The 114,216-nt window shown below is 40.2% G+C and overlaps 5 protein-coding genes and 1 non-coding gene across 7 annotated transcripts; 2 read left to right on the top strand and 4 right to left on the bottom strand.

Moving 5' to 3' along the window:
* Positions 1–2,811: 2,811 nt before the first annotated feature.
* LOC133956931 (protein-glutamine gamma-glutamyltransferase 5-like) lies at positions 2,812–12,475 on the bottom strand. The gene is made up of 13 exons (XM_062392301.1): positions 12,439–12,475; positions 11,888–12,082; positions 10,472–10,708; positions 9,849–9,967; positions 9,619–9,747; positions 9,307–9,484; positions 8,071–8,206; positions 7,703–7,806; positions 7,265–7,504; positions 5,460–5,684; positions 5,156–5,316; positions 4,750–4,889; positions 2,812–3,445 (listed from the first exon to the last, which is right to left on the bottom strand). The coding sequence occupies exons 1-13, from the start codon at positions 12,473–12,475 to the stop codon at positions 3,289–3,291; spliced, it is 2,058 nt and encodes a 685-aa protein (XP_062248285.1). The 3' UTR covers positions 2,812–3,288.
* Positions 12,476–15,329: 2,854 nt separating this feature from the next.
* e2f1 (E2F transcription factor 1) lies at positions 15,330–23,684 on the bottom strand. Its single transcript, XM_062392955.1, has 7 exons — positions 22,324–23,684; positions 21,958–22,057; positions 20,988–21,207; positions 20,681–20,833; positions 20,305–20,419; positions 19,154–19,427; positions 15,330–18,120 (listed from the first exon to the last, which is right to left on the bottom strand). Exons 1-7 carry the CDS (start codon positions 22,573–22,575, stop codon positions 17,879–17,881), a joined length of 1,356 nt encoding a protein of 451 aa, XP_062248939.1. The 5' UTR covers positions 22,576–23,684; the 3' UTR covers positions 15,330–17,878.
* Positions 23,685–24,231: 547 nt separating this feature from the next.
* Positions 24,232–33,147, top strand: znf341 (zinc finger protein 341). Of its 2 annotated transcripts, none has more exons than XM_062392954.1 (16): positions 24,232–24,297; positions 25,371–25,481; positions 26,128–26,318; positions 26,590–26,736; positions 27,371–27,664; positions 27,805–27,988; positions 28,423–28,513; positions 28,614–28,704; positions 28,930–29,110; positions 29,323–29,567; positions 30,035–30,243; positions 30,488–30,584; positions 30,667–30,799; positions 31,430–31,541; positions 31,755–31,825; positions 32,244–33,147. In XM_062392954.1, the coding sequence occupies exons 1-16, from the start codon at positions 24,267–24,269 to the stop codon at positions 32,867–32,869; spliced, it is 2,814 nt and encodes a 937-aa protein (XP_062248938.1). In that variant the 5' UTR covers positions 24,232–24,266; the 3' UTR covers positions 32,870–33,147. The 2 variants fall into 2 exon arrangements, with proteins under 2 accessions (XP_062248938.1, XP_062248937.1); XM_062392953.1 differs by having other exon boundaries at positions 28,420–28,513.
* A 2,342-nt stretch (positions 33,148–35,489) lies between these two features.
* On the bottom strand, positions 35,490–58,677 carry itchb (itchy E3 ubiquitin protein ligase b). The gene is made up of 24 exons (XM_062392952.1): positions 58,520–58,677; positions 54,621–54,712; positions 53,825–53,966; positions 51,474–51,598; positions 50,488–50,622; positions 49,460–49,505; positions 49,178–49,359; positions 48,449–48,689; positions 47,549–47,644; positions 47,087–47,261; positions 46,804–46,873; positions 45,673–45,757; positions 45,403–45,531; positions 43,916–43,988; positions 43,261–43,332; positions 42,559–42,647; positions 41,764–41,923; positions 41,514–41,647; positions 40,685–40,825; positions 40,151–40,271; positions 39,879–39,983; positions 39,254–39,350; positions 38,977–39,049; positions 35,490–38,221 (listed from the first exon to the last, which is right to left on the bottom strand). Exons 2-24 carry the CDS (start codon positions 54,688–54,690, stop codon positions 38,122–38,124), a joined length of 2,661 nt encoding a protein of 886 aa, XP_062248936.1. The 5' UTR covers positions 54,691–54,712; positions 58,520–58,677; the 3' UTR covers positions 35,490–38,121.
* Positions 58,678–62,599: 3,922 nt separating this feature from the next.
* On the top strand, positions 62,600–91,558 carry calcrl2 (calcitonin receptor-like 2). Its single transcript, XM_062391359.1, has 13 exons — positions 62,600–62,710; positions 77,496–77,553; positions 78,721–78,895; positions 81,883–81,990; positions 82,303–82,415; positions 83,071–83,162; positions 83,579–83,708; positions 83,894–84,047; positions 85,133–85,193; positions 85,541–85,607; positions 86,728–86,946; positions 87,423–87,464; positions 87,939–91,558. The coding sequence occupies exons 1-13, from the start codon at positions 62,661–62,663 to the stop codon at positions 88,236–88,238; spliced, it is 1,569 nt and encodes a 522-aa protein (XP_062247343.1). The 5' UTR covers positions 62,600–62,660; the 3' UTR covers positions 88,239–91,558.
* Positions 91,559–91,633: 75 nt separating this feature from the next.
* Positions 91,634–91,705, bottom strand: trnaq-uug (transfer RNA glutamine (anticodon UUG)). Its single transcript has one exon. It is a non-coding gene; the product is annotated as a tRNA-Gln (tRNA).
* Between the last annotated feature and the right edge of the window lie 22,511 nt (positions 91,706–114,216).

Genomic DNA, 114,216 nt, shown 5'->3' with positions numbered 1-114,216 from the left:
CACACACAGTATATACAGGACGTGTCTGTCGTTATGCATCTCTGAACCACTCCGAACAGCCTGAAACTGAATATCCTCACTCTGACCCGAAAAATTCTTTATGTATGAGGCGGCTATATTGGCTCTGAAAAGGGAACAGCGTTTCTCTTACAATGAACCAGCTTCTCTTTCAGTGATTCACTCTATTTCCACAAAAGTCTGTCCGTCTGTCTGTATGTGAAACACATATCTTGTGAACCACTCATCTTCTCAGCCTCACACTTGCCATGTGTAATGTTTATGGTCCGGGGAAATTAAGTGTCAAATTTGATGCCTTTAGCAGTAAGTGGAGACAGGGCAGGGGACTCACAGTCCACGGACAGGACTGAACGTGTCTGCTTCTACAGATGTGGTCGGCAGTACTCTGATTCTTTTTATTTCAACATATCAGACTGACACACACATTACTGTACCATTACTAGCTAATGCAAAACAATGCCAATACAAATCTTCATTGCAGATAAACCAGGTGGGGATGAACACAAAGTTTTCTAACCTCACTCTGCACCACAGACTGTTTATAAAAACCTCTGCACAGAACATCCAGCACACAAACAATTCAAAAGTTAATTAAATTAATGGAGTTAATTAATGGAGCTCAGGAGCTTTAACACAGGACAAGAGAGCAGAACATTACAACCAGGCAAGTTTAGAACTGGCTGACCAACATTATTTAAACAGTTTTAGAAAAGCCAACGATCAGCACACTTTAGCTTTAGTGCTTCAGTGATTCTTTTTTTAGACGTCTTTATCCGACAAATATCCAAATTCTTTCTGTTCACGTCTAATGTCATCTATTTCACATTTGTACTTCAAATAGGCTCCACAGAAAATACACTGAATCTTCTTCAATGAAATCAGGACAACAAAAAATAAAAATGAGTTATGTTAAGCTTGCTAGTATTCCACTGTCAACATGTCACAGTGGTAAGTTCAATGGAAGTTTCTAATATTGAATATAAAATGATTCAGGCCGTCACCAGTGGGGCTTAATAGTTCAAACTCTCAACCTCGCATTTGCAGCCTTGTATCTCTGACTCCAGACAAGTTGTAAAGAATTGGCCTGAGCACTGCTCCCAGTCGACCATGTGCATCTTTAGTATCTCACTTATTTCATCTGATTTAACTGTGGAATAATCCTTTTCTATCAATGCAATTCAATACTAAACATATTTGTATTTTGTTAACATTGTGCATATTTTTCATAGTGACTTGTGTTTAAATTGTATTATATTCAACTATTTCCCGGTGTGACTAAAGAAGGAATATCTTAATTTATCTTCTATTATCTTATCTTATCTTGTTATGAAAACAAAAAGACTCAAACAAGTTGGTCCTTGCATTTTTATTATTGTACACCCTTTAATTACCTGGGTAAGATCACATGACCCGGCTGGGTTGACTGAAATAAAATGTAATTAAAAAGATGAAAAAAACAAATTTTCGTGAAATGCAGTTAAAAAACATCAGATATGCATTTATTGGATGTTCCCATGCTGCCACCTGGTGGTGTTTTTGTGGTTTAGCAATAAACCACAAAAGTTAGGGAAAATTTGTCAGATGACTCCACTTGAGAATTTTCATTCTGGTAGGTCAAAAAATTAATTTGAAAGAACAGCCATGTACAATGAAATGTGGGTCTATCAAAAGATGCCATTGAGTTGCATTATGGGAAGTTGGTGTTTCCTCTCTACCGTTTTCATTTCACCTTTTTCAAATCTCCCAAGGTAAAGAGAAAACTTGGGATCAAATTAGAGCTTGAATTTTACAACAAATATGTTGTGTCCTTTTCTCAAAGAAATTCCCTTCTTTATGAGTGCAGAGACATGAATGTGTCCCTTAAATGGAAATTCACAATGACAAAAAAGGCCATCACAATTATTAGTATCTATATATATATAAAGCACTTTGAGTTAGATTTCCTATAAAAGTTTCTATACAAATAAAGTTCATCATTATTAATATTGTTATTATTTGTATTATTATTATCAACAACAATAAATCACAAAACACAAGGGCAGATTAGAAGATGTGTCGTTGGATTTTGTGTTTTGCCATAGTGTTTTCTTATTTGGCCTTCAGGGTCACCGTAGATATGTGACTTTTACTTGCATGGTAAGTTTTAGGTTATTTACCATAGGGTGTTGTCTCAGTAACCAGACAAGCAGGAAGTCAGATGTAACGTATATGGGTCAATGGAAGCTGAGAATCTTAACTTACAAGACTTAAATGACAAGACAACAATGGCCATTGTGATAATTAGCCCAGATAGAAAGAATTTGACCTTACCATCAGGTGTGGCTACAGCCAACAAGATAACATGAGTGTGAAACCTTCCTTAGCAAATACTAGTTTGAGAAAATAGCTGTATATGCAAAGTCCTCTTGTTATAGAAATGTCAACCTAATCTCACAGTCTTCATCAGGGGATAGAGTTGAATGTTTGTATTTCCATGAAAAATGGATGATATTTTCCCACTAGTGGTTGATTCTTATATATCTTTTTTTGCTTTATTCCTTGTGATATGGTAGAAAATGTATGGTTCATGCATTTCTTTTGTATGTTCTTCTCATTTCCTGTGCACATGGTTTGTGACTCTGGGGGAAAAAAATAGAAATTGTTGTATGTTTATTGAACATCGACGAAACAAAATGAGGACATGAAAGAGATACTGTACAACGCTCACATTTTTTCCAAATTTTACAATTTACAGTGACTCCCCCACCACCAGCCCCCCTCACACACACCCACCCACACCTCCTTCCCCTGTAGAGGTCCCAACCCTACCTGTCTCTAGGTGAAGGGAAAAGAAAAAAAGAGAAAAGAGAAAACAAAACTAATCTAAAAAAAAAAAAAAAACTAGAAGCAAAACAAAAAACACATAGAGAGTAAACTAGTGATAAAGTAACATTTTGGGAATGTACGTTTTAGTGGTACGTCAGCAGAACTCTGATAGACTGATTTGTTTTATGACAAACACACACGCTTTGGATTGTAGTGTCACCGAGAACCAAATATGACATCAACATGGTTTGTTCAAATGTTCAAATCGGGCTCCATGCTTCTAGCTCATTTTAGCTGATGGAAATTTAAGCCACAACATAAGACTAATACTAATCATTATAAGGAGGTGTTATATAAAAAAAATACCATCCGTCAATCTAAGTGCGATCGAACGTGTGTGTGCTATCTGACTGTACACATGGGGTTCAGGAAGTTGCTGAAGCTTGTAGGAGGATGCACCGTTCCCTATGCTTCAATGATGGAGACTTTGTGGAAGATCCTTGACACGACACAGGGGCTGCTGCTGTGCGAGAACGTGGCCATCAGCACTTTGGTGCCCGGTGAAGAGGCCATGATGGAGACAGTGGTCTCCATCTTCTCGCCTTGCTTTAGATGAGCCAGCCTGGCAGAGAAAGCAAATGTTGTCAAATGTTAACTCAAACAGAGACACACACACTCAAAAAAAGAAAGAATATATTTGACAGCGAGTAAAAGAGGTGATGAGAGGTTTGTGGTCCCACAGCACAAATCAATTATAATGTAAGTACATGGGTGATGTGAGGGTTGATTAATCCCACCAGATATACATCCAGTCGTTTGCCAGCTACCGACTACCAGAATTGACTTCTTGCCACTTTTCATGAAACAAATGCCAGAGCAGTTTTATTGTTCCACTATTTAGCTTGATGATTTATCACCACTTAATATCTCCACTGAAGCTCTTCTCGCTTATTATTCCTCTCTGGGTTGAAACTTTGGCTTTATCGTCTGGGCCAATAAAAAGCCACCATGGCTGCAGGGGACTGGAATAATAGAGGAATGGGACCAAGCCAGGAAAAGTTGGACTCAAAAGTTACTTTTATTAACAAAGTTTGTTGAAGCCATAAAAGAGCTGGAGGATGAGGAAAAGTAGAGGAAGAGGAGGTTGAGGTGGAACCAAAAACAACCCTAACCTTAACAATGATGATATATATGATCTTTTCCCCTTCACACTTGGCATGTGCATTGCAAAGGGCCCGAAAAAGTGCAGTGTCACATTAGGTATGGCGGCACATTCAATATCAATAAAACGTACTTGATCAGGCAGGGTGGGACTCATCAATCTAAGAGTCGACTACTGACTCAGCAGTTCTGAGTTCTGTGTACTGGTCGAGCTTCAATGAACTTTGACTCAACAGGTGAACGGCTCTTTGTGAAGTGGTGGGGTCGCAGCTTCGTGGTTCTGTGGACTGAGTCCAGCAGTCGGCCTTTACTTTCTATGGCTCAATCACTGCAGGTCACTTTTACAGTTTCAGAAAGAAAACTGCAACCAGCAACACCATAGGCCAAAGAAACAGCCCATTCCAAACAGGCAGATTTACAACAGGGTCTGCACTGGTGTAAATCACAACTATTGCGCTGACAATGAGATAAATTAATCCCTGATAGTGATGGTGCATTGTTCTCTCCACAGAACTACACACATACACACACACTTGGATGCAGCATCACGTTTCGGCTGTTACATAAACACACCTGACCACATTCCCCACAGCACCTTCCTCGAAACGAACATTGTGTTTTTTGACCCCCTCAGACGTAATGGTTAAATATGTGGGACATCCCTAGAATGTAGCCACAGGACAAAGGTGTTGTTGTTTTTATGACACAGCTCCACAGAATGAAGATTTATTGTTTGTTTTTAAAAGAACATTCAAACACACATACCTGGCCTCTTGCTTTCCTTTCAACAAGCCAGATCCCTCCACTGTCAGCACAGCTCCAGTCAGAGTCTTTGTTAACTCGTTGGTGAAGGACACCTGGACCGTGTGCTCCTTGTTTATCTGGATGCTGTCCCCTCCTTCGATCTGCAGAGCAGCAGGTTACAGGATCAGACGATCAGCCCCAAACCACTCAACATTGACATTCCCAGAGACTTGTGATCACTCCATTATCCCCGGAGGAGGTTGATGAACATAAAGACTATTTATATGAGTCACTTTGCATTAACGTTGATTTGGTCCACTTCTATTTTGGTCCACTTCTATTTAGCTTTTTTAGTTGTTCAGAGTGAACATAATTTCTTCCTTAATCATAAGTGAACTGAAGAGTGGGGAGACTGGCTGCTGTTTACCTCAATGCTTATCTGTGGTGAGCTTATGTTGAATTCCTGTGAATCCAGGACTCTTTCTTTGGTCCGCACGTCCTTTATCACCACTGCAATATTCACAATTCCATCAGCCGCCAGCACCGACTCGTACTCAGACGCAGGGATGGTGTGCTGCAGAGTCAAAGCTGCAAAGAAAGTAAAGGAGTGAACGTTTTCTAGAGGTTTGATTAAGCAAGCAAATAAAATAAAAAATTTCAAATGAAAAAGTAAGGTTATCCAACAACATTGCCAGGGGGTACCCCCCAGTATTTGCTACAGGATTCTTTACCTTCATGCGCTAGTATGTGCACCTCTTTGTGCATTTTCCAGAAGCTCCCCTGTGGGCTGCTGTTGTACTCTTTAACCTGAGCGTCGACGTGTTCCACCAGGACCCTGGATTCACTTGAGTTATTAGTGACCTTTATGCTCATGCCAATGCTCTCACCAAATGATGGCTTCCCTTTTATGTTTAGGGACACCTCCAACCCAGATGACGTCTGTCCTAGAGATGAAGCTGGGAGACATGTACGTTGTGTTAAATAGATAAACCGTTGAAGAGAAGAATGCATTTGTAATTCAAAAGATGTGCTGTTACTATTGGTGACACAATCAGCCCCAGAACAAACCGGTTTTGGAGTTTGATGAAACACAGCGCTGTCAATTGTTTGTGGAAACCTCTTCTAACAAATTGGGTCATCTACCTCATTCACCGAAATGTTAAAAACTTTTAATGACACCATGCAACCACCTTTGACAAATATTTTCCGTAGAATGGCCCCAAATTGAAATGATATGTTGTGGAAGTTATTAAGAGCATCAACTGCAGATATGTAAAACAGGATGACACACATAGAAGAATAGTTTAAACACTTTCTTATAGAAAATTAAGAGAAAATCTAAATGCTCAACTGTGAATCGAGGTGATAAATGCTTACTTTTCAGTGACTGAACACAAATCGGGCACAATGACATGATGCAAAGCTGCTGGAAGGTTCTGTAACAGTTTCATGTCAAACAGTAATAGGATAACGACTAAACTAATTAACGCAACATGATAAATGTAGTTCAGGTCAGGGTCAAAGTCAAATACTTCATCATCACAACAAGTGTGAATCATGTAACATTTGACCTCTAACTTACCGATAGAGACACCTGCAAAATACAGCACTTATATACAACCGAATCGACAGTTACTTACATGTTTAAACTAATATTACAAATAAGCATGGATATCGAACCCCTGACACTGACATTGTTAAAACTTTGAAAAACATAAACAATGTCAAAAAAAGATTATGTGTTTTTATAGAGCTTTTGTAGCCTTGATGACCACTCAAAGCCCTTTAAACCAGTTTCACCCGGTCACAAACACATTCATACAGTGCAGCACTTTCTCTATTGTACACCACAGACACCGTACTGCCCGCAAAGTGGACATTTGGGGCCACAGCCTGAGTTACAGTCGCCTAGAAGCCAGAGGAGTGTTTGATTTTGACACTGAGATGAATAAAAGCTTACCTGCTTCTTCTCCCAGTCCATTCTGCATCACAGTAGAACGCATTAAGCAGAGAGAGCCTGCTGTAAAAGGGAGATTTTGTTACTCCTGAGATTATTGTTCCCCAAGGGAAATAGCTGGACTGCATGCCGTGAACTCACTCTTCAAATTAGACTTCAAATTGTCACAACATTAACTTTTGTTTTTGTCTTTTACGATCTGCTCCATTTCTCAATCTTTGAACCTTAAACTAAACATTACATTTGCAAAACAAAGTCATGCTGAGGTATTTGTTTGCACATATTGATTCTTGCATGGGGAGATGAGGGTGAAGATGCTTTGGCAACAAAGCCACTGACCTTGTGTTGTCATTCTTCCAAATCCAAGTTGCGCCCCTGAAAAGGGTGAGAAAATACGAGGATAATCTTTATTGAACATATAGAAAACCAAGACAGAGCCTATCTTACTTCAGCTGTCTCCACATATTGCATTTGCATCATGCAAACTCTTCTCAGAACACAAAATTGTACTCTATCTGTTCATTGTATCTCAATAAATCCCTCTCTAGAAAGCCTCAAAGCCACAGGACCCTCTCTTACATTTCTTCCTCTTATAAGCAGGTGTCAGATTCTCTGGGGTGTCTGAACCAATTCTCTTGGTGCAGATCACCTGCCCCACCAACTCAGAGTCCACCATCCTCCCCACCACCACTCCATTGCGAACAATAAACCGTATGACGTCAGCGTCAACAGAGGCAAAGATGAACGAGGTGTCGTATGGGGCACTGAGGCAGCGCTGCTGAACAGCAGCTACAGGGCATGGGCCACAGCAGAATATCCCTGCAGAGACAAGATCAAAAGTTAAGGTCAATTCCAGTAAAATAGCAGCGGATGTAGAAAAATAGCAGAATTAATCGTAAAATAACAGTTTATTGTCATATCTCAGCTCATTAACACTCAGGTGTCACACTGAAACTTTTATTCTAATCCCACAAATTACCAATAATGTATTGAGGACAATATGGAGCAGGGACCTACCAGCACTTTTCTCTTGGGGTGTGGGGTCCACTACCTGCCAGCCATCAAACCCTGCACTGAGATCTGGTCTTCTCATCCAGCACTCAACCCACACATGGAAGTTCCTGCAGGACTAACAGGGATTAACACACACACACACACACACACACACACACACACACACACACAGAAAACCAATATGATGTGTGAGATGAATAAAATAGATGATCAAAGCACATAAGTAGCTAGTATTCTCCTGGTTCATATGTTCACTAAGTTAAGGGCACAACAGTCAATGCTGCTTTTACTTTGAGTGTAAATTGTGAGATCACACTGATGACTAACCAATTAAAATACCGAATATCATCGTTAGAGTTGATGACACCAACCAGAGACTGTCCTTGGAAAGGTTGAGCTTCTCCCCAGTGCTCGAGTAAAACTCTTCAATTGTCCTGCTGGCATTAGTGTCATGACCTGCGTTAAAGACCGTCACCACCCTGGAGGGAATCCCCAGAACTCTCATAACTGGAACAAAAATAAACATAAATCAGTCATCACTCGTAAAACCAAAGTCCTGAAGTATTATAACCCATCTTATAATAGTATCCAGTCATGCAAGTGGTTACTAAATTTAGTTAATTAATTATTGACGAATAATTTGTTTATCTATTGTAATGTGAACAATTTGCCCCTTCTGTGAAAGACCGAATATGATCCATTTCACATTTAGAATAAACTGACACCAGTGCTGGGATGTAACATTTACTCTGTTACTGTACTCAACTGCAGTTATCATGTATCTATACTTTACTTTAGTAGATTTATTTTCAGGTACTTTTCACTTTCACACCACATATATCAGCAATACCTCTAAAAAAATGTCAAAGCATTGCGTTAAATGTGTACAGGTTTTTTTTTTAGCCCAAAGCTCTGCCGTAATAAAGTTGTGTGGCATGAGGGAATAGTAATAATTATACATTTATACTTAAAGTATATGTAAAAATGAGTTTTAACTTTTTCCATCACCGACTAACACAATATCCAAAGGTAGCAAACATAAAAAGACAAATATTGCATAATTAATACGATTGTACATCCGGACTATCAAGAAATTGAATTAAAAAATGGAATTGTCACTGTATCCCAAAATTCTCACAATGCAACCCTCTCTATCTGGTACACAAGCTCCTAACAAAGGCGTTCTGTTGAAAACGTACTTTGGGGGTTTCAAATTTCCATTGCCTGATGCCACATTCATTTTACATATTATTTGAGTTATTGTAATTATCAATTTCTGAAAGTATAAATTAAATAAATGAATAAAGAAATATTCTAGCTATTAATTATAGCTAGAAAACTAGTTTATTTCTTACAGCCCAAGATCAGATTTGGAATTTACTAACCCAAATAACACAAATACAGATGCCAGTTCATTCAGTGTCATTAAATTAGGTAAAGAGTATTTTAAAGCTCCACTTGAACTATTCATGTAATCATCCTAAGCGTTAATCCTCTGGATGGATGAGTGGCTAATAACTGTAATAAAACCGTATTATAATATAAAGTAGATATGAGTATCACTAAAAATCATAGTCCTATAACTTAAATGACTTAGTTGTTTGTACCTGTGCAGAGGACAGATGCAAAGACCCAGCACTGTCCGTAGCGCACGGGGCTGAAGTTGGATGAGACCCAGCGACGCAGGATGTCAGCACTGCCGCTCCACTCTGTGGGATTAACACCACCTTCGTAGTCCCCCTGCCACTTCCCGTGCAGGATACCCAGGTCATCATTACAGTTCACCTGGAACACGAGGACACATGCTACTCCTCTCTCCACTGAAGTCATGTTCTTAATAACATTAGTCACAGATTTGGCAGTAGAGGGAGAGTTTGTGTACTTTTATCGCCCATGTTTTTGTGAGTGCTGTCACTCACCATGGCACAGACCACCCTGCTGAGGTAGACGGGGTCCGCTCGCTGTGTGTTGTCCTTGTTTTCGTCGCTGAGGTGCTGAGGGCTGACATCCAGGAGAGTCAGACATGCCTCTAGGACCCCAGGCTCATACTGCACATGATGAAGCACAAACTGAAGCCTGCTGCATTTTAACTTGCTGTGATTATACACAAGCCATTCATGATGGTTGCATCTTGCCGATTGTTACATACCTGACCGAACGACCACGGACGCTGACAAACATTTAGATTGGTGCCCATGAACACCAAGCCATAATCGCTCTTGATATACTCTTGTAGTTGGGCCTCATGTGGCATGTAAACTGGATCATCTGAAAAGCAATAGAAGTTGTGTGGGATGGTCCACTGGAATGAAACAATGACAACTACAAATACCACACTGCTGTTGTATGTCACGTCTACGAGTGCAGTTTCTTTCTTTTCCCAGAATCCTACAAGGTCACCATGACCTCTGAATTCAAATCTTTGACTCGAATTGACAACTGATTAAAAGTTGAACATGCTGAGATATTGCATCAGCGAGGCAAAAAATTGCTTTCGACTGATAGAACGGCACTCAGTAGCCAAGGCACAACAGCCACCTTAAATTCAATCAAGCTGCACCAGATTTTCCAATCTCAAAGATATTTAATTATATCAAATATTTCCTTGGAAAACGGTGGAAGCACCTTATCCCACATTGTTAAAGAAAGTGATTAAATATTCCTGGATCTGCCCCCTCATCCAGATCTGTAGCAAAATTGAAACAAATAAAACAAACAAAGAGACAGGAGCATAAAACAGGTACAAGATGGAGTTTTCTTTCATGGACCCACCTTGCAGCCAGGGGTTGCAAAGCAACACAAATGATCCCACTGTGAAGCTCCTAATGGTCTGCCTTGTCTCGATGTGCAACAGGAGGTTATACAGGGCCACGGAGGATTGAACAGGGGAGCAGATGTGGATGGTGACTGACTCTGAGTGCACGCTGCCTGGGTGGATCCTGGCTGACCAGTGCTGCGTGTTGGGCCACGTGTCAGAGAACTGGACTGGGATTCTCTCTGACAGACTCCCTGCACAATGAAGGAGAAGTTACTTAAAGCTGGGCGATGCAACATTTGAATGATAAACACATATTCCCTTATAACAATAAAACACACTTTCTAAATTCATTGCTCTCAGGATTGATTTAGCTGTGTAATGGACTTTAGGGGGACAACTTTGAAATGTAACAGGAGAAGAAGCACAGGTATCACGGATGAAGTAAGAGTCATCGTTAATATCTTCAGGAACCCCTGGGCCCTGTGACCAATCAAAATGCCTGCTGTGAGAAAGACCTATCAGGTGACTTGATGACTTTGGGTGTAATGGAATAGTTAATTTAGCTGAGGAACTTGTTACTCTCCTCACTGAGTGATTCACCCTGAAGGCTTTCAGTCGCCGCTATTGTTAGAGCTTTTTGAATTCTCTAATGGATGAAGGAAGGAGCGTCAAAGACTCCAAATGTATCTCCTTCAGCAGAGGAAATACTGGACCACCTTTTGTGAAAGGAAAGGAAAAAATGCCGTCCCATAATGCATTGCACCAGCACAATAAAATGACGCAGCCTCGTAGAAGCACTTTTGGCAGAGGCACATTAAAATAAAAAAATTGGAGCAGCTGTTTTATTCCCATGACAAGATCCAGAATAGTTTTCTCCACTTACATTCCTCATGTTATCATATTATTTCCACATTTTACTCTTGTTCGTTTGTTTGATTTTAATTTTTAGCTGATGGTTAAATGTTCCATCTGTACAAACTGAAAACCTCTTTTCTCAGAACGTGTCATTCTGTTTCGGACAGAAATCGTTACTATAACTGTTGGTTATAACTTTTCCTTCTGTGTTCCAGCCTCTCATCCACATCAAAAATTTCTTTTGCAAACACTTACCAAAGTGCAGATTTTCAAAAACTCTACCGTGCACCTGTGTGAACATGTACAATGGACTGGGGCTCCACATGTGAAACATGGCAGCATTTGTATACAGAACATTTTGGCTTCATTTCTGGATAGTGGGATGAAGTGGACAAGCATCAGCCATCTTTAAACCCAGACTAAAGAGGCTGGGAAAAAAACAGTCCTCAGTGCACCAAGCGAGGATGGTTATTAACCTGAATGAATATAAGTTATTATAAGAGTAAGTCTATGTTGTGTTTTTTCTCTCACAGTCTTGTATTAAACATGAGCTGAGGTTTTCCTGTCTGTGTTACCTAGCCACACCTCCAGGACCAGGCCCTCGCTGTGAGGATTCCATGACCGACCACGGAACCGCAGAGTCAGCTTGAACGGCTTCCCTCGCCGCAACACCAGGTGCTTTTTGCTCAGACCCTGAGTCTCATGGGAAATGTTGTTTTCATGAACCTCAAAGTCAACTAACCTCAGATGGCAATGGCCACTGTCAGTGCCTGAAAAAAAAAATAACAGATCAGGTATTATGGAAGTAGCAGGGCTGGAAAGACTGTAAAAGGAAACAAGGAGAGAGGGCAGTTTGGGAAATAAAGGTAAAGGTAAAACAATGTCAAATACAAAACAATGCGACATTCAGTGCCAGAAAAATACTGAAGTAAATAAGTTGAGAGGCTGTCATGTTTGATTTCTCTCTAGGCTTCTTGCCAAACCACAAATTAAATAACAGAGTCGCACGTTTGTGTAAAATTATGATAAATTACATTAATGCCAATTTTTTTTTAGAAAGCTTGCCCGTGTCTTTGTCTGGAGCAGAAGAAGTTAAAAAAGAGCCAGAGTTAGAGCGTGAACTCACCAGCGATGTTGTGTGCTGTCTGCTGCATGCAGTCCATGGTGTGACAGAAGTGAGTTGCAAGTGATTGAAGGAATGAGAAGCATGCTCCACCTCCCCACTGATAACCATCTTAGTCATCTTTACATATCCTGCTCTCTGCATTGCAACATCGGCAGAGTATTCACCATTTCTTTTAAACAATAGCTAAACCAATCGAGCCAAGCTTGTTGAGCAGCAGCAGGTTACTTTCTGTTGAACGATTCTTATAATTGATTTTTCTAGTGTTCATTTATGATATATTGTAAAATGTCCATAGGTGCCGTGAAATAAATAGTTTTGACACAGCCTTTATTGAATTACATTTTAAATATAACAAACATCATGATGGCCTCATACGATGATGATTTGAGCCGCGGGTTGCCGGTCCCTGTGTGGAACCGAATTTGTATGATGTATTGGATTATTGTGTCTCCTGTGGCAGCAGTCTCCATGTCTTTTAGCTGTCCTATGGAAACACTTTCCATGTCGTTTTCTATATTTGTTGCGCGTTTCTGTATTTGCTGTGTTTTGTTATGTCTTGTGTTGTGAAATTGATGAAGATGTTTTCTTACTTTGCTTGTGTTCGGTCCACTTGCATGTGTTTTCTTAAGTTGCTTTGTGTTGAGCTCGCAGGGCTACCGTACCTGTCTCTAGAAAGAAAGCCATGAACTCACCACAGCTCACCAGTTAATGATTGACAACATTGAAATTTGAAAACAGGAATCGTCACAGATCCTTCCTTTAGATTCATTCACACGCCCTAGGACCACAATTCCCTGGAAAACTGAAGTGACTACGATAATGACTTCTATGAATCATCCACACATAGAAACCAGGCTGTCTTATTGTTGGCTTTGATCCAGAAAATGACATTTTTCTTATGTGAACCACAGCTGCAAGTCAAGGCTGTGCAATAATGGTTGCAACAATAATTAAACCATAAATGTGCAACAGGGTTTGTCTCAAATGGAAAGTGTCCCTTACAAAAAGCTCCTTAAACCAACTTTATCACACATTTAGTCATTATAAAATTACAATGTTGGCCATGTCATTTTATTCTTTGGAATATTATTCCTTTTTTGCAAATAAATCAGATATTTTATATTCTTAAGTGATTGTCCACTGCCGCCAATTAGGATCCATCATCAGCTGCCACCTCGGTCCTGGTCCACCACCATTATCTGATGCCAACACGATAAAGGATCCGCCATTATTATTTTGATCTCCCTGCACGATATAGAATCCACCATCCTAGATCCACCATGCGACCTCTAATACGGGATCCACAAATCGTAATCAATGATGAAGTGGTTATAAAAATGTAATATTTAAAATTTTAATATTAAATCATTACTTTAGTTGGTTAAAGTTACCTCAGGGTACCACCCTTCAAAGGAAGGGAAAAGATAGCCAATTTATTGATTAAGATCAGTCTCATTTATATCTAGTTCAATTAGAAATCTCAATATTTACTATTAAAGATTATATAATGAACAGTGAGGTTATGGAGTTCTTGACAGTGTAGAGGTTTCCTTAGTGAGATGAGCTGGAAGCTGCAACTTTGACCTAATCTCTTTGGATGGGAAAAGAAGATTTGAGTTGGACAAATCAGGTTTCTCCTCTCGCCGATGCAGGAGAAGAAGCCGGCAGCCTTCCTCCTTGGAAGGGTTGTGGAAAAGAGAGAGAGGAGGAGGAGAAGTGGCCTTATATTGGCCCGGCGACCTCACAGGTCATGGGGCCAGAGTGACCAATTGGAGTTAACCCCGTGGCTTATCTCAACTCTGGGTTAACAAAAGGACCTGCGGCATCCTGGGGGATTGAGTTCCTTGCCTTTTTAGTAGTTCTCCGGAACAAAGAGAACATGTGGTTGTTTTGCCTTGTAATCATTGATACATTGATACAGGCCGAACTTGAGGGTAAACTGAGGCTCAAGGTTAATCTGACCGGCTACTGTTTTTTTATGGCAGTACTATGAGAGCCATGTGGCCCACTCATTGAGCGTATACGACTTGTAAGACGACCCTGATGCGTTATACTATATTAGCTCTTACCCTCAACACTCAATTAATTGACCAAGAATTAGAATCCAATTGAAAATAATGACACAAACATGCTCTATGATAGGCAGTGTGTGATGGATGTGATATAGATGCACGGAATGAATATGAACAGGTGAATGGCAATTGGCATTTTGAATATTCATCAAGACTAAGAAAGTGCTAAATAAAACCGATCATTATTATTGGATTAATGAAAGGTTGGGTTTCTCAAATGGTTTTCAGTCTTAAGTAAAAAGCTCCCTCTAGCTGCATAGGTGAGATACTTTTCACTTCTCTATGACAAACACTGCTGCAAAAAGAGCAAAAACCTCTAAGTGCATTTTGTCCAGTTATTCCTAGCTTTGATAATAGTTTAGTCCTTCATTTCGCAAAATTGCTGGATTTGCGGTGACACATAGGTGTTTCTTTTTGCTCTACAGAAAGACAAGCAAATAGTTGAATCAATATAGTTAACTTTTTATTTTGTCGAAGAAAGAGTGATACAAAAGGGCATACTGGAGGCTATTAATAATTGACAAGTACAAACCTGTATTTTATCTAAACCCAGAATGTATCAACAATGTTTCCCTTAAAAGCACTTTGACTATATCAGGGTTGGAGTCAATTCACTTTCATTTTGACATTTCTGTGTCGAACCAATGGACATACACTTTAAAAAATGAACACCCTTTATAGGTGTTGAAAATGTTATACAGTCTGGATCAAATGTTGTATTTCATGATGAATTCCTTAAAACTCTGACACATTGTTACCTCAAATCCAGCTGGCCTTTTGGTCATTTGGACTGAACGTGATTTGATTTCAACCCAGGTGCAATGTTGACTTGATTTTATTTCCCCAAACGCAAACACACACAAAAAAATTCAACACCGAAACACTGCATTTTTTTTTACAAGATCGCACAGAAAATAAACCCTGATTCAACAGTTAATGAATAATTGAAATTTAACCCTAACAAGGCACTGCATTTGTCCTGCAGAGAAGCAGAACATGGCACGACTTCCACACAGGACGAACTAAACTGCTCACTTTTGGTGAACAATGTCGAACAGCTCAGCCGCTAATGGAGGCCAGACAGAAAAAATTGAAATTATTTGCTGGATTTTAAAAAGGTGCTATATGTAAGTGTTATTTGCCTCCAGACTGTTGGCGGACCCGGCTGGGGCTAGCCTGTTAGCATGATCAATTTCAATAACAGAATGGAAATAAAAGCAAAACAAGATTCTGGACTGATGCTGTTTTCCAACACAATGGAAAGGGATGTGGTTTGAAGATGAACTTGCAGCGATGTCAGCAGATTGGTAAAAAAAAACGGCTACTAATGCTAATGTTAGCCATGAAGCGATGGCAAAAACTTTCATATAGCACCTTTACCTTTCCGCAGATCTGAAGATTAAAACGAAAGAAATTAAAAAAGGTTGACTGGTTACAAGTTTTTCACACATTCACACGACAGTCTGAGGCACACACAGGCTACATGATAATCCCTGTACAACCTTAGAATAGCTACGTAGCCCGAACCTGCAATATTTATGATTTGAACTGGTCTGACTGAGAAGGCCGTAAATGAAGAGGACATTGATTTTCTTGGCTTCATCATCCAAATCAAAGGTTGCAAATGAACATCAGGTAAGAGTCATTTTCTTTCCCCACAAGCAGGAAAAATAAATGCGCGACAAAACATTACAAAAAAAATACTTCTTCTCACCACTATGGACACATTTACAAGGGCACAACTTGTTTGGATTTAACAAGTTTAAGTGTGGGGATTGATTCCCTTCCTGCCAGAAAATGTATGGAAAACTTTTTGTACCATTTTTTTCTATTAATTCTTTTTTTTTTTTTTAAATAAATATAAAATTAAACAAAACAATTAGTTTTTCCCACTCACAAACCAGCACACATCAAATCCCTTTACATAAGGAACGCAAAAAACAAAAACATGTTAGCTTACATAACTTAGAACAAAAGACGTTTGATGCTGACATTTCTAACAATAACACACAACATGTAGGGGGGCAGTTTTCAATCTGACAGTGATGTGAAAACATCGGTTATTGCGGCTAAAATTGTAATGTGGTTCTAACAGAAACACAACCAGGGTGTGTTGTGGCTTGTGGAGATGACACCTGATTCCATTGAAGCAGGAAAACAAGGAGGAATTGATTGTTTTGGGGCCAAGACAAGATGTGCATCCCTTTACTTGGTATATGGGATGCTGACTTAAGGCATGAATATTAACTTCCTGAACTGATCACCCGCGTCATACATTCTCTAAATCTGTGAAAATCTATTGTCAACCTACGCATCACCCATGAAACAGCTAAAATCATCACTCTCATGTTGCATGACAAACATTTGATTTAAGACTTTGCTCTGCTCTGAACACCTGAGACTATGGCTAAACGCCTAGCTAACTAATAGAGAACAATATATTCAGTATTAGCTTTTACCCGCTAGCATAACTGCAGCAGTCTATCATCACCTGGTTTCCTACACATGAATATTAATTTCTTATTTATCCTACAGGACCTTATTATTTGTCAGACATTGTTGTTTTGATTCTCTAAAATGGCTTTCCATTGAGGCAACGTGAAAGGTTTCTTATGAAGTAAAATTACCACTGTTGAAAATGTAAGAGTGGGAGGTCCAGTTCTCGAAAAGCATCTTAGCTCTATGTGAGCGTTTGTCTCACTGTAAATGAGTTCAAATCCACCGAGGACTGTGGAAATCTTGGGCCTTGGATCTAATTGTCAGTTACAGAGACATTAGTGGATCCAGTTTTTCAGGATTGCACTGTTTTACACCCAAAATATTTTGTTTGTATATTAAAAACAGACTAAAGCTGTGGGATGCAAACCTTTCCTTATGAAAACACACCAGGCGCAGCCGTGTAAGAAACCAGCCTTATGAGTGGCAGTTAATTCGTGTTAAGGAAACCAGCCGTTTGAATCAATACTCAATCACACTCAAACACCTGCACAATCCACTTTGACAAAACACTATCAATAACAACAAAAACCTCACTTGGTACAAAGTATCAAAAAAACATTCATAAATAATTTAAATAGCTATTCTAAAGCTGAAGTCTTGGTCTAAAATGTTTAAATGGCCAAAGAGAACTGCTAATAATGTGCTGCATAATTTGGGGGACTTCAAGATTGTAAAATTTTCAGGATTCACAGGCAATGGCTGTGCAAATTATTTTCGGTCCCCCCACATTAAATCATTAACATTCAATTTATACAAATATTTATCAGTAAAATGTTGGTGTCCATCCTTCCTTTAGAAGCCGCCGGGGACAGAGGATAATCTCCTAAATTTAGAATTATTTTGCCACGTTTCTCCTCCTCCTTTTTCATCTAACTGTCCCCCAAAACCTGTGACAGGTCCCCGAAGTCACAGTCAAAGAGTTCACTGATGCCTTCGTGGTCCTCCAGTCCAAAATGGTAATCATGACTGTGAGGGGGGGACAGGTTTATGAAACCGTCCAATGGGAGAGGGAGGCCTTCTCCGTTCAGGAAGTCCGAGGAAGAGAGGGGTGAGAGGTCGAAGTCGGGCATGTCTCCGAGGCTGGGGAACGGATCACCACCCAGCAGCGATTCTGTAAAATATGCACACATGTCTGTATACATATATTTATATTGTGCCTTACAAAGAGACAACTATACCACTGACTCCACAGCTGGGACTGGTCGTGTGCAGTGCCAAAGTTAATATTTCATCAAACCAAAATGATATAAGATAATAAATTGGCCAATGATCTTTTAAGGTTTAATCAACTTTTCATTCAGTCCAAACCAATCATTAAGTTAGTTATTTATTTCAGTAAATTAAGTTCATAGTCTTCATAGGGCAAAAGAGGAAATGTTTTCAACTAAGTTTGTTAGTTAGCAGAACTGTGCACACACTGCAGGTGGGGCATGACCTACCCTTCCACAAAATGTCATGGGAATCTGTGGAGTAGTGGTGCATGCCCCGAGGATTTTTGAGTGATCGGAATTTTCTTTTCACTTCCTTTAAAAGCTCTGTGATCGCCCTTCTGGTTTTGTGTTTGAAAAAGTACACATCGCACATGAGAGATTATTTTCATTAAGGCCTTTTTCACAGCAGACATTTTGACATGTCATGCCAGTGAGAGCAGAGATGTTACTGCATTCAAGTCAGGTGTGTCACCTTCATTGCTTCAACACTTACACAATGACAAAACAAAAACCTTCTTAGGAATATTAGTAATACCCATATTGCCACACTACTCTCATTGCATTTTGGCCTGTTACATTAAGGACACAGATGATTTACTGCTGCTCATCCTCAGTGGCGCTAGTGACACGGTCCATCAAAACATCCACCTGAATAGATTTAATCATTGTGTTGGTATATCACGAGCTGACCTTAAATCGTTGAAGTCACATAGAGAATGTTGTGTTTCTATTGGTAATCATAATTCATCGTCAGCTCCCCTGACGTGTGAGGTAACAAAGGGTTCTATTTTTGTTTTCACATGCTTCCATGCATCAGGCCTCTGCACCACCCCTCACCTGAATCCCGCAGATAATTGGTTACTGCTATGGACGTGTCGGAGCAGAGAATCCCCCACTTCCTTGTGCATGTCACGGGAAAATGTAAATACTCACCCGTGTCTCCACCTAACACCAGAGATGAGGGGTCCTGCTGGGAGGCTGCTGTCACTGTGGAAGACGTTGACGCCGGGGACGATAAACCCACCTCCAGAGAGTTTGTGGATAGGGGTTGGTCTGTGGGTTGTGTGTGAGGCGGGACCAGGGAGGGGTCAGCGTTGGGTTTTGTGGGACTACTTCCTGTCACGGGGCTACACACGCCAGAGCTGTCGTCTGGACAGAGGAAGACGTCGATAGGGCCGTGCGTGCTCTTCAGTGACACCTGGTAACCCTGAGTGACGTTGACAAACACACACACACTGCAAAGTCAAAACCTCATAACCTTGAAACAAATACACTTGAATAAATAGGAGTGTGATTAAACCCATTTAGACCTGATGCTCTATAAGAGTGTATACACCTTTATGATAGAGAGCGATGTTTGAGTTCTTCTCTGTTTGGAGCCAGATGAGGTGTGTTTGGATTTTATATGGTATCATCATTTGAAAGAAATGTGACTGATAAAATGCATCGAGATTCACTGCAATACTTTAAGAAAGTTGAGATGCATCATGGGAAATGTATTTTTTTTAGCACTTTTAGTATGCACAAAAGTTTTCAAATCTCACCTTGTGGGAAAGGTGAGATGCATTATGGGAAATGTAAAAAAAAAATTAGCGCTTTTAGTATGCTCAAAAGTTTTCACAGTAGCGTTAAAGACATAATTTGGCAAATTTATCAAGGGGAGCAGTATTTCAGAAGAGTACAGCAGAACACTGAAAATGAAGATAACAATGAATGAGATTGAGACCCAGATGATGTTCCTGCAGATCCACTGACTAGGACTCAGTCGGAACGAGACATTGAAAGGAGAGGGGGATCTCGCTGAATGTGCTGGGTTTGTTGGTTTATTAAAATGCGATTTACAAAGCTTAGGGAGATTGCAATGACTTTCTATTAAAGCCAAATGTTTACAGTATCAAATTTGTAAACATTGGCAGTACTGTCTGCTGTTCATAAAACCCTCAGGTTTTAGGTGTGGTTTTCAAACAGCACTTAGGTTTTTTGGGTGTGTTTCTATTCAGCATTAAAGAGGATGTTCACACTGCAAGCCCTGGCTAGATTCTCGCCATAGGTCTCAATGGGTTCAACTTTAATTAGACCCGTACCTCGCTGGGTTCTGAAACTTGCATCTGGGTCTCAGGTGGAGCTCTGATCACCATCACCAGATGGTCTGGGGAATCAAATGACTTCCTCAAGTCCTGGCAGCGCACATAGCCCAACGTGATGAGCACAACAGTTAAGGACAACACAGCTGTAAGGGAATGAGAAAACTAAAATGTTGTCCATAGCTAAATATATGGAAAAAAAAGGACAGACACAACAGAACACAACAATGGCAGCCCGGCCTCCTGCCGTGGTTTGGACTAGAGACCTTTGGGTAAAAAAAATGTATGAGACTGGGACATTCGATCAGGCTTCACTGGTGCTACTGAAATCACGATCCAATCATCCCATCATGGGTCATCGAGATCAAAAGGATATTTCTTGTTCTGTGGGTCCTCTGTGAGCAGCCGCAGCTGCAGGTTGCATTTGGAAATAAGCTGGTCCAGCTGCTCCTCGGCCTCAGTGAGGTCACACACCTCCTGCTGTAACTCCTTATGTCGGGAAACCAATGTTGCGTCGATTCGGTTGCCACTGCAGGTGAAGAGGGCAGAGAACAATCTAAACACAAACACCAGCTGCAGTATTTCATCGTAGTAATACAGGACTTTGGTGTGAACATAGTAATCTCTTCTTCAGCTGCCTCACCGCAGCATTATTTTAAATAACCGGCTTGTTTTACACTCACAGCCATTGGATGTTGTTCTTGGACTTCTTGGAGATGAGCTGGATTCCCTCCAGGACGTTGGTTATGTCGTAGATGCGTCTCTTCTGGACATCCAGGACCTGAGAGGCCCAGTTCAGATCCACCACGCCATCAGCTGACTCGGACAACAGGCTCAGAAAGCGCTTGGTGGTCAAATTCAAAGAAGTGTCATACCGCGACTTCTCCGTTGTGGTTCGAGGAACTGGAAATTTATGGGATTTCCAAATCAGGATTATTTTGTTCAAGATATTTTTTAAACAACTGGACCCGGGTCTGTCTGAGTGAAGCATGACAAGCCTTTTCACAGAGGACAGCTACATATGCTATGTAACCTGCGCTAATCTGATTAATTTATATATATTCCAGAAACTACATTGCACCATTGGTGAACTGACCCGAGGTCTTTGTTTATCTCCGTTAATTATTTTGATACTGCGCACTTTTTAAAGCTGCAGCAATTAGTCATTCAAAAGAAAATACATTGCCAATTCCTTTAATAATATGATCATTGTTTTTTATAGATTTTTTATATTTAGCTGTTTTCACAGCTGTGTGAGTGTGTTACAGTGGGGATACATGGTCCGAGGCTCTTGGGACTAGGTTGGTAGAGTACAAGAAACTTTGAAATTATATTCATTCATGGTGGGTGGACAAATTACATTACATTTAATTTAGCTGAGGCTTTCATCCAAAGCAACGTACAATAAGTGCATACAACCATGAGAGTACAAACCCAGAACAACAAGAATCAAGAAAGTTACTCAATGTTTTAACGATGCACGTGGCTGTAATTGGGGAAACATCCAATTCGTGCCAGGTGCAGACACACAAAAAAAACAGGACTTTTTCTTGGGTTTGGTCAGGTTAAGGTTGTGACCCAAGACACACTCTGGTGTGTGTGTGTGTGTGTGTGTGTGTGCGTGTGTGTATGGGGGGGGTGGGGGGGGTGTACCTCTGGGAGGGGCAGGTGTTGAGGGTGGTGCTTTGCCAATGGACACTCGAGTGGTGCTGACATACTGATGGTCACTATCCAGGTCCAACTTCCTCTTTACCTAAACAGATCCAAATGCACAGACTTCAAAACACCTTACTTACCATAACTATAAACTACACGTTAGTATAATGATGAACCAAGAGCAAAACAAAATGTCTATAAGCAACAGGTGATTAGGTCTGCTTAGTGTTAAAATTTGTAAGCATTCTGCTATGTATGTGTAATATATATATATATATACACACATAAACCTCATTTCGCCACTTCCCCTCTCACTCTCTCACTTCCTCCCAAATATGCCCCCCCCCCCCCCAATCTCCTCACCGGAGGTCTCCCCAGAGCCGGCCGCCTCTTGTCCTGGACCCCAACATCAGCTGGGCCCTGGGGTGTGGCGAACAGCAGGATCTCTCCTGTACTGGTGGGGGCGATGGCCGGGTGGAGCCCCTCGGTGCCGGGGGTGGTGATGATCACTATCTGGTGGTCCTCGACCAGTTCAATGCTGCCAGAGTTCAGCAGGGTCTCGAAGTCGGCCAACAGGTCCTCGGACGTGTGGCCCGTGATCAGAGTCTCTGACATGGCGTCACTGAGTGGCCCCCTGCGCAGGACTCAAACTATGATGCGGTGGTTAGACAGAGGATCCACGTCGCTTTGCATTTGCTGCGCTCTGTGAATTGAGGGAAGGGTGGTGGAAGCTGCTGGAGGTGTTCATGCAGGTGATCACAGGAAGCTCCAACATCTCTCAACAAGGCGTCTTCCTCTCTGTGGGCCCCAGCTACCGTTCATACAAAACATCCTATAAACATATTATAACCCATCACATAACTTCAACAAAGTTATCCCTCTTACAGGAAACGTCCTCAATCAGATATTTGGTGTAACAGCAAAGACAGGATGTCCTGCCAAACAGGAAATTAGGCAAATAAAATACAGTTGCTAAATGTACAGTAAGCCTGCGCCTCGAGGCTCCGCGGCTCGTGTGATTACCAGGCTAAAGAGATGCTCTTTGGTCGTGGGGGTAATAAACGCTGGAGGTTAGCAGCTAGCGTGCTAATCTTTTGTTTTCATCTGTCAGTACAGTAGAGCCGCGAGGCCTCGGCCCCCCTGTGCCCTCCGCACAGCCACCACAGCCCGGCTAACGAGCTAGCTCCTGTTCAACAACACACCGGCACAAGTTCACCCACAGCCCGCAGCCGCCTCCGGGTCACACATGTACGGCTCCCGGCTGGGTCCTGGGCGCTGACGCCGCACAAGGGGCTTATTTGACAGGCTTGTCAAACTTTGTCGCAGCTTTCCAGAAGTGAGCTATCGACGTTAGATAGCTACTGTACACAAGCCGTCGCCATGTCTCACAGGTCCAGTTGAGAGCACACTTGTGAAACCGCCAGTCAGCTCAGCAGAGAGCCAACAGCTCGGTTTACTCGGGTGTTGTGTGGCAGGTTAGTATGTTAGCTAAGTTATTAGCCGCAATTCGTCTACCACCTCGTTTTGTCTGGGGCACGCAGGAAGCAGTCCGCCAAAACTGGAGCAAACAGGAGATAAAGCGGCGGAAAACACGCGCATCCTCTCTGGGAGCAGCCGCCGGTGCTTCGGTTGTTCGCACCGGGTGTGGTCTGCGTCTGACAAGCGCCGACCCGAGCCCGTTTTCGGCTGTTATTGTTGATATTGTCCCAGCTGATCTACCCCTAAACAAGGCTCGGGCAGTTTTCGCGCGAAATCTTTTTTACCGCGAAATGGACACGTGTGCCTATCCGAGGGCTACCATTGGGCAGAAAGCAGCAGCTTCCGCCGGGCTACAGAGACGCTCTGTGATTGGTGCAAAGGCCTGTCATTTTACGTCACCGAGCGCAGAGTTATCGATTCAAAGATGCGTTCAAGTTACACGGTTAAATTGGAATTACTACCATCATTTTCATTCTGTTAATTTACATTAGATTATGTTAAATTATAAATACACATCTTGATACTACTTCACATCTTACAGTGTTCTTTTTTGAGTTTTAAATGTTAGTTTTTTTTATGAGGAACGGTAACTTTAGTTATTCTATGTCGAGGCGTCAGACAAACCCAGTGTTTATTCAGCTGGTTCATATTTCCACACCCTCCGCATTGTACTGTGCATTTCGAGCGATGAAGTGACTTCTTCGTGGCTTTATTCGTGTCCATCGTTGTTTCCTCTCCGCTTGATATATTTACGTTCTATAGGCGGTGCCTGTGAACCGGCAGCCACTGCTAATGGAGCGCCTATCGCGCAGCAGGAGAGCGACAAGATGGCGCAGGCAATATTTGAAGTGCTTGAAGGTGGGAATATTTTCTTATTAACCGCGTCACCGCAGCGAGAATCAAACCTGAATGTATTTTTGAATCAACGCCAATGTACCGCGTCAATGTTGATGCACAGGACACTCACCACAAACCGCGTAAATCCGTTAATATGAGTGACAACAATCAAAACATCCCATGAAGGCAGGGTGTCTGTACTGTAAACAAACCAACAGATTGATTCTTGATAATGGGGTAGAGCTTATGGACAGACTGCGATGATCGTGTGTCGCAGTCAGGCAGTGAAATGATGTGAGCTTCCTCCTGCTGCTCACACTCCATGTTTCTCTGCATCAGGTAACACACACTATATATGTACAATACACATATAGTGTGTGGATCTACAGCGACATCATTCTTATTCTTTCACTAATAAATCAAGCTGATTTGAAATGGCACCTTTTATAGACCAGGTATTAAATAAAAGAAACAGACAAAGCATTTTCTCACACATAGAAGAAAAAAGAAAAATCTGGGAAACTAGGCAAACGCCATTAAATTAGTTTTGAACCTCTTCTTGGATGAGACTGCAGATGCTATTTCAACCGCAAGTGGAAACCATAATGTCAGAGTCATGGTTTAAAATGCTAGATCACTCTTGCATAGTTAGTGGTTGAACTACTAAGCCCTGCTCAGCAGACACAGGTGACCTCTCATGTGGTACAAGAGAACTATAGAGTAGCAGTGACTGCATGACCTTATACAGAACCTATAATCTTTAATTAAATCAAACAAGGTCATTTTCTTGTCCGTCAACAACATACAGTGTCTCCATCATCTTCAGGGTCTGACACTAATCTCCCCTAACAGTTCATTGACTCAGACCCTTACATGGTACATGGTCTGTCTTTATATTTACATTTACTGTGCTTCACAGTACAATGTTAGCTATTCAGCAATTCTGACACACATTCATTCAAAGGGCATCTATATCACTCACAGCTATGTCTCCTGATCCACAGCCGCCCCTTAAGAGACTTATACTCTCAGACCTGTGTGTGTTTGTTTCTCTGTTCCTCCGCCATCATCTTCTTTTTCCTTGTCCTCTTCAGGGATGGACAACCAGACTGTGTTAGCGGTCCAGTCTCTGCTGGACGGCCAAGGTGGAGTTCCCGACCCAAACAACCAGAACGTCTCAGGGACGTCCACCATCCAGTCTATGGGTATGTGCAACGAATACAATATATGTGACAACAGACGTTCAAATATTAGTTTGATCAAATTTCTCCTAGATCTCTTTTTAGCGTCACAATGTCTCAATAAGTGTAACTCCAGCAGCTTATTACACCATAAAACTCCTTTTGTTCCTCAAATTAAACATCCTGAGACATTTCTATGTCAGATGTGATATGCAGACCCTCCAGGGAGTTCTGGGTTTATCCCCGGGTCTCTTCACCGTTGGTAAACCTCCAAAGGAAGGCCCCCTGGAGGCCTCTTGACTAGATGCCCCAACCCCCTCATCTGTATTCCCTTTCGACATGGAGGAGCAGCGGTTGTACCCCGAGCTCTTTCTGGATGTCTGAACTCCTCACCCTATCTCTAAGGCTGAGCCCAGACACCGAGAGAGAAAACTTAATTTCTCACTTGTATTTGCAGCCTTGTTCTCTTGGTCACTCCCCAGAGCTCATGACCATAGGTTGATACAGTCATATTATCAAAATTGACATTCTTTATGTAAATACTGGAGGTTATGTATGTAAATACTGGAGGTTATGACTGCGTGGTATTGCTGTAGATATGTCGCTCCATCTCTCCATCGTTTTTCCTGTTGTGCTGGTCTCAATCTCTCTGCGTTTGTCCTTCATGCAGACGACGAGGACGTGTTCCTGTGCGGGAAGTGTAAGAAACAGTTCAACTCCCTGACAGCCTTCATGACACACAAGAGGGAGCAGTGTCAGTCTAGCGCCCCCTCCCTGTCCACAGTGTCCATGGCCTCCACCAATGCCTACACAGCCGTCCCCTTAATCAGCTCCGGACCACAGACCCCTCCCAACAGACAGGTGAGGGTAGACATGTTTCATTAGATGAATCAGTTACTGAGGGCAAAAGATAAATAACTGGTAGAGGAAACAAATAATGAAACAATGTCGATAGGGACATAAAATATCAGAACAAGAATTGTTAAAGAGTTAAAAACTAAGTCGTAGCTGCAGCTGGTTAAAGAAACTGTGCTCTGAAATAAATATTGTAGATATACTGGATTGTATAGTTTTTATCAAAATATTGAACTTGTATTCAATGTTTGTGTGTTACTGTTCTTTCACACACCAGATTTCTTACATCACAGTCCCTCCCTCCCCTCTAACACACACCCTGGTCCAAGGCAACGTTTTGGTCAGTGATGACGTTCTCATGTCAGCCATCTCAGCCTTCACCTCCATCGACCAGCCCATGGCCGCCATGCAGTCACCTATACAGGTAAACAGCAGGGGGCGACATTACACATGGTTTAAACCCTATAACGCAGCAGCCACATGTCCACTCACAACAAACCACACTCGCTCCTCACAGCTCATTGTGCAAACGTCGCTCTGCTCTAAACTCAGTGTTCACTATGAACAGAAAGTCCGTACAAATACAAACATTTGTCACTGTTCATTTGTAACTGCATGACTAATGATTCGTTACACTGTGCTTAAATTGTCTGTTTGGGCTTTCAAAATGTCTCACTTAAATTTTTTTTTTCATTTAATTATTCTATTAAAATACTGACATTTATGGATATGCCTTTGTTTTGAAAGAGATTATTATTTAGTCATTTTTTAAGTTTATATGTTTTTATATTTGAGTTCAAGAGAAGTATCTTTCAGAAAAAAATATTTGAACAAAAGTAAAGTAATCTGTGAAATTTCTTCAATAACCAAGCACTCATACTAAAAACACGATTTGTGTCATATCACAATGTGTCATATAATCACAATATTACTTTAACATGCATTTTTCAGCCCTACTTTCTCTTTCACTGAAAATGTCTGTTTTCAATCAGAAATATACAATAAATCTGAAATAATTTACTGATGCTGATCTCTTTTTAAATCTGTTTATTAAACAGAGTAACCTGAGCATGCATGCAGCTGGGGTATCTTACCTTCAGCACCATCACCACCACCATCATCATCATCACCAGCAGCAGCAACAGCCTCAGTCCTCCCACCCGCTTCCCCCTGGCCAAACACCGGCCCACCCGCTACCGGCCGGCCAGCCCACCCAGCAGCCGCTCTCTTCTCAAGTCGCAGTGAGCCACAGCAACTCAGTGGTCCAGGTGTACAGCACACTGCCTCACATGGCCGGAGTTGGTGGTGCAGAGATCCACACCCTGGGTCTGCAGCCTTTCCATCCTGTGCAAGTGAGTAAAGTCTGCGGTTTGCTGTGCATCCCTGAACACTTCTTGTTATGCACAAGAAAAAAAAGTAAAAAGTTCTGCAGGAATTCAATTTAAAACGATTACAAAGAGTGTGTTTGTGTGTGTGTTTGTCCATCCCCCAGGTGCCCAGTCAGTGTGTAGAGAGTCAGTCATTCACCACCCCTCCCGTCTACAGCCCCGGGAAACAGTGCACCAAAACCAAGACGTGCAGCATCACCAGCAACCTGACGGAGCTGGGTGACTTTGAAAAGGTTATCATTCCCAAACGGCCCAGGTGCAGCAAGAAGAGTCCCGACCGAGAAACAGGTCTGTGAGGGAATAAAATGCTGATAATGGTTCTGTTGCCTAAACTTACATTTGACAGAAAGACAAAAGCATCACTATAGAAAAAAACCCTGCTCAATAAATGACAACTTAATTTTCATAATGTTTAGACTTTATTCTTGAAATCTTAGTATCTTATTTTCTTCAATCTGCCCAAAATACTAAAATTAAAAAAAAATCCAAATTAGAGACCTAACACATCTCAATAAAATCTACTGCTGCTAGTGTCACAGCTTCCACCAAAAGAATAATGAATTATTTTGTCTGTTCTGACTTCTGTCAAAACTATGCAAGTTGATAAATACTGATCAGTTTTAAACTTCAAGTTATTAATCATTGATACAGCATATCAAGGCCATGGTTTTTAAAAGGATCACATGATACATATTCACTCAATGAATGTCCCTCCATAGTAGACCAGCTGAAGGGAAAGGGTCCGAAGTTGAAGTGTAACTTCTGTGACAAAATCTTCTCGAAAAACTTTGACCTTCAGCAGCACATCAGAAGGTGAGTTACTGGCCAACAGGGGGTGCACTGTACCCATCTAAGAACAGACGTCCCTGTTCTAGTAACGACTTAGGAACTTATTATCATTTTCCTTTTACAGCCACACCGGAGAGAAACCCTTCCAGTGCATCGTCTGCGGCCGAGCCTTCGCCCAAAAGTCGAACGTGAAGAAACACATGCAGACACACAAGGTTGGCACAGCCCTGACCGTTTCTTTAACCTAACCCACTAATTCTGAACACCCGAAAGAATACCTGCAGTGTAGTGTGGGAGTTAGACACTCATTTCAAATGTAACAAACTGTCACTGACACAGCTGTTGACCTGGTGGAATATGCAGCGGTATCTGGTTTAGAAAACCCTTATTATTGGCCATGAAGAGATTCCTCTGTAACAGAAGCTGTCCTCACCCTGCAGGTGTGGCCTATGGGCGTGGCCAGCACGGTGTCCAGGTTACCCGTCACAGTGAAGGTGGTTCCGGTGTCGTCCAGTGAGGAGGAGAGGGGCGGGGAGCAGCAGCGAGGGGAGCAGGAGGAGGAGGGGCCTCAGCAACAGACCCCGTGCCAGACTCAAGCAGAGGAAGAGGCGGCACAAACAGGTAAAGTTGGTAAAATCCTACACTGTGTAACATTATATTGATGAGGTCATCACTAAAGGCTGTGGAGCCTCTCAGCAGGCTCACACAGGTCAGATTAGATGATGATGATGAGTGAGGATGAACCTGATACACACAGTTCCTGAAGCAGCTACAGCTGATTGTGTCAGATCTGTGGCTCCAGCCCTCAATGTAAATACGATGATTGATCACAGAGGCTCCAGTGGATCTGGAGGAGAGTGTGCCTGAGGCCGACCCGGAGGCCTGCCGGGGGGAGGCGGCACGGAACGGGCACACTCAGGCTCAGATGCAGACCCAGTGCGACCAGATCCAACAGTGCCAAGCTCAGACCAAACAGATCGTGGTGATCGACAGCTCCTACCAGTGCCAGTTCTGCGCCAGCAAATTCAAGACCTACTTCCAGCTCAAGTCCCACATGACCCTGCACAAGGGGGAGCAGGTGAGTGTCCGTGGGGTGTTTGTGGCGAGTGGTCAGAGGGTAAATAGGTTGCCTCTGTTTCTGACAGTCATGTATTGCATGGCTACACCTGTACCGCTATAATCTGTCCACACAAGCATTCCTGGCTCCGAATCAGTTTTAAACCCTGTCCATACTAAGACGCCTGAAAACACCGATCACGTGACCACTTACACTGGGCGTGCTAAACTGCAGCCTGTTAACTACAGGAAGCTAGTGACTTCAGATGATCTCTGTCTCAACATCCACATGATGATACTCTTAAATTCATTCATGTTACTGTCAGGGAAATGTCCAGTTCAGTCGTTTCATGTATCTGCAGGTCTCCTTTCAGTCGTATAGAAAGCAGTGGCATTCTGAACTGGTGGGCAGTAAAGTCTTGGTTACTGGTGAAAACATCCAGGAAAAACTGGTTCAGTGAATTGTACTTTGTGTTTGCTTTCCTGCAGGTTTACAAGTGCGTGTTAAAGTCCTGCTCGCAGACTTTCCAGAAGCTGGATCATTTCTTGGAGCACATCAGGACGCACCAGGAGCAGCTGACCTACCGCTGCCACCTCTGCAGCAAAGTGTTCCCCTCGCTGTTTGAACTGGGTGTCCACCAGTACTCCCACTGCTTCTGCCCCCAGCAGAACACACACAAAGAACCCACCATCTTCAGGTCAGCTCAACCACTCATCCATAACTAATGATTCCATATCAGTTATGGCGAGAACAGGGAATTCTCACGTTTTACCCCTTGGGAAGTAACATTTACTCAAAGCTACCACGCCCAGCTGTCTTATCCGTTATCAAAAAAATTCTCTGTTCTGTTTGTATGTGAATGTGGTCGGTTGCTACTATATATCATTATTAATCTCAACTAAACCCACCACGCTTCCCTTTGTTTTTGTCTTTCACCTCAGGTGTGTGAAGTGTCAAAGCCGATATTCTACCCAGGAGGCACTGGAACAACATCTAATGACCGCCTCACACAACTTCCCCTGCCCGCACTGTCAGAAGGTACAACACACACCGACGTGAACAAACACAAACGATACAAATCCCAGTGTGTGATCTGATGTGCTCTCTCTGTGGCCGTCAGGTGTTTCCGTGTGAAAGGTACTTCCGACGCCACCTGCCCACTCATGGCGCTGGCGGGAGGTTCAAGTGTCAGATCTGTAAAAAGGCCTTCAAGACGGAGCACTACCTCAAACTCCACACTCGTATTCACTCAGGTCGGGAATAAGCATCACATTATTTTGTGGGAGCACAGTTGTGCATTTTCTTAGATACTGAGCTCAACTAAGGGCAGATTTGTTACTATAGTTATTGTTAAATTGCAGTAGATTGTGTTGGCAGGTAACACTAGTGCTAGTGTGTGTAAACAGTGAGGCCACATGAAATCAGTGGTAGAGGAAGTAAGCAAACATTTTACCTTAAATTAATAAATGGACACTCTACTTGAATAAAAGGAAGTAGTTATTTTATATGAACTTAAAGTGAAAGTGTAGCTTACCCGCTATTGCAAAGCTCTAGTACATCATTGTCCATGATTCTCGGCTCCTTCCGAATCCATATTACAGTAGTTAATGTTAACTTCTCACTCTGATTGGATCAGGGGACCAGTTCCCCTCTCATGATTGATTACTTTTAAATGACAAAAACAAAGTCAGACCATGTAAAGCAATGCTTTGTAAAAAACGTAGTAGAGTCAAAGTGAAAGTACATGAAAAATATACTAACCTATAGTTATTCTAATAGTAAGTTTATGAATTTCACAGTTTGTCATCATTTGCACGTCAAATGATCAAATGATCTGCGTTTGTATAAATCATTCATCACAGCAGATCTCCTCCATTTCCCAGGTGAGAAGCCGTACAAGTGCTCCCTCTGTGAGGCCACGTTCAACAGGAAGGACAAAGTGAAGCGACACATGCTCATCCACGAACCTTTCAAGAAATACAAATGTCCCTTCAGGTGAAGACACGGAAACAGTCGCTCTTGTTTAACTCATCCTCTCTCCGCCTTTTTTTTACCTTTTCTTACAGCCGTCTGTTCTGCCTTTTCCTCCTCACATGTTCTGCTCTGTCCCAGTTTCGTTTTAGTCTTATTTAGTCCTTACTGACCGACTTAGTTTAATAGCAGGCTTTTCCATTATATGTCGTACTAACGTTTGTATTCTCTCACCAGAACACATGTTGGCTGCAACAAAGAATTCAACAGACCAGACAAACTCAAAGCTCATATTCTGTCACACTCTGGTGAGTGATTAAAGCTGCTAATGATTTACACTTAAACAAAGCATACATCCATACTACTACTACTACTACTACTGCTATTACTACTACATTCCAAAATGATCTATCTACACTAGCATTTTTGGCTCCCTATATATGTGTCCTTACTAAAAAGCCTATAAATCCACATCACATGACCACTGAGCATCCCAGTGTAAACAGGAAATATTTGGTTATTTGCAGAAAGAGCTAAGCTAAAAACAAGGAGTAGCAAAATGCATACACAACCTACATTACATGAGTTTAATCAACCTGATAGTGTGAAATAAGAAAAACTAAAAAAACAAAACCAGAATAAATTAATGTAACGCAAGTAAGAAAAACTGTTATCTTTTACAGTGTAGGTTAACCCTCTTTATTCGTATAAACTCCTCTTCTCCAGGTATCAAACCCTACAAGTGTCTCTTCTGTCATAAGGCGTTCAGCCGCCGGGCTCACATGCTTGAGCACCAGCAGTCCCACACAGATAACTACCGCTTCAGATGCTCCACCTGCAACAAGGGATTCACCAGGCACAGCTATTACAGGGACCACAAATGTCCGGCGGCGGGGAATGGGACAGGAGGCGAAGGAGGTGCCGGAGAGGCAGAGGGAGGCGAGCTCGGTGGAGGGTCGATGGAGGAGGAGAAGGACGAGGAAGATGATGGGAGGTGTAGTGGGTTCCTAACAGATGCGGAGAGGACAGATGATGCTGGGGGAGACGACGACGAAGACGATGATGATGACGATGACGACGACGATGACGAAGAAGAGGAAGAGGAATATGGAAGCCTAAAGGACAGCGACGAGCAGATGGAAAGACACGATGAGGAGGAGGAGGAGGAAGAAGAGGATGACGATGAGGAGAGGAGTGACGAGGGTTGTCAGGCTGCCATGTCTCTCACCACCATCGAAGCACAGACAGAAAGAGAAGAGGAGGAGGAAGATGACGGAATGGAACATGGCAGCGATGCACTGGAGCAGATTCAGAGCAGTGGACAGAACGGTTTGCAGCAGCCATGTTTGTAGTTTGAAGCATCGTCTACGAACGTTTCCTGGACCCGGACCATTTAACAGAGTTCTACATTATTTAATATAAAACCTGAGTCTGGGAAAAGATTTGTTTTAAATTAAAACGCTATTTAAATTTTACGCACAAATTTTACTCATTTTATGTTAACATGTGGAATATGTTACCTTGTAAATCTGTATCGCCAAGACAACCAGTGGACCTTGTCTATGTTCTTTTGCACTAAAGTGGTCGTTCTCTACTTTTATGAAGCAAAAATTAAATTATTTCAAGTTCATTAGTGTCTGAAAAAATATTTGTGACATATATTTATTTTAGGTAAAGTTCAACTCTGACTCTTAAATGTTGTGAATGATCAATCGCTCCAAACCCCTGAACAAGGGCTAAATGCAAATATTCATCATGATTAGTAGTTTATTGCATATTATTCTGGATCAGATTACAATTCTAATTTATAAAATCTATTAATGTCTCTGTGCCGATGACGGCCAGTGGCTGGAGGCATTATGTATTTTGCACTGTCTGTCGGTATGTCCCATTCTTGGACTCAAGGATGAACTGATTTGATTTTGGTGGACAAAGGTCACAGTGACCTTATGTGAAGCTGGGACAGAATATAAGTAGACGGAAGCTGAACTGGTTGGTGGAGGTACAACCCCAGTGCAGTATTTGTAATATGAGGCAACACCAAATGTATTTATGATCATTTAAGTGAACGTGTTGAGCATTTGAATGGCTACAGAATATATCAAGACAACTGTAATAGTGTGAATTTAGATAATCACTGAATATTACATCTTTACATCAGCTGAATCCACGCTGAGGAGGAGGAGGAGCTCTTTGTGCTAGATGAAGCTAATAATGGAAAAGAGGATTATTCTCCATGTCTGTCAGAAACTCTCCAGGTCCAGTTACCTGGACCAGCTGCCTCCAGTCCGTCCAGTGATCCACTCTGCTCAGCGCTGGGAAGGTAAAAACAAGAGTCCGAGGCCCCTCTGCTCTTTTATCCTTATAGTGACAGCAACCAATCAGTTCTGGGGAGGGGTCCTTCGCTCAACCATCTCCTGTGGGACTGTCCTCATGCACGCACTGTACACTGAACCTGATTAGCCTCAAACAAAAGAAAATGTGGCACAGAAAACACTTGTCAGATTTAGAAGCTGCTCATCATTCCCACTGCATGTCCCCTAACATATTCTCCACTGTGTTAATACACACATATGATATAATAGGGATAAATAATAATAGGTTGCTGTCAGCCTTAGTTATTTGTGACTGATCACTTCCCCAACCCATTATTGTACAATAACATAATACCAATACAAATCTCAGGGTTCATACACATTTTGACCAATGGATTTCAATGACTTTTCCATGACTTTTCAATAACTTAAACCAAATTTCCATGACCAATCATTTTGTGACATCTCGGTGTATCCATGAAAAATGACAACATTTAGTATTTAAGCTAACAATGAGAATTTCAAAGCATACAGTATACATTAAATTACACAAATGAATGAGCCGATAGTTTGATCGAGGTCTTTGTCTGCTGTAACTAGGGTTGCAAAATTCCGGTAATATTCAAAGTTGGAAACTTTCCATTGGAATTATCGGGAAAATACGTGAATTAACGAGAATAAACTGGACATTTTGTGGGTAATTTATACTAACTGTATTTACCTTGTCATATACAGACATAAATATAAACATTTTCTTTGTCATAGGCTGATTTGAGCCCTGAGGAAACTTTGGGCACTTGACTATATGCTTCTGCATCTGTGTCATTCTTAACATAGGTCTTTGTACAGTATTTGCAAATGTACACAGCCTTTCATTCTACATTGGCTGGGGTGAAATGTCTCCACACATGAGATAGTGCACGTGGCATTGTTCTGTAGAATAAGATGAGAAAAAAGCTTATGCCAGAGATATAAATAGTTGGCCCAACAATTGGAATCGTCTTTAAAAATATTTTACAATTGATGGATAAATGAATAGAAATAGGCTAGATGAACAATCCTCAATCAGCATGTTAATATATTTTCCCCAGTAATATCATCGAAACTTACCTGACTAGTCCTGCACACTACAGCAGGCCTCACCAGCCCTGCTGCAGTGTGCAGGATGCTGGGAATTATCTGTGCATGTACAGTGCAGGGTTGAAATTCAACGTGCAGCGTGTGCTGCATTCCATACATCTTTAAAATTGAGTTTTGAATTATGCTTCTATGCAACCCTAGTTGTAACCCATGGCATGTACTTTTCCATTTGTAGCCAAGCATGGTTAAATCTACACTTCCCTGGCATAGTGCATTAACCCCCCTGCTTCCCCACCGAACTTTTCAATTAGTAAGAGAGAGAATGCCTGCTTATATTTGAAGCGTATTTCTTTTAAAAGCATATGAATTATTTAAAACTCAGCGTAAATGAACCACATGAAAATATGAATATAACACACTCCAAAACTTTTTTCAAGCACTTTTCCATGCCTGGAAATAAACATTTAACAATTCCATGACTTTTCCAGGTTTTTCATTACCATAGGAACCCTAACATCTTCATATCTTTATACAAGACTAAATGACACTATTTGATTCATCCAAGCAACAAACACAATTTATTTTGATTTAATTTATTAAGGTGACAATTTCTATATTACACATCTTTCATGTACATCAGAAATTAAACAGGGAAAAGAAAATATAGAGTAACCGTAAACCTCTTATTAAAACCATTCTTTTACAAAAGAAATTGTTGTTATTGACACCATTTACAACTTGTTTTCAATATACAGGAGAGAGACAGTGGTTGAGTTATTTATGGAGCATTCTGCAGAACAGATAAATTAAAAAGTGAATCATCATATTTACATATTCACTTAACTACTATATACTCTGGATGTTATTATGTCATCGACCCAGAACAAGTTTAAAACCACACTCTTTGTTAGGGGAGGCAAGAAAAACCAATCATCTTTTCATCAGGATACATTCGTCACATCACATCTTTGTCTCCGACTTCATTATCCTCCATTAAGTCACGATAAGCCAGAGATCAGGTCACGTCATCTGCTTCTCCTCACTAGTGCAGTCTCTTCATGAGAACAATTATTTTTGTCCATAAACCTTAAGTGGTTCATAATCACAATCTCGCATCAGGCTGCTAAAACAAGACATGTGATGCCTGAGGGTGGATATAAAGCGTCTTAAAGGCTGAGAGTTACCAAGCCTGTGTTCTTGGTCGAATAAATTATTCAAGAGGAAACTCCAAAATGAGCAAGCACACCACTGGTACTGTCGAGAGACGCTGTTCAACGTTTGCCAAAAGGAACCAGTATTCACACTTATTATATCATAAACACTGTTCTGTACACACAGTGTTGGGTGTTGAGAAATAAACAATCTTTATCAAAAATCATCCCATTGTCCCACTGTGGTTGTATCCCTCCACCAACCACTCCAGTTTTAGGGTACATACATAGTTCTTCCTCACTCATGAGAGTCCCCATGACCGAGACCACAGAAGTCGAGTCCAATCATCTTTGAGTCCAAGTGATCACTCGTCGAAATTTGAAGGAATTATTTTAAAGGCGTTCTCACGATATCAGGTTAAAGAGGCCAATAAGACATTTACAAGGTCACCGTGACCTTGAATTTGACCTCCCAAATCGAATCAGTTCATCTTTGATTCCAAGACGAGCCCTTGAGGTGTTTCTGAAACGCTGCATTCACAAGACCCAAAATGTGTTTCAAGGTCACAATGACCTTGGCCTGTACTCTTAGATTACAAAATCCTACTCAGCCAATTTGTGAGTCCAGGCAAATATTTGTCAAATTTAAAGAAACTACCTCAGGGAGTTCCTGAAATATCGTGTTTGCAAGAACAGAACTGATAACCCTTAACTATTAAAATAAAAGCATAACCACATATCTAATCAGTTCACACGTGTCAGATATACATTTTTGACTTAAGGGGAATTCTGTCTGGTAGATGTGAAAATACTCAGATTGGAAGACAATGGTTTTAAAATACCATTTATTGCTCCTGTTAATTTTGTGGTTTGATATGAGACAAACAGTTAAAATAAGCAAACATCTCCATCACTAACCCTCAAATGCTACACGTGTGTGAAGAGCCACATGAAGTTTCTGCTTGTAAAGCATGAATCAAAATGTTAAATTTTGATTTGGTTTGACTTGAATTTGGTGTTTTTCACTTGTGTTGTGGAAAGCTTTAATGTTCTGATCTTGAACGTACAATGTCTCTAAAAATACTTTCTTTATCCTGGTTGGTTCACAAGGACACAACGGGAGGATGGTGTAAAATATCTGCAGCTGATATCAAGATGAATAATCTTGAAGATTCTCCCAGAGCGCTCTAATCTAGGACATCTCGTCCGGTCCAGCCTCTGGCCCTATAAAACTAGGGTCAGTTTAAATTCTGCTCAAGTCTGCCACCACTCTAAATAGAGGTTACAACACTTTTCACAATCAAGTCATTCACAGATACAACACTGTAGAAGCAGGAACACAAATCTGTTTCTCTCCTCACTCATAATTTCTGAAGCGTTAATCTGGAGCACTCTTCTTTTAAAATCATGATCCACTTCAAATCATGAGACCTACAAATAAAACTGTGAGAGATTAAAGGGGTTGAAGAGAAATGTCATTCATGAAGGAAAAATCCAAACAATCTTAGCAACAAAATCAACTTTTTGGTGAAACTTAACCCAGTTTTCAAAGAAGTGCACCCTCACAATTTAGCTTAAAATTAATCTTTAAGCCGCGTTACTTTAAAAGAAGAAAAAAAAAAATCAGGCTGCTGCTTATGAGATTCCGAGAACTTGACTGCATGCTGTTACATGATCACTTGTGTGGAAAGGGAAACTACTGCGGTCCCATCAGACAGGTGACGCAGAGGTCGGGTTTTCAGGATCCCATGCATAAACTGCCACACATTCAGAGAGACGGGAGCAGCTTCCGTGTTTTGGTTTAGAAGACATAGAACATTTTCACATCTGCTATGAACGTGGTGTGAACGGTCGACAGCCACTTCCCAAATCCTGCTGTGGTACTGCATGCAGTCTTGCTGATGCACCAGTACAAATAGCGTACAGGTGCACGCATGCCTGAGCATAAACACAGACAACAACCCTTCCCCGACTCTGAAGAGACTCCCTGATTTGAACACTGGTGGCGTTTATTCCTTCAGACTCCTGCGCCCACTCTTAAACCTCTCCCGGGTTCTCTCACTCCTGGCCGAAGCCCTCGGTCTCCTCGATGGCGAACATCAGCTTCTCCTTTAGTTGCTCGTAGCTCTTGTAGGGCGGCAGGTCCAGTCTGTTAAAGCTGAGAAGGTAAGACAATACAATTGGATCAACATTAGACCCCCTTTGCTCTGGTGTTTATTCTAGATCCCTCTATGAATAGGACTTGAGATACAGGGATGCCATGGTGTGGAATTTTTCCCACTGGGTAATAAACCTGTGACAACACCGTTGTTACAAATTAGGAGGAGGAGGATATGTGTGTTGGCTCAGTGTCTGTTCTGTGTTTACGGAGTGAGATCTGTATTGGTTTACTTGACGTGATGGGCATTGTTTAATTACCCAGACTGTCCATGATGGTCCACTTCTCATAATTGATATGACATGACATGACATGCCTGATCTGCACTGGCAAGTCCGATATCAAAACTTATTTTAACATCACATCCTCATCATCCTCGTCAGTCAACTCTTCTCTCATTATGTGATAAGACTGCTACTCTGTACAGCTGCAGCGTCAGTAAGTATGAAGAACTGGTGACCTACGTGCTACCACTGATAAACAAAAGTGAAAGAGAAGGTGTGGCCCATGGGCAAGTAATATAATCTGTATGTGCCTGACCACTGTGCAAACACCGATAACCCAGACTACCCCAGCTAACAAGAACAGGATTTTTACACTTGTACAGACTTTTAACAAGCCAATAAGAAAACAGCAATAACCTGCTTCCAGTATGGCTGGTTAGACCCTAGTGTAGTATGTTCAGAAGCAATGTCACCTTCAGGGTTGACCATGATTTAACATTCTTTTGATTCTATGGTCGTTCATGAACTCACCACGTGTGACTTCTGGGAAGCCAGTTTTCTTTTCCCACCTTCTCAATACAGAACTTCTGAGGACCATTGCTTCCTGTAAAATGAAGCACAGGTCAGTGGGACAGTGAGAGGTCGTGATGGATTGAACACAACATGATCATCAACAAAACTGGTACAACAAAAGAAGTGCTGTAAAACAAGGTAAGTATCAAAAAAATCTCCAACCTGCTTACGATGGTTTCATACATTTATGTTAAAGAAAAATTGTTTTATGTATCATTTATTCAGCTCTAATTACCCATAAGGTCAGCGTAGCCTCCTACAGGCAGGCGACAGGTACCGGTGACGAACTGCAGCAGCCTCATTCTCTTCTCATTGTCCATCTCCTTGATAAACTGCAGGGACATGTGACGAAAACATTTAGAAACACTTTCATATCACCTGGTCACAGATTATATACAATTGATTAAATCAGTCATATGTTAAGAACCACAAGTGGGGATTTATTTTTTTCTAATACCTGATTCATAAAAAAGGTATATCGAACACACATATACACAGAAGCCTGCTTAAAGCACAGTCCAAAAACTGCAAAGCACCACAATGTATAACCATGAGCTTCTCTAGTTGAAGGTGATGCATCAACCTTCAAGTTGTTTGGTACAAAGTCACAACTTAGCACTAGCACCTTATTGCCGACTATAGGGTACAACTAGTGCAGTGCTCGTTCTAAACCTGCCTGTTTGGAATGTGCTGTTCTCTTGGTGTGTGTTAACGCTGTGGAGCTACTTCAGAATTATTGTCATCAGTGAATCATCCTCCTCAAATATTTCTACAATTTATTCAAACAATATATCCAACCTTACTCCTATGATCCAGTAGAAAAACGTTTGAACATGTCACTACTGCTGCAGCTCACTGACCTGCCAGAACCAGACGATCTGTTTGCTACTGCGAGCGTAATGTCTGTAGATGGTGTTTCGCTGCCAGTCTGCGAGGTCGATCTCCTGCATGCCACACAGCATCACCTGTGACAGGATGCAAATTACTTAGATATTTCATTTGCATCATTTTATTCACCTTATGAAGCTGTTGCTGTCCAGTATGTGCAATCCAGGTACATAACTCAGATCTCTTTAGTGCATCTCATAGCAGATCATTAATCATTTGAATGACAGAGTTGTCAGGTTCATACCTCCAACTCTTTAGCATCAAAGTACTGCAGGTACTGCTGAGGGAGGACCTCATTAAAGCCTTCAAAAAAGGCCTGAGTCTGCTCCTCCACTCCTCTGGACAGCCTCCACTCTGCTACCAGCCTGTGTGAGACAGACACAAACACACACAGTCTCCATGACATCAGAGGACAGAATGTTGAGTAAAGCTGTTTTCAGACCTCCACCGAATGTGGACAAAACTGGGTCTGATCTTTCTCCAGAGTTTGTCTTTCACATATGAACAATGCAGCAGAGGCATTCACAACAACACAGGAATATCCGGAGTGCTCCGGTTTGGGGTAGCACAGCATTTTGGAGGCAGGATGAAACATATGAATTCCACTGCAGAGATCACATGTCACCAGTATCCACCCTTATCACCAAAAACTCTTGAATCTCGTTCTTTCATCCGGAGGTATGGGTATGTCGGGGAATTAGAAATGTCATCAATGCGCCCAGTCACCCACGATAAAGTCTCATGTGACATTAGAAACCAATCTAACAATAAAACCCACCTGATGTACTCCTCCTTGTTCTCCTCTGTGACCTGCATGTCTCCACCTCCTTCTTTCAGGTCATGGGTGGTGATTTCCCCCAGGATCTCCTTGTCAACAGAGAAGAACATCTCCAGCCCGCACTCCTCAATGTCGTTGTCCCTACAGAGCAGCACAGACACTTACACAACTCATCGTCATCAAAATTGAAGATAAGCTAAAGTAGCCGAGTAGAAAATAATCCTCAAAATGCATAATTTTCTAAGGGAAGGAATCATAGGTATCCATATTCTTTCTCACAGCCAAGCCGAGTGTACTGACATCCATTCTGACCAGGATGGGTGTATCAGTTATCAGTTCCAAGTTGTTTTTTTTTGTAGTTTTATAACAGCTTGATAATATCTGTATTGCTAAGAAAGAAGTACACCCAAAGACATTACAAACTTTTGAATGCTGCCAAAATATTCACAAATTTGTAAGTGTTTCGAAAGTCACGTTAAATATAGGGTAAAATAATTAAGACCTTGTACCTAATATTTTTTTTTAATAAATACATTTCCCCATTTTTAATCCTGTGTCTCTGTGCGAATAGTCTATCTTTTGTTAGCTGCCTAATACAAAACTGTTGAACCAGTGCTGTACCAGTTACCGAGGGTGGTGTGATTTAGATTTAGCGCTATGAGTTACTGTTAACTCCAATCAATTTCTGCAACAGTTCCCTCTATAGCTATGTGTTTTCCCAGGACACATAAATGCAGGATCAGATAGCTTTGATATCTCTGTTTTGTGAAGTCTTTAAACAGATGTGTAATGCAACCTCTTGTGACCACACAGTGATCTGTGTACTCACTTGATCCAAATGAGGGAGTTGTAAAACTCAGGGTCTACTGACTCCAGGTCTTTCAGGGCCAATGGCTTGTTTAGGATGCGCTTGTAAAATGGCAGCGAGAAACCAGTGTCGATGAACTTTCCATGGAAAAGAGCCTGACAGATAAACAAAAGCTGTTAAATGTGTGATAACACTTCTTTCACGTTTCAATTTTGGAATTTGTCTCTTTAAAATACAAAACGTATAACTAGCAAATGATAAAATGACAAACCATGGCAATGAATCGTCCAATGAACTTGAAATACTTGAGGTGGTCAGGGTTGATGTAGGAGGCGGGGTTGATCTGGAGAGAGTAGTTATCTTTACCGGCGTATTCAAACAGGCAGTACATGGGGTTCAAGACCTCGTGGGACAACAGGAAGAACCACTCCCTGCACAAGAAGAGACAACAAAAATGAGAACAGACTACAGGCCGTATCTTTCAGAGGCTGCATTTGTAGAGCGATTGGGTCACACCGTTGCAACAGAGACATTTGTGTAGGCTCCTTCAAATGCGGCCAACAAATGTGTCCTGTCATCCCAAGAAACAAAGGTTCCAATGGGTGGATCCATCCCGGCCCAAGCTATCCAAAGATTTGCTGTGTTTCGGTGATAAACTGTTTTTCGAAAAGCTAATGGAGCCGGCAAGAGATGAGACCTCAGATGCTTGTGAGTGACATGCTCCATCTCAACCAAACAGCTAACGGTACGCATTTTAAAAAACCATGGGGCATTACAACTTTCTTGTCATGCGAACTGCAGACTCTGCTGCTAGGCAACAGCAGTAAGGACAAGCAGGTGATGCTAATCACAGAAAGTCTCTCTAGACCAGTTGTCTCTTTTCAGTTCAGCCTCTGAAGGAAGCGGCCCCTGAATTGGGACAGAGCTGATGTCACTAACTAGCTAACATATTAAAGAATCAGGAGCATTCAAATTTGAGTAGCTTCAAATAAGAAAATCCGAGAAACACAACAACACATTGCACACACACATCATCATATCATACTCAGTCATTTTTCTATCTTACCTGGCAACGCCTCCATAATCAAGGCCCTCTTCACCAGGGAAGATGATCCATAGTCTCCTTCGTAGATCCTGAGCGTTGAAACTCATTATCTAAAGCAGAGACAATGTGATGAAAGACATGTGGCTCACTCACTGTATCACACAACAATACCTTTGTGGAGGATATTACTTTTTTTTTTCTCACAGCTGCTGAAAGGAATTACTTCAAAATCCATCACCACACCATTTAATACTGAAGAGCAAAAGTAAATCAATGATCTCAACACTGCTGCAAAAATGACTTCATGAATTTATCAATACCTGGCTGAGACCATCAAACACCAAGAAACTATCAGTCTGACAAAAATCCAATCGCTTACATATGACTCATAACTCAATTACACAATGCTTTTTAAGATTAAGAGATAGGAATTAAAGTAATGCATAAATAGAATAAAGAAAAAGCGCATTCAAAATACAGGATACATTTGAGTTTCTATGACATAAATCTCAGTTTCATGCACATTTGTGAAGTTGCATAACTTAAGATGTTTTTTCAGCACACACGCTACAGTTATTGGGAATTGTTCTGATTTTAAAGTGCACTAGAAAAGGGCAGTGACCAGGAAATCACTTGAGCTACTGAGGCATATTTTCTGAGCAGCAAACAAAGCGACAGGCTCAGTAAAAGAACATCTGGCTTGAACTGACTGTCTGACCTCACCTGCTGGAAGGAGTCCTCGAAGAGGGTTTTTCTGGTAACTGATATCTTGATGTGTTGAGGCATTGACAGTTGCTGCAGAAAAGAGATTGCAAGGGTCAGTGTTTATTATGATGAGTAAATTAATTTAGAATAATCATCTTTCGACACCAAAACATGATGTGGTTTTATTTTATTTTTTTAAACGTGTGATCATTTCAGATGAACAATACGGACTTGGTGTGCAAAGACCTTAAAACTCTCTTTTTACTCCCTTTCAGTGATGTGAATCCAAGACAGGGTTGTATGAGTGTTCTGAGAAATCTCTTGATAAGACTTTGTTATATTGTGGCCAATGCAAGGATGTATGGAATGCTGCAGGTCTGTGTGTGTTAAAGGTTTGTACACACACGTATAAAGAGCAGAAAGGTCACATCAGACAGGACTAAAAGTGCGCTTCAGCTAAATTTACACAGCGTCCAGCAAATACGACACCTTCCTGCCATTTTGTATAGATGTGTAGGGGCATGTGTATTTGTGCTTTGAACATAGCCACTGTGAAACAACTGCAGTATGACTCACTAACCTCTCTCATTAAGGACGTAACTTTGAATGGTGTTACTGAAAAATCATTCAGAGAACCCTGTCAATCTGCGCACTGACAAACAGCGAGCCCTACCTGGCACCAGAATCTGAAGTACTGCACTTTGGCCTTGAAGTCACGCACGTATGTGATCTGAGGTCCATTTTCACTGTGAAGGAAAAGAAACACCAAGACTCTTTATGTGTTTTAAAACATATAAGCAGATACCTGTACAGGTTTTTGTCTTTTTTAATCTTATCTGAAGCTGATATTTGTTTCCAGGAAGTTACTGTCTCATTCTCTTCCCCAGTCCCCCAACTGGTTTTTCCACTGCTGTGACCAAACCTAAGTAATTACTCTCAAGTTATGTAAAGCTCCCAGGTTATTATCACAAGTCAGCTGAGGTGTGAGGAAGCACAAGAGCAAGGTGACCCATTCGTCATATAAGAGTAATGTGTCTCAGGTTCTAAAAATAGATGGGATTTCACAGACAATGACTTGGTACAACAGAGGAAAGGGATATATATTAAACAATGAAACCATCGAACTCAGACTACACTAAGAAACAGAAAACTATATATTATTATATCTTAATATTAGCTTTATTAGTTCAGCTAATTCTTTCTTTCTTGACAGTCTTGCTGGTATTCTCTCTCCCAGGAAGCAAACATGACTCATTAATTTCTGGCACGGAGAAGTACAGAAAATACTTAAGCCAGATAGTCACCGTCAGTGGCTCAAGGAAACATGTATCATAGGTATGAAAGAGCTTCTAGTTTCAAAGGAGATCCCCATCAGGTTGAAGCAGATAAATCACGTTTGTATTGTCAATCATCATTTCTCATAATGTCATTTAAAAAAAAGGAAACATGTTAATTTAATAGAAGCACTGGTGCTATGAGTAACATTTTTCGATTAAAGGCCTAAAGGCCTTCCTCTATAGCAAAGAACTTACAAGGCAGTATTATAATTACAGTATTATATTTGAATACAGTGCCTTTTCATTGGTTGTTGAGTATCTGCACTAGATTTCTAACAGTGAGTACGGGTGTAATTCCGCATTCTGGTCGTGACAAATTCGGAAGGAAACTATGGAAAAACTCTGCGACCGATTTGTCGGGCCGAAGGGTTGTGCACATGCCCGAAGTGGTGCTGCTAGAGGAAACAAGCCGGGAATGGTGTTATTTTCTTTGTGTTTTTCTTTGCCTTTTTTCTGGCAGTGTTGTTGTATTTTTTTCAGATACTACATGGGAGAAGGCTTCACCAACTTGCGCGCGAGGGGGGTGCAAAAGCTCACTTCAACACACATCTAAAATAAAGGCTGATTGCTGTGGAATATGGAAGTATGAATCAATGTTTATCAATGTTCCTACTTTAACATCTATACATCATATTGTCGCTCGATCTGGATCTACATATATATCGATATATAGATCCAGATCGCTTAATTTTAAAACATCTTCTGGTGTTAGACAGATGCGGATTTCTTATGACTTGATTCCTCTTTAATTCGAGAAATCATAGTGATTTTTTTCCTTTTTTCGATTTTGAGTAAGAGGAAAATAATATGGTGGAGGACGTACAGTGAGGACTTTCCAGTGCGAGGGTCGATGTAGGTGGTGCTTCTCCTGTTGTGGTCTACGAAGTAGGGAATGCCATCGACTGTGAACCTCATCTCCCAGCCCTCTGGAAGTGGCTTCTCATTGAGCAAACTACAATAATGAGATCAGATCAATATTCAGTGATGGATTATTTCAGAAAAAGTAAAAAAAAAAAAAAAAGAACATTATAAAAAATTATAGTATGTTATCTGATGTGACAGCAAAGGGACATGCACACAGACACAAACTCACCCCTGTGTAAGTGGGTCCTCCCACTGTGTTGAGCGTGTGGGGTGATGTACAAAATAAACTCTGCCAGTGGAGTCGGTTCTCTTCTCTGAAAAACACAGCAACAATTGGTGGATTTTTAAGGCTAGTGCAGTGAGGTGGAAACTCATATGCACATGACAAACTGTAAACTTTAAGGTTAATTTAATAGTGGGCTCCTGTGGTATGTTTGTGGAATACAAAAAGTAAATGTGTCGCCATAATCAAAGATAAGCACTAATGCATTACTGAGTCCTGTGGCAGACATTCACTGTACATTAATAGGGCTGTAAGACAGAGACAAACTTGCGGCTGCTGATAGCAAACACTCCCTGGAGTACATCAAGGTCCAGTCTAAGAAGAAAAAGGTCCCAGGAGTGTATAATGAACTTGGGTAATAATAAGCCCAGATAAGATAAACACACTTTGTCTTCAATGGTCCTTGGTCAAATCAAGGAAAGGCAATAAAATAAGAAATGTTTATTGTTTTTGTTATTGGTGCCCAGGAAGAAACATAAGATGCAGCACTCCAGTTAATAACAGTTTCAATTCTCATCAGCACAATTATCAAAAGTTTATTGATAACTGGTTTGACTAACCAAAAAGGAATTCAGCTATAACCAAGGATATATACAAACTAATAGATTTTCGTCCACACAAGCATTTTAGCTTTGAAACAGTTTTGAACCCCATCCACTGGGGAGGCGTACGAGTGCCATGTAGTGCTGAAAAAGCACCTGGATGTCTTGTCTCCTACGCACATAAACAGTTGTATCATTGTGAATTTAGAATTTAGCGACAAAATAGGCATCAGCAAACACAAAAGGGTCAGCAATGCTTGTAAATAATTATCCAGGTTGAATTCTACAATGGGGGCCGAGTCTAATGCTGTTTGTGATCTTCTGGAAGCGGTTCATGTGAAAAGGGCATGAAAAATCAGTGAAGGCTACCTCATGACTGAAGATCCAATCGGCGAGCGATTGCGAAAAATAGTTTCCAAACCTCTCTTTTTCTGCACGTCCAGACTAAAACGGTGGCCAGCAGCTTTTTCAAACTTCTGGGTTTTAGCTGCTCAAACTCTGGAGTAGTTTGGACGGCAGGACTTAAGGATCTTACCCCATCCATGTGGCAGAGGCCCAAGAGGATCAAACTCCTTATTCTGAGTGGCTGTGACCTGGTCTTGTTGCTACACAGTAGAAAATCAGAATAGTTCACGTTAAATTATGGCTGTTGGAGAATCTGTAGTGTTTGACATTGACGGTTATATCGCAAACAAAAACAGTTTACTTCACACTGTAAATACTGTAACTGGACTATACCCTTGACCTGTCCTAACATTCTAATCTTACAGAGGTTAAACACTTCAACACAGTATGACTTTGCAAAGAGGATGTCTCACCCCGAAGATGAACCTCTGGTTGAACTGCTGCATGGCACCCTGCAGCTGGCTGCGCTGGTGCTGCCACTGCTCGTAGTTCCGCACTGTCTCCATTGTGGGGCGCTGCCACGTGGTGGTTCGTGTGATGTGGTCGACAAAGTAGACTCGCCCCATCTGGTCGACACGACGCTCCCAGCTAAAACAAAATTAATGAATATGAAAATTCCTGGTGTATAAATCTACAATGGTTCCTTTTGTTTATTTGCTGCAGTTCCTAGCGGTCAAAGCCTGAAGACGATGTGCAGGTGGAGCTCTCACAAATCACTAGCTAAAGGATTTGTGTGACAAAATTTCAACTGCATGTACTGTACCAGTAATCGTATATTTAAAGATGGAGGCCGTCATATTTGACTTACTATTTTACAGTCCTATTAACCTACTATCTGAATCTGAGAGGAGACAGATCAAAGGAGGACTTTTTACCCAGAAGCCAATGGTTCAGGGCGTTCCCACGTCGTTCTCTTTTCCACATGATCGACAAAATACATTCTCCCATTGGGATCCACCCTCTGTTCCCACCTAGATGAAACATCGACAGTTAACTTCAGGACATTAGGTAATGGTGCATGACATAAGTAGAGATTTAAAGGAGCTTTGAAGCGATGACTCATCCTGCTGCAAAAGCAGCAAAAAGCCAGTGAAGGTCGCAGTGTTGATGACAAGGACGACACTGGAATAACTCAAAAAGGGAATTTAAGGCAGATGTAATGAATGTGCAGACAAATCTGTTTGTCTGTCATATTAATACTGATCTGCTACTAGAGAGAAAACATTTATACAAGTATATTGTCATGGAAATTTACTGAATCTAACTGTCCTTTTATGGAAATGTACAGATCCTCCTCTCTTGTCATGACAATGCTCAAAGTTCAGTTGGATTGATCTGAAACCTCTTTGTATAATTCTACTTGATGTTTGCACCTGTCTGATTCCAAGAGAGGTTCTCTATTGTGGACCTAAACGTCCCTGTGACGTTTTTCTGCCCAGTGTCTATACACTCAGGAGAGGGGGGAGACATGACCCTATTTGGCCAAATAGTTACATTGTTACTCTGTTTGTGTAAAAATATATTCTCTGTAAATTGTTTCTCGACCATTAGTTAAATACTTTGATATCAAGTATCAATAGTATCATATTAAATACTATGATCATTCAGTCTGATGGTTTATTTTCCTCACCAGGGAATTAAATACAAATTCCCACCACATATATAATCATCTGCTGAACATTATAATGATAATCAATACTGCTCAGTATGACACTACTCCATCCACTGGACTGTACCATAAGCTCCATAGTTAAGATAACAAAATGAGAGCGTACCCCAGGGGCAGTGGGCCAGTATTGACAGCAGGGACCCTGGGTGTGACCACTGGGTTGGGGGTGGGCTGTCTGGGTGCTGTCGCTCCTGCACTGGAGGCCGGAGTGGAGTTCCTGTCTGAGCCTGCCGATGGACTGGAGTCTGGGGTCAATGAAGGTCCTGATGCAGGTGTTCGTACTGGTGTGTCTGAACCTGACTGAGCATCACTACCATCAGGTGGTGCAGAGCCGTTGCTGGAAGACGCTGAGGAAAGAATCAGAATCAGTGAAAAGTTGAGAGGAGATCCTCAGACCAGGACCATATGATCACAGGTTGTCTTTATGTTGGTAGGAAACATGTGTCAGACACATTACAAGAATAATAATTCCCTTTGTAAAGGAAGAGTAGATTTGCAGCTCAAGTTGGCAAAGTAATAACATTAAATTTGACTTTAACCCAAAACCAATGTTTTTAATCCCAGACATAACACAACAGATTTCAGCCTCAATAACAACATTGCCTTTCGTGAGTAAGGCTCATATAACAGTTAACTTATCGTTCAAACAATGTCTCTCAGAGAGAGTCATGGTAAGGCCCAATTTAGCCTCGAGGTACATTTTTGACATTAATTAAATTGTGACACAAAGTCTTTGTCATGCGAAGCGCACTCTATCTAGTTTCCCTCCGGTTCTTAGTTCTCAGCAGAAAAGTGTCTACAACAGATCAGCACCTTCCTTCAGTAAATGTCTGACCTGGTGAAGAGGCGGGTCTGCGGGGAGTCGGAGGAGGAGGTCTAGAGGGCCTGGGTGGTCGTAGAGGCTTTGAGCCCCCTGATGAAACTAAGGGAGATCCGGAGGCGCTCACTGACCTCCGAGCACTGGGAGAGGACCTGTGCTCTACGCCATCCAGAGCTGGAGAGCTGTCTCGACTCGGCCTGTGAAGAGTGAGAGTGGATGTAGATACACAAAACAGAAAAAAAAGCTAGAAATGTGACTGAAGTCCAATTGGAGTGGATATGAGGATAGGTACTGTACCTTTGGACAGGATCCCCGTTAGGTTGTGATTCCCCATTTGATGCACCTGAAACACACAAGATGAATGAAGATAAAAATAGGAATTCATATTCACATATAACACAACCTGTAAAGCAAAAGAAAATCTAATGTTACAATACTAAACCCTTTTGATGTCAATACAAAAGTTTTGCTTAAGCCGAGTTCACGCGACACGATTTTCAGCCTGATTGAAAGTTTGTTTCAGACAAAAGCTCCTGTTTTCCACTCAACCGGCAAACACTGTTCAACCACATGATTAAAAAAGCTCATGCTGAGTCCCTGACAGGTCGCACAGGGGGAAGGAGCATATAGTGGCGAGGTGTTTTTTTACACTTCACATATCAGTAATGGGGGAAATCAAGCAAAAATCATGTAGGGTAACAGACTCATTAGAGCTACATTGACTACATCGGGCTAATGTCTGGTTTGGACAGAACCAACATAATACCTGTCAGGTTTAGGTCAGGCTTGGTTAGTTTTCTCTCTGAACACTGAGATGCACTCTTCTTTTTACAACTCTGATGTAAACTGAGGCTTTTCATGTCTCCTCCAGATCTAAGAGTCATTCTGTAGCAGGATGACACAGACGAGCAGGAGGATCCCTCGGATTCTCTGTTGTGTGATTTAGCATTTCAACGTAGTCTGGAGACCAGTCGGGGGTTTCTCCTGCTGATGGACCGTGAAGTGTGTGACCCCCACTCAGTCGTACAGTGTGAGATCACAAAGACTGCAAGACTCGCGATCGCACATCAGGAAGTCTTGTAGTGTGCACCGCAGAATAATCTGCAGACTTTGAAAGTTGTGTAGTAATTAGTGGACTTCAGTTTCCTTCAAGGATCTAAAATTGCATACTCTTAGTTGAAACCATCAATAAATCTGCTTGTTTACAGGTTTTTTCTAACGTGACAAGGGCCTCCATTCATTGTATCCTTTACAGATGTTATGACAATAAACTTTAAAAATATATAATAGGCTTTTATACAGCTTGTGACTCTTCTGTGACTCACTGTGTTGGTCAGCCTCGGACAGGGCGAACATCTCGGGGTCAACGGTCATGCCGTCGAGGCAGACAGACAGATCCCCCACCACATCCGTCTGTTCTCTGTCTGTACACAGCTGTAAGGTCTGCACCACCTCAGAGACTACAGTGAGACAAAAGGCAAGATGGTCAAAACAGTAACAAGTGAAATATTTTACCTGTGTTTCCCACACATTGATTTAATTCTGGTAGCCAGCTGCAACAACATCACTGATTGCCATATATTTATTTATTCTAATCGTTTTTTCACTATTACAAATGTGTGAGGTCTTGTAAAATGAAGGTGTAGGCATCATAATGGGACATGTATGTAAACATGCTCCCTTCAGAAATATAAAGACTTGCACACCAATTATTACTATTATAAAGTTTGATAAACCACAACTGAAATCATTTCTGTGTAGAGATGTTCTTACGGCCACAACTGTCTCAAACTTTTAAAATAACTTTTTGAATTCCTTTTTTGGTTTCACTTCTGTAGCACAGCACCTGAATGTCAACAAATAAATATTTTCAAAAAGTCTTGGGTGCAGGAAGTGATGATATTTTCTGGCGGCTTCAAGAGCAGTTTGAAATAAATAAAAAGGAGAACAGGCTTTTGGGGGAGTAAAGGTCAGAACTGCTGAGCCGACAAAAGATCCTCAATAAGAAAACTGAGGAAGTAGCCTGACAATACTAGAAAAAGCAAATCGCATCCTGTTTTAATGTCACATTGTGTTTTTGTGACACAACACAAAGGTGCTCAAACAACTCCCTGCTACGTCTTTAGCACATGTAAAAAATGCAGCACATTGAACCTATTCAGAAAGCATTAATGACAGAGGAAAGTTGGTGTGTAAAAAGTTTTAAGCTAATAAAGGCTAATAATGGTCCTCACAAAAGGTGTCACACACATACACACAGGCAAGAAAATACAACGAGTGCAGTGTCTGTGTCTGGGTCTCATACACTCACTTTTCATGTCATTAGCTTTGAGCGTGTCACTGATCTCCAGCGTGGCAAAGCCCAGCAACACGTCTGACTTCAGGGTCTGGTGGCTCCACACGCGAAACGACAGTTTGCTGAATGGAGTCACAATCCTGGTGAAACAAACAGTTCAGTTAATTTATGCAGTGCGTTTGTTCTTGTAAATGAAAAACAGAGTGATGACGTCCTTTTGTCCGCTAAGCATCCGATTTCAAAACACCCTCGAGGGACTCACTCTCTTTCCCAACATTTTATTCATCACAAGTTTAAGCTCGAAAACTGTCATTTCATGAAGAATTGGTCTAAATGATATTGTGTCCTGAATTGGAATTGTGGACAGGAACAATAATAAGTAAAGCCACACACTGGATATCCTAAGACACAAGATATCCTTGTCCTCTATCCTTGTAACTATAAATGCTAATAATTCACATCATTGATCACTGTTTAGATACATGCACAGATACATGTAATATAAAAATCTAATAAGCGAGTAGAGAGGTGAAAGCCACAGTGTCTGTGACGGCAGATAATACATCTTTGTCTTTTGTCGAGAGGAAAACATGAACAATGAGAATCAGAAGGTATTCAGGGACAACCAGTGTGTGTAACCATCACTATGACGGTTGTTTATCTCGTTCCCTCAGAGCCTCCAGGAGAAGACGTTTGTGGAAACATGGGCTCAGGTCTGATTACACTCCATAGTAAACACTTGACATATAATAACTCTGCCCTCTGGGTACAAGAGAAACTGTAGGAGAACTCTATATTAAGAAGGTCACTGTACACTGCAGAAGGTCCTGCACAGGCTAAAATTAAGTGGACATCAGATGTGTGAATATGTTGGACTGTAGGAAGTCAAAAGGTGGGAGTGCACCAAGTGTGAAGTATTTGTGTTGAAATAGGATTCATGTCAATGAACAGGACACACTCTCACAGCTAAGAACATTCTACATTAAAATGCAGCATGTAACCACCCCCTGGAGATAGCAAATATTTTCTTAACTCTGTGCCCCATTATCCTCCACTCAGAGCTACACGTCCCAAAATCAAATGCTGGTAATTCAGGGAGAAGGCTGGCGCAGGAATACATCTTGATAAAGTTCATATCTTACACCAACCATTCAATTTAAAGGTAGACATTTTTCTAGAGAGAGAGATATTTGGATTTTTAGGGGCCAATATCAATATTAGAGAATACAAAATAGGGATGGTATCAAGAACCGGTCCTATGCTATAATATGCTATACATATGTTACAATAAGGGTTACCACACTGTGGCCCGCAGCTGCTAATGATCCTACCCTACTGATAAATAACTTAATCAATGTGATTGTCAGTTTGTGTGTGAAGAGCTACAGAGACGAGCAGTGATTGGTAATGATTTCAAAGATTTTGTTAATCAAACTCTTATGACAAAGACAATATTTTCTGTCTTGTTCACTTCATAACATAAACCGGAGGACAATAGTTTCAGATGCTTTCATATACTGTATTCAACAAGTGCTAAACTGTGATTATCAGTGTCCTAAGATTTCCTTGAAAGACATCCAGGCAGTCAGAGAGAGTAAAAGTTGGCATCTTGGCCTCAGCTCAGATATAAAATCCTAACCCCCCCTCCTGCTGTCTCTCCTGCCAGGCTGCTGACAGCGCTGGACACCGGAGCTTCAGGAATCGCAGCAGCCAACAGAAACTAGTCACGCTGCCCTGCCTCGCATAGTCCACCCTATGCTGTCCTTGTTTACCATCACCTGTCTCTACTTCTATCAGACTTAGCTTTGTGGTTAGGTGAATTTAATTTGAGACACAGTTTATCAAGTCTAAAGCATACCATGATGCTATGCAGAGGCAGTTAAAAAAACAAGGGCATTAAATGAACTCACAAAATGTGAGTGAATTTAGGGTCTGCTCAACTAAAGCATCTTCTCACTTTTAAGGGACAGCCAATTAGGATTTTTATTTGTCACATGCAGAGATACATGCAGTGACAAATGTGGGGTACTGTTTCCCTGCAGACATATCAGAGGATCAACAATAAAAAACAGATAAACTGATAAATTAGGTAAGATAAAAAAAATTATAAAATAAAAATAAAAACATAAACATAAAGGAAAGGTGTCTCTCAAAAGCTAAGTAAAATCAACTTTGATGTTTTCTGTGAAGATTCAAATATTAACTTTCACCCTGTGTTCTGTTTTTTGCATTTTTATTATTATTCCTCACAGGTTACAACGGAATTATTTGTTTCATGTGTAGCAGCAGAATAGTTACATTCTGATGATCACACATGTGATCAAACATTTAATGGTTCTGGTATTATTGGAAAGACCTTGACTCACACAGTGAGCGGCTGCTTCCATTTGGGGCTGTGGGTGTTGCTGCATTTCTCCGTTTTTTTGGACTGGCCTTCGACTGTCACTTCCACGTAAGGACTGGGGCCAAACCAGTTTTTCTTGTTCTCTTTGAGTTTTGCTGATAGCACTGAAAAATCAAGACGAGACCATGGAGCAGACAGTTAGTGGTGAATTGTGCCAGAGAGAGAAAAAAACACATTGTTGGTGGAAAGAATACAAATGCAGAAACATGGAATGACAAGGACATAAAAACATGAAATCCTGTGTTTAGCATACATTTTTGAATTGGAACAGTGCTACAAGATAACCAGCATTTTAAAAGCTACAAACTAGGTGATATTTATTTGAGAATCAGTGCATTCACAATCCCAAAATTCAACAGTTTTGAGTATTATATTTCTTTATAATAAACACATCAATGCAGGATTTACATTAAATTGCTATCACTGAGATTACTCAGTGGTTGTTGGACATCACTCCATGATTTAACACATAAGGCAATGAAGACAAGGCAGATTATATACATGTCCTATTTAATTGTCCCACTGTGTTGTGACATTGTGACAGTGAAGCCAACACACACAGAATTAGGATCTGGAAAATTAAGCAGCTAAATTGAATTTATAAATTTTTCATTTCATTATTTGCATTTGAGATTTTCTGTGTGCAGTATTTCAAAATGTACTTAAGTGGAGAAAAAAATGCAAATATATAAAAGCAGTCCACCCCTTTTTTTACTTGAACCTTACTTGGTGCACTTTGATCAAAACAGAGCACTTACCAATGATTTGCAGCTGTGCCTTCATAGGGTAACCATTGGTAGTGCCCGATTTGGTGACTCCACTAGCCATGACATAGGGCTGGGATGAAGGCCTGCAGAACAGACGACACATCATTAGGGTGGGGACAAATCGCAGCAGACAGATGAGATCATTTAGACCAGGTATATTAAGCCCATAATAGGAAAGCCTTGAAAAAAATTACGACGACCCTGCCGTAGGGTAATGAGTCAGGTCAGGTTTGGTTCATAGATAGGGCTTGAACCAACCCTTTTTTATGTGGGTTGCCTCTCATAGTTGGTTAGGTAGACTGTTCATGCGTATTGCTATTGGTCAGGCTTGAAGGAACGCCCTACAGAGCAAAGTACAAAGATATCCTTAATGAAAAACTGATCCCGAGTTCCAGGACCTCAGACTAGGACAAAGTTTCATCTTCCAAACTAGACAATGACCCAAAGCCCACAGCCAAGACAATGCGGTCCAGACAACTCTGTGAATGTGTGGCCAAGCCAGACGCCCTGACCCGAACCCAATCAAACATCCCTGGAGAGACCTGAAAATGACTGTCCACTGATCATTCCCATCAAACCTGACGGAGCTTGGGTGGATTTGTGGGGAAGTTTGGCAGAAGACTCACCAAATCCAAGTGAGCAAAGTGATCAATTCACACCCAAGAGGACTCAAGCAGAACTGAATACTTCCGTAAAATCAATGCGTTATTTCAGCTTTTCCTTATTAAAAATTTGCTTTAAAAAATCCCTTGCCATTATAGGGTATTGAATTTAGATTGATGACGAAAATATTACTTTTTAGTGTGAGTTTGGAAAATTATAAAAGGTTGAAAAGAGGTTAAGTGTACGAATTGTTGCAAATACAAAAGCAGCTGCCAAAAGGATATAATGAAATATAGTGACGATCACCTGGAGTGTTTATTATAAAAGAATGAAATTTAGCATTCAGAAATAAGAGCATTAACAGCAAAAACAAAACATCTAAGAACGACCATCAAACAAGCTTGACAAAGTTAAAGACTGAGGATGAGACTTTTGGAGAACTGTTTACTGTGTGTTGGATGGGTCCTGGTACAGCTTTAGAAAATGACTGTCAACAGGCAGCTGTACAGGGAAGCCTTGAAGGCTGTCATAATATTTAAACTTTCTGCTTTTAATCAATGAAAAAAAAATGTCAACTTAACTGAAGCAGCAATGGAAACATGATTTCAAAAGACAAGCTACTAGATTTAGGAGATACATTTCCATCTTAAATAAGTAAAGGACGGTTGTCTCCTTGATAGTGTATCAACAGTTATGAGCTCCAGAATGAAGTATGAATGAAGAACTACAATCTGTCAATCAAAAGGGAAATCTGTTGCTGTGATCTCTCAAAGAATCTGGTCTGATGCGTCGCTGAATAATGCATGTTCCTCAGTCTATCTCGTCCAAGATTCACATGGAAGAGCGGGAGAAAGTGGGGAGCTCCTGGGTAAATTTTCACTTTGGCTGCTGCTTTAGTCGCTGTCAATAATTCATTGCGACGGCTGACTTTGCAGCCTCATGAGCGGGCTGACCACGTTTTCTAGATGAGAGTACTCACAGAATATTAAACTCTGAAATGACCTCCTTGTCTCGGATTTTTCTAAACAGCTAAATAACATCATCCACGAGCCAATAACTTCTTGGTGTGTTTGTGGGCAAATTAAATTTGAGGTCAAATATGTCTCGTTCTTTAGAGCATGTTGTGTATGTATGACTTAAGAGCCCCTGAACAGCCGACTTCAAACAATATTAGTCTTACATAAACTCCTTAACCATGTTAATCCATAGACATACATTATTTAGGGTACAAAGCAGGGGTGCACATTTACAAAACAACTTCATACTGACCAGATCAGTATGATTGTAAAAGGACAATCAGGTAATTATTTTCTTTGGCTACAACACTCAAGAGTCACCATTAGAAAACTGAGCACAGTGTTCAACAAGCTGTCCAACTGATATCTAAAAACTGAACTTTAAAAGCTGAAATAATAAATGTATGTGTTGTTTTATAATGTCATGGATTAGATTGGTTATCTATAAAGATCACAAACTATGTTTCCAGTACAAATTTTAGATGTTCTGATACACATATCATGCATAGGAAAAGCCTCGGATACAGCCGGAAATGCTTGGTCTCACATTGCAAGTTAATATTTATTTATTCATTCTGTGTTTATTTATTTACTAATCTGATACCAGGTCTTTAAATTGTGATAATTTCATCTAGATAAAGCTACAATTTTCTTTTTCCAGAAATCAACTTTTCAACACTCCTGGACCAAGTTAGGTTCAAGTACTGTTTCTAGAGCAGTGAAGACGTGCATTTCAAAGAAGTTTCATGGCATTTGCACCTAAATTAGCAGGTAAACACAGGTTATTTAAATGTGGATAAAATCGCGAAAAAAGGAGGAGATTGACTCCATTCAGTCTCCCTTCTAGCCATGCTCAAAAATGTTTTAAGCACACAACCAAAACATAAAAAAACTGAATATAAAAAAGAATATGTCAAAATAAATTAAAATAAATACAATGTACAACTAAAATAGTATATTACTGAGTGGAATTAATGAATGAGAATGTAGTAATACTGTTAGTGTAGTGTAGTGCATCATGTTTAATTTTACAGATGCACTAAGAACTAAGAAACTATCACCTATTAGCAAGATCCCCTCAGTTTGGTTTTGGTTTCCATCAATGACGATCTTAGCTGGAGCCAACACAAACCTATGTCTACTGCAGTCATATGACCTGGCGGTGATTGCTGATTGTATCCATTCCCATTGCAGACAAAAGCCAGATGTTACTGGGTTTCTTGACCCGGTGGAAAAGGTAGACTAAGCTATTATTGCTTTTAAATGAACAGGTAACGAATTGTACTCATATCAACCAATATCAAAGTCCAGGTATCAGAATCTGGATCAGGGAAGGAAAAATGGTCACAGGAAAATTTGACAAGATTTTGTAGGTCACTAAAGCCAGGAGGGGGGGTGGCATTGGATAGGTGATATAGCATCGTCAAAGGAGAAACACCTAAGAAACAGATAAGAGCAGCAAGGTCTGTCTGATCAGTTCAAACGACAGAGGACGGCCGTGGCTGATACAGAGACAAACCTGCCAAGCTTCCAGTGACTAATTAACCAATCCAAGACATACCAGGGATATTTCCCTTGCATTCAGGGGGGGTCACTGTTAGACAGCTGGTTTGATGGATATTACCCAGTTCATCTGATATATTAGAAAATATAACGACTGGTTTCCTCGGTTCTCCTGAAGAATCAAAATATCTAAAGACTAGGAGACACTGTATTGAGGTATGGCTCCTACTGGTTTCCATATGTTTTGGTTTGTGCAATGCATGAAAGCAACAACAAGAAACCGGATATTAGATTAGTTTGATGATTGTTCACATGAATCAATTTAACTGTGCTAATCAGCACGTCCAACAATCATCGACAGAGACCACTTCCTTGTTATCGTTACCCCTCCACCGGCTTTGGCTTGTATAACAATATAACACACGTAAGTGAAGATTACATAATTTAATCCAACTAGCAGTGGATAACGAGCTAACGCTAACTGGTTTTAGCCGCAGTAATGAACAGTATATCTGTATTAGCGTGATAGCTCCGCTGCTACGAAACACTAAGTATTTACAGAAGTGTTGTTGTCGCAGGGACTTGCTGAGTACGTGTTGAATGTCCCTTCTGACACTCTGCTGCTGCCATCCCAGCCCCGGCTAGCCGCTAGCATGCTAACTAATGTCATCATCATGGCTGGCTGGAAATCCTAAAGTCCAGCGGCTGAGCCGACAAAAACACAAACAGCACCGCTGAGGGGACGCTCCACTGAGCCAGCCCACTTACCCTGGTCCCGAGAGAGGCTGTGCAACCGAGCCGGTGCCGCTGAAGCCAAGTCCCAGCCCTCGGCGTGAGGCTTGTTTGGGTTTCAGTCCGGGTTTCACTTCACGGAAGAAGAAACTTCCACCATCTTCGTGAGCTGACGTCACGTGACCGAAACAAGGTGGGGCGCGCGCACGCTGGCAGGAAAGTTGCTCATGTTTTTTTCCCCAACTTTATTGTAAACAATGTTAACCACCATCCTGTCAGGCGGGCATCAACATGACCTTTCAACATTTTTGTCATGTCACATATTGTGTTCTTTTGTTAATGTGTCCAGTTCATTGTTCTATCTGTTCGTGTTGACTTTTAAATATTTGCATCTATGAATAATGTGCCGTGCAAACATAGTGAGTTCATTTACTTACCTACTTGTTTATATGTTAGTTTTATATTTTTTTTCTCTCCCACAGTTCAAGCTCTCTCTCTCTCTCTCTCTCTCTCTCTCTCTCTCTCTCTCTCTCTCTCTCTCTCTCTCTCTCTCTCTCTCTCTCTCTCTCTCTCCTGCAGATATGACACACCTCAACATTAATTTATTTACTGAGAATGTAAAACTTGTTTACGTTAAAGTTAGTGTGTGAAGCTGTGAGACTGTTTACTCTGACAAGTGGTCGAGAAGCAAGTCCTTTTTTATCCAGTAGAGCCAGATACACTGATGTATGACACACAACACATTTAACACACAGCAGCAGTGAACGAGTTTGAGCAGAAGATTCAATTAGGTATTACACAAGTAAAATGCACTAAAATCAAACTTTTAATATAATTCTCAATCCAATGCTAAATAACTTGAAATAAACTTCTGTTGATGTAAACTGTCCCTGAACATTACACAGAAATATGGTCCAGTGAGAATAATGTGACATGACAACTTGACTGAATTGAGTAGAATATGTATGAGGTCAGCTGAAGACAGTTAATGTTATACTGCTAGCTCGATAACATCCAGTGCACTTTTCTTACAGTAAGTTGTTTATGCTAGTCCACATAATTTTTATTTCTTTAAATTAATCAATTGTCAACAGGCTTCAACTTTTTTCAAAATGATTGCACAAATCATTGATAGAAAGTTCTTGAAACAAGCGTTTTTTCTTTTACTACATATTGTGATTTTTTTGTTATTTTTATTCATTAAAAATTGGATTTGGGACGGATCATTGAGTTTTGTACTTTAGCATAATCGGGTGTTTCAGTCTTTTAATCACAAACACCTTCTGCTAAGTCAGACCCACTTCCGGCTGATCAGTCAAGGGTGTGTGTCCCTAGCTTCTTGGGGCCCAGGGACCCAGTTTAAACAACAAAAGGAAAGGAAAGTCTTTTTATATCAGATTGTTATCCATTTTTATTCATTATTGTTTGGTATTTAATATTTTATTTGATGTTGTCTCTCTTCTTTTTATTTTTTATTTTGTTGTCCAGTTTCGTTTTATCACCATGTGTTTAGTAAAGCACTTTTTTGGGATTAGTGCTATACTAATAAAAATGTGTATTATTTATAGCGCCGTTATTAATATTTATGTGCCGTGCAGTAGCGCTTACTAGTCTCATGTTGACTATTTTTGAATATCAACTCCTAACATGGTTATGTTGGTTATAAGGCTAAATACAAACTAGGGCTAAGTTTTAAAGCAGCCGCATGTTGAAGCCTGTTGCGGTCGTTGGAGAGAGCGATCGATGACCAAGCGCATTGCATGGACAATGTTACCACAACTAAATGTTCACATTGATCAGTAGGGGACGCTATGACCCTGAACTTATATTAATACATGGAGCTGTTCAGATCAGGATTGTGATCATAGGTCAGTAGTTCGGAGCCGGTTGGATAATGCAGAGTGGATTAACAAAGTACTTCCTGTTTCCTTGCGAATCAGTAGGTGGCGCTATGACACTGAGGAAATATTGACACATAGAACTGTGCAGGCTTGGACTCTAATCAGGAGACAGAAGTTTGACAACATCGTGTCCTTTGGCGAAGGACTATCCTTCATTGCACAATGTTTACATGGTTTGAGGAAATGTCACAATTGTGTCCATGATCCAAAGACTTGACTGAGCTCTTTTGAGATGTATATTGTAAAGCAGCCAGGAGCAGTTCATCAAACTATAAAACATGTCACCTCCTTTAGCTACCAGGGGCCGCTGTGTTTTCAAGTCATAATTTATGTGTAAATGTCATCAAGCTGGGACTCTTGTCTTTAGGGTTTCCAACTCCCTGAAAAACAAATATTGGCAGGGCGGGCCGACTCGATTGCCTTCACCCTTCCTGGCGCGGTGAACTTTTTTAGACCCTGAGTGAAATGATTTTTTTTACTATTTGACCCTGAATTAAATTAGATGCATATTATTGAGTGACATGAACACATGGAAAACAAATTATTATCCACCAATTCACTTTAATAATAAGGCAAACGAACTGAATAAAATAAGAATCTTTTTTAAACAGATTGCCTGGGAACAAGCTAACCATACATTTTCATATAAAGCGCCCTGTTATTCATTTTCCATTGGCATTTTACCAATTTTCCAGTTTTTATCTCCACCTTGATGTGATGACACTCATCTCAATTTGAAGTTGATCTGATGAAAGCCCTGGGACAGGGGAAAGCCCCTTTCAAAGTAAAATGTGGAATATGGCCAAATGGCCACTGAATTGAAAATGGCGGGCTTCCTGTTGCGTTCTTTACAATGCCCCTTGAGACTTTTTTTATGACTGGTCATGATACACCTGTGTTTCGATTTCTGTGAAATCAATGGGAACCATAAGGGCTGGTTCCAGGGGGCGATGCTGAGCCATTTTGGCATACCCATTTTAAATCACTCCAGAACACGTACATTTTCACCACTTTCTAATTTTCTGCAAAGTTTGGTAAGAAGTTCAGCATGTTAAAGCCCTCAAAAAGCCAATTCAGTTTCGTCACAATAATAATAAGAAGAAGTATCCTTACAATTTCAATAGGGCCACTCACCATTCAGGGCTCGGGCCCTAATAAAGCATATATTTATGACAATATGGTTATTATATTATATTCCTTCTTTTTTTAAGACTTTCTTTACTGTGTTTGTAGATGATTCCCTTGGTGCAAACAACTTCAAACCGCAGGTGGCGCTGTTGTACCAGGTCGCTGCCACAGACCACAATGTAAATCAATGCCTGTGCTCTCGTAGCAGAAAATGTCCTCAACGCACAAAATGACCTCAAATAAGCCTTTGTTGAAGCAGCATGTCCGAATTAGTTAGAAAAGATAGAACGTGAAAGAGTAAAAATAGAACAAAATAGGCAATTAAATAGAAAATAAAAAATAGGAAGTAGAGATAGAATATGTACCTAACGTCCACCTAAAACTACGGTTGAACACATTATTTTAGATATATTTACTTCAGTAAAGTGCAGTGGTACAGGATGATTAGTATAGGGAGGTATTGAAACAGAACAAAATATATATTTATGCATTTATAGCCTTAATTAGTTATATATGGTATATGAAATTAATAAAATGCTAGGTATAAATTCAAAATACCTCATGAAAATGAATATAAAAAACACATGTTTAAAATAATATGCCATAATTCCCTATTATTTTATACAGTATTGTTACATGTTACATGTTTAGGTTGTCATGTATTTTGTAGAGGACAATAATGTGTAAAAAGTAATTTTCATAAAAAATTGTTCAAACAATGAGTTTTAATATAGAAGATAATAGTGTTTCTATGCCTTATGTGTTTTACAATATTTAGTGACAGAGTAAAGCTCTTTAAAAATATATTCACTTGGAAACTGATTCAGACAATCGACTTAGATAGAAATAATAATCTTTTGGTAGTCTGCTAAGGACTGACAGAAGAGGAGGGTATGGTAACAATACATGAAAAAAAATTGCAAGTCTACTCGAAATAATCTTATAAAAACAGAGGAGAAATGTCTTCCCTTCTTTATTAAAAACTAAATAATAAGAATGACATCAGAGCTTTATTTTGGAAGTGGTGACAGGAAACCATATATTTCGTATTGTGCCTGACTTGACTGCAGTTGCTGTTGAGTGCTGGGGCTTTGTCAGTGTTGACAGAGGGGCAGCATGAGATACTTCTCTGCTCGGGACATGCAAGCATGGGGATATTTGGAGGAAAAGTCAGTTTGACAGCTCACTCACTGAGAAGGTAAGACAACACAAGTCTTTGCTTTTTTACAAAGCCTGGCTTCCAAGCATATGACTTATTGTAGTGGTGTTATTGAATAAGGTTGTGTTACATTTATGATCACACATACAACTCAAGATGCAATGCTGTTTAGCCCTCTTGAAAAAGAAAGGCAACATATATAGCTGGAGCAATGAAATACACAATTCAAAAATATGTTTACTGTGGGAAGATTGTGATACACGTAAGTACAATGTAAATCAATACTTTTCTAAGTTAATCTCCATAGATAGACTATGATGCTATAGGACTGAGTTTATCATGAAGCTGCAGAGGACAGTTCTGCAGTCTTCCACATGCACGCCACTGTGGTTTTTCCTGCATGGGATAAAGTATATCACTGAGGATGAATGCAGGTTGAAGGAAGGTCACACCCTCAGCTGGATGCTTGCCTGCTTCTTCAGTTGCGTGTAGCATGTGATTAGAAACAGAATCATAAGTAGAATAGAGTAGAATAAAAGGGAGGCCTGCTGCGATCATATCTAAAGATATATGACACACAGCAGATGGCTGATGAGTCCTTGGTCAACTTTAGGTAGCTCTTACAGTGAGTCGGGGACAGTAAAGATTGACATTGCTGTGATGTGGTTATTTACTTTCAGGTCAAAGGGTTGCCTGTCCTTCGCCGAGATTCCCACAAGCTAGAATCAGCTTTTTTTAAACTGAGGTGTACCTGTTCTGTCCATGCAAAGAAATGACTCATGTATATTAATGACTAAGGGTTTTTGCCTTGAATCCACTCAAAACCATACCAAAGAAGCTAAAAGATTTCATCTCAAACGCTCGTCCTCACTCCATGGAAACATATACTTCTCCATTTGTCGTTCAGTCCACTTCCAAAGCATGAATGGGGAGGACAATGTGGGTAGAGCAGTGTGGAGATGCACTGCTCTAGCAGTGTCTACCTCCAACCTGTTCCCAGCAGGCTGCATGCACGGACTAATGCTTTCTTGTTTTCTTTTGCATTTGCATTTCACCCAGCTCATTTTCATTCGCTTTTACGTGCACATTAGCAATCACCAGTAAACTCTAGAGACTCGCAGGAGTGGCTCTCTGTGGGGCTCTTTCACCCATTCACACATACACCACTATGGGGTGTATGTGTCATTGTCATTGTCTTTCCCAAGGACACCTCTGTAAGTGAAAGGGGGGGGTCATTGCTCGACCTCATGAGCTAGACACACCATCCGTAGCATCACCTTCATTTTGCCTGGCAGCTTTTTATTTCACATGCAAAGAGTCTATTTCCATGTATCTGTCTATGATTAGCACCATTTGAGCGGAGTGTCTTCAGGAATAGCCTCTGCCCCCTCTGTGCTATAGTGTTGCCAAGTTGTAGTCCTCACACCCAAGACATCGATCGCAGACCAGCCGCTCTTTGCTTGGCTGATTCCCGTCTCTATGGTCTGACCGTGCATCTGCCCGTGGGAAACGTTCACCTCTCCACCCCCCACACCCACCCCTGTGTCGCAGTGTGTCTTTGACTGGAACAGCCTGCTCTTGCCAGACAGCTATCAGTGTATTAATAGGTGTTTGGGCAGCAAGTTTGGTCCCAACCCCCATCTCACCCTTCAGGCCCCCCCGCCCCCTTTCATATCACAAACAAGACACCCAACCTTCAATGACCAGAAGAAAAAAAAACTTGTGCTTATTTTAGGCTCTCTTGTAGATAAGTGTCATGTCAGAGTTGCATAATGTAAATAATATTATTGTAAATAATAGCTGCAGGGATTGAAGAAAGGGATTTGCTGACGAACTAATGGGACCATAGGCATAAGACACAAAGCCACAACTCTCCTCACTTAGTAACTGGTATTCCTGAACACTTCCAACTCCTTCATTATGTTTATCTTATGCTATAAAAGCATAAGAATATGTGGACCTTTTTTTGTTTGGACATTTCAAGGAGAGTGAGACAGAGAAGGGAGCATGACAGAGTTTGTTTACTCTCAGGGGAAAACTAAGGAAAGACCTCAGTGACCAATGAAATGAGATGAACAAAGAAGCAGTGCAGAAGCTTTGTCTTGGTGAACGTGGTGTCAGCCTGACCGCATCTGAGAACTGCGTGTGCTGGCAGAGACCCACGTCAGCTGATAGGTGGTGGGAGATGTCTGAAGCGGACATGGTTATTGCTGTACTGGTGACGATTGGGGGGGTTATATATTTAAAAGAATAAAAATATTCCGGGTTCAAATTCTGTGACTGGTACAGATGAGTTCATCCCTGCAGAGTGGAGACGGACATCACAACAAGGCGGTACATGTCTGTCTGATTGTCAACCTTTAGGGTTAAGCTTTTATACCATTACATGAAGGCAAGTCTGAAAACAATAGGTTGTGGGCGGGGCTAATCAAGGCGTCTGAATAGGGGAATATTACTCAGAAAGTCTTGAAAAGGCTCATTTACAATATAATATTATGTGCTCCAATCTTGAACACCTTGTGCCAACTCTGGCTAAATTCATACTTCTACGTTTCTACAATCTCTGGTGACCCATGCATATATTAGCCTCACAAGGTCCTGAAGAGGCTAATTTCCAATAAAGTGTGGTCTTATCTTCCAGTGCCCTCTTTGGTCAATCTGTTCAACAGCTCTAGTGAAATCTTTGTCTGCATGAGGAGGGTTCTGGTCAATTGAATTCACAAGTAGAACAATACGTAGGTATCTGTTATATAGTGCAATTATTAGTAAGTAAAAGTAAAATTATTTTCTTCTTCATGTCTTATCTGGACCATCCTGTTCCTGGACTCTATTCTCTAGTCTGTACTGTCTGCGCAGCTATTACGACCCCGGGGACATAAAAAATTCAAAATGTGAAAATAAAAAGACACCACATGGTTCAGTTTCAAGCTGGTGGAGCTATTCTTGGGTCTAGCTGTGGGAAAATAACCAAGTCCAGCATCATTCACATGGACAGCTCAGTTGCTGTAAAAAGTCACAACAACAGAAGTTGTTTTACAGGAGCAGACAGTCTTATGAGGCCACTTTACACAAATCTTTAAAAGTGGGGTCAGAAGACGTGCGCTAAGTCATAGCAGGAAACACAGACCAAGAACAAGTTGAGGGGTGCCCAAAAAACGTTATATTCTCTGAAGATCAACTCGTGTTACAAACATCTCTGTCAAGCATCCAAAACATTTGTTCAGTGAAGGCTTAGTTCAGCTATTCTTCTCCAGTCACCCCCTGCCTGCTGGTTACCCTGTTTGACCTTGAACTGAACTTCTTTGTGTTCATTGCATAACCCATTGATGTGTGTGGCCTCTCATCAGTCGGTTTTCCAGCAGCAGGGCAGCCGATTTTAGTGGAAGGCCTCACTAGTGAAGGAAGTCAAACATCTAGAGAAGCAATTTATATTCAACTTAAATTCATTAACATGATTCAAAATGAATCAATCAATCAATCAAATTTTATTTGTATAGCCCATATTCACAAATTACAATTCATCTCATAGGGCTTTAACAGGGTGTGACATCCTCTGTCCTTAACCCTCAGCAAGAGTAAGGAAAAACTACAAAAAACCCTTTTAACAGGGTAAAAATATGTAGAAACCTCAGAGAGAGCCACATGTGAGGGATCCCTCTCCCAGGACGGACAGAAGTGCAATAGATGCCACGTGCAGGAGAAAATCATCAATAATCAAAGTCTCTAGCAGCATTTGATGAGGGTAGACATCCCGAAGGACAACCCCAACATGACATGCCAAGCAGTCCCGCTGCAAGCACAGTCCATGCTCAGCAACAATCTAGACCACGATCCACCATCCAGACCAGACGCCACTCCAGTCCTCAGTCACCGCCCACCGCCGCCCACCAGGACCCATCACAAGCCACCACCGCGGTCCTGGTCCACCACCGCGGTCCTGGTCCACCGCCCGTGCCCAATGCCAACGCGACACAGGGTCCGCCACCAGCACCATGATCAGCCCACATGATTCAGAATCCGCCACACTGGATCCAACACCGCGACCCCCGGTACGCGATCCACAAACCGCAATCCATGGTGCAGCCACAGAGGCCCTGGATCTGCGGGTGATAAAGCAAAGGGATTCCGGGGAAGGGGGATAGGGATGGAGAAGAGGAAGGAGAAGCTGGAAAGAGAAGCTCCGTGTGTCATGTGTCATAAAATAGAACAAGTAACGTTCTGGTGCACTAATTAGCTCTAACTATAAGCTTTATCAAAAAGGAAGGTTTTGAGCCTACTTTTAAACGAACAGATGCTGACTGCCTCCCGAACTGAAAGTGGTAGATTATTCCACAGCCGAGGGGCTTGATGGCTAAAAGCTCTGGCTCCTACTCTACTTTTAGAGAATTTAGGTACGACAAGTAGGCTTGAATTCTGGGAGCGGAGTGCTCTAGCGGGTTTATAAGGCACTAACAGCTCTTTAAGGTAAAAAGGCGCTATATTATTATAGGCCTTGAAGGTGAGAAGGAGAATTTTAAATTCTTTTCTAGATTTAACTGGAAGCCAGTGTAGCGATGCTAATATTGGAGAAATGTGCTCTCTTCTCTTTGTTCTTGTCAGGACACATGCTGCGGCATTTTGGACAAGCTGTAGAGTCTTTAACGAGTTCCTGCTGGAGCCTGATAGTAATGAATTACAATAGTTCAGTCTCGATGTAACAAAGGCGTGGACTAGTTTTTCTGCATCTTTTTGTGAAAGGACATGTCTAATTTTTGAAATATTACGCAAGTGGAAAAAAGCGATCCTAGAAATTTGTTTTAAGTGACTATATAAGGATAAATCAGGATCGAAGATCACTCCCAAGTTCCTGACTGTTTCATTGGAGGCAAGGGCAATGTCATCTAGCGCAGCTATATCATTAGATAATGCGTCTCTAAGGTGTTTTGCGCCAAGTATTATAACCTCTGTTTTGTCTGAGTTTAATAAGAGAAAATTGCGGGTCATCCAGGTTTTTATGTCGTTGAGACATGTTCGAAGTTTAGTTAATTGATTACTTTGTTCAGGTTTTATTGACAAATATAACTGGGTGTCATCCGCATAGCAGTGGAAATTTACCGAGTGTGTCCTGATAATGTTTCCTAGTGGAAGCATATATAATGAGAATAAAATTGGGCCGAGCACAGAGCCCTGTGGAACACCATGGTTAACTTTGGTGCGCACAGATGACTCATCATTAATTTGCACAAATTGGGAGCGATCAGAAAAATACGATTACACCAGTTAAGGAATGGGATCTAAGATACAGGTTGTTGGTTTAGAACCTGAGATTAATTTGGTAAACTGATCACGGGTGATCAGAGAGAGGCTGTCTAAGTAATGGGTAGGATTCTCAGCCGTTTCTGAGATCTCTGTTGTTGGGAGGGTATTAGTGCCAATTGAGGGCAGGAGATGGGTGATTTTATTTCTAATAGTTAGAATTTTATCATTAAAAAAGGTCATAAAGATATTGCTATTTAGGGATCGAGGAATGCTGGGTTCGGTGGAGGTGTGACTCTCTGTCAGCCTGGCTACAGTGCTGAAGAGAAACCTGGGGTTGTTTTTATTGTCTTCTATTAGTTTTGAATAGTAGGCGGCTCTTGCTTTGTGGAGAGCCTTTTTATATTCTTTAACACTATTCTTCCAGTCTATTAGATTTTCAACATTGTTGCTGGAGCGCCACTTCCTTTCTAGTTTTCTTGATAATTGTTTTAACTCATTTGTCTGGGAATTATACCACGGAGCTAATTTACTATGTTTGACATTTTTCTTTTTTAGAGGCGCTATTGAGTCTAATGTTAATCGTAATGAGTCTGCAGAGCTATCGACGAGCTGAGTTTAGGTTTAGGATTAATTGATAGACTGGAGTGAAAAATAGCAGCAACTCCACCTCCTCGCCCAATTTCTCTAGGAACCTGTGAATTGATATGACTTGGGGGAGTAGATTCATTTAGACTGACATATTCATCAGGATGCAGGCACGTCTCAGTGAGGGACAATACATCTATGTTGTAATCAGAGACTATTTCATTAATTAAAAGAGCCTTTTTTTCCAGTGATCTAATGTTTAAAAGACCACATTTAAAAGTCTGGGTTTCCAGAGGTCACTGTCTTCTGGGTGTGCTAATTAGCTGTGGTTAACCATGGTTAAAACAAGAGCCTGTCAGCAGACTATCCCGCAGTCAGGCCCTCTGTTCACACCCATTAAACCCCTGCCAGACATTATGCACTTCTGTACAGATTTGCACAATTCAGTGTGTTTTTGGCTACATGTTATTGTAGAGGGAGGATATCAGAAGATCAGACAGTCATCTGCGTTGAAATGAGGAACCAACACTTCAGCCTTCATACTATACATCATACAACCTATCTCGATATGAAACCTTGAACACAGTTGCCATCATCACATAACTGGGACAGTTGTCTGTCTATTGGGCCTTGGCGGTGGTATGCGCCACTCTCTCTTTGTGGGTCTGAGCCCGAGTCCTGTGGTTTTGATTCTTCTGCTGGTTTTAACAGATTCATGTTTTTTTTTTTTAAATGACCCAGGGCAAAAAGAAAACCAGGTTTCTCTGATATGTTCAATATATCTATGGGCTCATGAATGAATATATCCAAGGAAACTTCAAGCTGAGACCAACCAAGTGATATACAAAGAAACCAAGAGAGGAGTGAAAATATAAAGTGATATCTTCGGTTCTCTTATGTTGAGAGTAGAGGATGAAATCTTCAGGAAGATTCTGCCATGAAGTCAAATTGGAAAGAAAGTAGGTTCCACCTTTTCCTCAGCTTTTTAAGAGAGGCAATATTTGGCCTTCCTTTGTATCCTCCGTACAGTTTGTGTTATTATGTTGAACGCTGGACTGTATGATATGTTGATATGTATGTTTTAGAAATTTTGCACTACAGATGAACGATGATGGCATCTGTACTTATTCATATCATTGGTGCTATTTGCAGTGTAGAATCATTGGGAATTATTAAGAAATATAATTTTCAATTTCTATATAAATTATAATAAGATGTTTGTGGTTCCATATGCTTTGATTTACTCAACTGTTTTGAGTAGATTTCAGTGTCAGTGACAGTTGTAATTCGTGTCACTTCAGTTCAAACGTCCAGCAGCACCATCAATGTGGCAAAAATGGTTACAGCTTCTCAAATCAGAGACTCTTCCCATTTTCATCCTGTCAAAAATCTGTAAACATGAATGTCCTCACCTCCCAATGACTTTGTGTTTTAAGGCCACAAGGATGTGAGCCGTGTCCCCCCACTACGAGAGTCTCCTCCACGTCCCTTTGTGTGTGTGTAACAATGGCTTATTTTTAACCTGGTGGCCTCTTTTAATGTGGAGAGGGGGGTGAAGGGAGGAAGTGGTTGCAGGATGACAGAGGAAGATAATACCGTCCTCCTCAGCCACCATCCTTCCTCTGCCTTCCCTCACATACAGACAGACATGCACACTCATATGCATATGCTTGGTGTTTGCGCCTAGCTTCTCTGTGATACTCAGGATACCCCGCTGGAATACAAAATAAATAGAAATAGTATGGGAGCACACAGACGTGAAACTCAAACACAAACACAAACACACACACACACACACACACACACACACACACACACACACACACACACACACACACACACACACACACACACACTTTCCTGCTCTGACAGATTGACCTATGAGACAGTCACCCAGTGCAGCTTATTTGAGGGAACCAACTAGACTGAACTGAAGGAGAATCACTGAGCAGATGAGAAACACAGCTCCCACTTTAATCCAATATCCAGTTGAGTAGTTTACAGCAATAAGCTATCACTGCGACACTGTTGCATATTCTTTATACAATATTTTCACATGTTCATATTTGTTCATTTCTTATTCTCTTTCTAACTGTGATTTGTGTGAATGCACCAACAGAACTACCAGTTAATGTTGTTGTACTTTCCAACCACTTCCAGTGCACTCACTTTTTCCCTCATCTAAACAATCGCAGCATGTTAGGAAGATAAATCACGTCGCTCTGTGGTAACGTAATGGAACATCCGCTTGTATTCACGGCTGTGGTAAACATTTCCATGGTAACAGGGAGCTTCAGCAATCTGAGATGTCACTATTAGCCATGAGGCTTGTGGGTAGTGTACTTCTCCTTCACATTGCCAATAAAACATGTTGACTGTTGGCTTCTACAGAAACACATAACACCGTCTCACAGTCTCATAGCTTGGATGATTACAATATTATGGCTGATAATTAAAATCTCTAGTCCGAAAATTAATTTGCATTGGTACTTCGGTTTAAGTAATGTTTCTGAACACAGCTTAATTCAACACTGATCATTTACATTGTAGCGTGTTGAGTTCAATTACATTGTTAAGTGGATATTCAGAAAAGGTAGACGCAACAATTTAAATTATTTATTAATCATCAATTCCTGATCCAACATTTTTGAGCAGAAATGCCTAAATAGTCTGTCTCTAGCTTCCCACATGGGACTTTATGGTGGTGACGGGTTGCCGTTGATAATAAACTCTTTGGGTTTTGAAAAAGCAATGTGAAGTCCCCCCCCCCCCCCCCCCCATTTTAATGAATATCAGCAGATGAGTTGATGATTTATTGTTATACTATGAGCTCTAGCCCTAGTTTGTGTGTCTACAGACTTGTTGCCGCAGACAGTTCTTCTTGTGTGAACTGTGTGAAAGAGACGAGAGGTTAAGCCACTGTTTTTTTTATGTCAGCAAGCTCTGGAGTAATTGGCTGTGTGTTTTTGCTCCCTCGTTCTCCCTGGTGCTGTGTGTTTCTGGTATTTTATCTTATCTCAGGCAAACACTCCCATATGCAGCACAACACTCTGCGATCGTTCCTTTGAGTCATATTTATTTAAGCACTTTAAAGAACATTAATTATATAAAAAACTTACTTTTAGTTGGCGACAGCAGCAGAATAAGTCCAGTAGGATTTGATCAGATTATTTATTTTGTATAGGCTTATTAATTTTATTATATATATATATACATATATATATAAAATATATTTTTGGAAGGGGGGGCATGCTTTTGTTCTGTTCTCACATATGCCTATGTCTGTATTTATCAAATTAGCAGTACTTTCCCACAGTATGCTCCCATTTACTGCATTTGTTAGGACAAATGTACATTCTGCTAAAGTTAAGATCAATATCCAAGCCTTAAGAAGTTAAGACCTGATATTAAATGGCTTCTTTTAGTTTTCTGCTGCTCATGAACAGTATTGGCCTGTGGGGTTGCAGCAATATCCTGTTTTACAGCTGCAGGCCATTTCATAAAGGGCCAATAAAAACTGGTGGAGGAAAACAAAAATATTTGGATTTCCCATCATCCCATCTGATGAGCAATGGCCTCATGAGAGTGACTTACTCTGAGGTCCAAGGATGTGGGGTTAAAGAATGAGGTAATTCTTCTCAAACGTTTCACAGAAAACTTAATCAGAAACATAAGATGAGATAAAAAATGAATGAAGAGATGTCGTCAAAGAATCATACATCAAGAAACCTTTTTTCCAAAACAGTTATCTCCAAAGATCAGGAAGCAATGCAGTTTTGCTGCGTCTTACATTCCCCCCACACTGGAACGTTCCACTTTTCCCCCACCTACACATTTATAAATCGGATGTACTGGATTCTAAATGGAAAGTTACGGTTCCTTGGAAGAAATCCAAAGGCATTCTGGGAATTGTGGGAGAGCATAATTGATTTAGAGGGTGGCAGAGTGCAGTTTAGGAAAAAAGAAATGGATGTAGAAAAAAAGGACATCGGTTGATCAGGAATGGATCAAATAACATAGAGAAGAGGATATGAAAGTGTAGAACCCCCCCCCCCCCCCCCCCAGGCAACACTTCAGGATTGTTGTGATAAAGAGGTAACGGTAGCAAGGAAAGCTTTTTCTATGTTCCCTGTCACCAGCAGGTGTGGCTTTCTTCTGTGAGTCTGATAATGTCACATTAATGTGTATGTTATGTAAAGGCCACTATTAGACGTATCTATCTTCCATGTCTCAGTAGCACACTGCTCGGGAGTTTACTGAAAGCCTTCTGTTTTCATTTTTAACTTTAAACTTATCGTGGAATCCTAAGAAATTTGCATGAATAAGAAAGTTTAATGATTTAGAAGCTCTTCCATATTACGAATTACCTTGAGTCATCCTGTGATCCTAAGGCATCGTGTGAATTTCAGGATAAAAAACTACAACAACTTTGTGGCTAGCAACGTAAGCTCATGTTCAGCACTGCCTTATGTTGGTGGTTCTAAAGAAGAACTGATTCCCTTTAGAATGAGATGCAGTGGGGTAGGCTTTGGCTCAATACATATGTTTTCAAAAGCATTCAGACTAGTACAAAGAATAGTTTGGAAATATAGTACTGTGGTACGGATGTAGCCTCAGTAAAGCTATATAACAAAGAAATATCCAGGATATGTTGAGCTTCGTACAGACCCTTCTTTCTCCGTCCATTTAATATTCTGTTATATTCTTTGTTGACTGTGTAGGAAAGTCCAGCTTCCTTCCCACATACCTTTGTGAAGTAGAAGTTTAGCCCAGTCACAGAAGGCTGTTTTTAATGTTTATACAGCTTTGCAGCATTTTTAGTGAATTACTGTTTGCTTCCAAAACTAATAGAACAGTTCAAACCCTGTGATTACTGTTTGTATACTGTGAAGTATGGGATTCATGAATATAAATGGCACATTCATTACAGACATCACTTACCTTGAGCATCGCGGTTGCCAACAACCGATGAGGATTGTTGAAGCTTGATACACATGTTAATATTTTTATGATCAAAGCTGCATTACCTTGTTGGGTCGTGTTGTTATGAGTCTCCTTCACATGGTGCACTCACGTCTCAGTATTCTTTCAACAACTGTTACCAAAGTGAACCACGCATTCCTCAGACCATCTAAACACCAAGCTGGAGAAGAGTTCACCATAAGAGGAATACACTGAGCTATTGGAGGATTTATGCTAAGAGACAGTAGCTATGCTTGTTTGCACATGACTGGCTGCAATGATTTTTTATCTTATTATTATGCGTAAGGAAGGAGTCTTCATAGGCTCTAAGCAACTAAAATGGCGGTTTGCAAAGGAATAAACAGAAAATATAGGAAGAGTTACCAAACTTACATTGTCTTTAGTTCACTGTATGTTTGCTTATTGACAGCGTAGTTGTTACTGTAACCAAATTAAATACTATAAACAAATTTAAACAATAAGAATACAGGTATGTTTAAAGGTAGTGTCACGCGTTGGAACGGATGGACGATTCCATCCCTTTCTTGTAAACGCGTTATCTCAAGAACACCTAGAGGGAAATTTGTCAATTTTTAACTGATAGCATTTAGGAGGTCAAAGGTCAAAGTTCAAGTTCTTGATAGCCTCGCAAAACATGTTTTTTGGGCCTTTTGAACATGATATCTCAAAACCGCATTCAGCGATAGCTTCAAATTTTGACCATTTATCAATCGGATTCAAGGATGAACTGATTTGATTTCAATAGTCAAAGGTCACAGGGATTTCATATTTTCGTAGGCACACAATTATAGGGTACGATTATAGTTTATAAACAACTTATTCCTTGGATGTGGTGCATTTGAGTTCTTATGTTGAACTTTTAAGCAGGACAGTGTCTGTGCGATTGAATCAAAAAAAACAACCTTTTGCACAGGGCAACAGCGTGGCTCACGTATGTGTTTAATAATTTCCAGACAACAGCTCCTTGTCAACAAATTAAACAACAATGTTTAGGTGCTTCCAAAATCTGTGTTTCCACTGGAATGAGAATATGCCTTTTACCTTTAAAATAAACTTTACCACATCAGCACTATTCCCTAGGCTACAGAAGAAACAGAGATACAACTTTCTTAAAGGTTGTTGTATTGTGAGCAATCTCAATAAAAGCCTGAATGGCTGGGAAGCTCAAGGGACACACATTGTCAACGTGTGACAGAGTGACTGTGATAAATGTTGACATCTGATGGTGAAGGAAGAGCGAAAACCGCGGAGACAGAGATGTTCTCTTTTGACCTGAAAACTCCTCTTTTCCTCAAGTACCCCACAGAAAGAGATTGTCCGGACACAGAAACAGTAGTTAATCCAAACACTGATAGAATCACAGACACGCATCGCCATATGCATTTATGTCTGGTGCTCTGAATCATCTCGATTAAGAGAGGTGATGACCCTGGAGAAAATACGGGGACAAAAAGATTGTGGCAAAGGAAGTGACAAAGGCAACAGCCTTTCAGTTGGTATTGTTACCAGAGCAGAGAGCCCAAACTACTTTGCTACAGTTCACAGATAGATTGTAAGCAGTGCCTATTGAGGACAATGGCCCACACCGTGTAATGCCAAAGTATTATAATACAAGAGTGAGTGTGTCCTTGGATTAACAATATCATGATTGTGAACAATGCATTGCTAGAGGCAACTGTGTACATAACAGATAGCAAGCCATTCTTTGTTTGGTTCTTCATAAATGGAATCGTAATTACAAATGAATGTCTGTTTGTGGGCGATTGTGGGTCTCTGTGTTGTTTATCTTCAGAAACTCGGAAAGATGTCACATTATTGCGTTAATGGCAAAAAGAGGGATAAACCAAAGAGTAGTTCCGAGTTTTTGGAGATAAACATTTATTTGCTTGTTGGCAGAGAGTAAGCGTGACTGTTAAACATGAAGCTGCAGCCAGAGCATAGTTTTTCACAAAGCCTGGAAATGGAGATACATTTGCCTGAGACTGTAAGATAAGATCCCACTAATTAACATGTTACATTTGATTTGTTATGTACATTTGAAAACAACGTTATTGTAACGATTTGTCAGCTTAAAAAATGAACAAGTTACAACACGATGGTTTAAAAAATTATATTATACAAGCCTATTTTTTGTCATCCTCATACAGAGGTTTTCCCATTATGATAAATGGCTGCTGGCTGTAGGTTAATATTTGATGATCAGACATTGGAGTTGAATTTGTCCTGTAACTCTCCACAAGAAAACTTCAGATTTAAAACTAAAAGAGCTCTAAGAGCTACACGTCCAAGGTATGATTGCCATATTTCATTTTGAGATGACATTTATCTGGATGGGCCGCTCGGTTGTGCAGCGTGAAGCACAGTTGCCTCTCAGCAAGAAGCTCCTGCTGGGGTCTTTCAGAGTGGAGCTTACATGTCTTCCCTGTGTTCGCTCTGGGTACTCAGGTTTCCTCTCACAGTTCAAAGGCATGCAGACTGGGGTTTGATTGGAGACTCTAAATAAACTAGGCGTGAATTTTTTTGTTTCCATTTGTCAGCCTTGGACTTGTGACCAAATCCAAATATCAGCTGGAATTGGGTCCAACTCCCCCTGCTCCCCTCTAAAGGATAAGCACTACAGATAATCATGACATGGATCCACACCCACTTGCATGTGGTCATCGTTCAATGTTAAAGAAAGTGGGGGAAAAAATCCTGGATCCATCGACCCATAAGCAAATTCACTCCAAAAAATCATGACACACCAACAATACATTTCCCCCATATTTTGACTTTCTTCTAATAATGTTTTATCTACATGTTAATATTTACCTTTTACCATCAAATGTTAAAAATAGAATGCAGCAGGAGCGAGCACTATTAGCACCACATTGTGTTTCCGTGCATGTAAACATTATGCAACTTAATGCTTCTCCAGCCGGTTAGGTCCACATAAATATTTAAATCTTGAACACTGAGAAGTTATTTACTGCAAATGTTTTAATAACTACCTTTGCGTCTTGCATTGAATCAAAAGTGCTTATTTCTGTACAACATTTGCACGTTGCTCCCTGTGAGCCTCACATCAAATCACTGAACTTTACATTTAATGATGCTCAGATTCCCATGAAACATGATTTATTAAAATGTTCTCCTTCAGTTAAACTAGGCTATGTTATGTTTTTGCTTCCACCAGCTCATCAGCAACCATGACGTATGCAGCTGTACATTATACGTACATTAATACCAAAGTAATTATGATCGTAAAATTTCTCGTATTACATACTAAACAAAGTAGTACCTCAATCTTGGGATTGACATGAATAAAATGTATATTTTAATAGTAATAACCTGTGCAAATTATAAGAACATTTTAATTTAATTTGCATTTACAGCTAAATGAAAAAACACACCTGAAGTTGTTATATTGAGTTATGTTTATTACGTTATGGTGGCCATGAGGTCCAATCATTAAAATACCTTTTCCTTCCCCTAATCACATTTTCCAAGTGAATTTTTTGTTGCATTGGTTCATTTTATTATTATTATAATATTATTATTAATGAGGGTCTCTGCCACCATCACCTCTGTGTCCCCCTGTTATCATATATTTCTCTCAGCTTTTTTTGGCTCATTGCAGAGTCAACACTAAAGGGAACTTGCTGCTCTTTCACCCAAAAACAAAAATAAACACACATCTGTTTCAGTGACCCTGACTGGACAGTGTAGAGGAACGACTGCTGAAGCATGAACTTCCTGTCCTGATAGATGAGAAAATACACATACTGTAAATAAACACACACAGGCATTCTCACAAAAAATATGCAGTCACACACGCACAGTGAATCCAAATTACAACAGTACAACGCATTAAACAAAGGATACTTTGGTGACCACATGGTATGACAGTCGAGAGCTCTTCATGAATCATGTTCCCAGAATCCTCTGCTAGAAGTGCAGTCACAGTAATGACACGATTGCCCAGCGAACTAGTGTCAACATGTCCTAATGCAGTGTTCTTGTTCCTTTTCCCTTTCAGAGACATGTGGAGGACTCTAACACTTTCCCTTATAGTTGTGCTGGTGCTGGAAACAGAGGTGAGTACACCAGTCTATGTCTGTGGATGCTTTTCAAACATTTAGCATAGAAAATATTATCTAATGTAAGGCAATTAAAGGCTTGGTCAAAACCGAGTGTATGGCTGGACTTTGTATGGTCATGTGACAATTAAACAATTTATTAACAGTGTTGTGCCAGTTCACACATAACAAGAACTAAGTTCACTGTTGCAAAATTGAACTGAGCACTAAATTTCATAATTTTTCCTGATATGGAAATGCAGCTTCATAAACTCTGGAGGAAAGTGAGCAAACACTGAGTAAACTTCATGTACACATTTTCACTCACTCCTGGTATTTCATATGATTGCCCATACGATGAGGATTTAAAAACAATAAAATGTTCTTAAGTCTCCAATTTGGTCCATATCCCATTGACTTACATGGCGGAGGCAGACCTTGACTGGAGTCTGCCACTATGGATTTGCATCGTTTTGACCTGAATGCTAATGTCTACCACCTTTATGACTTTCTCTGAAAAGAGTAAAGCTGCAGAAAGAGGTGTGCCTCTCACTAAAAGGACAGCACTGGCTACTCTAATCGAAAGAAAGTAGCAACGGTTGGTCACTTTTTTTCGTGTTGGGTCCTCCGGCTAAAACTTAGCTGACCAATAGTGTAGCTTCAGGTAATCGTTCAGGATTCGGACAACTCATGGTGTAAAATCAGTCAGTCACCTAGGCAACAATGGTCTAACTAGCGTCAGGTAGCGCTAAAACCAGCAGTCATCCATACACAGCTCCTGGAGGATACTTTGAATCTGTCTGTGCCTCCAGATGCGTTTGTGAAAACACATAACATCATTCATGCTTTTTACCTGCAATGACACAAAAGGTACAAGGTTTTTTTTCCAGATAATAGGCGAATATTGGTGGGTTTTGTTGACTCACAATGCTTGCTTGTGTACCAGATGATGGGAAAATGCACATATGCAAATGCCAAATTCATTTAGGTTAAGAAGCAAAGGTTCGGGCTTGCCACTGCTACATTTGCATATGCGTGACCGTGACCTACACACAAATGATGTGCAGCAGTTTGCTTCACGTTTGTTGTGACCACAGCATAACAGAAAAATATGTATTATTCCGTAGATAATTTTTCCAATGGTAATATCAATAATACCCCATATCTGTCTTTTTCCCTACCCAGGTGTCCCAGTGTGAGGATGTTGGGTCTGTGGCAGCTGATGAAACAGGGCTGACAATACACCAGGAGAATATCAGCGACATATCCAGTGTGCTAGGAACGTCCCGATACCAGATCCTGGCTGCTCAGTATGAGTGTTACCTGAAGATCATCTATGATCCACCACCCCCTGAAAAAGGTGACAAGAGTCTAGTCATTGAACTTATCATCATGGCAGATTGCGTTTATCACATTTTGTGGCTGGGTTGTAGTGCTGAAGCCCTTTAAATAAAATTAACCAGGGTATCATTTACATGTACTGTATATCCTTTTTCATTATACTGTAGCTGGATTTATTACATTACTCCAGATGGAGCTCTACTCTTATGCTGGCATCCATTAAACATATGAATATAACAAATATTTTCACTTTCAGTCAATGATCCGCATGAGCCAGACACCAACATTTTCATTAAGAAGCCAGCCGTATATGCCAGACTCAAAACAGAAGCAGCACCATGTTTGACAGGTTGATGGTAGAAGCTTTGTTGTGAGCTGTACCTTTCATTTTGTACATATAGTGCAGGTGCCTACCTGTTGTAAACCTTTCTGTCGCGTTCGGTTCTTTGGGTCTATATTGTTGGTCCGGAATCTAAATCTGAATTATTCCTTGTCATTAGTGAGTCCTCTTCAAACAGTTTTACAGTAAACTGCAACTCTTATTTTTTAGATTCTGAAGCTTGTGTGCAGTCTCTGGAGCAGAGCAGAGTTAGAATACTGTGTGATCATCCCACCTGGTTTATCTGCAATTAAGTTTTTAGTCAATGTTTTTCATAAAATGAAATGGACAGAATTACAGTTCATATGTGTGTTATACACACACATATGAATTATTTACTTAACATGAGTTTTATCTTTTACCTTAAATGTCAGCTATCAGGTCAAAGGTCTGTTAAGAAAGTTTACAACTTTTCAAAACAAAAGCTCACTTTTTCAACTCATTATAACATCTTTATGTCCAAATCACACCAAATTCCACTCTGCACTCCCTACTGCCATTAGCAATATACATGCCAAGTGTGAAGCTGATAAGATGAACACTTTGCAAGATTTGTTTCACATACAGAGAGAAAGACATTTGTGGAATTAGTAGGTGGAACGCGATTGGTTATTGTTTCAACAGTCCATAAAACTTATAAAAAATACTTCAGGAGGATTTAGTAAAAATGTGTTTACTGCATCAGTAAGCGCTATGTTCTCAACTCTGTCTAATCACCCAAAACTAAAAATCATTGTTGTTTTCTGTGTAGTTACTTGTACTGTATACTATCTTGAAAATGCTTTTCTTTTCCATAAGTTAGCTTAGTGAGGAGAGGTCTTTTAACAATAGTAATATTACTGTGCTATTGATTTTTTACATTTTTTTTTGTCAAAATCACTTTGTGTCGCCTCAAGATTGCAATTCAACAACAATGCACCTGACCACACCCCAGATGGATGTGTGCATGGATGGGAAATGATTCAGCATTGCGCGTGGTGTAGCTTGGCACCAGGTTTAAGATAGGAGTCTGAACTAACCAGACAATTTTATACATTTTTTTAAATAGCACATATGCAGATACATTTTTCATTGCATGCAAATTTTAAATTATGAATAAGTGGTTTTCCTGAATTTTAAAATATTTTAGTATGTGGACATTCTAAGAGATGGAGAGAGTGAGAGAGAGAGAGAGAGAGAGAGAGAGAGAGAGAGAGAGAGAGAGAGGAAGTGAGTGTGAAAGAAAGGAAACTCGCCCTTTGTCTCTCCACCAGTGCCTCTTTACCCGCTCATACTTCACTGCCTTTGAAATGTTATTTTGTGCTCCATTTCCCAACATGGCACAGTGCAACCTGGTACGACCAGGTTTCCGTCTATTGTTGAACTTCTGTGTACAGGCTAGCTGAGGTAAGACACGTAGTTTCTGTAAGTGTAACACCATTCATGATAAATAGATAATTTTCCGAGTAAGGCAGTTAATTCAAAATTCTAAATGTTCCCTACCTATCATATGACAGCACTGACTCATCCCACAGCCACTGGTATTGATGTGTTGAGTGATAATAAATTTCAATAAACTTAAGTTTGGGCTTTTATATTATTTTAAAAACCAAAACTATAGTTTATTTATGTGTCGCCAGTATGCTAATCTTTAATTGAAGAGAGTGTGAAAAAGGTGAGGATGAATGTGTCATTTCAGTTTTTTCAATTCAGATATCATACGACTCAACGTTTTCATTTAAAGTTAAATGCTGCCCTGTATCTTTTAAAATATATCATATATTTGAGAGCTGATTTTTATTATTATTGATCATTATTGATTTCATGTTATCTTTAAGATAGCATTTTAAATTTTTGCTGTTTTAAACCGTCACTGAAATGTCTTCGGACACCTATATGATGCCTTTTCTGCTTCAATTGTTTTAAATAGAAGAACTTTGTGGCTTAAAGAGATACTGTAGCCTCTGCTCTTAAACAGAGGAACAGCACCACCTACGGACATCTCGACTAAAAACCCAAGACAGGATTTGGAGCCTCACATGGATGGACACTTTGAATTTAGAGGGTTAAACCGCAGTACTCTTTTGCATTCCTTTATATATATATCCTTTCATCTTTTTGCGATTTCAATTGCTAGAGAGATTTGTATTAAAATACAAGAGTGGAAAAATGGACCAAAAAATCCTTTAAACACGGGGGAAACCAAACACATAATAAATCTCTTGAACGTGGAGAGGGTGTCTTCCTCCGGATTTGAGAGGATTCCATATGAGGGGGAGCTTGATCCCTGAAGGTTCTGCCTCCAACTCTACTTTTAGAGACTTTAGGGATGAGTATTTAAATATGAATCAAAGGACAAATCCGGATAAAAGGTAATAGTTAGTTTCCTGTCAGTTTCTCTGGAAACATGGGATTCCATGCAGAGCAGCTTTATCATTCTATCTGAAATTATAGCAAGCAGCATTTCAGTAAAGGTTTCTTTTAAAAAGCCAAGAAAGAACTGTACATCTTCATTATTAGAAATTCTTGTTTTTGCTATAAAAGTATATCTTTCATTGTAACAGGCACATCATACATACATATGCACATCTGTCATGTCTAGTTTCAACTCTGCGAGTTAGACGTCATGTCTGCACTGTTCTCTGTAGGTACTTACTGTAACCGTACGTGGGACGGCTGGCTGTGCTGGGGGGATTCAACTCCTGGGACCGCAATGCAGATGTGTCCTGCATACTTTCATGATTTTGACCCAGCTGGTGAGGCCTCAACCCACATGCATGCATGCGTTCACACATGCAAACCCATTTACAGTCCAGATGTTAAGTGTCCAGATAATGATCTTAAGGCTTTGAGCTTTTCGATTTGAAATAAAGTACAGGACTTCAGAGGGAAAATTGTCTTAATATCAACTCACCACTATGCCGATGGAGTGGTGGGTGAAGTGTTTGAGTCCACAAAACACTTCAGGAGTCTTAGGGATAAACAGTGTAAACACTTCTCTTGACATATTGTGATTGCTTGTATAATAGGATCATCATGTTAATTAATTGTATCCTTGTGTTCTATAGAGAAAGTTTCCAAAGTGTGTAATCCTGACGGCCAGTGGTTCCATCATCCAGTTAGCGACAGAGTCTGGAGTAACTACACCATGTGTCAGGCCTACACCAAAGACAAATTCAAGGTAAAATACATTCAGTGCATGTACTGTGGCCAGGAGTCTTTCATTTGCACTGAACCTTATATAGGGTCAACAGTGCATCTTTTTCCTGGGTCGTGATTTGAAAATGCACTCTGAGGTGAGCAGGGGAAATAACGTTGTTGATGACAGATGTTGATTTCTGATAGTCAGCAGAAACTCTGAAATTGAAGATTAGAATTCTGGACAATCTAATCCCCACACCCACCCCTGCTTGATATCTGTGGATTTCAAAGATGTGTTCTGATCATTCTAATTTAAACTTAACATGAACATTTTTGATGTGGTTCTCTGGTTTTTGGTCCGGTGTTATTTTCAATCCACTTCTGGTCTATAAAAACATTAATTTAAGGATTTGTTTTACTTCCTGTTTCAGCTCCTTTACACCAATACCTCAGTAAGAATTGACATTGTAAAGACTTGTTTGGGCCACTGGACGTTTAAAGAATCTCTGTTATCAACCATGAAACTTGGCCCAGACTTCTTCAATGTATCACACTTTTCCAAGTTTTCCAAAACAGTATCTTTACAGATGTTTCCTTTGCGTCGTTCATGCTGTCCCAACACTATGTCAAAACATCTGGAACTTATACATTATATAACCCTTCTAAAAGAGTTGTGCATTTCTTTTCCCCTGCAGTTTGCCATCAGTCTCTACTACCTGGCCATGGTGGGTCATTGTTTGTCCATTGTCTCGCTGATTATATGTCTGATCATCTTCTCCTACTTCAAGTGAGTCAAGGAAAACTTTCCTCCTGTCTTGTCAGAATGAACACTGTCATAGTCCATCTGCATTTACTTACCTTTTTCTTTCATGTGTTTTCCTCCGTGTGTGTTAGATGGTTAAACGAGTATTTGTACATGTACACATGGCAGTAATATTGACCTTTTTATCATATATATCATAGATGACCTAATGGCAATACTAAGGTTCGCATAAGTGATTGTGATTAAATAATTTGATGTAATTCCTAATGCATCAATATTTCTACATGTTGTCAATACACTTTCTATTAGTCAGATTAAAATAATAGTTTTATTTAATTTGATGTGTAACAACAATCAAAGAATAATAATGTAAGCATTTCAACAAATAAAATTAATTTAAGTGCAAAATGACTGAATGTCTCTCTCTCTTGATTTTGCAGGAGTCTCAGCTGCCAGAGAATCTCGCTCCACAAGAACATGTTTCTCTCCTTCATCTTGAACTCCATTGTCACCATAATGTGGCTCTCACTCACCGCAGCCAATGACCAAACCATAAGTACCAGCGACTCCGTGAGACACTGTGTTATATTTCATCTCATTTTACAAATCAATTTAAGTTAACATGCCTAATTTCCCCATGTTAAAAATGTCCTGCACTTAATTTAGGGGTGTGTTCAATAGAATTTGAGTCTTAATGGATTTTAATCTGCCTCCACTGCATCGTGATACATTTGATTCCCTCTCCTGTCCGTCAGGTGAGCTGTAAGGTCCTGGCTGTGCTCACTCAGTATGCATCTACTTCCAATTACTTCTGGATGCTGTGTCAGGGCATCTACCTCCACACACTCATCATAGTGGCCGTGTTTGTTGGGGAACAGCAGCTCTTCTGGTACTACGTGCTGGGATGGGGTGAGTCCGGGTGGATTGGACAGTGAAGTGCCACCTCCCGCTTCTTGTGGCTTTTCAGTGTGATCTGCTTCCATCTTGTGGTCATGATGGGACAAAAAGTCACAGAGGCCATGATAGCCGGCAGATTGAAATAATAAATGCAGAGACACATTATTGTGCATGAGGATATGCTGGCATCAGCTTACACTGATTATTACAATATAATGGTCAGGTCAATTTGAAGGAAACATATGAATTTCTTTTGCAGCTGCATCACGGGAATCACTCTTATATTTCTTATATATATATTCCTCTTACATTATGATTCTCACAAAAAATCCTAAAATTGCACTTGCAGTACTTTCATACTGGAAGTAGTGGAAGGTTTACTGCTTGTTATCCTTGAAGGATAGAGTCTTCAATTTAAAAAAATTATTTAGAACACGAATGTAGTCATAAATACACCGGGATATATGAAAGCAGCTACGGTGGTTGCCCATATCTTTTTATATCGTTCCAGCATTGTACTTGAATGGCACATTTCTCACACGTCACCTTTATTTCTAACTCCCTGCTGTTGCTGGAAACCTTGGGCTCTGAAAATGTATGCAGTATACACACTGTTAAACTGGTCCCATCAACTTACATGGAGGAGACAAGGTTTTTAACTTATACTGCAGCCAGTCAGCGGACAATCCAGATGTTTTGGCTTTTATTTTGGATGCTGTCATGTCACACAAGTTTATTTACCATTGGCCATTTTAAAGCAGTAGCCATTAGCTTAGCTTATCTTGGCTTAGATTTGCACTAAACACATTATATCTTTTATTTTTATGAAATCCAAAGTAAAACCACAAATCAAGGATTTTACCCTTCAGAATAAACAAACAAGATGCATTATGTTAATCTGCGATCTTTTGCGCTGATGTGGCTTTTTTTCAGACAGATTCTGACTAACTGTTCTTTGTCCCCACTTTCTTCTGGTTCCTGAAGAGAGATATGAGTGACATTGATCTTCTCATCTAGCTACTTGCTAGCAAGTCAATTAAACTTAGTTAAAAAAACCATTTGATATTTCCGTCTGTGTTTCTCTTCTTTATCCTCAGGTTTTCCAATTGTTCCTGCAGCAACATATGCCGTAGCTCGCGGACTCTACTTTAACGACAAGTAAGATGTTGCTACAAAGATAATTATCTGTATGTATGTCGGTAATAAACATCCAGATTGTGAATGTAACCTCCTGTATAATGACTACAGACAAGGGTTTCTCCAACTTCCTCTTTCCTTCGATCTCCTTTTACACTGGTCACTCTCCGGCCGAGAAGGTATTGAGAGATATTGATTTGCCTCATCAAGGGGAATTTCTGTGAGCCCTGTGTTGACTAAGTCTAGGACTAATGATGACGGATTCAGGCTTTCACTAAGCCCCTTGGTCTTTTTATATCACTGTGCATGAGAACACTCACAGTAATGGTGTCAGGAGTTTCAGTACCTGCTCTCTGTGTTTCCTTCAGGTGTTGGATCAGCTCACACACTCAGTTGCTCTACATCATCCATGGGCCCATTCAAGCTGCACTGTTTGTATGTATTCAATAACATTATAATGTATGTATGTGTTTACAAGGTAGGTGATTTGTAGGTGGATGAGTGGGTAAACCATCCCCTTTTTACTGACATGACACGAAAAGTTGAAACTTAAGGGCATCAAAAAGAACAGAAGGACAGTGCCCCACTCTCCTTCTCTACCACACACACACTGACCATCTTTTACACAGAGACACTGACCATCGGCAGGGTTAGCCTACCTGTATCAGTGGCCATCAAAAACACCAATAAAGATTTAACTGTCTTCAGCCGCCAGAAAGGATTCAGCATGAACTTGGTGGACACTGCTTTGCTGTGTTAATTTATGTGACAAGCATACAGTTCTCTCCTGCAGGGGGGTCCAAAAGTTAATCGTCTGAAGAGACACTCTGCTGTGCTGTTGAATTAATTTGCACACACAGACAGAAAGCGGTGAAAGCAATAACCCGCTATAGGCACAGGGTAATGAAGCACGGATTTTAACCATTTAGATTCAGCAAAAAAGATCTATAACTTTGACATCTCATTAAACCTGCAAAATGTGAGAACTGACATAAACCATCCAGGTGGAAACTACTGTGAAAATATATAGGGTAGTCCCTTGTTTTACACAAGATTACTATGAAATTGTCTGTCATTTACAAATTTGTTGACTTTTTCAGGTTTGCTACAGAAACTAAATTAAAAAAAGAGAATTGAAAACTTGCCAATGAGATGTGATGATATTTCCCTATGATTAAACCAACAAAGACACATCATGTATTATTTGTATATACACCAAACAGCCTTCTTAAGTCATTTGTGAAACTGTGTTTTTGACATAAAAAGTTAAACTAAAATCTATCACCAGACAGATGACAACAAAAACTTAACAGGACGACACTGTGCTTTCCCCATAAAATAGGGAGCAACAGGAATAGAGGTTTTAAGAGAAGGCGCTGTTACAGTGCCACCATCAGGCCAGTACTTGCAATTATTTAGATAATATGAAAAGATGTTCTTTCACTTAAAGCTTAATCAATTCAAATACATCAGTATAATTAACATATTTCTCTCTGCGTCCTTTTCATTCATCCCTCCATCTGAATGCTCACCCACCCACCATCGATTCACCCAGGTGAACTTTTTATTTCTCCTGAACATCGTCCGAGTTCTGATCACCAAGCTGAAGGGGACCCACCGTGCTGAGTCCACAGCCTACATGAAGGCAGTTCGAGCCACCCTTATCCTCATCCCTCTGCTGGGAGTCCAGTTCATCCTTTTCCCCTGGAGGCCAGGGGGACGCATTCCCCGGGCCATCTATGATTTCTTTGTAAATATCTTCAGCCACTTCCAGGTAAAGTCAATAGTAAACTGAAAGTTTGCACCAAGTGCCGATGTCATAGAGACCCCTTCAAACTAAGGATATATTAGATTAAATCTTACTGTGCATTTAACAACAGCTACTTTTACACTAATAACCTGCAGATTTTGGTCAATTTAGTTTTTCCTCGGCTGGTATTTGGCATGGGGTCTTGAAAATCATTTTCATTAAGTTAAATAAAACTAAAGAGCCCTTTCATCCATTTCCACTAAAGCATGACATAACAACTCTCTGCTCTTGAATTTGAATAAGAAAGTGCCACTTGATGTTGAGTGTTCGGAAATTGGACGTACAGCTGAATCCTGTTTCAAATTCACAGGAGCAAGAGCGGAAATTAATACACGTATCCATGTTTGTCAAGTAAACCTGATGATTTTCTTAATTTATACTTATCATTTACAGATATGCGTACCGACATCTGCTTCTGTATTATCACTTTCTCTTTGCAGGGACTCCTTGTGGCGATTATATTCTGTTTCTGCAATAATGAGGTATGTTAGAACTGTCATACTGCATATTTTCAAAGATAATATTCACTGCTAGAAACTAATGTAGATTTCAGAGTGCAAACAAATAACCAAACACAGAACACAAATCCAGAAAGTCAGTTACATAAACAGTGTTCACTAGTTAATAGGCAAAGGGCAGAATCATGATGAAAACATTTTAAAGGAAGAATAAGCAAAATTGCATTGATGATTTTATTCAAACCCTTGTTTTATTGCACCACTTACCTCCAGTGTAATCATACAGAGACGCTGATTTGTACACACTCATTCATCACCCTTTGTATTAATTGTGGCTTGTTTATTTTGTGCACTATTATTAACTTACTGTGGCTTAATATTTAAGTAGATTGAGAGCAATGGTAAACCAGAGTCAAATTCCCTTTATACATACACATACTTGGCCAATAAAGCTGATTCAGATTTTGATCTGGATTCTGATTTGTCGTTGTCTTCCAGGCCCAGGCAGCACTGAAAAGGAAGTGGTATCAGCGGACGTTTGCCTGGGGCAGAACCAGCTGGGCAGAAAGACCTATCACCAACAACCACTTTAACTCCCAAACCAACTCCTCTATCATCGAGACGAGCCGCGCCACCATCGGCTTGGAGCAGCCTTCTGCTTCGACCTCCTACCAAAATGAATGCAGCCTCGCCCTGACCAAGCTGCACCAGAGAGCGAATGGGCAGAACAAGAACAGCAACACCTCCAGCAATGGGGAGGTGGAAATGCTCAATAACCCAGTGACCACCGACATCTGACGGTGACAGAGAATGACTGAGGTTGCAGGTATATTTTCAAAATAAAGGATAACTGATTTGGACGTTGTACATAATATCTGAAGAGCACTTAAAAGCACGTGGTGTTCACACACAAGCACAAACAATAGTATGGTAACTTTTTTTGGGACTTGTAGGAACTGAGGAGATAATTGATTTATTTCATGGTGTCGTATAATCACAGTATATGCCTATGTTTTGTTGCTCGATTTATGTAATTAAATTACTATTTGTTTTATAGTAGAAAGGAGAATGGTGCAAATCCCAAACCAGCAGTCTTGATATCACAGATATGCTGTATGCTGTACACAGGAAATCTGTTGCCTTATGAAGTTATATTCCACTGATGTTATCACACATATACTTTTACAAGCTGTTATTGAAGAAAGACAATCATCTATTGAAGGAAACCCAGCATCCAAATCTTAGCTGGTTCAGAAAAGTAAAGCTGCCGCCCATTGTTAGCAAAAGCGAAAGCAACACAGTAACCGCTCACATTTTGATTCAGATTGAATGTGTCAATGTGTGCAAAGTGCATTAAGAGATACATGTACACTTTTCATTCGTAGAACATAATAAACTAACACGGTAACTACGTAACTGAGTAAAGACCAGAATATGACTTTTTGACATTTGTTTTACAAAATAATAAAAAACAGACACAAATATTGTCTGCTAAAACAGGGGAAACAGGAAACCAATTTAACACATATATAAGATACATTGAACTAATTTTAATTCAATTGGCAGACACTTTTGTGTGAGATAACATTAAGTATGAAATCTGTTCGGTGAGACAAAGAGCAAGGAGATCAGGACATGGGATACACAGTAAGTGTGAGCAGGTGTTCGAAGTGTAAGGAGAAGAGATGCTTTTGTCAGGAGGAATAGAAAATTTCTCAAGAGGTTGTTGAAGGTGGAGAGCGACCCTGCTGTTCTCAAAGCATTTAATAGCTCCTTCCACAATCAGAGTCTGGACTGTGAGTAGGTTGCGTGCAGGAATGGCAAGGCCAGAAGAAGAAGTGCTATGAATTTGATTTGGGCAACCATAGCTTGGCAGTGGAGGTTAATGAGTGGTCAAGTAACATGCCATCTTTTAGGCCGATTGAAGAACAGACATGCCACTGCATCTTGGACCATCTGTAATTGTTTCACTGTGCGTGAAGGCAGACCCACTAGAAGGCGTTGTAGTGGTCAGTAGTTGAGGTAAGGGATAACCATGGTCTCAACCAAGAGTCAGGTAGGTCCTGCCCTGATTCATTTTATGTTGTTGTAGAGTGTCAAGTGGGATGACCAGGAAACATATGCGACATGAGGATAGCTGGTCATCAATCATGAGGCGGGTTTTTCTTTATCCATGTAGATATGTCTGAAAGTTACAAACCTTTTGAGCAGATCACTGGACCCAAGGAACTGGAGTGTAATACGGAGAGAGGGGGCCCAGCACAGAGCCTGGGGGCACCCCACATTTTTTCCTTGCCATGACTCTGAAAAAAACATGCAGTGAAGTTTGATTCAAACAAAGATTGCAATATTTCTCTGGATGCAATTATCAGAAAATAGGGATGGCAGGATGTGGTGGTTCGCCTTGTCAAAGGCTACTAAGAGCTGGGGACTGAACCGCAGATGTAACTTCTGTCACAGAAAACATAACTGTTTCACTGGTGCAGTCACTCTTAGAGAATGACGGACTTGGATCAAGAGGAGTAAGAGTAATTCTCAGATCTGTTGGGAAAACCACACTTTCAATAGCCTGAGGTAATAATTAAGATAGTTTTCAACCTGAGCGGGGTCAAGGCTTTTAGAGCAGAGGTGTTTCTAAAGCCTGTAAACATACAGCTTTGTTCCCAAAGCCAGTGAAGCATTTATCATATGTGGGATTGCTGGTACCATGGTATGAGTTATGGCTTAGAGGAGGTTGGTAGGAATGGATTCAAGCACACATGTGTAGGATGACTAAGTGTCTGCTGTGTTGATGCTGTGTTTTCATTAAGTAGTGAATGAAGGAAATCATCTGCTCTGCTTATCTTGCAGGTGCTCTGCCCTCAGAGAATCGACTGCTGATTGCAATCTTTTCAGCAAAACAGGCAATGGTATCAATTGAGTAATTATTAAGTTAGATCTCATAAGGCGATTCAGTGAGCTGCCTATAACTGAATAAAACAGCAGCATTGAGGATTGACAGAAGAAAGTATCCAGCGGAACTCCGCAGCTAAAGCTAAGTAGAGCAGCAGTCACTCAAAGGAAAACCGATAGGGTGTAGGAATGGGCTGTGAATAATACCTAATAAATCAATTAAAACAATTTCAAAAGTAATATGAAGGAATTTGTTGGGTAAATCAAAGCGTAAAAGGCATACAACTAAGGCATTATAACAACCTCTTTCTGACAGTTTTCTTGCAGACCGGAAAACCTGTTTTCTTTAGGCACCAACATCGAACAGAGATGTCACACCTCAGCCTTGCGTTGTAAAACTAGTTCTTTGCAGGCAAATGTTAAGTTTGGACACAGAACAGAGGAAATGTTTTATCGCCTCGTTATCACAGAAGAAGTTCATTATCACTATGTTTGCTTTGGCAGGTATGAATTATGTTATGTTGAAAGGGCTTTCATGGTTTCTTTACACAGCTGTCAGACTTTAGCCTAATCTATCAATGACATTTTTGAAAGTATCTAATATTAATGTAAACTAGTGTGTAGTGAATTATAAGCCTGGTCTGCTCCACACCTTTTTACTTTACCTGGAATTATATTAGACGTTAGAGTTATAACACAAATTTCCAGTGTCAGTTGAGAAGTACAGAAAATAATCGAGCTGTGGTGTGAAAGACATTAAACATAGTAACAACATAGTATACAGAGGAGGTTCATAATCCCAGCGGTGTATTGAATAATCTATTCTGAGCTGTGTGTGCACATATTCTTTTCATAAATACCCCTCTCACTTATTTAAAGTTTCACACACTTTCATTTTTATTGCAATATAACAGAAGATTTAATGTGATGTAAATGTAGAGCTACACATAAAAAAATACATTTTACTACGTTTGGCTGAGGATGACAGAGCTTTTACAGACACAGAGCTGTGCCAAATTTGTTTAGAAATAAGTGAGTTTTTCTTCTGTATAACTCCAATTCAGTCAACATTGGTAGGAGACTTTTAAAGATTTGTCATGTCTTTATTGTAATACTGTTCCAATTGCTTTGTTAAGTTCAATATTATTTTATATTAAGTTGTGGCTGTTGAAAAAGTAACTGTTTGATTGTTTCTTTTGGTTTGTAAAATAAAGTACTTAATTCGACAGGAGAATATGACCCTTTTACTTCTTTCCAGTAATTCGGGTTGTTATTGTCACATGTGGAAATTAAAAAGGGAGAGGTCCCACCGAGATTTGAACTCGGATCGCTGGATTCAAAGTCCAGAGTGCTAACCATTACACCATGGGACCAATTGGTGCTGATGGGTTCAGTTTATACATCTTATACTTTTCTATAACGTCTTTCTTTACTGGAACTGTAATTTAACTACGTAGCAAAACAATCGTATAATCTTAACGTTAGACTAAATGTGCAACGTTGAAGTCGCTTGGTGCTTGGGTGGCTTCGAAAAGAAGTTAAACACGAATGGTTCCAAGCTAATGATAAGATACCGAATATAACTCATGTTGATGCTCCGTCAGTCAATGTACGTGTTGTTTTTAACCGTAGACAAAATACAGCCCAACTGTTAGTATGACAGTACGCAGACATATGTCGCCCCCTCCCCTCCGCTAAGCGTCAATAACATTAGCATCAGCATTAGCAACATGGACGATGCATTTTTTTTCCTCATACGTTTCTTACTGTGGCTTAATGTGACACATATATGGTGTCGTGTTAGTGCAGAGGTTTACTGATAAAAACTGTCACATGGGGGCAGCAGAGGTTCTATCTATTTGTCTATCCCTCTGTCTATCTATCTATCTGTCTATCCGTTTATCCATCAATCTATCTGTCTACGCATCTATACGTCTGTCTATCCGTCTATCTATCTGTCTATACATGTGTCTATCTGTCAATCTATCGATCTATCTATCTATCTATCTATCTATATAGGAATGTGAGGGTACATTGGGATATACGTTATTATCATTTCAATTTGATCATAGATTTGGTCAACTGAGATCTTGATCTAGAATTAAATCACCAATTTCTGTTATTGGTCTTCTAAAAGTGCACGACATGTTATTAATTTTTATTTTTTTTTATTTAGAGCATGCCTTGCGGGCGACACGTGTGGGTCCCTGAAGGCGACCAGGTTCCCGCGGGCACCGTGTTAGTGACCCCTGTGCTATATGAATAAAGTGATTATGTTATTATTATCTTTATATCTTTTATTCAATCAATTCTGTGTATATAAATGTTGTTTACACTATAAGCTCAGCACTTCTGATTTTATTTACACCACATCTCTTTTATAAGATTTATTTGCATTTTTATGATCACCTAAAATGCATTCAGATAGGACATATAAATACATACAGCTCAATCTGCCTGAGCTGAGCGCAGATAGAGGTGCTGTGAGGATACGGCAACCTCATGGCTGCAGCTTAGTCTATACACACAGCTTAATGCACGAACACCCTGCTCTGTCATCACAATCCCCAACATGTGAGCGCACCACTTCCACATGGCCTGCTGCTCCTTTAGCCCCATTAAAGATCAGGACCCACACACCAGCTACAGAGGATTGGTGATTAATCAATGTGGTGGCTGTGGGAATGTGAATTAAATCAATCGGGTAGGATGCTACGCTGTTTGATTTACAGAATGTCACTACTGGCTCAACCCATGCTGCTGCAAGTGGGTCAACCACACACAGAGAGAAATGAATAATGAATGAGGGATAGTTTTCAATCTTCCTGACAACATCACTTAACATTTCACAAAATTATACCAAACAATCAATCCTGTGTAAAAAAATAACAATATTAGTTCATATATACCAATGTTATGGGGAAACTTCCACCGGAAAACTAATTTAGAGCGCAAAGTGAATTTACCATATAAACAAACATGTTGTGTACATAAGCACACAGAGGGTAGATGAGTCTCTGTTTTCTTTTCCACCCTCTAATCACAGCCTGTTGAATTTGGATTAATCCTATTTTCCTGTTAATCTCAACTGTTGCCTAATTGGAGGATAAGGTGGATCATGTGTAAAGCCACAGTTCAGGACACATATGTAGATCCAAAGAAGCACGGGGATGCAAAAGATAAAGTTAACATTGAAGTTCACATTTCTGTTCTTTTTCAATAGATCTTAATTTTAGTGTTTAAGAATTCAGTACTATTTATCGATGTTTACTCATGAATCTTTTTCACTTGTTTATTGGCTCAGGATCACTGCTGGAAAAAGCTTTCCAGAATCTGATCAGGGCACAGTCCAAACAAAACACTGGTTAGTGAGACGCTGGACTCACCTTTGGTCCACTTTGAGATTCTGTTGACTTTAAATCTTTTAATCAGTTAACAGGACAAGTGTATGATTTACAAAAACATAAACAAGTCCTGTCAGTGAACAGATACAAATCAGATTAGACCAGATGATCTTTTTAAAGCTTCTTCTCTTTAACACAATGTGTTATTAGATTAAACACAGCTGGTTCTAAAGTCCTATTTATTAACAAATTTTAGAGAGATAATCTATATTTTATAGGCTGAACACAGCTCATAGTGCCAACTCGTGTTTCAAACTGTGTTGGACCTTGCAGGGCCAATGACATTTTTATAAATTTGAAAATGTTAAACCCCCTAAAAAATGTTATGTGTGAGAGAGAGACAGAGAGAGAGATGTGTGTGTATGGAAGGACTGTTATTTACAATATAGAATAAATTCTACTATCGATACTAACCTTTTTTCTAATGAAGTTTTAAAAAGTCAAAGCTAACAGCGCCATCATTTTGAGAACTAGAGCAAGAAGACCAGCACAAGAAAGTCATCGAGCGTGTGCTTGAAAGAGACATGCCAGTCATTTTTAATCATGGACCACTGGAGCATTGAGATAATAGTGCCAGCCTGAACATTAGCGCTTGAGACAATTAGGCTGAAAGAGGAAATGGAGAAAAGAAAAGTGATTTCAGCCATTACATACGTATGAGAAGATGTGTCGAGCATTAATGGTTTTAAAAGCTTGTTAAATGCAGTAGGTGAATCAGGACATCCTCTTCTCTTCTCAAACCGTCTAAATCATCTGTTTTTATAACATCAGTGTTGCATTAAATGTCAAGCTGAAAGCTTTGTTCCAATGTCAGTGGCTGCTGCTTTAAGATTTCAAATGTTAGTGGAAGCAAAGTTAAACAAGGCGAGCAGGCACAATCCTGGTTTCGAACAAAGACTCTACATAAAGATGGTCGACTCTTCTCCACTTCCCCCCCATTCTACACCATTCAAGCTGTCCAGAATAGGTGTGCCACCATCTTGCAGTTCTTCTGTCATTTAGAGCCAGAGTCTGTACAGCAGTGATCTCGGTGTGGAGCCGGGACATCTAGGTGTCGTTGATACACAAACTTGACTGATCGTGACTCAGTCTCAGCTGTCAATCATGGTGTTTTATAGCATTGAATAACTTAACAAACCAACTTACTGAGAAGTCAGAGGAATTCATTCAGCGGGGGCATTTGTCTTATATTAACATCATCCCAGTGCTGCCTACTGGTTTGTCATCATGCCATTTCTCTTCTCGGCTCTACACTGGGACCTGGCACTGACTGTGGGTGTGAATGTAATGCTGTAAATGCTCTGACTGAATCCTGCACCCTGACTTGAGTGTGGTAGGAAGGCAGTGATAACACTTGTGTAGCACGCACAGCCTCAGATTAGAGCCCATGGACCCCTGCCCCCTTCTCACCTTCGATCTTACTGTATAATCCCCTCTTGAGCTCATACTGATGCTCTCTCGCTCTCTCTTTAATTCCAGTCGGCTGAATCTCATGGCGACACCCGTCTCATGACTCTGTCTTTTAACCTCCGGGTCACATCAGTTGTGTCTTCTCCTCTTTTATCTCTTAAATTCTGATAAAATCTTGGCGATGTACAGTAGCCTATATGAGAATCATATACCCGCCTCCGCTCTTCCATTCTGTCCTCAGTTCCTCCAGGCTGTGACTGCCCTTTTCCCTCAGCTTTTTCCACGTGCTTTGTTCTCTCCATCTCCCCCCGCGTCCCTCTCCCTCACTCCCGGTTGACATAAAAACTTCCCTCACTGCATTTCTGTCACATGTGATCTAGTCACTCAGTGTGCTCTTCTCACGCAGCTCACCCCGTCTGACTTCTGCAGCAGCGATGTAAAGCAAAGGAGAACAGTCAGGTGACGACCTCAAGTCTGGGAGAGAGACCAGAGGAGGTCACAACACATTGATCTTAACAGCACAATCACTGTGTAATCATTATGAACCTGATCTAAAGATCAACCTCCTGTCCAGAGATCACAGCCTCAGACAATGTGTTGGTTGTTTTTATTTTTTAAGTTCTTTGCTGTTATCTTGAGTCAAAGTCAGGTTGTCTTTGTTATGTTACTAACAAACGTTAAAAGACCCAACTGAGAGCAATATAGACAGAATAGACAGGATAGAAATTAAATGGATTTTCAGTTTGGGATTAAGAAAGTACGTCTGTCTGTCTGTCTATTTAAAGGATTTACCCTGAAAATATCCCAAAACAAATATATGCAGTTACAATCAATGAGTAATTAAACCTGAATTAACTGTTCCTCTGTATTTTACTTACTCTGTTTTGATTCATGTTAACAATTTGAGACTCATCTTACCATCACTTGAAAGCTTTTTTTTGCCGTTTATTGTTGTACCATCTCCATCTCTGCACATCACAGCAAATTCTCTGCAAGGACCACACAGTCGTTTTTAATCAAATAATCTAATACAAACATGACACTGGAAACACAACAGCGCAATCGATTTCCTTGTAAACAGTGACCTTCGTCGCTGTGGTTACTTTGACTCAGGACTGACCTTGGTTGCTGCCTCAGTGCCGGCTGTCACGCCACTGTCCAGCACCTCTGCCCTCTTTTGTTACAGCCATCTCATATATTCACTTTCTGTGCTGTAATCGATGAACAAAACAGAAGGCTGCAGCGGTGCTCTAAGAGAATCGTGATTAACCCACCCTGACACTTCTCTTTGTGAGTTGTGGTCAGGACCTGAAACTAAACCCTGCCACATCAGCAGCAACAACCAAGCCTGGTATGTACAATTTGATTCGGCTACCATTTGATTCAGAAACAGTTTCTATCAAACATTAGTAAAGGGGTACATTTAAATTAAAAATGTGTTAGCTTATTTAGAAGGTTGCCCTCTGTTTTATGTACTTTTGCTACAAAGCAGCCACTGCTGTCATCAGAGGAAATTATCACATAATAGTACTTCCTTCTGATTAACACTTTTTTCACCACAAGTGTGAATGTGTGAAGGAAATGTGATACCATATTCGAGAGGGTGCCACATTCCTCATTCTGAGCATACTACAGTGTGAAAAAATGTTCTCCACATTTTAAGCCTAAAGAGCAATGAACTTTTGATGTTTGAGACTTTGGAGAAAATTACTCAAACAACTTTTAAAAGTGTATCTATTGTTTAGAAGCCAACATGACAAGGCTGCATGAAGTAACAATTGTCCACAGTAATATTGCTCACAATCAATATCTGGCATCCTGAAGCATTGATATCAGATTCAGAACTTGATGATAAACCAGATTGATGATACATGGTTACATCAACACAAATATTGAATAGATTGAACTGTGATATAGATACAAGCTATAGATTCATTGAATCTTTAAATTAATATGTTGAAAAAATTTGATAGAATTGCTCAAACTTTTCAAATGTGTTGGAAGCGTCCCCACATGATCATACTGACATTGATTCGAAATTGAACTCAGTAGAGCCTCTGCCAAGGCCCGAGAGCCCCTTTAAATTCAACAGCAAATCTGTCATGTTTTTTGGAAATACTTAGAAACGGTTGAGTAGCGACTGGATCCACAGTATCTCAGCGACACGTTAGAGGCAGTTAGAAGTTTCTAGCCCTATTTGATACTTTGGAGCAGCTATAAAAATCCTAGCACCTATGACATCACCTTTAAATCCAGTTCATCTGGATTTTTATTTATATTCAGACTAATTTGCACATACTTATAGATATCTCCCTCCTAACAGGGCCAGATCTTTTTCATCAGGGTCCATGAATTCCGTTCAAATGTAAAAAAAAATAACAAAAATAAATGGATATTTGATTGGTTCTTTCTTGGCCCATGTCCCATCCTTTTGCCAAGTGTTGTGGAGATCGATTTAGTAGTTTTTGCGTAATCCTGCTGAAAAACAAACAAACAACTCTTTGGTGTGGAATTCCATTTAATCATTCACTTTCTTAAAACTTCTAAATAAGATATTTTACAGCCAATGTGCAAGCATTTTACTTGATGTCATCTCATGGATGTGTATAATTTATGAAGGGCATTGTGTTTATCCTAAACATGCATAATGGTATAACGTACTGTTTTAGGTTTATGTCATAGTAAAAAAGTACAGTATATACATAACCATGTGGCATTACACTGTAAAATTAGACAAAGGCCTACAATATTTCATGATTCACAAGGTTTACATGCAAATTGTAACCACATGGATCATTATCAAATAACAAAAAAAAAGCCTTATACATAGACAATAGAGTAAATAAACACATTAAATTCTAACCATGTGTTAAAAACGATAAATAACCCACACAAGGTGAGGTTTTATGAGCTACCTGCTTTCAATTTGGTCTGAGTCTTGGCTTGCCTAACTAAATTTAATCTGAGTCACATACCAGGAAAAGACCTGTGACCTACTCTGGGTCCTGAACTATATTTTAAGAAGACATAGTGTTCTGTAACAGAGACAGCTGTTGTGCACATGGCTGCTTCATCCATCCACTTAAATGCTGCATATATATACTATATATGCATGTATGTATATATAACATATTGGGTCTATAACTGACACAGTTATGTTGCCCTCATTCCTATTCACTTAGCATTTAATTCAATTTGAGGTTATAAAAAAAAAAAAACAGAAAACAAAGGTTATGGATAAAGGACGACAGGACTTCCATTGGTGCCAAGAGCTACTTTGGCCTAACTGTGTTTTTTAAAATATACTTCACTGAGGCCTTTGTCATATCTCTCACTCCATTGAAAGCAGGTACTCTGCTGGGAAAATACAAAGACATTGTTGTTTATTAGGTAAAATGAGTTTTTGGAAAGGGGTCATAGACTCTTTCATTTTTTGGATTATTATAATTTGGAAGAATATACACAAATCAGTGTCTTCACTGTGAAAATATTTGGTCAGTTTTCTGACAAACTTTTATCCAACAGCGTCATTATGCATCCTCACACTCAAAGAGCCACTTACCAATGGAAGGCTCTCTCCAGAAAAAGAGCACTACTCAAACACCACACAACACAAACACGGCTCATTCATTCCTGGGGAGCAGAAAGGGCTCTAAATCTGTCTGAAGCTGTGTTTTCTCGCTCCCAGACTCCCCCGAGGTGGGACGCCTCTGATAAAACCCACAGACTGCATACTGTACCAGGGAGAACTCCCACAGACAGGCTTATACTGTAAGCAAGGGCTGAGTGTGTGTGTGTGTGTGTGTCTGTGTCTGCGTGTGAAAAGGAAATGGCAAGACTGTCAGACAAATAAAACTGAGACATAAGGGAAGCCATACAAAGCAAGAAAACATATATATGTGCATTTTATAATTTTAAATTGTGTTGATATATACTTTACGAAACCCTAAACTATATCTCCACTTCCTTCAACTATCACATAATGAGCTGACGTATCCCGGATATGAACGCTGCCATCTTGTGTGTTTTTTGAGTCTGAGGCTGTAGTGAGCATGAGGCAGAGTTGCGGTACTGAGCTATGGCATCAAATTACTAATGGAAACCAAACTTATCAGAAAAATGCTTGGACCCAGACCAGTGTGAAAATAATTACATAAAATGACAGAATCCCACTTCAAGAAAAATTTATTTGAGTAGTACATTGACTTTTTAGTTTGGTCCATGTCCCATCCACTAACAAGGAGGAGAAGGCAATCGCAATCAATACACTTGGGCTTCACTTTTTCATGTTGTTCAGCTTTATACACAATCAGTATAAATGATATGTGTTGGAGGAGTTTTTTCAATCTTAAAATGTTTTCAGTTGTTTCTAACAAACAGCTTCTAGCAATTTACTAGTTAGAGTCTGTTAGCTGTAGTAAAATGTTTTAGACCTACCAGACGAAATGTCGAGCGCAATCTCAACTGAACAAAAATAAAATAAACAGATAACAGATAAATGCAATAAGCACAGCAAAAATCATCCGTATTCAAGGACATTCTGGAAAAAACATATCTGGCTACAGGCCTGATAAAGGCAATGATGACTTGTCAAAACAAGGAGAGGAGAGGTGAAACCACTGTGGTTAAAGATGGATCAGTTATATTTGGTCTTTAAGTAAACTGTGCCACTGAGGCAGCATGCACGATGCCAGCAGTATGCAACTAGATCACTTCAATGGAATGAAGTTTGCACTGAGGTTGCAAATTATACTTTAGTTGATTCATGACATGCCAAAATGTGGAAAGGTCGATAGTACTGCCAAACTTAGCCGGTGCCTTGCAAAGTTAGATAACAAGATCATTGTATTTAAGATCAATTCAATTGCCAAATTAAACAAAAAATGTAACTATATCTATATATAAAAAACACGTTTTTGTCGTAGTAAATTAAGTCACTGCATCTCAAAAAAAGTAACACTCATCTTTCAATCTAGATGGAAGAAATGCTGGTGTAACAGTTTCTCCAGGGATTCGTCTTGTCTGATTGGCTTAGAAAGTCTTGGGTCGTAATCCATCCGAGGTTAGGGAAGGTTAAGTGGGTTTGCTGACAGAAGAACAGTGTTTATGTTCTCATTTTTAGCATTTTAAGACATGTGTGACTACACACTGCACTTCATGCTGTTGATTTGTAAAAGGTCCATGCTGGACACGGCGGGAACTAAAAGCCCCCAAGCAGTGTCCGAAATTTCAATTGAGATTAAAGAGTTTCTATTTTTCTGCTCCCAAATTACAAGTAGTTAGTGTTTCCTTAGTCCGTCATGAGACGTTAACTTTCCACTGAAACCAGAACAATGAGCTTGGCAGCTTCTTAAGACAGGGTGTTTGACCCCCTGCAACACACAGCCATTTATGATATAAAGCAACAGCAGTGCTAACGTAAATTAGTTGACAAGTCTATGCATATTAGGGTTTTTAAACTTGTCTGACTTCTGATCCTTTGTCAATGGTTGCATTAAAGCTGAAGCAATGCGTATTCATTTTTTATTTTCTTTACATTCAGGTTTTGTATGTGTGTAGATGCCTTTAAGGGGAAGAATTACACATAAGATTGTAAGAATATAAAATAGGTAAACACATTTGCAACATGAGATTTCACAACTGAGTCTATATTTGATAGATAGATATATAGATAGATAGATAGATAGATAGATAGATAGATAGATAGATAGATAGATAGATAGATAGATAGATAGATAGATAGATAGATAGATAGATAGATAGATACCAACGCAAAGCAAATTCCACCTAAAAAGTCAATGCAAAGACTATAATAGATGTGAATCAGTAAAGAGAGCAGTGCAAATTACGCGATAGACGTGTCTTTTTGTTTAATCGCTAACTAAGCTAGAGTTAGGGTTGCTAGGTTATCTAGCTTGCCACTGGTCAGCCTCAGGTAGTGCTAGAAACTACAGCAATCCAGACACAGCTTCTTATGGAAACTGTGGAATTCCCTGAGCTGTGTGCGCCTCCCGATGATTTTGTGGAACGGCACATGATGGTGCTGGCTTTGCCAGCATTTCCAGCAGTTGTTAGCATTTCAACCAGTAGTCTCACCACTTATTTTCAGAGGAGAACAGGCAAACAATCAGAAAAATCATGTGAGTACAGAAAGGAAACAAAAATGACCCGGCAGCAAAATTTGAGTTCACACCATTTGGTGAGAATGCAGCATAACCATGTGGACAGAAACCGCTGCAAAATTGCTCGTTTGAGCTCATTTTTTACTTCCCTGGCCTCCACTCTGGGCAAACTTCGAATTTTGTGTTTTGCCACGTTAGTGAAGTACTGTATCTTTACAAATGCTTAATTAGCTGACCAAAATACTACAAAGTTAACAAAGCCATTAATGTTCTTTGTTTACTTTATATTATAAATTATAGATAGCAAGCAATTTCAAGTTTTTGTTTTTACAGTGTCCTAATTTCCAAGGAACCACTGCTGTTAATTACAATGTTATTCCACCATCGGCATGTTAAATGATTAGTTTATGACCAAGATGACTGAGAACTGCTGTGAAGACCCACTAGTGAGCAATACATCAAGTGCATAAGTAAGCAATTCAATTCATAACAGAGTATGAGTGCAGTAAATCCATACAGGAGTGATTATGTAAATAAAAAAATAAACCACACAAATAGACACACTCAAAGTGGTTACGGAAACAGGAGTGTTTGCACAGTATGAACAGCAAGGTGATATAATTACTGAGGCGTCTGTGAAGAGTTCGGTTTAGGTTATTTCTGTGCGTGCTTATCCCACTGACTGAGTTCTAAGTCACAACAGTGTCTCTTCCCCCCTCCTTGGGCCTCCTCTGCACACTAGCGTGCAACAAATACGACAAGCAGGGACACTCTTAGTCAAACATTTACCCAGGGCAGGTTGGGGAGCTAAGAGCACGGTCTATCCTCTCTCTGTCTGTCTCCTCCATGTCGAATTGTGTGAGCTACATTTAAAATGTAAGCTAAATTAGTCTGCATCAAACATTATCACGCACCAGCTTGTGCTGTAGTTTACTTCCTTCCAGATTGCTTTTACCTAATAACTTGGCAAGTTACAGAATGACCAAGCTTGTTTTACTCTGCCCCGCCTGTCACACACACATATATACACACACACACAAACACACACACACTCAAACAACTCCCTTCTCCCCTCTCACATGAAAGATTTAGGTTGAGCATGTCAGGGAGCTTATTGCTTTGCCTGAAGAATCCTGCCTCTCCTACTTTTACCTCTCAGGTTCTGAAAACCCTGCGTCTGAAAAATTAAAACCGAGTCGTCTTCCGTTACATAGCAGTTGTGTGCATGGTTGCATAGCAGCAGCAGAACTTCACCGGGGTGTAAATGGGATGAAAGTGCTGCTTGTGATGATTGTTTTTTTGGTTTTGGTTGGAGTGTGTGACTGTATACTTTATGCCAGTGTCATTTCATGTGCTTGCGTATCTGTGTGGAGTATGTCTATGTTTGTGTTTGCTGGTTTCGAAGGCTTGAGTCAGGAGGGCTTGGCACCGCAGTGTGTAATTTTCTATGTATAACCCTGGCTCCGAGGCATTACGGTCAAGGTTGCCAGCTTGTGTTTTTTTTCCTCTTCCTCCTCTTCCTCTGTTTTTTTCCTAAACATGAGATCTGAGCACATACCACACAAAGAAGAGACACATACTTACTGTATGTATGTGAACAAATCTACGACATATGCTCACTTGACTTGAGGGGACACATACCTAGTGTATAGTTTTCCATTTGGCTTTGGCTGGAGAAAAGCAACACTTTTTCAAGTTGTCCCTTCCTCTTAAAATCCTCCCCCTCGCTGCTCGCAGGATAATGCAGAAAGCAGTTGCGCTTAGACACATTAGCACCTGTTGCCTTGGAAGGAGAACAAAAACATTTAGGACAGCCCACAGTTTTTTGGAATATGAACAAAAATGAGAGGGGAAGTATAAGTCAACTTTGCAGGGGTAACTTATAGGGAGGTCCCTGCAATGTACAGCCACACACAGACATAGACACACACAGACATTACCATCCACCCATCCATCCATCCATCCATCATCCCTTTCACATGACTGTCTCTAGCGGCAGCCATCTGCTTGCAAAAACTCAGAGGATCAAGACAATAGAGAACAGTCTGGGGAATTCATTTGGTGTAACACATATATATTACATTCTTTGGATGACTTTTGATTCAGTAAAACATCAGAATTATGTGCAAAGTACATTTCCCAGAGACCAGGGGACTTTGTTTGAATTGTCAGATTTTTCAGTGGTACAGAAAAACCCCACAAATCCTCTCATTATAAAATGTGTAAGCAGGGAAGGTTGAGCATAAAGATGTCAGAATCAAATCTATACTGTTGTGTTATTTACCAAAAACAAATTATTATCAACTACATAATCTGTTATAATCTACTAAAACCTTTAGCTTTTGCTGTCATGAGATGTTCAGTCATGAACTCCAGAGAATGTATGCACAAATAGGTCATGAGTTTCCCTTTCAAACAAGAATTACAAAGCAGAAGATTCTTTGCACAGACAAAATTCTGTTAAAAAGAACAGGTCAAATAATGGATAAGAACCATGGGCTGTGTCACTCATGCGGTTGAATAACATCTGTATCAATATTATGAAGGCTAACCAAAGACCAATAAGTATAAGTCACATAACATACACACACAGTCAGTAACAACCCATCTCATCACTCGTGCTTTCTAATGCTCATGTATGATCCTGCAGTCACATGCTCTGTTCTCCCTTTAACCCCTGGAGCTTAGCATGTGCCTCGGGATGTTGTGATGTGTCACATGCGTCTGCTCATGAATAGACTAATGTTCAGGCTAGCAAACAGAGCTGTGCACGACAATCGGGGGGGGGGGGGGGGGGGGGTGCACTGATTCGTCAATACGCTTGAGCCTCTTGTTAACAATGAGCAGAATGTGTTTTTCTGTGCAATGTACTGTCAGAAAAAGTGCTCTTAATGGTCTGTATTGTGTTAATATTACATTACATTACATGTCATTTAGCTGACGCTTTTGTCCAAAGCGACTTACATTTTTAGAACACTCATCATTTTATGAGGGGCCATCTAGGGGTTCAGTATCTTGCCAAGGACACTTAGGCATGCAGATGGGATAGAGTGGGATTCGAACCGGCGACCTTCTTGATGCAGAGCACCCGATGCAGAGCACCCGCTCTATCCCCTAGGCCACGCTCTCCTAATATAATCCTCTTCTCGTATGAAACACATTCATACAGTGCATCTATGGGCAGCACATTTTTTAGTATCTTGCCCAAGGACACTTCGGCATGCAGATGGGGAAGATAAGGATCGAGCCACTGACCTTCTGGTTAGATGGCACAGTATGAAAACTAGAATAATTCCACCAGTTTTCCAATCAGTTGAGCACATGTTTGTTAGTAACTATAGACCTGTTAGCATCCTGCCTGCAGTAACAACAATATCCGAGAGTATCATTGGCATGATGGAAATGGGTCATAAAACTTCACAAAGAGTAAACAATTAACGACTTACCTGATGTTTGTCCACCTAATGTGTTGGATGGGCAGTGTAAGGTGAGGGGTATTCAGCTGCAACATGAAACCTTACCACTAGATGTCACTAATTTCTACAGACTGAACCTTTAATGTTGGTAAAAATGTGTGCATGTTTTTCTCAAAGTCTGCTAATAAAGACCAGGAACCTGATGTTGTGGCAGGAAGAAGATTAGAAGAAGTGAATGAACAAAAACATTTAGGTATACTAATACAATCACAACTCACTTAAGTTAAAAAAAGTTTTATTTTAATTAATTTATCAAGTCTTAGACATATAAAAAATAACTTCAAAATTGTACCTTCATGCCATGACACAGTCACACATACTTTTGCACTGGCTGCACACAGACAGGTATAGGGCCACTGTGCATTATAGGCTAAGACTCTGTAAAACAATGCTTACTGAATATGACATCATCTTGAATAGTCTTGTTATTGTTGATCTAATTGCCTTCATTCTCTCCTTTTAACTGTAAATTTTTTACTAACTGTTTATTGTTTATTGTGGACTCTGCCTCAGCGTCTTTTGATTTTTTAGTCTTTTAGACTAGTCTGTTAGTTTGTTCTCTGTCCCTATGTTTGTCTGTTCTCTTTTTAAGATCAATCTTCCTGGGACTGCAGAGGAAAAGAGACATAACTCTGGTACATGTATATGAACCATAGTGGTCATAATAATAAATGTACATCGACCCTTTTAAATTTTTTAATTTTTAAAAGTAAAGCATATGTGTGACTGCGATCTATGGGATGATTTATTTACTCATGGGCTTCTCTGACGATACCAAGTAAAAATGGAAATTTTATGTCAAGGAGAGAAAATTAAAAGGGAAAAGCATTTAATATGGCAATTTGTAATGTGTGAAAGTGAACAGTGAGACTTGTCAGTGCTAAGAGAAAATGAGAATTGCTCAGAATTAGGATTTAGAACATCAGCCTGCAAGTGTGGAAGGAAATGCCAAACGGCCTAAACCTCTGTGTCAACAAAAAAATGTAATAACCAACAATGGAAAGCTGAAGATGGACGGGCTGGAGGGTGGACGGGCGCTGCGCTCCTCCTCTGAAAGCTGCTGCCAGTTTACAGCTATGGGGGAACAAGTATGGTGTGCTACATAAAAGGAGACATCTTTGTGGAGACAAACTATGTACTGAAAGTATATGATTTCATAGTTCGGTGAAAGTGAATAAAAAAGGGACAAAAATGCCACAAAACATCCAAAATAAGGGCCAAGAAATGCACTCAGAGGGGGAAAAAAACTCTTCCCTTGCTGTGGGCAGCTCTGCTCCCTGTGTGTTATAAAAAGCCAATCCTCATCTTTTATAAATGAAGTTTATATTATAGCAGCAGTTGCTGAGCTTGTTCTAGCTGCGGATCCTCGTGAGGAAGCGTGCCGTCAGTGGACCGGGGCTTCTCACGCTGGCACTCCTGTCGTGTGAAGGTCCATTTTGGGGCTCTGACGCAACGCTGGGGGGAGCATGACATTACACTGCTGTGTGGAACAGGCATTTTCACAGCATATGCATCTGATAAAAAGGAGGATTTTAAATATCTGGGTATGTGCAGAAGGCTTGTTGATTAGACTGGAATTACGGTGCAGATGTCAAATAACTCTAGTTTGTTGTGGGAGGGGATGTCCAGTGTTTCCAAACACAGAGAGATTCATTTAAAAGCTTTGACCCGGGCTTCCTCCTCGCCACTTGCGATGAATCCCACTAGGGCAGAGGTCAGGAGGGCCCTGGAGGGAGAGGGAGCGGTGGCAGGAATGAAAACAGCAAGTCGAGGGAGTCCCCTTACTATAATCAGAAAGCCAAGCAAAATATGCTGCCGCAGGATCAGACATCGACACTTGAAAATTCAGGAATTACGTTTGCTAGGAGTGAGTGAGAAAATGAGAAAACCAGCAGGGGCAGCAAGATGTGAAGCAAGAAGAGAGGACAAAAGCAGAGGGGGTCTGGTGTTGTGCAACAGTTTGACATTGATCAGGGTTGATCAACGATGACATGGCAGTCTATTGTCGCGTCCGTCCCCAGCGTGCAGCTTCTCCCACTCTTTCTGTCGTCTTTGTTTGCACTCCCAGTCAACTCTCCCCACACGGGCATGTCAGCAGTGTGTGTTACTGTTGCAACTGGACTGGTGTAAATCTGTCATGACGGCTCATCCTTTAGACTAAGCAGAATCTAATAAACCCGGTCATTGTATGGAGAAAAATTATGATGGTCTTGTAGTTTTTAAACAATTCCAATTTTGAATTGAAATTTGAAGAATTACAGAAATGCTTACTTCAAGACGTGTTGATATTAAACTTTTTAAGGGTCCAGTGCCTTACCACTTTAACTCCAGTGCCTTACCACTTTAACTTGACCATTTCCTTTTTATGCAACTAAATAATCTTTACCTCAACTCGACTACACTCTGGAGGAAATACTGTGCTTAATGCACTCAACCACCATAATTATCGGACAGCTTCAGTTACTTTATTTTCAGATTAAGACTTTAAATTCACAGAAGTTTTATTAGAAGGCAAGTTTACACAATACAATGCACCTTCATGCTGATGGTTTAAAGTATTTTTGCGCGTGACCATCTAATTAGAAGTGAAATCTTTTTCAGGCTCCTTGTCAACAATTCATTTGTCAATTACACCAGAGAGTGATTTCCCTTAAACTTCTCATATGGTTTAATTTTGTGTCTCTGCACATGACACAGAGAAGTCAAATGATCCTTAATTTTGCAAAAAGACAAATAAGAAATTTTTATAATGTTGTGTTGCTGCTTATTTTACTCTATTATTTCTCCCTCCCATTATGCATCATGGTCCAGCAGGTTTTATCATCTAACCACTTGCACCTTTGATTTGACCACTTCAAACAAGGTACATCAAATCTACCCACAACGGGACACTGCATAAATCTCAACACAAAAATACATCAGTCATGGGTGAGAAAATGTACTTTAAAAGTGTGGATGACATACAAGCTAATTAATAGACAGTTAAAATGTATACAGTGAAATCACTTGACATGATAAATGATAATGGTGGAAAAAGTATCAGTAAAATCAAGAAAATCATAAACAACATAAATGATACATTAAGAATATAATAAATTGATACGCTAAGATTATATAAAATGGGACACAATTGAAAAGTGCATTCATTGGAAACATGTCAGGCAAGTAGATTCATACAAGATCACAAAATGCTTTACAGGCAGGTAAAGGAATTTTGAAAACCAATACAGAAACTGTCAGGGAACTCATATAAGGAATTTAAGGTATGTGACCTAAAAAAAAACTGTTGGGATACTAAGAAGTGCATTTTATTAATAATACTTGGGATTTACTGAAAGCGGATTCTGGACAAAAGGATTTCACTCATTTTACACATTGCTGTGTTCTTGCTTTTACTCTAAGGAAATACACCTTCCAACACTGAAGGGTTGTATATTGATTAAGAAATGGGATCCAGAGACAAACTGTGAAGTACAGTGGTATAGTATAAGCAGTGAACGATGTCCTTTTTCTGAAAATAAAGAATGTACAAATATATATATACATATGTAACAGTAATCTATTAAATGTATTAATAGATTACTATTAATACATATTCGGAAAATGTATATCTTCGGACAATTTTTTTTCTTAGCAGTTTTAGGGATACTATCTGAAACTATTTTGGCTGACACATGTTATGCACAGGTGGTGTGTTATGATAGAGGTGATTTACGGCTGCGTAGCTGTGTGCAGTGGGCTGCGTTCAGTCTGGCTCAGTGTGTCCCAGCTGGGCGTGTTTCCTCTCTGCAGCCCAGACACTTCTCATTAAACGCTTCCTGAAGAGCTGAAATGAGTGGAAACAATCCGTCAAATGTACTTGCCCCTTCGGCCAAGTGGATATAAAAACAAAACATTGTTTGGTATTTACACTGATTTAATGTTTCATTAAATGTTGTTATTTTAAATAGGGAAAAGAAGTGGAATGCAATTTTAATGTGACAGCAAGCGTTTATATTTGCTCAGAGTGAGCAGGAGTAAAATTGTCTTTTTGAGTTTTGGTTTGTTTTCTAGAGTAGTTGATGCATTTTAAGATGATTCACTTCCTCCTGAAAATGTCAGACATGTACTTTGCGTTCCCAATAAAAGGAGACGCATAACAATTACAACCACACTTGCCCCAAAAAACAGGATGGGAAAAATTCTAAGAAAGAAAAAACTAACATTAACAAGAATGATAAAAACCATAAACTTTATGCGAAGAAAAGCCCACCATTCAATTTACAACAATCACATCGACCCACTGAATAACTAAAATGGAGGTAGGGACAAAACAAGCACGGAAAAAAAATGAAATAAAACCGTGATAACATTCTGTATAAAAGGCCAAGTCCCCTGGACATTTTTGTATTTTCTGTGTCTGAGGTCTTAAGATTTATGATTATGTTTCAGACAGTGGCCTGCAGCGTCAGTAGGATAGTGGTGGTCAAAGGCTTTCGTTTTATTGAACCATTGGTCTTGAGAGGAGCATTTCCTTTGTATGGCCTGTAAGGATTCAAACAGAGCAGGCTGTGGATGGAGGTGGTTTGTGTTGACCAGGTGATGTCTGCAGCACACAGGCTCCAGGTCCTTAATACATTAAGGGTAACGGTGGGGCTGTGGAGCTATATCAGTGTCTGAAGGATGGAATGACAGGTTGTAGTGTGGGTTTTTGTGAGGTGCTCTTGATTGTCGTCTAAATTGCATTCAGGACTCCTGCCCAAAATTTTTTTCCAACTTTTTGATGTATTCTCTCCACCAGGAACACATGTCGGTCAGAAAAGCAGTTTTTTGCCACACCTGCAAATTTGTAATGTCATTCAGTTTCATCTACCTATTTCACCCTCTTATCAGTTTCACACTTGGCATGTGTATTAATGGCCCAGGGGAGTGCAGTGTCGGTTTTGGTGCAATCTGAACACATGATACATTTAATATTGATAAACGACCAACACTCTGTGGCAGTCAGTGGGGATGAGGCAGCTGTTGACTGCACTGAAAGTATCTTCTTCTACAACCTTGTATGAACTATAAAAGTAGTGAACACCATTGTGATAATTTTATTATTTTTATTTCATTGTATCGGACTGAGACACAGCAATGCAGTCAAGGCACTAAGCAGTGATCTCCGTCATAGCAACAACATTCAAAGAATAATTTTCTTAAATAATAATCAATTGTTTGGCTATTTTTCTTCAAAGTAAAAGTACAACATTTGTTTTGTTATTGCAATGTTATATATCAGCCTGAATTACAATGCTTTTATTTTGAAACAATGTAAACTTATTGTTATGTTGAGTATTTAACTGACATGTGATGAAATCTCAGCAGATCAAATAGTTCAAAACATGAACAGTAATAAACCAAATTCAGTTCCCTTTTTTATAGAAGACATTGACTATAGATCTTGCAGATAAACCATAAACTTCACTCTGCACCATAGACTGTTTATAAAAATCTCTGCACACAATGTCCAGCCCAAACAATAAAGAGTGACAGTGTATTGTACAACTGTTTGAGGAGGACTCACTTATGACGAGGAATAATTCTGAAGTAGCTCAGGAGCATTAACACAGGACAAGAGAACCGGATTTTCCAAACAGGCACTGCTTGAGTATAAAAGTAATTTCAAAATGTACCCGTTTCTACTAGAACAGTTCAGTTATCATTATTAGCTTATGACAATATTGATAATGATAATAAAGGTATTTTTTACAGCACCTTTAATCGAGGAAAAGCAGCTCAAAATGCTTCTCAGTAGAGAAAGTACATGCACCAAGTGCTTCATGTGAGTTTTGGTCAAAAGGCACTATGTGAGCTGCAAACAACATATAGTATTTCATGATTTACTTACTCCATGTTCCAGTTTTGCTCAGCTATCAAATTCACTGTCTGATCGGAAAGAATGCAGCGACCTTGTTGTGAATATGGGTCGAGTTTATTAATGTTGGAAGCTGACAGTGACATTGTCAGGGAGTCGGAGGACAAGGCCGAGCTGAGGAGCGTACTACGCATTTGAAATGTGGACAGAGGAAAGGCCTGGTTGTTACCCAGGCAGCGGCCTCTCTGGACTGTGTGATCCTCTGTATGGAAGTAGCTACCCAAAATGCCCCTGCGAGACTTGTGGCATGAGGATGACACTGCTACCAATCTCCTTGACGCACACTCCGAAGTGGATCAAACAGTGCGTTTGCCAACTGCTGCAGCATTCCTGTAGGTTTGTGCAATTGCACTGTTCCTTGTGCGTTTTTGACTGCAGCTGAGAAGCCAGTGTGAGGACTGCATTCATCCAAGTAAAGGTCCAGTCATTTGTGAGAGCCAGCGGGCCAGGGCTAGGCCTGCTTGTGACTATTTGCTTTTCCAGCTGTTTCCTAGGCTCGCCCTGCGAGTGGGAGAGAAAGTCTGGTGTGTGTTTGTGTGTGTGTGTGTGTGTGTGTGTGTGTGTGTGTTGGTTAGGAGATGGGGATGGGGGCGATGGAGAGATTCCATACTTCTAGGAAGGAAGATATGAGGAAGAGAGAGCTACAGAGAGAGAGTGTGTGTCTGTGTTTGTACAGTTTAAGTGAGAGTGTCTCCTCTTCCTGTTATGCTGTAGTGCGTCTACACAGTGGAAACACCCCAGATAACTCAAGCACCATACAGTGTATGTTCTCTCTCTCTCTCTCTCTCTCTCATAAACACACACACACACACACATACACACATTGGCTGATGAGATCCTCTGTGCGCATGTGCTCACACAAACACGCCCATATGCCTGGCTGCCCCTCATATAGACTGATCCGCCTTTCAGACACAAAGCCACAAGGGATGGCCTAGATTCCAGCACATGCACACACAGGCAGGCTGAAGGAAGATATCATGCACACTTAGACACATGACAGTCAGGTATATAGATTGTATATGTACACACCCTGTTAGTTTACTTCAATATATTGAGTTTATAGTAACCCAGAGAGTCAACTGATTATCTACAGTTTAAATGTGTTTCTTTGTATTTGATGCTCATCAACACGGGATCCAGTGTTTTTTTATAAATAGTTGCAGAATTCAGATAGGACAGGCTAGTGTGAGCTGTGCAGAGCCACACTGCTTTAAAAGGGATTCAATCCATTTATTGAAGCAAAAACGTTTTTGAATCTCCCATGGCTCTTTGTCAGAGAATTTACTCACCACTGTATGATTATTTGTGCATTATCAGTTTAGGATGTGACATTTCCATGTAGGCATCTAGAAGATAATCCTAAAAGAGTAATGTCATAATTATGGCAGCGGTTCAATTAGCCGAAGGGAAGTTAACATTAGAGCCGAAGAGCTCTGACACAGTCCCTGTAATGGAAGTACAAGAATAAAAACAAAAGAAGAAGAAAGAAAACATGTTATATCAGTCAAATCTCTCATACACACATTTGTAGTTCCCACTTTTCCACTGTTATCTAGTCATGCAGACTTTATTAGTTTAAGTTGCCCAGGGTTACCAGCCCTGCCCACATTTTTGCAATCACAATAAAGTTGATATAAATAAAATAAATTATAAAAATGTGTTTTTATCATTTGAGTAAACAGATTTATACATGATCATAGTAAGTAGTGCATACACTGGGGAGGCTATAATAAGGTATATTATATTATAGTTTTGTTTTGTATAGTATAGTAGGGTATATACTCCTGTGTAGTGTACTGTAATGTAACACACTGTAATATACTGCACTTTTGTATAGTATCGCATAGCATAGTATTACATATTAGAATACACAACACTGTAGTATAGTATAGTGTAGTCTGCTATACACTATAGTATAGTAGCGTATAGTCAACTATAGTGTAATGCATATAGCACAGTATAGCATTATAGTAGGGTGTATCCTATCATATAGTATAGTAGGATATATACAATATAGTGTAGTATGTTATAGTATATTACAGTGCAGTAGGGTACATACTATAGAAAAGGGTATAGTACGGTGCATTAATGTATATAGTGTAGCACAGTATCATATAACATAGGTAGAAACTATAGTATGCTATTTTATTTTAAACTATTGATACACACAGGATAACAGCAGCTGTTAGCAGGGTGGACATTCCATGCATTCAACTGTGATCATTTTGTTGATGTAACTGTAACAACATCAAACTCCATGTGTGATGGATACATCTCCACTGCTTTACAACAGCTCCGTCAGAGAAGCCAGCAAAACGTATTCTTAGACAAGCAGCAGTATAAGTTGCATGCGGAACTCATTCAGACTGCTTTTAGAAGGGCAGGAGACATGATGACACAGTTGTTTTTAACGTTTAATAACAGCACGCCACATATCACATAATGAATGAGGAGGTTGTTTGTCTTTTTAAAGCCTTCTTTCACACAGCACAGAAAGTAAGCTTTAAAGAAAAACCCTAATCCTTTTACAGAGAACTCAAAGCCTCCAATAAACAGGCTTCAAGTTGCCTTTTTTCCATCTGTCAAAGAAAGGGGGTAATGTTGCTGGACTTATTTGTGTTCTCCGAAATGTAGGAAAGTTTGGGATAATTAATTGGCATGTAGTCAGCATGGCCATTCTTTTACTGAATATTTGTAACAGCATATGTCCAGTTTCCTTGATAACAAAAAAAAGACACAAAATTCAGCTCTTCCAGGCAGGACCGTCCTTAGAGATGACAAGACATGTTTTTTTTTTAGAAGAGAATAACTTCTAATTAAAGACTGGATAACTCACACACACAAACACACACACACACACAACCACACACACACTTTAGCAACAGCGACGCACGGCCCTATTTCATTGCCTCTGAATTCTTCCACCGAGCGGACAAATGATCTCTGCTGTGTCTTCATATATACACTGTGGACACACATGTTCTTGGTATGTGTGGACTATCAGTTACCACCAGCTTCCAGGACAGAGAGATGTGAGGAGAGCAGAGGATGGTGGAACTTTCATATATTATGTATAGGTGAATCATCAACAATTCACCTCAAGAAATAACTTTCAACATTCAATAGTATATCGCAACTCCTTGAACACATATGAATACACATAGATGTAAAAAAAATGCAATAATTGTGAAATGTCTCACCAGTGACATTTCACATATTACGCATAAGTTAATAAGCAAGAATTAATAATGAAAGATGACTTTGACATTCCAAAGTATTACAGGATTCCTAAAGCACAACTTTTATACATAATAATACTGATATTTATCATTGTGACATTTCATGTCTTTTATGTGTAAATCATCAATGATGATCATGAGAACAATGTTTAACATTTAAAAGTTCTGCAGAATTTCTCAAACCACAATGTTTACACTTAATGTTGTAAAATAAAAAGTAATAAATACAAGGGAATTTCTCTCAATGATATTTGACACATCGTGTAAAGGTAAATAATCAAAATTTCACAACGATATATAACTCAGACACAGGATTGCAGCATTCCTGAAA

This window comes from Platichthys flesus, chromosome 7, assembly GCF_949316205.1.
Source record: "Platichthys flesus chromosome 7, fPlaFle2.1, whole genome shotgun sequence".
Taxonomy (NCBI): Eukaryota; Metazoa; Chordata; class Actinopteri; order Pleuronectiformes; family Pleuronectidae; genus Platichthys; species Platichthys flesus.
Note: the sequence above shows the minus strand (reverse complement) of the source record. Positions and strands in the feature narration are given on the sequence as shown.

Bases quoted from the DNA above. Each gene is read 5' to 3' on its own strand.
- znf341 (XM_062392953.1), top strand. From the start codon at position 24,267: ATGGCGCAGGCAATATTTGAAGTGCTTGAAG. The intron at 27,989-28,419 runs GTCTGTGAGGGA...GTCCCTCCATAG, and splicing joins GAGTCCCGACCGAGAAACAG to TAGACCAGCTGAAGGGAAAG. The intron at 28,705-28,929 runs GTTGGCACAGCC...CTCACCCTGCAG, and splicing joins AACACATGCAGACACACAAG to GTGTGGCCTATGGGCGTGGC.
- itchb (XM_062392952.1), bottom strand. From the start codon at position 54,690: ATGGCTAGTGGAGTCACCAAATCGGGCACTACCAATGGTTACCCTATG. The intron at 51,599-53,824 runs GTGAGTCAAGGT...TTGTTTCACCAG, and splicing joins TGGAAGCAGCCGCTCACTGT to GATTGTGACTCCATTCAGCA. The intron at 41,648-41,763 runs GTTTGTCATTTT...TTTATCTGTCAG, and splicing joins TTGGACGATTCATTGCCATG to GCTCTTTTCCATGGAAAGTT.
- LOC133956931 (XM_062392301.1), bottom strand. From the start codon at position 12,475: ATGGACTGCATGCAGCAGACAGCACACAACATCGCTG. The intron at 9,968-10,471 runs GTGGGTCCATGA...ATTGCTTTTCAG, and splicing joins TTGCAACCCCTGGCTGCAAG to ATGATCCAGTTTACATGCCA. The intron at 3,446-4,749 runs GTATGTGTGTTT...TTTCTCTGCCAG, and splicing joins AAAGGAAAGCAAGAGGCCAG to GCTGGCTCATCTAAAGCAAG.
- calcrl2 (XM_062391359.1), top strand. From the start codon at position 62,661: ATGGGGATATTTGGAGGAAAAGTCAGTTTGACAGCTCACTCACTGAGA. The intron at 62,711-77,495 runs GTAAGACAACAC...TTTCCCTTTCAG, and splicing joins ACAGCTCACTCACTGAGAAG to AGACATGTGGAGGACTCTAA. The intron at 81,991-82,302 runs GTGAGGCCTCAA...TGTGTTCTATAG, and splicing joins TCATGATTTTGACCCAGCTG to AGAAAGTTTCCAAAGTGTGT.
- e2f1 (XM_062392955.1), bottom strand. From the start codon at position 22,575: ATGTCAGAGACTCTGATCACGGGCCACACGTCCGAGGACCTGTTGGCC. The intron at 20,420-20,680 runs ATATCCTTTTGA...TGTGCTCATCAC, and splicing joins GAGGACCCACAGAACAAGAA to GTTGGGCTATGTGCGCTGCC. The intron at 19,428-20,304 runs GTACGGGTCTAA...AACGTCACTCAG, and splicing joins AAGTTTCAGAACCCAGCGAG to GGTTACCAGGTGTCACTGAA.